At 41.6% G+C, this 124732-nt stretch overlaps 5 protein-coding genes across 14 annotated transcripts; 3 read left to right on the top strand and 2 right to left on the bottom strand.

The window, feature by feature from the left end:
• Positions 1–8090: 8090 nt before the first annotated feature.
• Nek9 (NIMA related kinase 9) lies at positions 8091–47971 on the top strand. Its single transcript, XM_048361922.1, has 22 exons — positions 8091–8454; positions 11493–11670; positions 14134–14189; positions 14725–14795; positions 17197–17302; positions 19246–19377; positions 21647–21757; positions 22796–22860; positions 26188–26238; positions 26564–26756; positions 28938–29082; positions 30174–30374; positions 30535–30581; positions 32079–32234; positions 33538–33646; positions 34593–34754; positions 35408–35578; positions 36375–36434; positions 40654–40871; positions 41927–42088; positions 43386–43595; positions 45531–47971. The coding sequence occupies exons 1-22, from the start codon at positions 8236–8238 to the stop codon at positions 45651–45653; spliced, it is 2946 nt and encodes a 981-aa protein (XP_048217879.1). The 5' UTR covers positions 8091–8235; the 3' UTR covers positions 45654–47971.
• A 1001-nt stretch (positions 47972–48972) lies between these two features.
• Zc2hc1c (zinc finger C2HC-type containing 1C) lies at positions 48973–60447 on the bottom strand. 4 transcript variants are annotated; one of them, XM_048361829.1, is made up of 3 exons: positions 60089–60447; positions 57324–58662; positions 48973–51362 (listed from the first exon to the last, which is right to left on the bottom strand). In XM_048361829.1, the coding sequence occupies exons 2-3, from the start codon at positions 58641–58643 to the stop codon at positions 51099–51101; spliced, it is 1584 nt and encodes a 527-aa protein (XP_048217786.1). In that variant the 5' UTR covers positions 58644–58662; positions 60089–60447; the 3' UTR covers positions 48973–51098. The 4 variants fall into 4 exon arrangements, with proteins under 4 accessions (XP_048217786.1, XP_048217785.1, XP_048217787.1 ...); XM_048361828.1 differs by lacking the exon at positions 60089–60447 and adding an exon at positions 59326–59415; XM_048361830.1 differs by lacking the exon at positions 60089–60447 and adding an exon at positions 58835–59111.
• On the top strand, positions 59634–70318 carry Acyp1 (acylphosphatase 1). Its single transcript, XM_048361832.1, has 3 exons — positions 59634–59886; positions 63464–63555; positions 69953–70318. The coding sequence occupies exons 1-3, from the start codon at positions 59724–59726 to the stop codon at positions 70166–70168; spliced, it is 471 nt and encodes a 156-aa protein (XP_048217789.1). The 5' UTR covers positions 59634–59723; the 3' UTR covers positions 70169–70318.
• Positions 63088–107629, top strand: Mlh3 (mutL homolog 3). Of its 7 annotated transcripts, XM_048361820.1 has the most exons (15): positions 63088–63122; positions 63464–63555; positions 73562–73723; positions 74909–78232; positions 82199–82297; positions 83769–83854; positions 85840–85944; positions 88116–88188; positions 94841–94912; positions 95414–95525; positions 97292–97451; positions 103299–103322; positions 103412–103490; positions 105000–105151; positions 106925–107629. In XM_048361820.1, the coding sequence occupies exons 4-15, from the start codon at positions 74971–74973 to the stop codon at positions 107048–107050; spliced, it is 4350 nt and encodes a 1449-aa protein (XP_048217777.1). In that variant the 5' UTR covers positions 63088–63122; positions 63464–63555; positions 73562–73723; positions 74909–74970; the 3' UTR covers positions 107051–107629. The 7 variants fall into 7 exon arrangements, with proteins under 7 accessions (XP_048217777.1, XP_048217779.1, XP_048217781.1 ...); XM_048361822.1 differs by lacking the exon at positions 82199–82297; XM_048361821.1 differs by lacking the exons at positions 63088–63122; positions 63464–63555 and adding an exon at positions 73124–73241.
• A 7357-nt stretch (positions 107630–114986) lies between these two features.
• On the bottom strand, positions 114987–121742 carry Eif2b2 (eukaryotic translation initiation factor 2B subunit beta). Its single transcript, XM_048362339.1, has 8 exons — positions 121507–121742; positions 121245–121365; positions 120931–121079; positions 119932–120095; positions 119225–119320; positions 118430–118567; positions 117443–117509; positions 114987–115493 (listed from the first exon to the last, which is right to left on the bottom strand). The coding sequence occupies exons 1-8, from the start codon at positions 121664–121666 to the stop codon at positions 115336–115338; spliced, it is 1053 nt and encodes a 350-aa protein (XP_048218296.1). The 5' UTR covers positions 121667–121742; the 3' UTR covers positions 114987–115335.
• Between the last annotated feature and the right edge of the window lie 2990 nt (positions 121743–124732).

The raw sequence follows: 124732 nt of genomic DNA, 5'->3' as shown, positions 1-124732 counted from the left end.
GTTGAGGTTGGATGCTTTTCAGACAGTATAATTCCTATCAAATCCATTGAAGTTCCATGTGTCCGTACTTTGTTCCTTTGCATGAAGGAGGGTGTTGTCTTTGAGCTTTGCTGCTCAAGGCTAGTGCTCTACCACTTTGAACCACAGCTCCACTTGAGGGTTTTTTGGTGATTGATTGGAGATAGAGTCCTATGGACTTTTCCTGCCCAGGCTAGCTTCAAACCACGATCCTCAGTTCTCAACCTGAATAGCTAGGATTATTTGGCTAATTTGTTCCTTTTTATTACTGAGTAATATTCCATAGTTATGAATATCCTACATATAGTTTGGCCATTTACCCACTGAAGGACATATGAGTTGTTTTGGGTTTTTGCCCTAATAAAACTTCTGTGAACATGAATTTTCATTTCTCTGAGATAAATGCCAAGACAGATGTGTTGTGTAGGAAGCACATCTCATTTTGTAAAAAACTTCCCTATTCCTTCTAGAATAATTGTAGTTTCACATTTCTACCAGCAGCATGTCACTGACCCAGTTCCTCCATATCCTCATTAGCACTTATTAATACTGTCTTAGCCTTTTGAATAGGTGAGCCTAATGTTACCATGATTTTAATTTGCATTTTCCTAACTGCTAATGATGGTTGAACATCTTTTGTGTGCTTGTTTGCCATCTGTACATCCTCTTCAATGAAATGTCTGTCCTTTGCCTATTTTCTGATTGGATCATTTTTTCTCTTTGCTATTAAGTTCTGAGGGTTTTTATGTATTCTAGTTACAAGTCCTCTATTATATATATGTTGCTTGAATTTTAACATCACAAAAAATAAGTATAATTTACCAATTTTTCTTGTAGGATCAATCCCTGATTTAATGTGTTTTATCTAGTCAAATGAAGTATAAAATGGAGATATAGGAAGGTCATGAAAAAAGTAAATACTTTGGCTAGGAATGTGGCTTAGTGGTAAGAGTGCTTGCCTAGCATGCATGAAGCACTGGGTTTGATTTCTTAGTACCACATAAACAGAAAAAGCCAGAAGTGGCGCTGTGGCTCAAGTGGTAGAGTGCTAGCCTTGAGCAAAAAAAGACAGTGCCCAGGCCCTGAGTTCAAGTCCCAGGGCTGGGGGGAAAAAAGAGAAATACTTGAAAATAAATGCATGTTATGAAATCAAAGCCAAGAATCACTTGTGGGAGTCTAGGGTGCTTAAAGGCCAATACTAGTGTACAAAAGAGAAATTATGGGGCCAAGGTTATGGCTCAGTGTTAGTTTTGCCTATCATGAACAGGCCCTAGGTTTGATCCCTAGCATCCTTCAACACACATACACTAAAAGTGAAAACAAATGATCATGTTCATAAACAGGAAAAATCCTAGCATTTATAATTCCTTTTTAGTCCTATTGACTGTTACAATTTATCTAGTTACAGTGGCAAGAATTACAAGATTTAGACCCATATATATGAATTTCACTAAAGAAATAGAATATTGAACTTGTCAGAGAACAGTGGATGTTCTCTGTGCTGATCTGGATGAAGTTCGAAGGTAAAAGGGGGAGTGATTTATGTTCTTAAAAATCTCAGGCTGTTCTGTTAATGTTGCAATTACTGTGATCCAAAAGTTGCTTTTTTTCTTTTCTTTTCTTTCTGACTCTGGTAAATTCATTTTCTGCCTTGTGTGGCATAGAAGGGGTTCTCATTAGCCTGTGCAGCATTGCCACCTGCTGTTGGAAAGTGGAAGATATTGCTTGAGAACTTGGCAGTAGATTCCTTGCCAGGACAGCAGATACTGAGAAAGTCTGTCTGTAATGTTACATATATTAAATGATAGAGGAGTGATTCAAGTAGGGAAAAGAGTAAACAAAGTTGTGGGTTATCTTTAGACATCAAATGTGAAATCCTATACTGCACGATTAGCCTAGTAAGAGATTCTTCCATATTTCTGACCTGTGCCTTTCCCCCTTTAAGAAGCAATGAAAGCGAAGTTCTGCTTTGATGTCAAAGGTAGGAGGAAACAGAATATTTTACTCTACTGATACTTTCATTCAAGTATGACTCTAAATTTAAACTTTGTGTAACCAAAATTCTTTGATTTTCTTTTATTCATGCAAAAAATACCAACCTGAACTTTTGTGCTTTTGGAAAGAAAGGTTAATTGATACTAAACTTTGATTTCATGTAGACAGTAAGAGTATTTGCCTTTGACACCAGGCTTGCAGAAAAACACATCAGCATTTAAAAGGGATGTTATCTGTTTTCCTTCATTTTTTAGCTAAAAATGATTTGTATAATTGAGTGAAAACAATGCAGCTTCAGTAAAACTTGTTATACATTGTCTTGAATCTCTGTCAAAGCCATTTTTCTGTTTGTTTAATGGATACAGACCTGTGATTTATACAGATTCACTTGTAAGTGTTGAATTGGAGAATTTTTTTCTGTAAAATTTCTCAAATAAAGGCTAGCAGAAACCATATCAGGTGTATTTTTCTGATATTCTAAAGTAAGTCCTTGGTTCAGCAGTAATCTCCATGTTTCTAGTTTTTTTGTTTGTCTGGGGTTTTTTGTTGTTTGTTTTGTTTTTGCCAGTCCTGGGGCTTGAACTCAGGACCTGAGCTCTGTCCCTAAGCTTCTTTGTGCTCAAGGCTAGTTAGTGCTCTACCACTTGATCTACAGTACCACTTCTGACCTGACCTTTTCTGTTTATGTGTTTCTGAGGAATTGAACCCAGGGCTTTATGCATACTAGGCAAACACTCTACTACTAAGCCACATTCCCAGCCCTATGAGTTTTTTTGTTGTTGCTTTTTTGTTTTGTTTTGTTTTGCCAGTCCTGGGCCTTGGACTCAGGGCCTGAGCACTGCCCCTGGCTTTGTTTTGCTCAAGGCTAGCGCTCTGCCACTTGAACCACAGCGCCACTTCTGGCCATTTTCTAAGTATGTGGTGCTGGGGAAACGAGTCCAGGGCTTCATGTATATGAGGCAAGCACTCTTGCCACTAGACCATATTCCCAGCCCCCCATGAGTTATTTTTTTTTAAGTATAGCAAGTGACACCTGATGAATTAAGGAAAAAAGTATTGTCCTTAATTTACACCTGATGAATAAAGTTAATATGAGCTAATAAATTCTTATTGTATATAAATCATGCATATAGCAATAATTATATGTACTCAAAAAGACTAGGGTTTTGTAAGCCCAGAATTCCCAATAGCTTTTTTTTAAAAACCAATATTAGAATTATTTCCTCAGCCTTTTCCTTGCCCTCATTCCTAAAATATTTTCCTTGGGATATGCTTTTTTTGCTCTGTCACATCTATGCAAAACCTCGCTTCAGGAAGTAAAGGCCATTTTTCCTTTCCTTCATAACTTTTAACATTCCACAAACATAAAAAATGTTTTGTAATCCCAGCACTGTTTGCTCACACCTGTAATCCTAGCTATTCAGGAGGCTGAGATCTGAGGATGACAATTCAAAGGCAGCCTGGCCAGGAAAGTATGAGACTTTTTTTTTTTTTTTGCCAGTCCTGGGCCTTGGACTCAGGGCCTGAGCACTGTCCCTGGCTTCTTTTTGCTCAAGGCTAGCACTCTGCCACTTGAGCCACAGCACCACTACTGGCTGTTTTCTATATATGTGGTGCTGGGGAATCCAACTTAGGGCTTCATGTATATGAGGCAAGCACTCTTGCCACTAGGCCATATTCCCAGCCCGTCTGAGACTTATCTCCAGTTAACTACCAGAAAGCTGGAAGTAGAGCTGTGGTTCAACAAGGTAGAGTGCTAGTCTTGAGCAAAAGGAGCTCAATGGACAAAACGCAGGCCCTGATCAGTTCAAGTCCCATGACTGACAAAAGTTTTGTTCTCACTGATATTTTAGAGAACAAATAATTTAGCAAAAATTATACATGAATTTTATAGTCTCTGGAATTGTATACTTGTTGGATGTTAACACATCTTTTGTAAATCAGTCTATTCCATTCCTGTCCATTATATGAGTCACAATTGGAATTTTTCTAGTGCCATGTTAAAAAGGTAAAAAGAGCCAGGTATCCAGTAACTCATGGCCTATAATCCTAGCTTCTCAGGAGGCTGAGGTCTGGGATCATGATTCACAGTCAGCCCAGGTAAGAAAGTCCATGTCCGGGCTGGGGATATAGCCTAGTGGCAAGAGTGCCTGCCTCGGATACACGAGGCCCTAGGTTCGATTCCCCAGCACCACATATACAGAAAAGGCCAGAAGTGGCGCTGTGGCTCAAGTGGCGGAGTGCTAGCCTTGAGCGGGAAGAAGCCAGGGACAGTGCTCAGGCCCTGAGTCCAAGGCCCAGGACTGGCAAAAAAAAAAGAAAGTCCATGTCCATGAGACTGATTTCCAGTTAACTAGCAAAAAACTGGAAGTGGAGGTGTGGCTTAAATGGTAGAGTGCCAGCTTGGAGCAAAAAAGCTAAGGGGAGAGTTCAGCGCCATGAGTTCATGCAACCAAAAAAACTAAAATCATGAAAATAAGATTGAACAATATATTAACTTAATATATTCATATAGTACTGTTGCAACATGTAGACATTATAGAAATAATTTGTAATCTTTTTATATAAAATCTTTGAAATCCAGTGTTTATCTTATAGCTACAGCACATCTGCAAACTAACTACAACTCAAGTGTTTAGGTATATGTGGCTTGCCAGTGGCTATGATAGTAAACAGGGAAGGCTTGGTCTTAGGTCAATATTTTAGCCTTTACAGTAATTCTATGGCCCCTGACAAGTCTGCTCTTCAAAAATTTGAAAAATGTTGAGTATTACTAGACTTACGAATATTCAAAATTAGATGACTAGTTTCAAGTATCTCTACCATAATAAAGAATTTGGAAAGCTGGGCACAAATGGCTCACACCTGTAATCCTAGCTACACAGGAGGCTGAGATCTGAGGATTCCATTTAAAGCCAGCTCTGGCAGAAAGGTCCCTTTGAGACTTTGATCTCCAATTAACCATTAAAACAAACCAGAAGTGGCACTGTGGCTCAAAGTGGTAGAGCACTAGCCTTCAGCAAAAAGAGCTCAGAGACTGCACCCAGCTCACAACTGACCCCCCCCCAAAGAATTTGACAAGTGTTCTGTGTGCTTATTAGATGCACCAGATTTTTTTTCAGTTAGGCTTCTTATATCTAAGCATTATAACTAGAACAATTCAAAGTTGAGGCTAGTCAAGTTACAGAAAATGAGTTCCACATTGCAAAGGTGCTGGAAAAATAAATTTTTAGCCTTCGCAAGACCTTTGAAGCTTCTTGGAATGAACGTCAACAAACACTTCTAGTTATGAATAGTAATGATGGGAGGGTTGCATTCTTTCAACTAAAATATATATACAGAGCTATCCTGCTAAACAGAATAGTTAGCAAAATTAAGCAAAGCTAAAATCTAGAGTTATCAGACAAGTGAAGTCCATGAGACTCATCTCCAATTAACTACCAAAAACAGTGGCACTGTAGCTCAAAGTGGTAGAGTACCAATCTTAAGCTGAAGAGCTCAGAGAGTTCCCAGGCCCAGAGTTCAAGCCCCACAACTGACCAAAAAAAATTAAAAGTACAAAATTAAAAGTACACAAAATGATCTACATGGAATGATCTCCATAATTAACACAGGGTATTCGGGGAAGCCTTTACATGCCCACCAAGTATAGCTTGGAAAGATTCTCCCTTAAACACTTTTCCAGACACCTTATACATTCATAGCGCTTACTGGTTATTTTCTGTTATATGGACTGTGAGCTCCATAAGAGTGGGAACTATATTGTATTCTGTACATCTAAGCAACCACACATGTTGGTACTGTTCATTTTAGAGTTTGAAATCCAAAAACTATCTGTATAATCTAGAACCCTGGAAAGAAGCCAGCAAAGAATAAAACAACATTCATATACAGTTTTTTAATATTAAAAACATGAGATAACCTGATTCATTCACAACTAGTTTTTTTTTTGGCCAGTCCTGGGCCTTGGACTCAGGGCCTGAGCACTGTCCCTGGCTTCTTTTTTGCTCAAGGCTAGCACTCTGCCACTTGAGCCATAGCGCCACTTCTGGCCATTTTCTGTATATGTGGTGCTGGGGAATCGAACCCAGGGCCTCATGTATACGAGGCAAGCTCTCTTGCCACTAGGCCATATCCCCAGCCCCACAACTAGTGTTTTACTATAGTTTTACTATAATGCCAAGCACATTTCTTGGCACTGATGATATATAATGGAATTAAAAGCAAAACCCAAGCTTATAACTTAATAAGTGGAGGTAGTTGGTAAAGGAAACAAGACATCAACATTTTATAGTAAGCTGAAAAACAAATTAAGGAGTGATATGGCAGGGTATAAGAGCTATATTACTTTGGATTGAATGTAAAAGAGTGCTTTAGCTCTACAAACATTAGCGGATCATCATTATGAAGGATGGTACACTAACAAACACTGGATTGATTACATATAAAGGAATATGGCATGCTATGCATTGTGGGGGCAGGACATCATATATTAGAAGGAACACTGAAGAACTGTAGAGAGGCAGAGGAATTCTTTCCTCCAGTATTTACTACCCCTATCTGCTTAACACCTTAGAATGAATATCCTGAACTACATCTTTACCAACCATATCTCAACTGATCACAAAGTTCTAAATGCTTCCCTAGAGGGATTTCTTTAATGTGGACCCCCTTCTCACTCACTAATACTGTCTCAGCATCTTTCAGTTATGTCCTAAATAGCCTCCCTGCCTCTAGTCTTTATCCTGTACAGTGTTCTCAGAGTTAGGCTTGGAGAAGAAGGTATTAAGATTTTGGTTCCTAGTCGTAGACTCCATTAAAAAGTCTCCAACAAGTTCCCCTTGCCTATAGGAAACACCAAAACTATGTAAAGATACATGAAAGTGTCTTCTACTTTAACTGGACATTCATTTACCCGGAGCTCCTCTAGACTCTATTTTCTCTTGGCTCCTTCACGTCCTACTCTTTCAGATCTCTGGAGCCAAATTGGTCTCTGTTCTCTCCTCCTTCCCCGCCCCCCCCCCCCCCCGCCCCTGCCTGAGCCTGGCACTGTCCCGGAGCTCTTCACCTCAAAGCGAGGGCTCTACCAGTTCTACCACTTGGGCCACAGCGCCACTTCCAGTTTTTTAGTGGTGGTGGTGAATTGAAAGTGAGTCTCACGAATTTTCCTGCCTGGGCTAGCTTTGAACCGCAATCCTCAGATCTCAGCCTCCTGGGTAGCTAGGATGACAGGAGCCCAGCCTATTCCTAGCTCTCAATCAGCCTTATCATATTTAGCAAGTTAGCCTCCCTGAATCAGTTTCTGTACAATGAAAATATGAGGATTAAGTGCCGTCATACATGGAAAACTTAGCTTCATGTCCAGCACATAATAATCAACACGTTGTCCTATCCCAGCGATGGAGGTCCTATCCCCACAGGTTTATACACTTGGAGGAAAAAAAAGGTCCGTTGGCGATGTGAATGAAGGTACCCAAGGTCACGCAACTGACGAAACATTTGTGGAGTGCATTTCCGATCCCTTGATGACCCGAGGGCAGGGAGCATCTTCCTGCAGATTATCCGTTCTCAAATAGGGTCCGGCATCTATGGCTCAAGGAATGTTTCCTGAGAACAGACGGCCAGAGATCTGGAAAACTCTGGATGCTGTCTGGAAAAGGAGAATGGGGAAGCGAGGTGCGGGAGAGTGGACGTTAGAGTATCTTTAGAATTTGTTAGGAGGGCGGAGGGAACTAGAGTAGCCACCGGTGAAAGAGCAGAGAGGAAAGTTATTTCGGCTATTATTCTGCCAGGAACTGCTTCCCCAGTCATGGGATGGCGGGTGAGGCTGGACGAGCTCCAGACCTCAAAGCTATAAGCGGACGCAGCCATGGATGCAGGGATGCGGGGAAGCTAGGGTTAGCAGGCCCCGGAGAGCCTTTGCCCCACCGAGAACTGACGGTCCCCAGTGCCCTAACCCCGCCGAAGGCCATGCTTCCACGCCATCCCCCGCCCGGGCCCCGAAGGAAGGAAGCCCAAGCAGCGAAGGAGGCGGAGGAAAGCCTCGCCGGGGGCCGGAAACGCTGAGAACCACTTCCGGGTCAGGGGTCAGGAGCCACCATGGAGCTTAGCCGAGGCCGTAGGGCCGACGGAACCGCGGGTGGGCGTCTGAAGTGAGGAAGGCGCTGTGCGGTGGGCGCTTCCCGGGACACGCGGGGCCGGTGTCCCGGAAGGGCCGCCGCCATGTCGGTGCTGGGCGAGTACGAGCGACACTGCGATTCCATCAACTCGGACTTCGGGAGCGAGTCCGGGGGTGGCGGGGACGCGGGCCCGGGGCCCAGCGCCAGCCCGGGGCCGCGAGCCGGCGGCGGCGCGGCGGAGCAGGAGGAGCTGCACTACGTCCCTATCCGCGTCCTGGGCCGCGGCGCCTTCGGGGAGGCCACGCTGTACCGCCGCACCGAGGTAGCGGCCCTCGGCCCTGGCTGCGGCCGGCCGCCCGCCCCGAGCCCCTGCTGGCCCACCCCGCTTTGCGGCCCCCAGCCAGGCTCAGCCCGCGTCTTGAGCCGACTCTCTTTTAGCTTTAAGACGCCCGCTGAGCACGTGTCTCAGGATCTTCCACACTACTTATGCATTGGTTAGATCACCAGTTTCACTAACTACTGCTCATTTTTGTCTAAACGGGGTCGCTGAGCAAAGCACCGAAATGTCTGACTTGTAGTTTTCCCCATTTGTAAAATGGACTTAGTGATGATTGCTTAAAAAAAAAAAAGCCGTCCATTTTTAAAAGATTATTTTGAGAAGCAAGTGAAGGTGCTTTGCAAACTGTAAATTAAAGTGTTATAAGAACGAAAGGTATTGCCAAAACTTCCTTCCTCTCTAGTTCTCCGTGGTTGGGTTGGGGAAGAGAAGCATAGCTTCAAAAAATAGCCTCACTTGCAGCACCTCTGCTAGTTTTGTTACCATTTTTAAGTTCCGAAGTGGTCAATCCGTCAATCATTCGTTGAAAATTACTGAGAAGATTGCCCTGTGTTGGTTTCTTCAGTATTTATCCTGCAACTTTTGTGCATGGAAAATGCTGTATTTGTGTGTTCTGAGCCATTATATCTTAACTGTTAGAGAAGCAACGACTCCTTTGAGAACCCAACGTAAGCAAAGTGATCTTCCCCCTTCCCCTTCATCCACGTTCGTATTTACGCACGGTCCTTTGGAGACTCCCATGGATCACGGATTCCCAAATTCAGAATATGTACCAGCTTAAAATCCTGTAGTGCTTATTCTACTTCCAAAAGCTAACCCTAAATTGGATTTGATCATTAAAGTCTGAAAACCCTAGCTTTAGGGTAAACATTTAATGAGAACTTGCTGAGGTGGCCGTGTTCCCCCTGCAGTGCAAGTGTTTGTTCCAAACCAGCATGTGTTGTTTGGTTTGATTTTCTGTGCGGTGGAAGAACTTAGGAAGCCTTGTGAATGCTAGGGAAATGCTCAACCATTGAGTTACCCACCCCCCCCCCAGCATAAGGCTGAAAGATGGGTGTGCAGTGGTTGCAAGAGAGTATCTTTAAATGTTCTTTTTTATTTTAATACACATTGATAGATACAATGTTAGATTTTCAGTCATCTTTTTAAAATTTACACTCAGTATAAAGTGAGCATTCATGTGGGTATTACCTACTTAAAGTTGAGAAGGAAATCTTAGAACTAGTTTCACATCGTTTTTTCACATCCTATTCCATTATAATCATGTTGAACTTGGTTATTAGTTTTGAGTTAAATTTGATTATACTTCCTCAAAATTGTAGCATTAGCTATATCACTAAATATTTATTAGATCTATGAATTAACAAAAACTTCTTGGAGGGGGTTGTAGTGGGGTTTTAACTCATAGGTCTTGGACTTGCTAGGTATGTATTCTACCACTTAAACCATACCTTCAGCTCTTATAATTATAAGCAGTCCTTTTCCTCAAGGTTCAAATTCAGTGACATGTTAGCCGTGTAACAAATAGCATTTCAGATGTTAATGTGAACAAAAGAACAAGAACTGACAGATATGATTTCAGTGATTGCTAAAAATTAAGGAGGTGGTTTCATTAAATAAATATGTGGCAAAAGGTTCATAAAAATTTTCCGGCTGGGCGCTGGTGGCACAGGCCTGTAATCCTTGCTACTCAGGAGGCTGAGATCTGAGGATCAGGGTTCGAAGCCAGCCTGGGCAGAAAAGTCCCCATGAGACTCTATCTCCAATTAACTACTCAAAAACCAGAAATGGGACTGTGGTTCAAAATGGTAGTGTTAGCCTTGAGCAAAAGAACTCAGGGACAAGGCCCCAGACTCAAGCCCCGCAACAACAACAAAATTCCCCAATTACTTAAAGGCCTGGCAGAGGCATTCACGAAGAGTGTTATATAGTTGGGGATGCTTATGAGCTGGGAATCAGTATCTGGAAAGAATTAGATCAGAAAAGGGAGTAAACATGAGCTACAGGTAAGTTTTTATAAATAGAGGAAAATGTGATATGTAAAAGTGTGAAAGACGATAAAGGTGCAAACTGGGATATGACTGGTTCTCATCCAGAAGCAGTATATAAAAAGAACTAATTAGGTCTAAATTTATAAAAACCAGACAAGTTTAGCACTTCCATTTTACAATAAGGTATTGATCGTCCTGTACTACTCTCTTCTTCCCCTATATTCTATCCCTACTGCAGTCTCGGAACATGACTACCTGTTTTGTAGCCTCCCCTTTTAGTAGGATTTTTGAGGTTTCCCACCCTATATCTTTTCCTAGTAATGACAAGATGCAGATTAACTCTGATCTTAATTAAATCTGAATTAACTAATCTTTTTTTATGTTGTTGTGGGGCTTGAGCTCAGAGTTTTGGTGCTGTCTCTAAGCTTTTTGCTCAAGGCTACTACTCTTACCACTTTTAGCCACAGCACCACTTCTGGGTTTCTATGGGCTAATTGGAGATAAGAATCTCATAGACTTTGCTCCCTGGGGTGGCTCTGAACCCAGAATCCTCAGATCTTAGCCTCCTGAGTAGTTAGGATTATAGGCATGAGCCTCCAGCACATGGCCTTTATCTGTAATCTTCATGCTTTGTTTTCTCCAGTTCTGCAATAAATTGCAGTGTTCAATTATATGTAGAACTTTTATTTTTTATTTTTGCAGGCCTGAACTCAGAGCCTGAGCCTGAGCACTGCCTCTGGCTTCTTTTTGCTCAAGGCTAGCACTCTACTACTTGAGCCACAGCTGGCTAGTTTTCTATATGTGGTGCTGAGGAATCGAACCCAGAGCTTCATGTATGCAAGGCAAGCAATCTACCTCTAGGCCATATTCCCAGCCCTATGTAAGACTCTTAAATACCGTATAAAGGAAAAAGTAAAAGTCAATCAGTCTTTGCCCCTCTAGGAAGTTTTCTTTCTAAGCTTACAGGTCCAGGTACGGATGCTCTTACTGCTAAGCAAGAGGAAAGTACAATACACCATCACTGTGTTGCAGGATGACTCACTAGTTGTGTGGAAGGAAGTTGATTTGACCCGGCTCTCTGAGAAGGAACGTCGTGATGCCTTGAATGAGATCGTTATTCTGGCACTGCTGCAGCATGACAACATTATTGCCTACTACAATCACTTCATGGACAATACCACCCTGCTGATTGAGCTTGAATATTGTAATGGTAAGGTAGGATTTAGTGGGACTTTCTCCACAAGTTATTTTCCTTCCCATAGCACATATGGTGATAAAACTTTTAAATGGATTTCTTAAGTTAAAGGCAGATGGTTGAGACCTTGGAGAGTTATGAAGAGGTGCTATACAAATAATGTGATGGATTCTTTCTTACAATCCTAGTTCAATATTCAAATTAGTTTTCCATTTGGATTTTACATTTATTTTTCATGGCTTTTTGTCTTGAAATGACATTACTTACAAATTATAGATATGGTGTGGTTTAGATACTGCACAGTATGATATTTAATGAAGTGATATTTGTTTTAACTACAGCTAAAGCTGCCCTATTGAGAAATGGTCCCAGGTCATAACTGAATAAATATGACTATTAAGCACAACCTTGCTTTTCTAGCCTGTTTCTCTATTTTTTTTTAATTGGAGACAAGATCATGCTTAATATCTCAGACTTGCCTTGAATTTGTGCTCCTTCTGTCTCAGCCTTCTTTGTGCTGAAAATCAGGCATGTGCTACCACAACTGGTTTCATTTTCCGTCTAAGCATTGTTGGTTAGTTGTTCAAACAGGCTGAACCTACATCCCAAGTTCTACTACCTTCTAGCATTGTAAACAAGAAACTTTGCCTTGGTTTCTTCATCTTAAAATGAGTTTGTTGATCACAGTACCTACTTTCTAAGGATTATAGTAAATGAATGTGTAAAATTTACAGCATATGTAGCAAGTGATTCATGCCAATTATACTACCTGTTACCTTGTTATACAAAGGGAATTTCTAAAGCCCTTTTCTGAGCAGTATGCTAAAGATACAGAATCTACAGCACTTAACAGCTTTACTGTCTAGACTTGTGGTTCAGGATTGTTTCTGGTTCTAACTTATTATATAAGATAGTACACCTTTTTGGGGGACGGGTGGTGCCAGTTCTGGGGTTTAAACTAAGGGTCTGTCCCTGAGATTTTTTTGCTCAAAGCTAGTGCTCTACTACTTAAGTCACAGCTCCAATTCCAGCTATTTTTGGTAGTTAATTGCAAATAAGAGTCTCTTGAGCTTTCCTAATACTACTGGCTTTGAACCATGATTCCCAGACCTCAGCCTCCTAAGTAGCTAGGATAACAGGTGTGCGCCACTGGCACATGACACAACTTTTTGAAATAGCAATAGCCTTAAGTACTTAACTTCCTTTGTAGTTAGGAAGTTCTAGAACAAATGATAGTTGTTAGAACTCTAACTAAATTAGAGTAAAAGAGAAGTTGTAGAACTTTAGCCCAGAGTAAAGTATTGTAGCTGTGGGTGGGAAATAAAATGAACACTGATCATTTGCAGTCTTTATTACTTGATAAAGGAAAGAGAAAAAAGTTCTCATTTAACCCACAGGGGGGAAAAAATAGTAAATGGAGTAATGACTGGAAGATCTAGGAGTAGCCCCTAACATTTTAAGAAAACCTTTTCAGAAGGAAGTGAAAATAAACACCCTGTATATATGAAACATTGTATTATAGATGTAACCCAAACATTTTAGTAGTCATACTTGGAGAATTATTACAAGTGATTGCAGATTCCTTAAAGTTCTACAAAAGACACTTATCTGACTTTGAGGCTATTTCACTAATTGAAATCCTACACAAATGATCTTTACTCTTTTCTTTGTTTTGTTTTGTTTTTGGCCAGTCCTGGGCGTTGGACTCAGGGCCTGAGCACTGTCCCTGGCTTCTTCCCGCTCAAGGCTAGCACTCTGGCACTTGAGCCACAGCGCCACTTCTGGCCGTTTTCTGTATATGTGGTGCTGGGGAATCGAACCTAGGGCCTCGTGTATCCGAGGCAGGCACTCTTGCCACTAGGCTATATCCCCAGCCCCCCTGGCTTCTTTTTGCTCAAGGCTAGCACTCTGCCACTTGAGCCACAGCGCCACTTCTGGCCATTTTCTATATATGTGGTGCTGGGGAATTGAACCCAGGGCCTCATGTATAAGAGGCAAGCACTCTTGCCACTAGGCCATATTCCCAGCCCTCTTTTCTTAAATGTCATACTTAGGCATGGGTGATTGTACCCCTGTAATCTCAGCTACTCAGGAGGCAGAGACAGGAAGATCAAAAGATAAAAAAAACAAAAGGTTGGGTACACAGCTCAAGTGATTGCCTAGCAAATGTGAAGCTCTGGGTTCAATCCCTTGTACTACTAAATTAGTTAATTAAAGTGTCATACTTCTCATTTTTTAAAGTGATCCTTTTTTTATTAGGGAAAAGTATTTCTGAAAGCATTTCTGACATGGAAATTGGAAGAGTAGTTTTATACCCAGGTGAAAAACCAAGAGGGAAGAAGTCATTTCCTTTGGGAAGGAAGCAGCATCCTTCACGTCAGCTGTTAATACCTTGTGAGATAAAGGATCCAAGCTTTGATTTATTGAAGCATTCAAACCTGTTTTTGTTTTGTTTTGTTTTGTTTTGCTTAATCGCAGGAGGAAACCTGTATGACAAAATCCTCCGTCAGAAGGACAAGTTGTTTGAGGAAGAGGTAATTTATGTGTCTGTGAAAGGAAGCTAGAGTTATAATGTTTAATTTCTGAATTCTGGTTCTGTATTTACTCTTCCAACAATGAAGAGTGACTTTTTCCTTTTGTACAGACCCCCTCCAGGCTCTGATATTCTTGAGAAAGGAAACATAACAAGGAAGCTGTTCATAGCTCCTTCCTAAAGGTTTTACCTCCACATCATGATTCACTATGGGCTTTCTTTCCTGGTTCCTTTACTGCATACTAGTATGCCCAGTTTTCTATGCCTTTGCATTTTTCCTGGGTTTCTTTCCTCGGGTCTGCTTACCACACTATATTTTGTACCAACATCCAAACTATATTATGATGGCCTGCTTTTTCCCCTACTAGTTTTCTTTGCCTCCTCAAACCTACAAGCAAGCGATGTCAAGTCATGTTGATTTATAACCTCTAGTTGCAGCTTCCTTGTGTGTGTGTGTGTGTGTGTGTGTGTGTGTGTGTGTGTGTTTATTTTAATGAAGTCTTTGTTTCCAATCCAAATTTATTTTATGTTTGCAGATGGTGGTGTGGTACCTTTTTCAGATTGTTTCAGCTGTGAGCTGTATCCACAAAGCAGGAATTCTTCACAGGTAATAAATAAAATATATGGGGTAGATTCTTTCCTATCTAATTGCCACTTTGGTGCCTCCTATTAGCATTTTTATGTTCTTTTTTTAATTTGTTGGTTTTGAGGCTTGAACTCAGAATCTGGGCACTCGCCAGGCTAGTACTCTGCCACTTTGAGCCACAGTGCCATTTCTGATTTTCTGGTGATTAATTGAAAAAGAGTTTCACAGCCTTTTCCTGCCTGGGTTGGCTTTGAGCCGTGATCCTCAGATCTCAGCCTCCTGAGTAGCTAGGATTACGGGCAAACACCACCATCACCATCCATTTTTATGTTCTTTGATTAAGGAGTCAAGGTTTTTTCCCAGAAAAAGTGCATATCCTCACTTTCTCAAGTTCAATCATTTTTGTGATCTACAAAGAATCTCCCCTAAGTGCCACTGATAATTCTTTTAGATGTATCCTAGAGTTTACTTGATTAATTCATCAATAAAGCCTAGAAAGTGCTATAAAAAGTCATATTGGGGGGCTGGGAATATGGCCTAGTGGCAAGAATGCTTGCCTCATATACATGAAGCCTTGGGTTCAATTCCCCAGCACCACATATATAGAAAACAGCCAGAAGTGGCGCTGTGGCTCAAGTGGTATAGTGCTAGCTTTGAGCAAAAAGAAGCCAGGGACAGTGCTCAGGCCCTGAATCCAAGGCCCAGGACTGGCAAAAAAAAAAAAAAAGTCATATTGGTTGGAATGCATAGCAAGCGTGTGCAACAATGATTAGCAATTATTTTTAATTCTATGCTGAACCTACTAATATAAATTCAATTTTATTTTCCCAGTTAAAAGGCAAGGAACTGGGGTGTAGCTCAGTGATAGAGTGGTTGCCTAGCAAGTGCAGTGTTCTGGGTTCAATACCCAGTACCAATCAAGAAAAAGATAGGGGAAAAGAAGACAAGATTAAATGTAGAAGGAAAGGGAATGCTGAGAGAATTCATGTTTTTTTTTTTTTGTATAGTCTTAAAGATTTAGAGCCTGGTACTGGTGCCTCACACCTGTGATCCTAGGTCCACAGGAGGCTGAGATCTAAGGATTACAGTTCAAAGCCAGCCCAGGCAGGAAATTCCATGAGACTCTCATCGCCAATAAACTACCCAAAAAGCCAGAAGTGGAGCTTTATTTGATGAACTTTCCACTCACTTCTAGCTGTAGATAAGAATCATTATAAGAACATTTCTGCATCATTAAACCCTTCGTGAGTCATTAGAACATTCTACATCATTAAACCCTTAAGTGAGTCACTGACCATTGCCAGCAATTAATTATTCCAGAGTTTCTTTTTATTAGTTTGTCCATTTAGTTAACACATTTATTGAAAGCTGTTGAATGCACACTGTTACTTTAGTTTTTAAAGTTAAGAGACATTCTGATTTAAGTCACATCTTTTAATAAAGCCAGAGTGTTTATTTTATTTTATATATGGGAATTCACCTTTAAAAGATTAGCCAGTAACTTAGGTAATCTAAAGCAATCTAGTTATGTTGTTGTTGACATCTGCAGCCTCTTCTCCTGCCTTTGCACATTATTTGAAACTATGACACCACTCAAGTGTTAAATTACCTTGTCATCAAAATTCAGGGAATTGGGCTGGGGATATAGCCTAGTGGCAAGAGTGCCTGCCTCGGATACACGAGGCCCTAGGTTCGATTCCCCAGCACCACATATACGGAAAACGGCCAGAAGCGGCGCTGTGGCTCAAGTGGCGGAGTGCTAGCCTTGAGCGGGAAGAAGCCAGGGACGGTGCTCAGGCCCTGAGTCCAAGGCCCAGGACTGGCCAAAAAAAAAAAAAAATTCAGGGAATTGCCAGGCACTTATAGCTCAGATCTGTCATCCCAGCTACTTAGGAAGCTGAGATCTGAGCATTGCAGTTCGAAGCCAGCCCAGGAAGAAAAGTCTGTGAGATTTTTATTTCCAGTGAACTACTCAGAAGAAGCCAGAAGTGGCACTGTGGCCCAAGTGGCGCCTTATGCACAAAGAAGCTCAGGAACAGCAGTCCGGCACTGAGTTCAAGCCCCAAGACCAACAAAAAAATAGAAATTAAAATTGTAAAAAGTCTGGGAATACTTATAGTTTCATAGGCAGAGAATCTTATAGGATTATGGTTGGCTGGGACACTATCTCATCTAATCAATCTTTTCCTAATAACATCAGTGGTGTGGGTGACAGTCTTTTACTGTCAAGCCCTAGAGAATATTAGCTGCCTGCCTTTACTCCCTAAGTTCTCTTTAGTGTTAAAATGTGTTTGAAAGTGGGACATTTAGGGCCCTGTAACAAAAAGCAGAGGAAACATTCATTTTTATTCTGTACTAACCTTGGACTGGGTAGCGGATGGGAATTGTTATAGAGACTTAATAGGCATTATCTTTTTTTCAGAGATATAAAGACATTAAATATTTTTCTGACTAAGGCAAACTTGATAAAACTTGGAGATTATGGCCTAGCAAAGAAACTTAATTCTGAGTATTCCATGGCTGAGACGGTGAGTATAGGTTGCCCCCCCTCCAGTGTAAAATATAAATAACTGTGCACTGCAAATCTTGCTTAGTCTTCCAGTATTCTTGCACATTTTACACACTACTAATTCAAGTCTTCAGATGTCTTTTTCTGGGCCCACTTGTAGTCATTTTTATGAGTAGATGTTCTTTCCAGACTCATTGTCCATGTAACCACTTTAACTTCATAGGTTTTTCCAACACTCATTATATGCTTGTCTAAAAGAAACAAAATGCTGTACTTTTTTTTTCTTCCAGCCTAACATTTTCAGCATATTTTATTTTATTTCCTACTTAATGTTTGAAGCTATGGTGTTGGATATTTCTTTGTGTTGTCTTTGAATGTTGCTTCTGGTTCACTGAGAAGCCCTACATTGCAAGCTGAGGCTAATGCCAGAAAACAATTGTTCTGTCATACACAGGTTATATTGGAGAGCTAGCTCTCTTCTTACCTGATTTGGAGAAAGACCATTGGTTAGAAAGGAGACGTAAATTGATCTTAAGATAGTGATATTATCTTTTGACAATTATAAAACCCAATTATTACTCTTCTGGTTGTACAGTACTGTCTCCTTAAAAGAACTTGGAAATGTAAGTTAATAAAGTTAACTTCATCTTTGATAATGTCAAGATAGTCTGCAAGCAATTTAGACATTCAGTGTTTAGAGTCTGTTTCAGGAACTCAATTGTATGATGGTGGCCAAACTAAGCGTCTTAAGGAAGCAATTGTGTCCTTATATGGAATTTTTTTTCTTATTAGGAACAATCTGGCAAAACCAAGAGTTGACTTCTTTTTAGCTTGTTAGATGCAATGAAGGAATTACATGAAAAAATACAAATGAAAATTTCTTTGCTTATTAAAGATGTCTGTCAGTGTTGTTATAATTGCTGGGCATACATTGTCTCTTAATTTTTAGAGTGTCTATACAGAAGATTTTTATTTCCTGTCCCTTTCTTTGTGAGTTTTTATTGTTTTTTGTTTTTGATTTTTGAGACAGATGTGGTATGTAACACAAGCTGGCCCTGAATTCAAGGTTCCCTTCTCTCATCCTCCTGAGTCTGACTAGGATTACATTATAGGCATGTACCACCATATCTAGCTTCCAAGCCTATTTTTGTATCTGACGTTTTTTTTTTTTTTGTTTTTTTTTTGCCAGTCCTGGGGCTTGGGACTCAGGGCCTGAGCACTGTCCCTGACTTCTTTTAACCACAGCACCACTTCTGGCTTTTTCTGCTTATGTGGTACTGAAGAATTGAACCCAGGGCTTCATGCATGCTAGGTACGCACTCTGCCACTAAACCACATTCCCAGCTCTCCAAGCCTACTTTTAAAGTAAAAAACAAATCCTGCTTTATTTCTGGAAGTTTGAATTACTGAAGCTCTCTGTTTAATGTGTCAGGGTGGTACATCTTGACACATGAATAAACCCACTTACTGCAAAAAAAAAAAAAATGTTTTCCACACTCCAGAGTTATGTTAACAGCATCAAATGTCAAGTGAGCCATTTAGAAAGTTTCACTTACATTCCAGTTAGGACTTTTAACCTGTTTATTCAGTTGCTATTTCCCCACCACCATTGTTTGACTATTTCCCATTGGTAAGCTTTCAGCGTGACTCTGTCTGAATGCAGTCTTTAATAGAACTTGAGTGCTTGAAGCCTATGTGAGGATTATGCACAAGTCTATGTAGAACTCAGAGAGCTATCGAACCTCCCTGGTCAAACAGTGTCTTTTCCACAGATTATCCTTTTATAATTTGATAGGTGTGAAGTTTTTCATCATAGTAGCATCATCTCAAAACTATTTCACAATCTATTAATGAGTGCTTTATGGTTATTATTCCTAACTCTTTGAAAATTTAATTTAGCTGTTGAACTATTAATTTAGTTACCTCAGGAGAGAAGTTACCTTTCTTTTCTTTGTTGTTTAGCTTGTAGGAACCCCATATTACATGTCTCCAGAGCTCTGCCAAGGAGTAAAATACAACTTCAAATCTGATATCTGGGCAGTAGGCTGTGTCATTTTTGAACTACTTACACTAAAGAGAACATTTGATGCCACAGTAAGTTGGTGGATTATCCCCATATTGTGAATGATACATTTTGGTTAAGTGATCATTTATCTTTGAACTTGGGACTTTTATTGTTTTTATTGTTTGTTTCAGGGCTTTGGGATCATTTAGCTTGCTAGCTCACAATTGACTCTATCACCTGAGCCACACCTCTAGCTCATGCATGGCCTCCTGAATTCTCATACATAAATCACCTATAGTCAAAAATAACCTATAGTCAGACACTGAATCCTTAGTATATTAAAATGTAATAGGCCATATTTACCTCTGACTGAATTCCTCATTGCAGTAATCATAATCTAACAGTTTGTTGACTATAATTTTAAAACTAGCTTTAGGGTTATCTATATGATATTACAGTTTAAAGAATGACATCATTTCTTAACCTGATGCTAGTGGCTCATACCTGTAATCCTACCTACTCAAATATGAGAATTGTGGTCAAAGCCAGCCCAGACAGGAAAGTCTGTGAGACTCTTACCTCCAATTAATCACCAGAAAACCAGAAGTGGCGCTCTGGCTCAAAGTGGTAGAGTGCTAGCCTTGAACTGAAGAAGAGTTCAGAGACAATGCGTAAGCCAGAGTTCAAGCCCCATGACCAACTCCACCCCCCCCCCCCAAAAAAAGAAAGAAATTGGGGCTGGTATGTGGCTTAGAGTTAGAGTGCTTGCCTAGCATGCAGGAAGCCCTGGGTTCTGTTCCTCAGTACCACAGAAAAAGCTGGTGCTGTATCTCAAATGATAGAGTGCTAGCCTTGAGCACAGACAGGCTCAGGGACAGAGCCCAGGTGCTGAATTCAAGCCCCAGGACTGGCAGAAAAAAAAAAAAAATGATGTCATTTCTTGAGCTTCATCCACATAATTTTTTGTTAAAAACTAAAGTGAGGCTGGGAATATGGCCTAGTGGCAAGAGTGCTTGCCTTGTATACATAAAGCCCTGGGTTCGATTCCCCAGCACCACATATATAGAAAATGGCCAGAAGTGGCGCTGTGGCTCAAGTGGCAGGGTGCTAGCCTTGAACAAAGAGAAGCCAGGGACAGTGCTCAAGCCCTGAGTTCTAGCCCCAGGACTGGCCAAAAAAAAAAAAAAAACAAAAAAAACCTAAAGTGAATTATCCAAAACCTCAGTGTTTTAATATTTTTATGAAAAATCACATGCTTATTAAAAATTCATTGGTTTATGGACAATGTGTCACTTTAGGAATTTTTTTCTTTTTACTTTTTTTAAATTAAAAACCATGAAGCACATCTTGTTAAAATGCAGGTTGTTTGTTAGCTAGTCAGAGTCAGGAAGAGAGGATATTCTGCATTTCTAGCAAACTCCCAGACAGTGCTGGTGTCACTACTCCATGGGCTGTGCTTTGAATAGCTGAAATAAATTCATTTCCATTCTCCTTCAGCCAGGCATGAAAATGTAGACAAACCATTTCTTTGATCCTCTGTAGCATTATCTATAATATGGAAACTATGTATCTCTTTCACAGAGATTTTCTGATATTGTATGTGAAAAACACAAATGTAACAGTGCAAACTCATCAACCTTTCAAGAAACCTTTTTACTTTTCCAAATCCAGAAGTTTATTTTGGTATACTGTATCATCTAATTCTCCTAAATAATATAGTAAAAATAACTTTTGGAGTCAGCTTCACTTTGATTGGAATGATGGCTCCATGTTTTTTCTGTGTAATTTATCTAAGTTGCATTTTTCTGTTGTACAACTTGAGAATAATAATAACTTTATTGTGATGTATTTTTAAGGATTTAAGAGGATCATGTATGTAATATGCCTATCTAGTTTATAGTGATCTTTCAGTAAAGTGGTGATGGTGGTAGCAATATTATAATACTATAATTATCACCTTATAACATGCTTTGTCCTTTGTATTGTGTTGTTTATTATTTTGCTTGTTAGTCATTATTGGGATGTCTACATTAGTAGGCAAATTAGTTGACAAGGGATTTAAGACCAAGAAGCATGGCTAATTAGACTTTCCTGCTTTCTGAGATTCAGTTCATGAGTCAAATTATAATCAGAGCAACATGCTATTGGCCACACAATCATAGCTTTAAACCTCAAGTTGACTGGTTAGCTTTATTCCATCTGATAGCAGCAGTATATTCCCAGCCTCTTACTGATAAATACTAATAATTAGAAAATTTAATCAGAACTTATGTGGACCTATCCATCTCTGATCCCTGCTGGTAGATTATAATGTATCTTTATGTAGCCAGAAAAAATGCAGTTATAATTTTCTCATAGAATCCACTCAATCTGTGTGTGAAGATTGTTCAAGGAATTAGGGCCATGGAAGTTGATTCCAGCCAGTACTCCTTGGAATTGATTCAAATGGTTCACGCATGCCTTGACCAGGTAGGTATACCTTACATATTGATTTTAGTGTCATGCTTTTCCCTTCCAGCCTCAATGTTTGGAGTATGGCCACACAAAAGCACATCTACCTCCCCAAGGTAGATTCTGGCTGTACCAAGAATAAACATTGGCAATTCATGATAGTTACGTGCCTCAACAAACACAACCTTCCTTTATTCTGCTCTGTAGGTATTTATTTGTGAGACAGTTTTGATACCTAAATTCTGCTCCATTTTTTTATGGCAAGATTCATTTCTGAAGCCGGGTGATAGCGATTCATACCTGTAATTCTAGCTACTGAGACTTAGGATCTTGGCTTGAAGCCAGCTTAGGAAGAAAGTCCATGAGGCTCTTAGCCACGTAACTAGCAAAAAGTTGGAATGGACCTGTGGCTCAAGTGATAAGAGTGCCAGCCTTGAATGGAAAAAGCCAAGTGAGAGTCTGAGGCCCCTAAATTTAAGCCCCAGCCCCAGCATGGGGAAGAAAAAAAGATTAATTTCTTTTAAGTTGATTTTTGTAAAATCGTAGTTAGTGATAATTTAGACTGCCTAATGTATAAAACATATATAGTTCTATTATAATTCCCTTACTGTGCATGTAATACTAATATTATTCTAAGTATTGTCAGAGAACTACTGATACTATAATTCCCAATAAGTAGAGGATTTACAAGTAAAAGTGAAAATTTCTGGGCCCTTCCACAGGCCAACAGAATGTCTGGATAAAACCAGAAGTCTTTATGTGTAACAGGTACACCAAGTGATACTTTGGTGTTGTATGTATTGAAACATGAGAGCTGCTCTAATTGAATAATAATGAAGGTACATTGTAAAATTCCTTGTTCATGTGCAGTGTTGTTGAAGATAATGAGAGGCATTACATGTGGAATATGACATAAGAAATTACTGTTTTTGAAATTAAGGAATAATAATATACAGAAACCTTAAATTCAGCCTTCTAAGAGGAAAAATAATTCCTCAATAGACCCCATATTACTCATCCCCTTAAATGAAAACTAATACTGTTTTGCTATCTTAGGATCCTGAGCAGAGACCCACTGCAGATGAACTTCTAGATCGTCCCCTTTTGAGGAAACGCAGGAGGTAATGTACAAAAATCACCTCATTGTCTTTCCAGAGATGGTTGAGAGTAGTAGAGGAGTGTTTCCTAACTTGGCCTCTCTAGTGCTATTTTCTACCAACCCCTGCTTTCATTTTTTTTTTTTGGCCAGTCCTGGGCCTTGGACTCAGGGCCTGAGCACTGTCCCTGGCTTCTTCCCGCTCAAGGCTAGCACTCTGCCACCTGAGCCACAGCGCCCCTGTTGGCCGTTTTCCATATATGTGGTGCTGGGGAATCGAACCGAGAGCTTCATGTGTAGGAGGCAAGTGCTCTTGCTTTCATTTTTTGAGGATGCCTCTTATTTCATTCTGAATTTGTATAGAGACCCAAAAGCCCCTAAATGGGTTTTTTTTGTTTGTTTGGTGCCATCCTGGGGCTTGAACTTAGGGCCTGGGCTGTTCTTTAGCTCTTTGGCTCAAGGCTTGCACTCTACCACTTGAACAACAAGTCTACTTCCAGCTTTTTGCTAATAGTGGAGATAAGAGTCTCTCAGATATGTCTGCTCAGGCTGGCTTCAAATGACTGTCTTCAGATCTCAGTGTCTCGAGTAGCTAGGATTACAGGTGTGGGCCACCATCACCTGGCCCTAAATGGGTTTTTTTATTGAAGAGCCAAGACATTAATATTCTTAGGCTTATGTCTTTGAAAACAAAGATTTGAAACCAATATTTTACCAGTATTAGACTTTAAACTCAGTATCTTGCTGGTTCTTTTGTTTGTAGCTTCCTTTTCAATGGGTCTCATGCTTTTTGCCTAGGCTGGCCTTGTACCACCACAATCTTTTTACCTCTGCCTGCCTACCAATTAATAGCAGTCCAGGTGTATGTCACCACACCAACTTTGGTTTTGTAGTTGTTGGGGGTTTTTCTTTTAAATTTCTTTCTTTATTGTCAAAGTGTTGTCAGAGGGGTTACAGTTTAATACGTAAGGCAGAACGTACATTTTTTATTTTTATTTTTGGCCAGCCCTAGGGCTTGGACTCAGGACTTGAGCACTGTCCCTGGCTTCTTTTTGCTTAAGGCTAGCTCTCTACATCTTGAGCCACAGTGCCACTTCTGGCTTTTTCTGTTTATGTGGTGCTGAGGAATCGAACCCAGGGTTTCATGTATGCTAGGCATGCACTCTACTGCTAAGCCACATTCCCAGCCCCTGTAGTTTTTTTAATTGTTATTTTTATGTTAGTTGGTACTGGGGTTTGAACTCAGAGCTTTGTCCTTGCTTAAGCAAATGTTTTACCACTTGAGCCACAATGCCACTTCTGGCCTTTTCTGAATAGTTTCCTGGAGATAGGAGCCTCTTGGACTTTACTGCCTATGCTGGTTTCAAACCACAATCCTCAGATCTCAGCCTTCTGAGTAGCTAGAATTACAGGCATGAGTCACCAGTGCCTGATTTCTGTGAGACATCTCCAGTTAACCACCAGAAAACCAGAAGTGGAACTGTGACTCAAAGTGATAGAGCACTAGCCTGGAGCAAAAAGAGCTCAGGAACAGCACCCAGGCCCTGAGTTTGAGCCCCATGACCACTACCCGCCCTCCCCCCCAAAAAGTATATATGGGAGAGAGTGAGTTTCTAAACAGTTGTGGGAAGTGCTCAAGAAACACAAAGCCCTATTTGGCTAGGTTAGTGGTGGTTCTAGTCCCATGACTCTCATTGTAGTGTTTCAGGAGTGTTTAAAATTTCCATTGCTTGGGGCTGAAGGCATAGCTAAGCAGTAGAGTGCCTGCCCAGCAAGTGAGAGGCTGAGTTCCAAATCCAGTAGTGCAAGAAAAAAAAATAATTCTTAGTGGTAGGAAGTTACTTGCATAAACATTCTGAAATTAAAAAAGAAAAATTACTGATGCCTGCATCCTACCACAGTCATTCAGCAGTAGAACTATAACAAACTTATGTAGAATAATAACCCTGTCCAGAACATGGATTCTAAGCGAAAGGAAAGAAGGTAGAGAATCTTGAATGCCAGGTTTTAGTTCAAGAGAGTATAGAAATATTAAGTGATTTTGAAGAGCAGTTTCCTCTTATGAGAGATGTGCCTAAGGAAGAGTCATTTAGCAATACTAGGATTAGGTTAAAATAGGCCTAATGAAAGCAGATTAGGACTCTAGTAGATGTGGCTGGCTAGGAAGCCCTACTATAGTACAAGTGGGAAGTGAAGCTGTGCACAACTAAGATGATAGGACTTGGGCAGGAAGAGTTGAATTTTAAAGGTGCTTGGCCAGGCTTGATGGAATATATCTGTATTCCCAACACTGAGGCACAAAGATTTCAAGTTTGAAGTCACCCTAGGACATACAGCTAGTTGAAAGCCAGTATGAAATACATTGTGAGATCATGTCTCAAAAACCAACAGCAAAGAAAGAAAAAGTACTGATAGGTAATCCTATAGAAATGAAATGTTGAAGAAAGAAGAAAAGGATCAGAGGGGACTGAAGTTGATTGGGAGAGAATGAGTGTTGCCAGTTACAAAAATAAGTGTCACCAAGGCACGTTGGTGCCGCATGCCTATAATCCTACCTACTCAGGAGGCTGAGATTTGAGGATCACAGTTCAAGCCAGCCTGGGCAGGAAAGTCTGTGAGACTCTTATCTCCAGTTAACCATCAAAAAGCTACAAGTAGAGCTGTGACTCAAGTGGTAGAGTACTAATCTGTGGGGGAGGAGGGGTAGTAGGGCTTGAACACAATGCCTAGAAGCTGCCCCTGAGCTCCTTTGCTCAAGGCTAGCACTCTACCACTTTGAGCCACAGCCCCACTTCCGTTTTTGAGTGGTTAATTGGACATAAGCATCTCAGGAGGACTTTTTTGCCCAGGCTAGCTTCAAATTGCAATCTTCAGATCTTAGCCTTCTGAGTAGCTGGTGTAAGCCACCAGCACCTGGCTTTAGAGCACTAATCTTAAGCAAAAACAAAGTTCTGGGACAGCATGCCCAAACAAACAAAAAGGGGAGGAGGAGTCAGAAAGATAAGCTGGTTTGGAAGAAAGATAACTAGGGCAGGATTGGAGATTTTGCATTTGGGGACCGTTGGCCAAGTAGATGGAGATGTCTGTCACATGCATCAGAGTGTTTATCATGTGTTTCCTGTTTCAAACTAGTCTGTTTCTCAGCAATAAAAAGCTAATGGCTTCAAACCCCTGGCCATTTTGTATCTAATGCCAGGACAGAGTAATTGAGTTAACAGGTATAGAGGTATTTTCCTAAAAGTGTTGTCATATTGTAGGGTGCTTATGTTTAACAAGAGAATCAATTTGAGTTGTATTGAGACATGTTGCAGTTTAGGAACCTTGCTTTACCCATGCTTTTTTTACTTGGTAGAGAGATGGAGGAAAAAGTCACTCTGCTTAATGGACCTACAAAGAGACCAAGGTAATGTTCAAATGATTCTTTATATCTTCACTTCTCACCATGAGCCTTTGCATTCGTTGTTCCTCATAGCCTTTGAAATATGTCAAGAGTCAACATGTACTTAAATGTCAGAGAGTCACTTCTGAGGAGAAAACCATAAATCACCCTCATACTAAAGTGGAAATCATTCCATGGTGAATGTTGGAAATTGTAGATGTTACAGAGCAGACTAGAATCTGTGATCAAGCCCTGAGGCAGGCTTTGCAAAGCCTGGGAATCCTAGCAGCAACCTTCTTAGATACTATTTGCATATTCAATGTGCCTTTGTTCTGGGGATTGTTGGCAGGTCCAGCACAGTGACTGAAGCGCCCATTGCTGTGGTAACATCACGAACCAGTGAAGTCTATGTTTGGGGTGGTGGGAAATCCACACCCCAGAAATTGGATGTCATCAAAAGTGGCTGCAGTGCTCGGCAGGTGTGTGCCGGAAATACCCACTTTGCCGTGGTCACAGTGGAGAAGGAACTATACACGTGGGTGGTAAGTGGAGCAGTGGTGTCAGACTGGTTGCTTACCAGGCCCATGCTGTCCTAAGCATTTGCTAGTTACCTGTGTTTCAGGACTGCAAGAGTGAGTTGGTATGTCAGCCCTTGTGAGAGCAAGGATTTGGTCTGTTTAGTTTATATGTGCCTATACCTGGAAGGAAGGGAGGAGGGGAGGGAGGGAGGGAATCTTAGGTTTGGAATCAGGCTGCATTTACAGTTGGATGATTTCAGACAAATTTGTTACTCTGTTAACATTGCTACTATAAGGGTCAGAACAGGTAGTATATGCATAATAGCTTTGTAAACAAAGCATATACCAACCATGTCAAGAAGCCTCTTAGACCCTCACCTGTGATTAAAGATGACTGGTTATATCCTCCATACACATACAAATTTTCCTTTGTTGCTGTCTAGATTCTGCCCTGTCTCTTACCTTCTTAACAAAAGGTGCTTGCTGCCTATTTCCTTATCTCTTTCTCACTCATCTGCAGTGTAGCTTCATTCCCTTCCATTCAGTTGAAATGGGCCTTGACCAAATAATAAATTGATAAAGCAAAATAGATGCTTTTTAACCTTTGCCTAGCTGGACTTCTCAGCAGCCTTTGATATAGTTGACCACTTTATCCTTCTTGAAGCTCTGTGCCATAATAGCATTTTCTCTTGGTTTTCCCCCCCACTCTCTTTAGCTGTGCCTTCTCAGGCTTATTTCAGGCTGCTCGGTTTCTCTCTGAGAGAGCTCCCCCACCCTCCCAGTGGTTTCAGATACCTTCTCAATTATTGACTGCTGTAGCCCCAGGATGTGAGAGTGGACATGCAAACTATCAAATTATTGAAATAAAGAATAAATGATTTGGCCTTTTATGGAAAGATGACTTGCTGCTATTTCCTAACACTTACCCCTTAAAGAATTAGCCCCTGGGCAGTTACCAGAAGTAGAGTGAAATCAGTGTTTTAAAAACCATTTATAGCCTGGCACCAATGGCGCATGACTGTCATCCTAACTACTCAAAGCCACCTCAGACTGGAAAAAGTCCATGAGACTTTTATATCCAATTAGCAGCAAAAATCCAAAAGTAGAGTTGTGGCTCAAGTGGTAGAGTGCTAGCCTTGAGCAAAAAAGCTCAGGGACAGTGTCTAGACCCTGAGTCCAGACCCTCAGGACCAGCATAAAAGAAAACAACAAAAATTATAAACCTGAGCACTGGTGGTTTATGCCTATAATACTAGTTACTTAGGAGGCTGAGTTCCGAGGATCATGGTTCAAATCTTGCCTAGACAGGAAATTCTGTGACACTCTATCTCCAGTTAACCACTAGAAAATCAGAAGTGGAGCTGTGGCTCAAAGTGGTAGAGTATTAGCCTTGAGTGAAGTAACTCAGGGACAGGACCTAGGCCCTAAGTTCAAGCCCCACAACCAATTAATATACATACATACATACATACACACACACATACATACACATACATATACATATATATACTTATAGTTGAATCATTGAATGAAAAAATTATTTATATATGTAATACTGTTGGAAAGCCATGAGGCCTATTCTCAGTGCTGTGTAGTAGCTTATTTTGATATAGCAAGATTTTTTTTTTTTTTTTTGCCAGTCTTGGGGCTTGAGCTCAGGGCCTGAGCACTGTCCCTGGCTTCTTTTTTTTTGCTCAAGGATAGCACTCTGCCACTTGAGCCACAGCGCCACTTCTAGCCTTTTTGTATATATGTGGTGCTAAGGAATCGAACCCAGAGGGCTTCATGTATAGGAGGCAAGCACTCTTGCCACTAGGCCATATTCCCAGCCCATAGCAAGATTCTTTATTGCTTTTCTGTGTTTCAGGGAAAAAGATTAAAATTTATAAAACTCCCAAAAGCTAGACTCTTGAAGAAAGCAAAGAAATTATATTTTTTTCACCATTATCCATGGTTAAATATGTAGTTTCAGCTTAGACTTGAAGAACAAAGACAAAATTGGGAATGTGTCCTATTCATATGGATACTTTTAAAAATCTTTACCTGTCAGCAGATGTTTTGTACTGCATATTAAAAGGTTTAATCCCCTTACCCATTATTTTCTTCAAACTATTCTTTTTCTACTGTTTATTTTTTCTTCATACGAAGTTAATAATTAGCTTTTAGTGTGAAGAGTTACAACTTCACAACCTCTTCATTTCACAGAACATGCAAGGGGGTACTAAACTCCACGGTCAGCTGGGCCATGGAGACAAAGCTTCCTATCGACAACCAAAGCACGTGGAAAAATTGCAAGGCAAAGCTATCCGTCAGGTGTCATGTGGCGATAACTTCACTGTCTGTGTGACAGGTAAGCCATTAGCAAAAGCATCTGAGAGCCATTTAGTGTAGGTTATGGTGCTGAATGCTCTTCTGTTTTATTTAACTTACTTATTTTTGTTAGTCATGGGGCTTGAACTCAGGGCCTGAGCACTGTTCATCAGCTTTTATGCTCAAAGCTAGTACTCTACCACTTTGAGCCACAGCTCCACTTCTAATTTTCTGGTGGTTAGTAGAAGATAAGAGTTTCATAGGCTTTCCTGCCTGGGCTGGCTTCAAATGCTGATCCTCAATTCCTCAGCCTCCTAATTAAGTAGGATTGCAAACATGAGCCACCAGTGCCTGCCTGTTTTAGATGGGATTTTATAACAACAACCAAAATTCAAAGAACCAAAAGACATGAAACAAATTACCTCATTCCTAACATTTCCAGTTTACTTTGCTATGAATTAGGAAGTCAGGTGGATAACACAGGTTGTGGTGTAGACTAGGGAGACATTTGTTGTTTTTGGAAAAATGAAAATAATCTCACTACCTGTTCAGACTATGAATAGCACAAAATTAGGATGAAAAACAAAATCTAGTTTTGGTTTTGTCATCACTTTATGAAATCTTAGTAATTCTGTTTTTACCTATAAAATAGAGAAAATTCTAGTGAAAATGTTGTCTTTAACTACTACTTTTTTTTAGAACATCATAGAACCTAGTGCTGGTGGTTCATACCTGTAATCTTAGCTACTCAGGAGGCTGAGATCCAGAGGATTGCAGTTCACAGCCAACCTGGATTGAAAAATCTACAAGAATCCATCTCCAAAATAACCAACAAAAAACAAGGGCTGTATGATTTACATGCTAGAGCATCAGCTGAGCAAGCAGGAGGACCTGAGTTCATACTCCAGTACTGAGGAAATAAAAACAATTAAAAAATTATTCATTACAGTGATACTGTATATGACTCCTTAACTAGAAACAGCTCTAGACATAATATGGTTTATCATTTGGACTTCTGATGTAATCACGTCACATGAGATCATTGCTGGTACAGTCTTCATTCCATCCCTACTCAGTTTTCTAGTTGGACAAAATTAAGTCATTCTGATGATGCTTTTCTTCCTTGTCCAGATGAAGGTCAGCTCTATGCCTTTGGATCTGATTATTATGGCTGTATGGGGATGGACAAAATTGCTGGCCCTGAAGTTCTGGAACCTATGCAGCTCAACTTCTTCCTTGACAATCCGGTGGAGCAAGTCTCCTGTGGGGATAATCATGTGGTAGTTCTGACACGAAACAAAGAAGTCTATTCTTGGGGCTGTGGTGAATACGGTAAGTATAGGCCAAGTGTACAACTTGATTTCAGGCTGGGTGCATCTAAGCACATCATATAGCCCTGTTTGAGAAGTGTTAATTAGCAGAAGCGTATAGAGCATCCTCATTGGGATGAAGGTCCTCATCATAATGGCTTTCTTTCTTATGCATGTTTCAGGACGTCTAGGGTTGGATTCAGAAGAGGATTACTGTACACCACAAAAGGTAAAGTCAGAAGCAGTTTCTTAAACATAACTCCTAAAAACATATCCTTTCCCACATATCACTTACTCCTCATATTAGGATGTTTATTTCTGAAAAATTTCCTGTCTGGGAGACTGACCATCTGAGACTCTTAACTAAGCTCTGTGGACTTATCATCTAAATAAGTCAGAAAGCTGACAGAGTAGATATAGGTAATGTGAACACTGTGGTATCATATCACCAGTACTAGAACATGTACAGCAAAAAAGGCCCTAGAAAATACAGGAAAGCAATGTATCTCCTAACCAACAACAGACATTTTCCCTTCATTTTTATACAGTTGAACACTAGATGAATAGTTGTTTTTGCTTAGAGATCATGTAGTCTGAAACACCTATCTAACTACTGTTGAGACTATCCGAGCTGGCTTTCTGAGAAGCTCACGAATCTCAAGCTAGCTGAGGGAAAAGCACAGTCACATCTCTCATACTCCCTGAGGCATAGGTTTATACCCACTAGAAGATTGGCTATCATCCACTATAGTACTTAGTGTTACCAGTTTTTATTTACATCCTAAACATGTTGTGGAGACCATTCTCAGTAGAATTCATAGCTGTTCCTTTTCTCCTAAAGAGGCTGTAGTAGAAACTTGAGACTTACATTTCGCAAGTCACCATCATGCACATCAGTCACCCTCTCATTCTTCAGCCTTGTGTACTTAGCTATAGAAGGATGTATTTGGAAATCTACTACTTACTTACTCTGTCACTTTGTGTCTGTGTGTAAGTCCAGAAGCTTAAACTCAAGTCCCTGAGCTTTTGTGCTCGAGATTAGCACTCTACCACTTGAACCACAGCTCTGCTTCTGGCTTTTTGTTGGTTAATTGGAGATAAGAATCTCACAGACTTTTGTGCCCGGGCTGGCTTTGAACTAAAATTCTCAGATCTTGGCCTCCTAAATAGCTAGGATTACAGGCATGAGCCACTGGTGTACAACTCTATCACATTTTTATTTTTAATTAACAGATCAGTGGGCTAGAGGCATATTGTGTCAGCCTAACAAACATGAGGCTCCAAAAATCCAGTACTAACAAAAAATAAGACCAGATCAGGATCCAAAGGGCTGCTGAATTTTTTCTGTAAATGTCAAGACACCCTCTGTCTCATTGGACAAAGCCAGTGAGAGTTTAAAGCTAATCCTTTCCTACCGCTTGTATTGCTCTTTCTCTGAAGTTTTTTCCAGAGAAGGAAGACCTGTTGCTAAAACAAATGTACAGAATCTGTCTACTTGATGGTTGTCCTAGAACTGCCACCTTTTCCTTTATATTTAAAAAATTGAGTTCTATGTTGTAAAGAGTAGCCTTCAAACTACTAGGCAAATCAGAAAAGAACAGATCAACCTTATTTCCTTATAATCATTCTTCTGAATGTAGCAGGTCACTTTGTGAAAGACTGAGGGGTTTTCCTAATGTAAATGAGGTACTTGAGTTTTTTTTTCTGATTTATTCCTTCCTTGTAGGTGGATGTTCCCAAGGCCTTAATTATTGTTGCTGTTCAGTGTGGCTGTGATGGGACCTTTCTGCTAACTCAGTCAGGCAAAGTGCTGGCCTGTGGACTCAATGAGTTCAACAAACTGGGTCTGAATCAGTGCATGTCTGGAATCATCAATCATGAAGTGAGTGCCCCTTTGGTGCCCTGAGCACACTGGCAGAACTACTATAGATTGGAATATCTTTGGAATGCTGTTATTGGTTAGTGACCATGGAATTTGATTTAAGAATAAAGTAATGCTTTCACACATATTGTATTTGGCAAAAGAGGACAGCCACAAAATACATACTGTATGAATAAGTGTGAAATTCAGCAACATTCAAAATTAACTTACGATGGCACAAGTCAAGAGAAGTTCCTTCTTGAGGAATATGGGTCTTAACAAAGAAGTGAGAGGGTTACCCATTATCTCAGGGTAATGTTTTTGTCTTTGTCTTAGTAAGAATGATTTTACAGTCACAGAAAAATTATCAGACTGTGCAGTATATTCCAGTATGTTAGTTATAGCGCAGTAAAATTGATTGCAACAAACAAAATTGTAGAATTCAGGTTCTATTATCATTGCGATAGAAACAAGAAAATTACTATGAAAAAGAAATATTCTAATATATCACCTTCCTGGAGAGATTTTTAGATTATTGTTTCCAAAACACTGCTTATTAATGTAATTACCACTCTCCTCCTTCAAGGACATCACCAAATTAACCAATGATAATAAGTCTTAGTTTTTCTCTTCATGTAATGTAATGAATTTTTGTTATTTCTAAAGAGTCAAGTTAAGAGACATAAATTCCCTCACTTGATGAAAAAGGATAGAATTAATTTTTAAGCAGTCCCTGATGTAGTGCGTCTTAGGAGATTACAAATGAGGGCAAAGCTGAAGAGTGTCTGTGTAATTTGAAAGGTTTATTCTGAATTACTGCTTGATTTTTGCATTTTGTTAAGACACTAGATTTGTTGTGAAATTTTAGCTTATTTGAGAGTATTTTTTTAATATGAACTTAGAAAGCCTTATGGGTTTTAAAAAGTAAGGAATCATTACTCTGGGGGTGAAATTAAATCTCAGTAACTGATTACTTAAGGCTGGAGGGATTCTTCTGATTTTAATTTTCTTTTCCTTGCCCTTGTTAGGTGTGCAGCCAAAACAAATGTCAAAGATTCTGTCCTTAAAAAAACACCTTTTACAGTGGTGTTCATGTATTGCACAGTTAACTCAGAATATAAAAATGTGTTGTCAGAAAGTCCTGCTTTGTGTGCTAAATTCTTGTTTACATGTTGAGCTTATTTCTTCTTTTATCCTATTAAAGATGGCAAGCTTCCTGGCACTCAGTAACATGGTTTGTTGGTTACCATGACCTTTTTCCATTCTCAGTTTAATTAGTCCTCCCTTTTTTACTTCATGAGTCTTTGTGTTTTACTTGTTTCAGGCATACCATGAAGTTCATTACACAACCTCCTTTACCTTAGCCAAACAGTTATCCTTTTATAAGATCCGTACCATTGCCCCAGGCAAGACTCATACAGCTGCTATTGATGGTGAGTTGACTGTCAACTGTATCTCATGCATTAGGAGCTCAGGCTCCTTTGTGCTATGAAGTATTAGCTTTTCTTAACAATACATGTTCTTATAGCTCCCTAATACTCACATCCTTGGGGCAGGGGGGGGGGGGGGAGGGAGGGGGGGAGGGCTGGTCTTGGGTCTTGAACTCAGGGCTTGGACACTGTCCCTGAGCTTTTCTGCTCAAGGCTGGCAAACTACCATTTGAGCCAGAGCTCCACTTCCAGCTTTTTCAGGTAGTTAATCAGACTCACAGACTTTCCTACGTGGGCTGGTTTCAAACCACAATCCTCAGATCTCAGCCTCCTAACTAGCTTGGATTACAGGCATGAGCCACTGGCACCTGGCCATATTTTTGGTAATAATTGCTATAAATGTAAGATAAATACATACCTTAATAAGATTCACATTCTTATAACTCCCGACTTCTATTGTCTTTAAATGTCCTGTATAGTAAGTATTCCAAGTTAGACAGTATCCATTATCCATGTTAAAAATGCAATTTTGGAGAGAAAACACATTTTTTTTGTCAGTAGGTCCAACTGGTCAGGGAGTCTAGATAGCCTAGCAACCATTGGTCCAGAGTCACATGGTTAGCATCCTAACCATATCTTTTTTTTTGCCAGTCCTGGGCCTTGGACTCAGGGCCTGAGCACTGTCCCTGGCTTCTTTTTGCTCAAGGCCAGCACTCTGCCACTTGAGCCACAGCGCCACTTCTGGCCATTTTCTGTATATGTGGTGCTGGGGAATCGAACCGAGTGCTTTGTGTATGGGAGGCAAGCTCTCTTGCCACTAGGCCATATCCCCAGCCCCCTAACCATATCTTCTAACAATTAGAAGTTAGTGAGTAGAAGTCTGCATAGGCTACATTTTCCTTCTGTTCCATCAACCACCAAAGTTTAATTATTTTTGCTTCTTTCTCAGAGCGAGGCCGCCTTTTGACCTTTGGCTGCAATAAGTGTGGACAGCTGGGTGTTGGGAATTACAAGAAGCGTCTGGGAATCAACTTGTTGGGTGGACCCCTCGGTGGGAAGCAAGTGATTAGGGTCTCCTGTGGTGATGAGTTCACCATTGCTGCCACAGATGGTGAGTCTGTGTATGTCATTTCATGCTTTCTGGACAGATGGCTATGTTTTAATTCTTTTTGTTGTAATTGTTCACTCTTTAATTATTTTTTAAATTATCTTTAGTTGTACAAAGGAGTCGCCATTCAACAAAGCAGTGCATCTTGATCCATGTCACCCTTTTCTCATACTCCCTCATCCCTCCTATGTTTTAATTCCTGCTTGGGATAGGGAAAAACTAGTTTTGTATAACTGGGTGATGGTTTTCCTTCTTTATTTGTTTGAAATTGGAGGTCACCACCTGAAATATATCTTTTATGTGTTGTCAGTCTCTGCATCTAACATGCCAGTTCCAAAGGAGCAAAAACTTTATTTTGTTCAATGCTCAATCACTGCATCAGTGCCTGCTATGAAGTCTATTCCCAATACATGTTTGAGTGAGTGACCAGTATAAAGGTGATAAGTAAATGAATGACAGTACAGAGTAGCCATAGTCACTTTTGCCTGGAGGCAATCAGGAAAAATTTAGGCTTTATATAGGGAAATAATCAGCTTTCTTTCATCCATACACAGTAGGAAATCTCTTTAGTTCTAGGGCATAAGGAAGAGAAGTCAAAGAGTTGGGAAGCCAGTGTTCTGTTACAAATGATCTGCTGTTTATTTATTTTTTTTTAGATAATCATATTTTTGCCTGGGGCAATGGTGGTAATGGACGTCTGGCAATGACTCCCACTGAAAGACCACATGGCTCTGATATCTGTACCTCGTGGCCTAGGCCTATTTTTGGATCTCTGCATCATGTTCCAGACCTATCTTGCCGTGGCTGGCACACTATTCTCATTGTTGGTAAGTGCTTCATATATGTGGGCTTAGGGTGGCTTGGTCAGAATTGACCCATAACTAAGTACTACTGGTCACATTCTTGGAAACAGAAGTGTCATGAAGCAAGAGTTAGTTCTGTTAAATCCTGTAATGGTCAGGGATGCCAAACTGAATGGAAGAAACAAAACTTTTCAGGCTTTGTCATTCCTGGGGCTTGCACTCAGGGCCTGGGAGCATTTTTGCTCAAGGATAGATCTCTGCCACTGGAGCCACAGCTCCACTTCTGGCTTTTATTGGTAGTTTATTGGAGAAAAGACTGTTGGGGTTTTCCTGCCTGGGCTAGATTCAAACCACAATCCTCAGATCTCAGCCTCCAGGTTGCTAGGATTACAGGCATGAGCCACTAGAGCCTGGTTCAGTACACATTTTAAAAGAAAATCTTAAGTCATAAATGCTTTTGCATAAAGATGACTTTGTTTGGACTTAATTTTAAAAGCCTTGGCTGAACATCAGAATCTCTTGGAGAATTGTTACAAATTCTAGTCCTGACCAATTAAATCTTAATTTCTAGAGTGTTACTTTCCAAAGCTTCCTAGTTGATTCCAGTGGGTAGCAGGAGTAGAACATGCAGTTCTCTAAGTGTACTTAGAAAAGCTAGTGGTATTTAGCTAATGACATTAATTGCTAAACCAGCAAGTAATCGTATTTACCTACAGCAAGGAACAGCAGTTTATCTTCTACATTACCTCACTATAGTTCCCTCTTACTGTTCTTGCCCATCTCTGCACAAAATGCTTACCTACTGAATATTTTTCCTCAGAGAAAGTATTGAATTCTAAGACCATCCGTTCTAATAGCAGTGGCCTCTCCATTGGAACTGGTAAGTAGTGATGTCTCAATTAGCAGTGGTTTTTCTAATATGTGGGTCTTTGGGTAGATTACATACATTCTCCAAAACTGAAAAGAGAATAGGAAGTGAGGGTAAATGAGGGGAAGTGAAGAATAAAGTGACTAGGAGGGAGGATCCCATTTTGGCAAATTTCACAATAACCCACAGCTGGCATTGTAGTCAGAGAGTGTATCTTCTTTGCCTTCAGTGCATATGGAAGGAATTGTTTACCTCACCTTGTAATATGACATATATCTTTACCATCCTGGGGACCAAGGATTTTCTCTGCCCATTATTTCATGGTATTCCTAAGAGTATTCCATTCTATAGAAATAACCCTTCAAAACAAGCCCTTAGCTGAGTGCTGGTGGCTCATGCTTGTAATCATAGCTACTCCAGAGACTGAGATCTGAGGATCATGGCTCAAAGCCAGTTTGAGCAAAAAAGTCCATGAAACTTATCTTCAATAGCCACCAAGAAACTGGAAGTGGAGGAGTGGCTCAAGTAGTAGAGTGCCAGCCTTGAGCAAAAAAGGCTAAAGGACATCACTTAGGCCCTGAGTTCCTGCCCCAGTACTGGCACAAAAACAAAACAAGCCCTTAGATATGAAAGTCATGAGCAAGGGAAAGGGTGACATTATCCAAAAAGAAATGTACTCTTTACCTGTAACCTCTCTGTATATCACCTTTATAATACAAAAATTAAAATAAAAGTTACCTAGACTTTCAGCATGGTTAGAAAAGTCAGCACATAGCTCTCTAATAATTTTCCTTTGGGCTGCTTCTTTCATGATTATCTTGTTGTATGGGTCTATTCCAAGAAACTGAATCTGTGTTCCTTTTTTTTTGGCCAGTCCTGGCCTTGGACTCAGGGCCTGATTACCATCCCTGGCTTCTTCCCCCTCAAGGCTAGCACTCTGCCACCTAAGCCACAGTGCCCCTTCTGGCCGTTTTCCATATATGTGGTGCTGGGGAATCGAACCGAGAGCTTCATGTGTAGGAGGCAAGCGCTCTTGCCACTAGGCCATATTCCCAGCCCCTGTGTTCCTTTTTGGTTGTCTACCTACAAGAGTCTATACATACCAGAACCAGTTCTGATATACAGAACCCAACAGATGAGAACCCAGAATACATGCAGATTAATCCCTAAAAAAGAAACAATCAAAAATCCGACAAAGTCTTGTTGAGTTTTAATTTATACATATACATACACGTAGCACAGAATTCATTGGTTTTCTGATCTTGCTCAGCATCCCAATTTGTACATGTTAATGCCTGTCAGGTAATTAAATATCGTTTTCTTTAAACATGGCTATTCTTTTGCAGCTTTGCTTTGCTGGAACAATATTTCATGAAAAAAGATAAGATAAAGCAAATGTTGATTGGCCAGGAAATGTAAACTCAACAGTGCAAAATCAATGAATAAAATTAATCCAAATAGCCCAGAACAGTGCCTGGCAAGTGGTAAACGCTCAAGAAGTAGTTGTTAAATGAAAGTGTTATACCCGTCTGTTGGTCTGGGTTTTATATAGGAATGGAAATAAACACCATCCCAAAGTATTTTCATAATATAAAATGTAGAAAGTAAAGTTGGGCGCTGGTAGCTCCCACCTGTAATCCTGGCTACTCAGGAGGCTGAGATTTGAGGATCACAATACAAAGCCAGCCTGGGCAGAAAATCCATGAGACTCTTATCTCCAATTAACCACCAGAAAACTGGAAATGGTGCTGTGGCTACAAGTGGTAGAGTGCTATCCTTGAGCTGAGGAGCTCAGAGACAGTGCCCAGGACCAGAGTTCAAGCCCAGTGACCAAAATAAATGTAGAAAGTAAGTTGCAGCATATAGTTTTAAGCCAAATAATATATTCTTTTAAGAGTATGTAAGTACATGATAACATGAAATGAAGAAGAAATGGTAAATACAGAATCAGTAATGCTTGGTGCTAGTGGCTTATGCTGGTAATCCTAGCTACTCAAGAGGCTGAGATCTGAGGATCACAGTTAGAAGCTAGCCCCTGCAGGAAAGTCTGTGAGACTATCTCCAATTAACCACCAAAAAGCCAGAAATGGAGCTGTGGCTCAAATGGTAGTATACTATCCTTGGGCAAAAAGTTCTGGGACATCTCCCAGGCTCCAAAAGTTCCAGGTTCCCCCCCCCCAAAAAAAATCAATTTTATCTGAGTAGGAGACTAGAGGAAGGACTGTTCGAGGCAGTTGCAACGATAGGGACAGAAATATCTATAGAGCCTTCCATGACAGTGAGTATTCTATATCTGTGCTATCCAGAATAGTAGCACTTTTTTTTTTAAAGCTGCTAGTATGACTAAGCAACTGAATTTTTAACTTTAAATTTAAATCATTACATACATCAAGCGACTACCATCTGGGATAGCGCTATTCTAGTTCTTTTAGTGGTAGTATTTCATTTGTCTGTTGTTGAGCATCAAAGAAAATTGCACATATGTTTAAGTTTCAAATGTTATATAATTATCTCTAAGTAGTTGTACAAAAGGATATCAACATGTCAGTTTATGAGTACAGTGCATCTTGATCAGTGTCACCCCTGCCATCAGTTCTCCACTGCTCCTAACCACACACATTTTCCTGATTCCATTTGAACTCTTCACTCTTGCTTGGCATTTTTTTGCTCAAAGCTTATGCTCTACTACTTGAGCCATACCTCTCCTTCTGACTTTTTGCTGGCTGTTTGGGAATTAGAGTCCCTCCCTTGGTAGTAGCATGCCTACTTAGTCACTAGGCTGGAATCTGAAGATCAGAGTTCAAACCTAGCACAGGCAAGAAAGTATGTGAGACTATTATCTCCAAATTAACCAGCAAAAAGCCAGATGTGGTATGAACACTATCCTTGAGTGAAAAAGTTAAGGAACAGTTTCTAGGCTGAATTCAAGCCCTAGCACACACACACTCTCTCTCTCTCTCTCTCCTCTCTCTCTCTCTCTCTTTTATCTGCCCAGGTTGGCTTTGAACTGCAGTCCCCAGATCTCAGCCTCCTGAGTAGCTAGGATTACAAAGCATGAGCCACCAGCACAGGTGCTGGTAGTTGTAATTCTACCTACTCAGGAAATTGAGCTGGTGGTTTGAAGTTTAAAGCCATCCAGAAAAGTCTACAAGACTTCATCTCTAAAAATAGCCAGCAAAAACTGGATTGGAGACATATCCCAAGTAATGGAGTGCTAGCCAAGCATGCAAGTCAAATGAATGAGTGGCCCTAAGTTCAAGCCCCAGAATTGCCAGTAAAAGGAAAAGAAAAAGCTATTTAAAGCAAAGTAGCAAGCTTCAAGAGCTTGTTCTGCTCTCTTCTGTAAGTTGGGCTGCTTCAATAGAATCACAGGCTGACACAGTCCTCAGGCCAGTGTATCCCGGGATGATAAACAGTCCTTTGTATTTAACTTAGAGCATACCATGAAATTGTGTTTTCTTTTTTCGGGATGTCTTGTTTATCTTTTGCAAATTCATCATTTTTATTTGACTTGTTAAAACTCAATTTTAGGGGCTGGGGATATGGCCTAGTGGCAAGAGTGCTTGCCTTGTATACATGAGGCCCTGGGTTCAATTCCCTAGCACCACATATACAGAAAATGGCCAGGAGTGGCGCTGTGGCTCAAGTGGCAGAGTGCTAGCCTTGAGCAAAAAGCAGCCAGGGACAGTGCTCAGGCCCTGAGTCCAAGCCCAGGACTGGCCAAAAAAAAAAAAACCTCAATTTTATTTCCTAACCACATACCAACTAGCCTTCATTATGGTAGCTTAACATATATTCCTTATCAGAACTAACCATCATATTTTTAAAATTCATACAAATTGTCATCAAAGAATGTAATGCTCACATTTGTTAAAGAATTCACCAGTATTTCTCCCAAACAGTATTACCAGTAGTGAATTTTTCTGGCAACTTTAAGAACTGTTTGGCTCAAATATTAAAGAACTTTTTTACATAAGGCAAATGCTGATGGATGTTGCTAGACTATGAATGTATCTGCTAAAGACAGAGAGCATGTGTACTAGATTTGTCACACTGGTTGAGGGGATCGTTCAGTAAGTAATATACTAAAATGTTGATAATCTGTTATGAATACAGAAATGTCTAACTGCACTGCTGACGATCCTCTTCATGTAACTCTAGGAACCTTTCTAGGGGTACAAGGGGTTGTCAGATGGTAAATCTTTTTTGCTCTGTGCCATGTATCCACCAGTGGTTCACAGCTCTAGCCCAGGAGGTGGTGGTGGTGGTGGTGGCGGCGGCGGTGGAGGAGAAGAGGACAGTCAGCAGCAGTCGGAAACTCCTGATCCAAGTGGAGGCTTCCGAGGAACAATGGAAGCAGATCGGGGAATAGAAGGTTTAATCAGTCCCACAGAGGCCATGGGAAACAGTTGTGGGGCCAGCAGCTCCTGTCCTGGCTGGCTTCGAAAGGTAAGTCCTTTGCAGACACTAGAAAAATGCTGCCAGAACCTCTGTTTTCTATGTCCTTGAAATTGTTCTATAGACTTCTATAGAATCTAGACTTCTGCCTAGAAAGAAATCACTAAAACCCTAGTCTTTTTCTTTCCAGTAAGAAGAGATATTGGGGGGGGGGGGCGTCTTTTTTTTCTTTTTTGGTACTGGGGCTCAAACCCAGGACATTGCACTTGCTAGGCAAGCACTTTACCACTGAGCTACATCCCAGCCCAAGAGATTTTTTTTAATGTTATCATACTCATATAACTTAAGTGAATGTAAATTAATATAACCTACTTTGAAGACAGTTTGTATAGGGCCTGTATACAGAGACTAAGCTCAGGATTTTTGTCCTGCTTATAGAAGTGGAATGTCAGGGCAGTTGGAATGACCTACAGTAGGAATATAGTTTATGAAAATAAGTTTAACATAAAAAATAATTATGAAATCTCTTATTTATATGGAAAGTCAGTTACAATATAGCTTGTAGAAGAAGATGGATTATCTTTTGGTAAAACCTTATTTAAAAAAAATATGTGATCATTTTTAACAGTTGTTATTCTCTGAGAATTGCTGGTAGTTTTTCTTAGCTTTCTTTGCCCAGCTCTGTGAATGTTCTATAGTGAATATTTAGTTTGTGAGATTTTAGCTTTAAAAGAACCTACAGATTTAAAGCTCCTTATCCAGTCAGACTAATCTTGGTAGTTACAAGGCCTGTGAGCAGAGAAAGCAACTCAGGTCAGCCTCTGGCAGCCTGTCAGTCACCTCCCTGCATTGTCTTCAAGCCTACTAGCTGGCTGAGTAGCCTGTGTAGAATAAGAGTGTTGAGGAAACACATCAAACACTCCAGACTGCTCAGGTTTGCATCTCAAATTGTATTCTATAATGGATTCCCAGGGTGGGATCCTACTGCCCTGCACCACTAGAGGGTGCTGATGTCTTAACAGAGAAAAAACTATAGCAAAAGCAAGAAAGGAGTTTGGGGAAAAGTAGATTGCTGCAACTGATAAAATTTCTTTCTCTGTACCTAGGAGCTAGAAAATGCAGAGTTCATCCCCATGCCTGACAGCCCAACTCCCCTAAGTACAGGATTTTCAGAATCTGAGAAAGATACCCTACCCTATGAAGAACTGCAAGGACTCAAAGTGGCCTCTGAAGTTCCTCCAGAACACAAACCCCAAGTGGGAGTCTGGGTAACTGAGCTTTGTGCATTTGAATCACAACTCTCCTGACCTCATCATGTCCTCTAGCCTCTTTGGTCTTCTGTGACTGTCCTACATCATGTCATTACATAGCCTACCCAGTAGTCTTCAAAGCCTCTTTCTATCCAAAAGTAATACTGATTATTTCATGCAATCCATATAGTTAGTCTCTTATAACTCCTGGACTCTGGCACTGCAGCACAAAAGCAGCAGAGATATATGTTGAATATCTTTCATCCAGAATGCTCAGGACCCAGAAGTTTTTGTTAGATTTCAGATGTTAGATTTTTAGAATATCTTCATATACATAATGAGATATCTTGGGGCTGGTACTCAAGTTTAAACACAAAATTCATTTGTGTTTCATAGACACCTTATATAAATAGCCTGAAGGTCATTATGTACGATATTTTAGTATGCTTGTCTTTTTACCACAACCCATCTCGTGACTTTGGGAGTGACATTTTCCACTTAAGGCATCATGTTACTGCCCAAACAGTTTTGGACTTTGGAACATTTAGGATTTTCAGATTAGGGATGCTCAGACTTTTCATACATTATGTGAGCATTTCTGTATTTCATTAAGACTATAAAATCAGTAGTAGGCCAAAATTGGTCCATGGACTGTCCTCAAGAAAAATCTAGATAATTAGAAGCCTTCCCAGGAGGTAGTAAGATCTTTGAAACTTCAATATGAACATTTTAATTCCTATTGATTAGCCTTGAATTATGTTGATTAGAGTCCTATTTACGGAATACTTGTTCACATCTTTCCTACCCTGTTACTCATTATGTTTTATGAATCTTAATCCTTTGAATCAGAATGTCCTTGTTATGATCAGGACTTAATGTCCTCACTGTAATCAGAAAGACTTGTTCCAAATGATACTTTCCCCCATTTTAGCATTTTATGTGAGAACAGATTAATACCCTTTAAAGATTTTTCACAGGGCAGGTCATGGTGGTATATGCTTGTAATCCCAGCACTCAGGAGGCTGAATTAGGAGTCTGTGAGTTCCAGGCTAGCCTGAGCTACATAGAAACACCATGTCTCCAAAAATACACAAAGGTACATAAATATCTTCATAAAACCCTTCAAAGATTATGGTCACCAAGGCACTGAGCATTGCCTTGCCCTGTCAGTGCCAGCTGCTGTTGGAACCCCAGTGTTTTTCATTTCCCTGTGTCTATGTGTTCTATCTTGTTAGTTTTAAGGTAAAGTCTGTTTGAGTTGGGGAACTGTGGCACTTGAGGACAGCTTCCTGCAATGTCTCCTTCTTGTCTGTAGCCACCTCAGCTGCCCTCTGTGGTACCATGTGCTGGGAAAGGGACACCATTAACTCCCGCCTGTACGTGCAGCACTCTGCAGGAGGAGGTTGAAAGGTTGCAGGGGCTGGTGTTAAAGTGTCTGGCTGAACAACAGAAGCTCCAGCAAGAAAACCTCCAAATTTTCACCCAGCTACAGAAGCTGAACAAGAAATTAGAAGGAGGGCAGCAGGTGAGAGCATTAAAAGCGTAATTCAATTTCTGTTTGGTTTGAAAAATCGCAGAAACAGAACACCAAGTGCTAAATAGACGTACTCCTTTGTAAATCTACCCTTACAGTGATGGAAGTGCCATAATTAATCTCAGAAGCCTTGGACTTGTTGCAGCACCTGGATCGAATCACTTTCACCACCTAATTTCCTTTGGGCTTTGTGTTTGTTTCTTATATGAAAGATTTGAAACATACTGAATACCTGTCAACCACCATCTAAACTTAGTAGTTATTATTATGTTGCTGTATATGTTTCAAGTATATCAATATACATTTTATTTATTTTTCTGAGTCATTTTAAAGTAAGTTATAAAAATCATGAGATAGGGGGCTGGGGATATGGCCTAGTGGCAAGAGTGCTTGCCTCAAATACAAGAAGCCCTGGGTTCGATTCCCCAGCACCACATATGCAGAAAATGGCCAGAAGTGGCGCTGTGGCTCAAGTGGCAGAGTGCTAGCCTTGAGCAAAAAGAAGCCAGGGACAGTGCTCAGGCCCTGAGTCCAAGGCCCAGGACTGGCAAAAAAAAAAAAATCATGAGATAGATCCACTTAATTACACATTCCAGAACAAAAGTACTTGTTCTTTAGGACAGCCAAATTATTATTATCATCATCATACCTAATAAGACCGACACTAATATTCCCAATTTTCATCTAGTATACCAGGTTGGCAACTTGAATTTTCCTAATTTTCTTTTAAAAAATGGACTTTTTAAAGACCAGAAACCAGTCAAGAATCCCACATTCCCCGTATGTCTCATTGTACTCTAGAACAGTTGCATTCATTACTATCACTTTTTTTCTTTGTGGCACTAAGGTTTGAACTCAGAGCCTTGTGCTTGCTAGGCAGGTCCTCTTCCACTTGATCTACACTCTCTGCCACATCACTTACTTAAGTAGTTGTACAAAGGGGTTTCAATTTAACATGCCAATATGTGAGTACAGTACATCTTGACCAGTGTTACCCCTTCTATCATTGGTTCAGTAATGGCTTGAAGAAACAGGGCCAGTTTAACAGAACATCTTGTGCTCAGGATTTTTTGGGGCCTAGAATATTGCTTAAATTGTTCTTCAGTTACTTTGTCTTCTCTGAAAACTGGAAGTTAATCGTTTTTTTCTTTTTTCTTTCTTTTTTTTTTCTTGCCAGTCTTGGGCTTGGACTCAGGGCCTGAGCACTGTCCCTGGCTTCTTTGTGCTCAAGGCTAGCACTCTGCCACTTGAGCCACAGCGCCACTTCTGGTCATTTTCTATATATATGTGGTGCTGGGGAATCGAACCCAGGGCTTCATGTATACAAGGCAAGCACTTTTGCCACTAGGCCATATTCCCAGCCCTGGAAGTTAATCTTAAAGCTTGATTGTATTTGGGTGGAAAATAGTTTTGGAAGGGCGCTTTTCAGGTGACATTGCTGATGCTGTCTTTAAAGAACCTTGGTACCGTTTTCTGTAGTCTCAGCTTAGAAGTGGGGAACCTGATTCAACCCTTGGCTTTGCCATTTATCAGCCATATGTGTTTGAACTCATTACTTGTTCTGAACCCCAGTTTCCTAACTAAAAGAGAATAATACCACTAACCCCATGTGGGTTATTTTGAGGATTAAATGAATAAAGTAATATATATACTTGGAAGCCATAGCAGGCAGAAAGATTGCTTGCCCAAGACTGTTTCCATTTGAAAACTGAGGCTTCTGCATTCCAGAAAACCCTGCAGGTCTGGGCAACAAGACAACTAACCTTACCTGCAACAAATATAAAGAGGTAGACATAATCCTACAGCAGTGGCATGGCTTCCACAGGATCCGCCAGGAGTTCTGAGAGGCTGGTGATGAAAGCGCAGTCCTAAACTGCCATGACTGTGCAGCACTGTTGTTAATGTGAGACTATTTTGTCTGGACAGGTGGGGATGCATTCCAAAGGAACTCAGACAGCAAAAGAAGAAATGGAAATGGATCCAAAGCCTGACCTAGATTCAGACTCCTGGTGCCTCCTGGGAACAGATTCCTGTCGACCCAGCCTCTAGTCTCCTGAGTCCTCACAGCCCCTAGGGAACTGGGATCCAAAGAACCTCACAGCACACTTACTGAATGCAGAGAGCAGCTTTCCTGGCTTCGTTCACTTGCAGACAAGGAGCGCAAGGCGGAGGCTCTGAAGCACTCTCCTTGTACATATGGAGAGTGGCATTGCCTTTTAGATAGGATCTAGGAGCGAGTTCATTGTTTGGAGAATGGAAGGGCCCCCAGGGCCCTGCCATAGCAACAGCAGCTCTGTACCTCATCTGTTGATCCCACCTTTAAAGAGGAGACACAGTGCTCATTTTAATTGCGCTGGTAGCAGCTCATATGCCATTTATCATTTTCAGTGTTGATTGGAAGCTGCCTTGGAAATTCAGCACCAGGCATTGCCCCTCTCGGTGGGGGAGGGGAAAGTGTAAAGCTGCACTGGGCTGGGACCAGGTGTCGCCCTCCCTGGCGCCTCCAGAAAGTGGTGACGTTTCTAAGCCCTCTGAGGAGCCCTGAGTCCAGGAAAATTTGTCCAGTGGAGTCAATCTAGTGTTTGGGGAAAGTTGGATTGCTTTGTGCAGCTAAACACTTTAAGAGGAAAAGTGGGCTTAGATGACTTTCCTCTGCAGATTGATCGCAATGGCATCAGTGAGTAGTAGAGAAAGGGCAAGTCCCTCCTTATCACACAGCTATCGTTTCAGCCTGTGGCTGGTGCAGGCATCCTCCTGGCTCTGGAGGATGCCTCCAAGGAAGATGTATCTGAGAATTGAGTTAGGGGACAGTAGGTAGAGCTACAGAAGGAAATGGTGAGGCAGCAGAACTCCTTCAGTGCCTGTACATGGTGTCTTAGTGATGCTGAGTTTCTGCCCCTGGGAAGCCTTCTTTGCCTCTGCCATCAACTCTTAGGGGTCTAAGATCTCAGCAGCCCTAGCCACTCCCCTTCTGAATGTCTATAGTCAGTATTTTTCCCCTTCTGGTGTGTTTTGAAGCCACGCCATACATAGTGAATCTTTATCATCTTTCCTATTTGAGTGGCCCAACACCAGCACCAAAACCAGAGTATCCCGGAAGCCTAGCAGAACCGGGAGTGCCTGCTAAGTGGAAGGAATTTGGCCGAAGCTCTTCTCTGATGTTTCCTTGAATCAGGAACAAGCTACCTTTTCCAAATACAATTTGTGTCCTAGAACCACCAGGCTATCTATGCAGAATTTCAGGCTAATTAAGGATGTGAGCCTGGGGTTTCCATCAAGCCTTATGAAATTTTCTGTAGTGTTTGTCTCATATCTTTGTTCCCTACAACAGCTAGATTGTTTTATCCAAACCAAAAAAAAAAAAATGTTATCTGCTTAATATTGCAGGAGGACCTATGCAGTGGAAATGTTGCCATTTTCCTAAAGCTGGTAGTGCAAACAAAGGCTGGTGCTTGGAGGAAACCCCATTCTGGTGTGGGCACCTCTGTCCAATGGGATCTTCTTTGGTTTGTTATCCCATTGTTTTCTCAATTCTGAGAAGCACAGTACAGTAGTACTAACATATTCACTGATGCCTTTTCCTATAATAAGGGAAGGGCCAACCCTGAATTAAGGTTCCAAGGTCTGGGGGCCTGAGGTTGGCTATCAAGTCCCCTGACAGTGGATTCTGGTTCATCATGTAAATGAAACTTTGGTGTTCATAAGGACTGACGGGCCTTTCATGTTCCTGTATCATGCTTGCCATCTCAGCAGGCCTGAGAGGCAGGGTGAATTTGGGTATTGATCATGAGGATCGCTTCTGCTCTGGAGCTGAGGGGCGTGGGCACGTACTGAGACAGCGAGGTGACAGCAAGTGTTGAAGGGAGACAAGAGCCCTGGTTCTTGTTGCAGAGGAAGGGAGTCAGTCCCAAGCAGTAGAACATGGTGGTGGTTTTCTTCCTATGTTCCCTTGGGAAGGCTAGGTTTGGTATTAATCTGGCTGAGTAAGTTCTGTGCCTTAGAGACAATTTGCACTTTCCCTAATTGTGCCTGAGATAGCCATATAATTTTCCCCCACCAAACAGCTGTGCAAACAGAAACCAGTTCAAAGGTGGCAGCCATGTGTTAGAATAGTGTGAAAGTAGCCGAAATGCCTTTGAATAGTTTCCTGTAGCTAATTTTCTTTAAGTCTGTCCTGCTTTTCTTTATGCAGTGCTAGGTGTTTTAACTTTTCCAGTAGTATTGCTTCTGAGTTACAGTATAACCTGCATTACTTTGCACCTACACTTCTGCTGCAGAACCAGCTTATTGTTAGCCAGATGCTGGAAAGGTTGAGGGTGGAGTGGTTTGGCATTTCTGTTTTAAATAAACCAACCTTTAAACCCTGAGTGATGTGGTTCAGTAAGCCTGTGTGTGAACATCAGTCATTGGAGGTAAAAGACCCACATTCTAGGCCTCTGTGAATCTTCAATTACATGAGTCTGTATTTGTATAAATAATAAATGTTTCTTAACAGAAACAACACAAGAAACAATGTTCAGGCATAATCTGCTCCTTCCCAGTATCTTATTCTTGCCAGAAAAGTCATTTCTACTGCTAGAACCTTTCCCCCCCTCCCCCAAAGACTCTGAAAGTGCGGGGGTAGGGGGAGATGAGCCACTAAAAGCAGGTCAATTTTTGTGCTTTCCTCTTCAGTCTCAGGGACAGAGGTGCTTTTCCAAGTGATCATGCCAGTTTCTTTCTATAAAACTTTCCTCAAAGAAGCTGAGCTGTACTTGGTCTTCCTGGTATAGCCCAGAGAAGTTACAAACTTCTCTTGGCTGAGCATCTTGCTAATGTTTAAAGCAAAGGCCTTCTAAAACTCAAATCTCATTTGGTTTGTTGTCTATTAAGAAACACAAAGGGGCTGGGGATATAGCCTAGTGGCAAGAGTGCCTGCCTCGGATACACGAGGCCCTAGGTTCGATTCCCCAGCACCACATATACAGAAAATGGCCAGAAGCGGCGCTGTGGCTCAAGTGGCAGAGTGCTAGCCTTGAGCAGGAAGAAGCCAGGGACAGTGCTCGGGCCCTGAGTCCAAGGCCCAGGACTGGCCAAAAAAAAAAAAAAAAAAAGAAACACAAAGAATGACTGGGGGTGAGGGGCTAGGAATGTGACTTAGTGGTGGAGTGTTTGCCTAAGCATGCATGAAGCCCTGGGTTTGATTCCTCAGCACCACATAAACAGAAAAAGCTGGAAGTGTCTCTCTGGCTCAAGTGGTAGAGTGCTAGATCAAGGACAGTACTCAGGGCAGGAGTTCAAGCCTCAGAACTGGCAAAAAAAAAAAAAAAAAGACTTAGGAACCAGAGGCATGTCTCATTGAACTGGTAAGAGTGCCAGCCTTGAGTGAAGAAGTTGAGCAAGAGCAGTACCCTGAGTTCAAGCTCTAGCATTGGTGCACACACACAAACACAGCCTTAGGGGCAAAAATGAATTTTACACAAATTCATTTAAGTGAGGTTCTTGGGACTCTAAGGAAGTACTAGTCATAATGGCATCAGGGCAGAGTAGGCTACAGTCAGGACTGAAACAGTCTTTCCTGCTGCAAAGGCAAAAGTCATGTATTGCTTCTGTGACTATAGAAGTGCACTAATCATTAAACTGAGTCATGGGGTCAGGGAGGAGAGCCTGTGTCCTATCACATCTCTGCTGCCGCCTGTAGCTTTGAAGAGATCTGTTGGACTGAAAGCAAATAATGACCAGAAGTAGGAAGATACTATCTTGGTGCTGTCTACACACAGTTCCCAAAATTAGTTTCCAAGTGAACCTCACCATGAGACCTTTTTCCCATAGCTTAACTTTTTGAACTTGACAATTTGTTTATTTGCACTAAATGTTCTTGGATAAGGTAACATAAAATGTGGACATTTACAAGCAGCATTTATGTGGTCCTTTGCTGTCCTTTTTCTACCCAGGAAGACACTTAGGTCTTACCTCTTCCCCAAAGCCAAGTCAAACTCAACAGACTAAGAGAAGGCCTTGATACATATATATCAAAGGGAACACTAAGACATTGACTGTTGTATTTCTTTGGAAGCTAAAGAATGAATAACTATCACTGTGTCTATAGATAGAGCATTTATTCCCTGGAAGATTCAGACCCATGACCATAACATCACCTAGGGCTGAAACTGGCTCTACATGCTGCCATCCCCAACTGAAGGAGCCACTAATTCTGAACCCCACCCGCTGTGCCCTGTGCTGGCCCAGTGTTTCCAGACCTCCAATTTTTCAAGACATTCTCCATATCCTGTTTTTCAAATGTTGGAACATTTTAATGCTGTGTAGCCAAATAAACGATCTGTGGGGCAAAGCTGTCCACAAACTGCTTTGTGAGCTTGGTCACAACTTATTCTTGCCATCCATTGCTTTTAACATCAAGTGAGGAACTTAGTGTATTTCTCATTAAACTTGCTAGGGAGACAGGATACATTTTGGGTCAAATATCTTGTCTATGAGCTGTCCTTACTCAAAATCTTTTGTTAACTTCCTAAAATCCATTCATTGAGGACCTTATTTGTATTAGGCAGTTTTCTGTATAGAAAATTAAAAAGATCTGGCCTGGCCTGTGTGACCATACTCTAACCATCAAGGACATGGGACACTGCACTTGATTTGATGGTAGATTTGCTCCCTCATTTAAAAAGTCATTCAACCCCCCTGATTTGAGAGCAGACTCTTAGCATCTTTTTCTTTTTATCCAACATATGAAACCCATTAGAAAAGAACAAATTGAAGTAAAATGTGTTTTCTCCCCATTCCTACCCTGTAATGTACATAAAGATGTTTCTTTTATTAACAGTACACCACAGGGAAGGCTTAAGACACACTGGTGCCCTCACATTATGTACTTTTATAGGCTTTTGGCCAGGACCATGCCCCAGGGAGGCCAAGATAGAGTTCCATTTAATAATGCCTTAAAGCACAATCTTACTATCCTTTGTTTTCTTGTGGTGCTAGGGATCGAACCCAGGGCTTTGTACATGCTAGGCACGCACTCTACCATTGAGCTGCACCCTCAGCCCCTGTTATTTTTTGTAAGAGTTACCATCTGTGTGACCACAGTCTCCTGACCCCAGCTCACCCAGTACTCTGAACTTGCGTGAATGAGAAGTGTTAGAAGAAACCTTGGACACGTGAGGACCAGAGGTACTTCACTAGCACAAATCCCAGCCAGGCTCACGGGAAGAGAATTTTAATGCAGCCCGCTCACGATTCCCTGTCCTCACCCACATTCTTAGGGAAAGAACATAAGGCACACAAGCAAAGGTTGCGATGCAGGGGGAAGCTGGGTTTTCCCCTGTCTCTGATGCTTACTAATAGCTCTCTCCTAGGAGAGGTTAAATCCGCAGGCAAATGTGGCTTCTGGAAAAGTTCTGTTTTCTTTCTGCTTTACATCAAATCTATCTTGCTCCTGTCTACTGCTGAAGAGAAGCAGAGCAGTGGGAACTGTGCCGTGGTCTCCCTGTCATCTGCTCAGCTCTCATGCTTCCGTGGAGGTGGAGGGCGGTTCTTGATGGTCTTACACTTGGGAATGTGTTGCTCAGCCACCTTAGGAGCAAAGTGGCGGCTACAGTGAGGACACTGAACATAGTCTGGATTTTCTGCGGGCAGGATTGGAGGCAAGTCTGCGGGGTTTCCACCTTTGGCAATTACTTGCTGGACTTCTCGAGCCTGACGGAGAGTACGGATGAAAGATTCATGCTTCTGTCTCCAGTTGCTCTTCCGAGGAGGCTCAGCCTGGAATGGAAAAAGAACACTGGTCCTTCAGCAGGCTATTTATCTTGTCTCCTTCCGGAGTCTCCATGAGAATGACAGTCGGAAGCTAAATGGGTTACTGATTCTCAAGAGAAAAGGAAGAGGGCAGCAGTAATATCTGACTTGTCGAGGCACAGACCAAGGGGGAATGCTGCTGGGAAACCAGCCATTTTCTCAGCAAACTGCCTGAGAAGGTCAGTGCTTGGAAATACTTGATGGTCAAAAAAGCAGAAAGAAGGGCTGGGGATATGGCCTAGTGGCAAGAGTGCTTGCCCCGTATACATAAGGTCCTGGGTTCAATTCCCCAGCACCACATATGTAGAAAATGGCCAGAAGTGGTGCTGTGACTCAAGTGGCAGAGTGCTAGCCTTGAGCAAAAAGAAGCCAGGGACAGTGCTCAGGCCCTGAGTCCAAGTCCCAGGACTGGCCAAAAAAAAAAAGCAGAAAGAAGGGGTTGGGAAAGTGGCCTAGTGGCGAGTGCTTGCCTCATATACATGAAGTCCTAGGTTCGATTCCTCAGCACCACATACATAGAAAACGGCCAGAAGTGGCGCTGTGGCTTAAGTGGCAGAGTGATAGCCTTGAGCAAAAAGAAGCCAGGACAGTGCTCAGGCCCTGAGTTCACAAGCCCCAGAACTGGCCAAAAAAAAAAAAAGAAGAAGCTAGGGACAGTGCACAGGCCCTGAGTCCAAGCCCCAGGACTGGCAAAATAAGCAGAAAGAAGGCTGAAAAGCTGGCACCCAGGTCTTCTCTCTGCCTTGCACATCCAAATGTCCAGGACCCTCACAAGAGAACCAGGGACTTGTTCTCTGAGAAACGGAATTGGATGGATTTCAGACACCGAAACCCAGACAGGATGGAGAACAAGGTTAATCTCTAGGCTGAAATGGGGATTAAGTTCAAGTATACATTACAAATTGTAGAACTTTCAGCCTTCTCCAAACTCAATTCCCAGAGTACCACAGACACCAACGTCCTCTTTCTTTTCTTTTTTTCATGTGTGTCCGTGTGTGTGTCCGTGTGTGTGTGTGTGTGTGTGTGTGTGTGTGTGTGTGTATGTGTACCATTCTGGGACTTATACTCAGGGCCTGGGCGCTATCCCTGAACTTTTTTCACTCAAGGCTAGCACTCTACTACTTGAGCCACAGCTCCACTTCTGGCTTTTTTGGTAATTTTTGGAAATAAGAGTCTCATAGACTTTCCTGCCCAGGCTGGCTTCAAACTACAATGCTCAGATCTCGACCTTCTGAGTAGCTAGGATTTCAAGTGTGAGCCACTATTGCCTGGCTCTGACCTCTGGATGCACTGGATGATCCAGAAATAAGCCTTCAGACATTGACCTTGGAGGAGGACCCAATCACAAGGACCCAACCACTATTGAATAACCTTAATATGAAAACCCTTGGTCAAAAAATCCCACTTATGCTTACATATGAACGAACAGACAAAAGACTTTTAAAAGAAGTACACAAAAACTCAGGAACAATAAAAAAACTTTTACAGAAAAAAACATGTCAAAATATATACTAGAAGTGACCTGTGACCACGAATATACTATGGAAGAGGAACAACTAAAGACCTTGACAAAGTAACAACTAAAGCTTTGATAGTTTGAAATTGAATAGAAACTTTATAAAAAGTAACGTCAAAAAAGGTCTCAGGGGCTGGGGATATAGCCTAGCGGCAAGAGTGCCTGCCTCGGATACACGAGGCCCTAGGTTCGATTCCCCAGCACCACATATACAGAAAACGGCCAGAAGCGGTGCTGTGGCTCAAGTGGCAGAGTGCTAGCCTTGAGCGGGAAGAAGCCAGGGACAGTGCTCAGGCCCTGAGTCCAAGGCCCAGGACTGGCAAAAATAAAAAAAAAAAAAGGTCTCAGAATGGGCAAAAACATGAAAATAGAAAGCTCAAAAGGCCACTGTCCCATGTTCATGTGGAAGCTAGACCTAAGAGATATTTATACACACACGCAACATGATTCGAACTGGAAAATGGAGGAGGAAGGTGTGAAGTGGGGAGAGGGAGAAAAAGAAAGGGTAATTAATTCCAAAATACAAACTATGTGTGAAGATGGCATGAACAATCTCAACAGTGTTCATCAATAGGAGATTTGGGGGAACAGAGCAAGAAAGCAACACAGATGGTTATCCTGAGCAAAATATATACACATCTGAAATGCCATCTGAAACTCCTTAGGGCAAGTAATACACCCTAAAGAAAAAAGAGACAGGGAAGTAAAATAGGCTCTATTTTGGGGGTGTCAGCAAGGAGGGAAGAGCTAGCAAAAAGAATGAGGGTAAATTGTTTGCATGAAAGTAGAACAATGAAACGTGTTGAAATTATTTTAAGATGAAGGAGTAGATTAAGGAAAAATAACAGAAAGGGTGAGGGTGATCACAATATATTGTATACATGTGTGAACATACCCCACAATGAAGCCCCCCCCTTGTGTAGCTATGCTAATAAAAATGGAAAGTATAAAATATTAGGAATATTGGAAAATTAAAACACCAATCCCATAGGCCCTACATGTGCCCATTAGTAGTTCTAAAAAGAACCAAGAAAGCACCCAAGATTATTTTTTAAATAATATAATTAACATTTCTAGAATTAAAGATCACAGTCTTGAGTTGGTGCCAGTAGTTCATGCCCTGTAATCCCAGCTACTCAGGAGGCTGAGGTATGAGGATCACAGTTTGAAGCCAGCTCAGGCAGGAAGTCTGTGAGACTCTTATCTCCAATTAAATCACAGAAAAAGCTGGAAGTGGCGCTGTGGCTCAAGTACTATAGTGCAAGAGGAACGAGAGGAGCTCAGGACAGCACTCAGGCCCAGAGTTCAAGGCCCAGGACTAGGGGGAAAAAGAGAGAAAGAAAGAAAAGACCACAGTCTGAAACTATCCAAATTAGTCATTGTAAAAGTTCAAAATGGCTCACACTACTCAGAAAGCTGAGATCTGAGGATTGTGGTTTCAAGCCAGGTGGAGAAAGAAAGTTGTGAGCCTCTTATATCCAATGAACCATCAAAAAGCTGGAAGTGGAGCTGTGGGTTAAGCGGTAGAGCACTAACCTTGAGCAAAAACAGTAAGGGTCAGCAGGATGGCACCTGCATTCAAGCCCCAGTATTGGCAACAACATTCAGAATAAACAAAATCCAGTAAGCCTTCTGATAAACAGAACAATTTCATATTTTTAAATAGGAATCCAAATGGTATTAGATTTGTCAACAGTAAACAGTAGATGGGACATGTCTTCAAAGTTCTAATAAAAGAATTTCCCACCTAGAATTCTAAACCCACCCAAATCATCCATAACAGACTAATTTTATAGATATTTTCATTCATTTCAAGACCAAAAAAAAAACCAAACCCACCCCTCTTCTACACAATTCTTAGTAACTGTCAGCAAAGCAAGAAGTGAAGCAAGAAAAATAAATACACAAATGATGGAAATAGGACCTAAACAGAAGAGAAGCAAAGAGAAGTCCCAAGTCAGTAGATCCACATCAGAACTTGAAAATAACCAGTCTAGATAGATAAAGCAGGGGGAGGCAGAGAGGAGGAAGAGAAGTTTCTAGAATTTTTAAAAAATCCCAGTATGTTATGAGAGGTGCTTGAGCACTAACAAAAACATTAACACATGAATCTACAAGAAATATATCCAAAGAACAAAAGAGGCTTCATTAAGAGAGTTTCTTATCGAAACAGAGAAGGGAAGAGACAGTGTTAGTAGTGAAAGTATTCAAGAACCTTTCAGAGAGGTCAACTAGAAGTAGGCCCTCGGGGCTGGGGATATGGCCTAGTGGCAAGAGTGCTTGCCTTGTATACATGAGGCCCTGGGTTCAATTCCCCAGCACCACATATACAGAAAACGGCCAGAAGTGGCGCTGTGGCTCAAGTGGCAGAGTGCTAGCCTTGAGCAAAAAGAAGCCAGGGACAGTGCTCAGGCCCTGAGTCTAAGCCCCAGGACTGGCCAAAAAAAAAAAAAAAGAAGTAGGCCCTCAAGTAGATTACCTATATTTTAACTCTTTCTCCATATTGAAACTTTACTCAACAAAAAGCATAAAGAAGTATATGGTTTCTGAGCTGGGCACTCGTGGCTCACACCTCTAATTCTAGCTACTCAGGAGGCTGAGAATTGCAGTTCCAAGCTAGCCTGGCAGGAAAGTCTGTGATACTATCTCCAATTAACTACTAGCCACTGGAAGTGGCTCTGTGCCTCAAAGTGGTAGAGTACTAGCTTTGAGCAAAAAGAGCTCAGAGACAGTGGGCAGGCCCTGAGTGCAAGCCCCAGAAGGAGAAGGACCACAACGAGGAGGAGGAGGAGGAAGAAGAGGTGGTGGTGGTGTATGGTTCCTGACTTCAAATGCTTACAGTCTAGTAGACAGGAGATACTGATTTCAGTAACCCAGTGGGGTTCTTTTTTTTTTTTTTTTTTTTTTTTTGAGAAAGAGTTTTTCTTTTTTCTTCATGGTTAGTATACTCAAGAATTTAAGGAACAAAGTATTCATTTAGGTTCTGGCCAAAAGTAAACCACTATGGTAGATTTATGGAGAGGGAATCCCCGGTGGATTATTGGGTTGACCAAAAAGAAAACACAAAAGAGTAGTAACTGGTCAGACTATCATTTCATCTGCCAGAGCTAATTGTTGTCCTCTTGGAAGCTAGATTTTAGGGAGATTACTCTGAGCATGGGAGGAACTATCTCTGTGGTGGATCCACTAGATTATGCCAAAAGAAAAAACTGCATTGTAATCTATGCCTGCCAGTGGCCATCACATCACAGTGAGTTTTTAAAGTGCCCAGCAAATGCACATAAACCAGATGGATGAGACGTTCCAGCATAGGAGAGGGGGCATTGTTAAGAAATCAAAGCCAAAGGTCTCTCTTTCTTAGAATATTAGAGCCAGATGAGGCCTTTTGAGATCATACGTCTTCAGCTTTCCTTAACCTTGATCAATTTAATCTCTGTGCTATCAATATTTTCTTTTAAATTCAAGATCCCTGGGCATCACAAGCTTAATACACACACTAAAAACATTCAAACAAAAGCATGTGTCAATACACATTTTGAGACACACTCATTTTACAAGCCAAATGACATGAAGGATCATCTCCTCCAGAGATGTCCAAATGCATATGAAGTTCTCATGAATTTATCATCTAAGTGTCCAGGACTAGTCTTTACTTTTTACAACCTGGTTTTTCTAACATGAGGGAAGTTCTGAAAGATTGTCCAAAAGGAGATCTTTTACTCTCAAGATATGCACACTCTAAAAAGAGAGAATAGCTCCAAATTTAACTGTGTTTCTCCTCTTTACGAGGAAGGTGTAGCAAAATCAAACTACTCTTTTTTTTTTTTGGGGGGGGGGCCAGTCCTGGGCCTTGGACTCAGGGCCTGAGCACTGTCCCTGGCTTCTTCCCGCTCAAGGCTAGCACTCCGCCACTTGAGCCACAGCGCTGCTTCTGGCCGTTTTTCTGTATATGTGGTGCTGGGGAATCGAACCCAGGGCTTCATGTATACGAGGCAAGCGCTCTTGCCACTAGGCTATATCACCAGCCCCAATATATTAACTTTCTAATCAAAAGGACATTTATTTGTCAGTCTAGATTTTATAGTCATCCCAACATGACCTTACCATTTAAAGCTGGGACTTCAACAAAGTTATTTAACATGCTCTACCCCTGGGGCATATGTGTGTGTGTGTACTTACATATGCATATACGTAGGGTTTTTTTAATTTGATAAAATGAGGGCTAATGGGATCTTCTCAGTTGTGAGCATCCTATGAAAAGCTCCCTTTACCGAGACACAGTAGTAGTCAAGAACTGTTCATTCTCTCCTTCGTCCTATATGACACAAAGTTTCTCTACAGAAAACTAGTGAGGACATAAAGGCCCTTAGTAGGATCCCCACACAAAGGCAGATCTAGGAGGCTTTTATTACCTTGACTGTGGCTGGCCCCTTCCAGTTCAAGTACTGCTCTAGTTCTGTGCCCTTAGCCCGGGCCCTGGAGGAGTCAAACACTTTCCTCTTGGACCCCTGCATCCTGCCACAGACAGTGGAATGTCTCTCCAGCCTGAGCAAGAGAAATGTGCGTCCACAGTGGCTGCACTTGCCCAGCTCTGCCTTCTCCGTGGAGCTGCTAGAACCCGAGGAGCCTGGGGTCCTGGATCGGCTAGAACTTCTGGGAGAGCCTTGCATAACCCTACTGGTCTCTTCCAGAGGCTGGGAGTTCTCTGAAGATGGTCTTGAGGCTTGGGCTCGGATTTTGTTATTACTTGCCACCAGTTTTTCCCTTTTGAGCCTCTGGATTCCATTACCAGATAACTGGAACCGAGTAGAATTCTCCTGAGGGCATGCCCATGTTTCCTCCTCTGTTCTGTCTCTGCTCAACACCTCCTCAGACCCAAATTCTGGGGAGAAGACAGGTTTGTATGTGGTGTGGCTGTCACTATCTTTAATTCTCCTCCTGGAGAGTATCATTCTCGGCAGCTCTCGGTCTTCATTTTCCTTGGCCTGTTCCTTTTCCTTCTGGATCCTTCTGAGTCCCTGCTCTGTCTTCTTCAGCTTTTCCCTTAGGAGATTCTCCTTTCTTCGGATTTCCTCCTCTAAGCTCTCTCCTGCAGCTTCAAGCCTTTGGATCTGCATCCAGTCAGTCCAATGGAGGTTTGCCATGGCCTTTTCCTCCTGCCAGGCGGCAGGAACAGAGGAATTGGCCCAGTCCCTCAGACTAAACGTGCTGTCTGAGAACACTCTTGGCTCTGAGGATCTTGGGTAGACAATCTGGTCCTCGTCTGTACCAGCCTCACCTGTACTGCGAGACTTCCGGTGGACCATGGGTTTCAGTGGGTAGGCCCGATCTACCCCAACTCGCTTCTTTGTAAAGGGAATGAAGTCCTGATCATTTGCTTTGGGATACCGGGATTGAGGGCTTGATGAATAAAATAAATTCTTTTCTTGGCTCTGGAAATCACTTCCCGAGTTTGGCCAGCTGATTCCAGCACAGTGGAGATAGGAGTAGGTCCGGGTTTTTGTGCAGGTGTTCCATTTGGGGTGAGTGTAGACATTGTCCAGCGACGGCCCTTTGTTGCTCAAAGACTTCGGCTGGAAATTGCTTCTCAAGTGCCCCATCGGGGCCCGCTGGAAAGAGTCACCTTGTTCATAAGGGTCCTGCTTGGCCGAGTGGAGCCCTGGCGCTTCTGTTTTATTCTGTGGGAACATAACGCCCACAGGCAGATGTGGATCCAACTGGAGACCAGCCATTCAGGGCCTGGACCGAAGCCTAGGGGAGATTTAAACCAGATACATGTGAAGGATTTGTCTGAGGTTCCCTCCTGTCTGCTAAAGTAAACTGAACTTTTCTAGAGACAGCGATGCTGGATCATCTGCCAGCACAATAAGCATTTGATAAGTTGTGACTTTAGGCCCTGAGGATATGAAATTAGATTTGATACAGGTGTTCCCGTCACTTGATTGTCTACTGCGGACCGTGCCAGTCATAAACAATAATGTAGTCGAGGAAACGTTTTAGACCTGTAACGTTAACAAGCAATTTCTCCTTGCTGGCGCGTTCCTTCACCTATCTACTGAAAGCTTCGCTTTGGGTCCAGCCACACCATTTTACAAATGAGGAAACTGCAGCTCCGAGGTGGTAATTGGCATGGAGCTCTCAAGTTCTTCCTCCCGCTGGAGTCCAGAGAGCAAGGGGACCAGCAAGGGCCTGGGGCAGGAGCCTGGAGAGGTCGAACTTTCATTGAAAAAGGAGTGGCCAAGATGGGTAACCCCACGGGGTGGAGGTCACCTGACCCGGCCGCGGCCTGCTTTCGATCCGGAACCCTGAAGTCATGTTCGGTCCTGAAGGAGCAAGTGGGGGACTCCGCTTTGAGGACAGGCGCCCTCGGGAGGTCGAGGCACTGACCCCGGGTCACCCCGCCCTTCCGCGTACCTGAGGCTCTCGCGTACAGCTCCAGCTCCGGGGGAAAAGCCCCCAGCATCTAACTTCCCAGACCTGACCTGGCCAACCGACAGCCGCGCCGGCGCTCTGGAGCCCGCCTCTGTTGTTCTGGTTGCCGGGAGACGGGAGCGCGTGCGCGCAGAGCCCCGCCCCCGCCTCCCCCGCCCCCGGGCCGCGCACCGGGCTGGTGGCCCGCGCAGGCGCAGTCCCCGCGCGATCGGGGACACCTCTGGGGGCGGAGAGAGGTGAAGAGGGGGGTGCGGTCGGGCCCGGTGTAACCCGGACGCGATGTCCAGCCAACTCTGCAGCTCAGCTCTGCCCTGCCCTGAGGGGGACGGGGGAGGGGCGGGAGGCCCCTTCACAGAAGAGCTTGTGTTTGCCTGGGAACAATGCTCCCAGCCCTTGGGGTGTGCCCTGGTCCGGCTGAGGGTGGAACCCCTAGATGGGCCTCGGAGTCACCCCGCCGCGGGATCCCGGTGTCCGCCCGGCTGGCGGCAGCGGGCCTGCTGCTAGCCGTGCTGAGCGTGCTCGGCGGCTCCCCGCGGGCCCCAGGTATGCGGTCCGCGGTGCCCCCTGCTCTCCCGTGGACTTGGGAGCCTGAGAGCAGATCTTTCCGGGGTGGTTTGGGGGGGGGGGGGTGGCTGTCTAACGGTTTTGTTATTGCGATGGTGTACTCTCACGTGGTAAAACTGGCTCTCAGTCCTTAGGGCCCGGGAGTGACTCAGCCTGATGCAATGATAACAAAGTGAACTACCGTCCACCATCCTCGGCTGGCTTGGTTTCCACACCAGCCGATACTCTAGAACTTTATCGGCCTCCGAGGAGGGCTTGTTTGTCTTCTTCATGCCTCGGTTCCCTCGGGTAAGCTGTTTGGAACAGGGTCAGCTCACTTTTCCTGTAACTGCTCAAAAGAATTCCACGTGGAAAAAAACGCAGACAGCAGTGGTTGGTGGTGTTAATGCTTCGACATAAGACCGCGGCTTTTAAGTGTTGTTACAGAGAAAGAATCCTTGCTGGGGCTTCCGTTTTTTCAGTCCTTGCTTTCCATTCCTGGGCTAACTATTCTGCCTTCTCCACAAACCAGACGCAGACATTTCCATTCTCCAGGGCCTTCTCCAGCCGCTGTCAGCTCCCACAGCGGCTCTCCACAGGCCTTCCCTGTCGCTGGCTTCCTTCCTTCTAGTTTCTAGTTTGTTCCTGGACATGTCGCTTCTGGAGTCTCCTCCATCTCCGATTAGCCAGTAAAAAGCAGGAGGCGTGGTTCAGGTAGTAGAGCACCAGCCAGGCAAGCATGAGTTTAAACTGGAAAAATAACAAACTTGAAATGCATACTTTAGCATAGCATCTCTTAACTCCCTGATTAGAGCCACCATATCTTTCTAGCCCTGCCTTCGCTTGCTAGACCCTAGATTCTAGTCCAGTAGGAACAATTCTGGTTGTGTATTAAAAACAACTTGGAAAGCAATGTATTAGGAATGAGGCCTAGGCAGTCACATTTTTAGAAGCTTCTCAGAGGTTGAAAGCCCCTGGTATAGACATAACTGACTACTTGTACTTTCTTGCCTTTGTAGTACTTTTTTCCATGTCTGGGAAGTTTCATTACTTACAGGATAGAAGACATTACAGCTCTACCACTTAACCTTGAAATATTGCTGTTTTATTCAACAGCCCTTTTCAAGTTTTCCCAGTCAGAATTCATTTCTTTGCTCCCTGATAATATTTTTGTCCCTATTCTAACACAGGGCTGGGGGATGGGGATATGGCCTAGTGGCAAGAGTGCTTGCCTCCCATACATGAAGCCCTGGTTCAATTCCCCAGCACCACATATACAGAAAACAGCCAGAAGTGGCGCTGTGGCTCAAGTGGCAGTGAGCTAAAAGAAGCCAGGGACAGGGCTCAGGCCCTCAGTCCAAGCCCCAGGACTGGCAAAAAAAAAAAAAAAGTATAACACAGGGCTGGTTCAAGATGAGCTCTCAGTGAATGTTCATGAAATTGAATTATTATGTTGTATATTTTATTATCATTATGCATTTGAATGTATCCCTTGCACTAACTTAAAAACTCTCTGAAGTTAAGTGTTATCATTCATCTTTGCACATTCTATGGTGTTCCATACATTTTAGATTCTCAATAGATTCTAGATTCTAAAGAGAAACTTAAAAAAATAAATGTTAGGGACCAGATACTGGTGGCTCGTGCCTGTAATCTTAGTTTCTCAGGAGGCTGAGATCTGAGGATCTTGGTTCAAAGTCAGCCTGGGCAGGGAAGTTTGTGAGACTTATCTCCAATCAATTACCAAAAAGTAGGAAGTAGAACTATAGCTCAAGTGGTAGAACACTATTTGTGGGCAAAAATGCTGAGGTAGAAATAAATAAATCAGGTAAAAATTACACCAGCAAATATACCTTTTAGCATTCTTTTCTTTTTGTTGGTGGTGGGGCTTAAACTCAGGGCCTGGGCACTGTCCCTACGCGCTTTTGCTCAAGGCTAGTGCTCTACCACTTTGAGTCACAGTGCCACTTCCAGTCTTCTGGTAGTTAATTGGAGACAGCGTCTCATAGACTTTCCTGCCCAGGTTGGCTTTGAACCCTGATCCTCAGGTCTCAGCCTCCTGAGTAGATAGGACTATCTATAGGCATGGGCCAACAGCACCAGTGTTATTTTCAAATATTTCCAAGGATCACAGTACATCTAGCTCCTCTTATCTCATAGCACTAAGGTTTTCTCATTCTCAAAGGATCTGGATCCTTACGCTGTAATGGGGAACTATCATGGAATGATTAATTTTCATGGCTTCCGTGGCAAACCCATCTTACCTTGCTGAGTCTCACAATTTATAATATACTCTGATGGAGACTTACGTTATAAAGAGATAGAATGTGCACACACAATCTAGAAATTAGTAATAAAGACAAGCTCTCCTTTATACACGTTCCTAATCATAAGGGTAGTTGAATTCAAATATCTACAAGTCAACTCTAATTTTACAATCTTTACCCACAAACCCCTTTGACAATTACCTTTCCAAAAATACCTGATTTGATTAAGATTATCCAGTTGAGATTCTGAAGCCATGAGTTATTTGCTTTTGTTTTATTTAGTTTATTCATTCATTAGTTACTCAGACATCTCAGTACTGTAGACTCTGGTGGCAGCTTTCACAAATGCAGGGCAAATAACCCTACTTGCATGCATACATTAGCTCCTCCCCTATTGACTCCAGAGTAGGCATAGAACAAATTGGAAGGGAACTGAAAGAAAAAAAAAATCAGGACAAGAAAAGGTGGGGTGTGTGTCCTTTTTCAGTTTATTTATTTATGGAGTTCTGTGTTTCTTGTCTGTATTCCACACCTCCGGAATTTAAGTTCCTCCCTAGGGAGATTCTGCCCATTGCCCAGTAATATGCCTTGGCATATTGACTGAAACAGTTCATTGAATGACTATGCCCCCAAGGACCTCGTCTATGCCTTTCTCGCCACGAGAAAATGAGAAGAGGGGCGTGGGCTTAGTGACTGAGGCATAGCCCAGTCTAGGTTTGTGGCGGCCTAGCCAGGTTCAGGACAGATCCTCCAACCAAGACGTTGCTAGGTGGTAGCTCGCTGGTCCTGAAGTTCCACCCTCTAGGCGGGCTTGGGACCGAGGCTCCACTTCTGATTGGTCAGAAGAAGATGATAGGCACGAGAGACAGCGAAGGAGGAGCAACGCTCCCAACTTCCGGAAGCGGCGGTTGGCGCGGTTTGGGGGCGGTTGGGTCTGGTGGTCGCCGGCGTTGAGCGGGCCTGTGGAGGGTGAGCCTGGGAGGGCGGTCCTGGGGCGAGCTCCCCACTTCGGTTAGCCCTCACATGGTAGTGGAAGGGCGTCCTGGGCCGCGTGGGAAGAGGCATGGAGGGGAGAGAGCCGGTCTAGGATGGCCTTGTAGAGGTAATGGGATAAGCAGGTAATTGCCCTTCTAGGCCCCAGCGCTTCATCCCTGGCGTCTTCCCGAAGCTTTCACGCCGGCCGTCACTTCCGAGCTTGGACCTTAGGTGACAGTGGAATGGATGGAGAACTGCGGGTGTGGCTCTTTGTGCCTCAGGATTAGCAAGCCCTGGGTAGTCCTTTACTTTTGGATTTTCCTGCTCTTTGACAGGTCTGAGCATGGCAGAAGGGGACACCTTGGTATCAGTGGATTACGAAGTTTTTGGGAAGGTGCAAGGGGTGTTTTTTCGCAAGTACACTCAGGTATGTGACCTATAGGTGGTTATGAGCGTGGAAATTAAAAGAGAACTGTTTCTGGCAAACGTGCACAGGAAAAGGCCAGCTATTGGGTAGCTACATGGCAAAGAGGTGGATGGTATAGCAACGGAGATGAAAAGGTTTGGAGAAGGGTAAAACGATGTAGGTGGAAGATTCTCAGACTGTTAGCTAAAAGTGGTCACACTGAACATCTATTAACACAGATTAATGTTTTGTTTTTCCTCTTCCAAAAGGGAACGCACTGATGTGGCATCATCAAAGTCATATCTGATAGGAAAGCCAACATTCACAAAGAGCTGGCATTTAGATGAACTGATTCTTGTTCATGTAAATTATGTAATTGTTTCCCTTCATAGCATGCGTGTGTGTGTGTGTGCGCGCGCGCGCGCGCGCGCGCGCGCGCGCGCGCTGGTACTTGGCATAAACTCAGGGCCTGGGTGCTGTCCCTTAGCTCCAGCTTCCCAGCTTCCTTTCTGTTCTCTGTGTGTGTGAGTAGTAGTGGTAGTAGTAGTAGCAGCAGCAGCAGTAGTAATAGTAGTAGTCCTGGGGCTTGGACTCAGGGCCTTGAGCTTTTGTGCTCAAGGCTAGCACTCTACTGCTTGCGCTACAGCCCCAATTCTGTTTTTTTGGTGGTTAATTGGAAGTCTCACGGACTCTCCTGCCCAGGCTGGTTTTGAACCAGGATCCTCAGCTTCTTGAAGAGCTGGGATTATAAGCATGAGGCACCAACACTCAGCAACTTTCTGTTCCTTTTCGACTTTGAAGACACATTCACTTTTTCTAGCTGAAATTTCTCAAGTTAAAAATAACTTTATCCATTCTATAGTAGTAATAGTAGCATGGATTCTTGGATTCTTGCTAGAGTAATAGGGAGTATTTGAGAGGATAAACTGTTGGTAATTCTATGTCTACTTTAGTGTCATTAATCTTCCCTTAACATTCACACACAAGGGCAATCTCAGTTTCCCTTCTGCTGTCTGTAGGGGGATATCAGGCTGTGGCCTGGCCAACATATGTCCTACCTTACAGATAATGACGTAGGGCTGCAGAACTTTCTTCGTCATCGTCATTGTCATTGAACTCAGGGCCTGGAGACTGTCTCTGAGCTCTTTTGCTCAAGGCTAGCATTCTACCATTTTGAGCCACCATGCCACTTGTGGTTTTCTGGTTGTTAATTGGAGATGAGTCTCACAGACTTTCCTGCCCGGGCTGGCTTTGAACCTCAGTATTCAGATCTCAGCCTCCTGAGTAGCTAGGATTGCTGGCATGAGCCACTAGCACTCCCCAAATGCAGAACTTTCTAAGTGCTGGGACTAAAAATTCCAACATGGCTCTTTGAAATGGAAATGTCAGCTGACAGTACCTCTTATTCTAATTATTTATAACGTAATTTCTTCATGCTTCATACTCATTTGAAGCATCTGCTGAAAGAATTGCGGGAAATCATAGCAAAAGCTATATTCTAGGCTGGGATGAAGCTCAGTGGCAAAGCGCTTGCCTAGCAAATGCAACGTCCTAGGTTCGATCCCCAGTACCAAAAAAGAAAAGACAAAAAAAAATACAGTTAAAAAAAAAAAGCTATGTTCTAATTTTAATGTGGGACAAGTACCTGTGGTTCAGCTGATGAAAGTAACAGTTTCAAAGATTAATCCAGCCGGTGACTCATGTCTAATCGCAGCAACTGAAGAGACTTGAGATCTGAGGATAGGGACTTGATTCAAAGCCAGTCCAGGCAAAAAAGTCTAAGAGCTTCTTATCTCCAATTTACCAACAAAGTACCAGACTGGAGCTGTGGCTCAAGTGGTAGAACACCAGCTGTGATTTTTAAAAAGCTGAATGAGAACTGATTTCAGGCCTCGGTAACCAGAAAAAGACAGAGAGATTTAAGTTGTTGAGAGACAAGGACCAGATGATATAGCCCGTCTTTCTCTCCCTTCCTCTGCCTCCAGTTTAGAGAAAGAAAAAGAATATAGAGCCGGGTGCTAGTGGCTCATGCCTGTAGTTTTAGCTGCTCCGGAGGCTGAGATCAGAGGATCATGATTCAAAATCAGCCAGGGCAGGAAAGTCCTTGAGCCTCTTATCTCCCATTAACAACCAGAAAGCCACAAGTGGAGCTGTGGCTCAAAGTGGAAGAGCAGTAAAGCTCAGCGACAGTGCCCACGTCCTGAGTTCAAGCCCCATGACTACCCCATCACCGCCAACAAAAAAGAATATAGAAAAATACTGATTTTGAAAACTACAAGGAATATTTCATCATTTTTTCTTAAATGTGTAGCTTATTCTTTACTGTTTGTAATCTTTTGTTTTTGTCAGTTATGATACTGTGAACATTATTTGCATGTATTTTCATAGACAACTTTTCTGCTCCTTTGGGCATCTACACCTAGGAGTACTTTGCTGGGTTATATGATAACTGTATGTTTAACTTATTGAGAAACTACCAAAATTTCCCATTTTACCAACCAGCAGCATATGAGTATTTCAATATTTTTCTTTGATCCTTGCCAATAGCTTTCACTGTCTTATTTATTATAACCACCATAATGGGTGTGAGGTAGCATCTCACTGAGGATATTGTTGTTTGCTTTATTTTCCAGGATTAGTGAATTTTTAAATACTTTAAGTCATACAGAAATGTTCTCCAACGATGGGAACTACAATGCAAATCAATAACAAAGATATTAGAAATCCTAGACTCTGGAAATTATGTAGCAGGTACTGTTTTCAACTTGTACTAGGATACACCTAATGTAAAAGTCACCATTTTTAATATTCAATTCAGCGATCCAAAGTACATCATTGTGCTGTCATTCCCACCATCCATCCACAGAACTCTTTTTGCCTTGCAGAACTGAAATTCTACTCACTCGCCGCTAACTCCACGTTTTCTTCTCTGACCAGCCCCTGGCAATCATGATTCTGCCTTCCATCTGTACAAATTTGACCACTCTGGCCCACTCAAGAATGGAATCATACTGCATTGTTACCAGCTTTTGGGAGTGGCTCATTTCACTTAGCATAATGTCCTTAAGGGTACATCCATATTGAATCATGAGTCAGAATAGTGAGTAATATGTTACACTTGTCCATTCTATGGGCAGTTTTGATTTGCCTTCTCTTAGTGATTAAGGATGTTGAACCTCTTTTAACAAGTAAAAGAAGATACTTCACACCCCTTTGTCTATTTTTATTTTCATTGAGTTACAAGAATTTCTTACATACTCTAGATAGTAGTCTCTTTTTATGATTTGCACACATTTTCCCACTCCATGAGTGTGTTTTTACTTTCATTGATCGTATCCTAGATGAAGTCTAATTTATCTATTCATTTTTCTTGTCCTTTCATTCTTTTTCTTTTTTTTCTTTTTGCCAGGCTTGGACTCAGTGCCTGAGCACTGTCCCTGGCTTCTTTTTGCTCAAAGCTAGCACTCTGCCACTTGAGCCACAGCGCCACTTCTGGCCGTTTTCTGTATATGTGGTGCTGGGGAATTGAACCAGGGCTTCATGTATAGGAGGCAAGCACTCTTGCCACTAGGCCATATCCCCAGCCCCCTTTCATTCTTATATCTACGAAACCTTTACCCAAGGTCATAAAGGTTTATTTTATATTGTCTTCTAAGACTTTCATTGTTTAATCTCTTAGGTTTAGGATTTTGATTCAGAGTGAATTATTTGTGTGTGTGTGCTTATGCGTGCATGCATGTATTGGTACTAGGGCTTGAGCTCAGGACTCTTGCTCTTTTTCATTCACAGCTGACTCTACCACTTGAGCCATACCTCCATTTGCTTTTTGTTAGTTAATTGGAGATTAGAATTTCATGGATTTGTGTTCTTCAGCAGGCTTCAAACCTAGATCCTCAGATCTCAGCCTCTTAAGTGGCTCGGATTATAAGCATGAACCATTGGTGCCTGGCAAGGATTTTTCCTTAAACTTTTGGTGGAATTCACCTGTGAAGCTATTTGGTCTGAGACTTTTTGTGAGGATTTTTTGTTTCTTTGTTTGTTTTTTCAGGTACTAGGGATTAAGGGGCATTTGACTTGCTAGATAAATAGTTTACTGCTAAGCCACACTTTCAGATTTTTTTGCACTATTATCATTATTATTATTATTATTATCATTATTATTATTATTTTGTGCTGGGCCTGGGGCTTGAACTCAGGATATAGGCACTGTTCCTGAGCTTTTTTGCTCAAGGTGACTGTTCTACCAATTAACCCACTTCTGGCATTTTGGTGGTTAAGAGATGAGAATCTCCTGAGTGTTTGGCTCACACCTGTAATCTGAGCTACTCAGGAGGTTGAGATCTGAGGATCATGATTCAAAGCTAGCCTGGGCAGAAAAGTCTCCGAGCGACTCTTATCTCCAATTAACCACCCAAAAAACAATAGTGGGACTGGGAATATGGCCTAGTGGCAAGAGTGCTTGCCTCTTATACATGAAGCCCTGGGTTCAACTCCCCAGCACCACATATATACAAATGGCCAGAGGTGGCGCTGTGGCTCAAGTGGCAGAGTGCTAGCCTGAGCAAAAAGAGGCTAGACCTTGAGTCCAAGCCCCAGGACTGGCCAAAAGAAACCCAAAAACCAATAGTGGAGCTGTGGCCCAAAGTGGTAGAGGGCTAGCCTTGAGCAAAAGAGCTCATAGACAGTGCCCAGGTCCTGAGTTCAAGCCCCATGACCAACAACAAAAAAAGTCTCATGGTCTTCCCTGCTGAGGCTGGCTTCAAACCACAGTCCTTAGATCTTATCCTCCTAAGTAGCTAGGGTTCCAGGTGTAAGCCACCCGAATTGGGGATTCACTTCTTTTTGAGACTGAGTTCTGATAGATACTCAAAACTGAACATGAATTAGTAACTTTGCTATTATTTGAAAAAATGAGAATTGAGGGCACAAATGAAACCCGTTGGAAATTCTTATTCTCAACACCATTCCAATTTTGGAATGTTTTATTCATTCTCAACAGTTCAGATAAATCATACTGCAAGCTATTTGGCTGTTAGAATCTCTTTCTCAAAACTACACAATCACGCTGATAGTTATTTACCATATATGGCAAATAACAACTAGAGACAGCCAACTCCCCTCTGTTAATATGAAGCAGAAGAATGCAGTTGTTACACAGTCCGTGGGATATGGTGTCTTCCTCAGAATCCATTCTCAGCATTCTTGTTTTATGTTTTTGTCTTTTATGTTTTGTTTGTAATGCATGCTATAGGTAGCTCCTGGTTTCCTTCATTCCTTAATTCCTCTCTCCAACTTTATTTGGCTGTATTATCTTTCATTCATTATGCCAACATGTCTTTCCACTGAGCATAACTGACTTGATGGGTACTTCAGTACTGCATCAAACATTTTTTAGTGCATAACATTTGCTTTGGCCAACTCCAGCATTTTTCCTGTATTTACTAGGTCACTTCTCTGGCATTTGGACAGGCAATCATGTTAACTCCTATTTTCTTATGTAATCCAACCCCTTTCTATTATAGATTACTTTTATCAATTAATGACATACTATTCTAATTGTATGTTTATATAATAAAATTTTTCTCTAAAATAGCATTACCTTTGCTAAATGTTTAATTTTTTCTAAGCTTAAAGAGCACTGAAGAACCAGTGGCTAAAACACCAGCCACTACTATTAGTTGGTCTTTATAAACTCATTCAATTTTAAAGATACTGTGGTTATTTAAACAGAAGAAAAGAATGTCTTGTGACAACTCGATGGTTATGTAGTCTCATGAATGCTCAGCATTCAGAGGCTGCTCACAGCTGCATTTTTTCTCCAGGAGGATGACAGAAAATGGCTTTGATGGAACATAAACATGTTGGGTTAGACAGTTTCTCTACACTAGGAACAGTGAGTGAGTTGCCCAGGGAATTATGAAATACTGTTTTAATGATTTTTAAAGATATAATGGACACCAATTCATCTGGATTTGTTTAGGTGTGCTTCTGGTTAAAGACAATCAGATAACTTTGCTATTTTTCCATTTAAACATACTCAGTAGATCTTTGATTAAGAGAAAGGAAAAATGGGCAAGGTACAGCCCAGTATCCTAAGTACAGTCAGCCTTAAGGAATCATTTTGAAAGTATCTGTTTTGGACTTAAGTCTAAAGATTTAACCACATTTACCACATAGTGAACAATTCTAAAAAATTCAAGTGCCTAGGTTTTACAGAATTGAAGAAGGAAATAATCGAGTAGGCAACACTTGATGTTAAAAGCAGCCCTGAGATCCTCTTGCTGTCTTTCTGTTTTGATTTTTCTGGACAATGTCAAATTAGTTTCAACTTGGTGTGTGGCCAAGGTTCTGACAACACATTATAGTCTCGGTTTGTTTTGTTCTGTGTCACTGGATCTCTCTCTCTTTTTTCCCTTAGGCTGAAGGTAAAAAACTAGGATTGGTAGGCTGGGTACAAAACACTGACCGTGGCACAGTGCAAGGACAACTGCAAGGGCCCATCTCCAAGGTGCGCCATATGCAGGAATGGCTTGAGACAAGAGGAAGCCCCAAATCGCATATTGACAGTGCAAACTTCAACAATGAGAAAGTCATCTTAAGGTTGGATTACTCGGATTTCCAAATTGTGAAATAATGTCCTGAATTTTAATTTTCCAAGATAAACTTAGAAGGCTGGACAGAGCTATCTTGTGTTCAATATTTGTCAGTAAGTTGTTTTAGTATAAATATTTGGCTGTTTAATATGCAACTGTACAATTCTCAATAAAATCACCTAAGAAATTTTTGCTTATAGTACTTTTTAAATCTTCAATGAACTTTCTTTTAGAGGAAATAATTATTCAGTAAATATTTGTGGGAAGAGGTTTTGAGAGTAGTTTATAGAAAAGCAATAACTTTGCATCTTTCTTTAAATGGTTTCTTCAGGAATTACATGCTTAAAAAAGAACAAATACCAATTCAATTTCTACATTATTCAAATGATGTTTTAGAGTGATTACTTTTAGTATTCTAGAACATCTACCAACGTTTCTGTCCTCTGAGTAATAAGTTCACAGAAAGTGATGCTATGGGCTGACTGGGTATCTCCCCACCCCTTACTTTATATTCTAAACTCCTTATCCCACAAACCTCTGAAAGTGACTATTTGGAGATAGTGCCTGTAAAGAGATAATAAAGTTAAAATAAGGTTGTTAGTGTAACCATCCCTTGAGTCCAAGTCCAAAAGAGACATAAGTTAATCCTTAACTTCCTAGCCAACACACCAAATATATTACCAGAAAGTTTAGAATAGTTAAACAACCTCGGTCCTTGTGTCTGGCAAAAGAAAAACTGAGGCAAGACCTTAACATAAGTATTACAGAAAAGTTTATTAGAAAAGAGATATGGCAGAGAGAGAGCATGTGGCATATGCCACGTGAGAGAGCATGAGAACACATGCCACAGGGAAGATGGCAGTTCAGCCCATCTCTGCCATTTTGTACAGTCTTCCTCATTACAGATCTTGACTTTGGGTTAAATAGTGAAAATTGAACGGCCTTTCGATTGCGATTGATGAGGCTCCTTTCTGTTATCGGTAAGACTGTGATGCCAGAGATTTACAGTCCTGTTCTTATTGCCTCATTCTTTTGTGACTTCCTTCCCCCAGTTTATTTCAGTTGTCAGGCATGTTTTGGCTTATCAGCTTACCTTGCCATTTGCAAGTTCTATAGGCCACAATTCCCCGAATGGTTGCTTTTCTATTATTCTCATCATTGGTGTGGGCCCCGATCCAATCCTATTGGTATCCTTATACAAAGAGGAAATACAGAAACAGATATATGAACAACACACAGACAATATACCACATGAAGATGGTCATGTTCAAGCCAAGGAGAGGCCTCAGGAAAAATTCCTGCCAACATTTTTAATCTCAGACTTCTTGTCTCCAGAACCGAGAGAAAGTAAACTGCTGTTTAAGCCACCCAGTCTGTGGAATTTTGTCATGGAGCCTCAACAAACTAAGTAATAAGAATTTTGCCTCATCAGCCCCAGAAGTCTGCTTTGATCAGTTATTTAACAAGTATATAGTAAATACTAGGTTTAAAACTTTGTCATAAGTTCCATTTTTTAAGTGAAGTTTCAGTGAAATTAAGACAGAAAGTAAAAACCAAGTATTGATGGACAGTTCTCAAAACATTTTCTCATGATGTTCTTACAGTTCTGTTCTTCTTTAGTTAGGAAACAGCTTTGCAGGCATTGGGAAGGTACCAAAAAAGTCAATAAAGAGAGTCCTGGTGTCCTCATTTGTAAATTAAGACAGCTGAGCTAGTACTCAGTGTTTTCCATCTCTGGGAAACATTAATTCTAAGATGGAAGGCTCTGGGTTTATTCACTGAGTGCCTACCATAGAACAGGCACTGTTCTTGGCTGCCATGGTAAAGCAGTAAAACAGGCAACATTCCTATCTTCATAAAACTTACATTTCATTGAAGAAAACAAAAAATGAAATATATATTGAAATAAAGATTAGTATGTGCAATAGGAGGAAAAGTGAGAAAAGGCAAAACTTAAGTAAAAACAACTAGATCCTACAAAGTTAAGAAAAGCGCTAGAATTATGGGTAAGAATGTTGAAAGGGGTGAATTGGTCAAGAAACATTGTATTCACAAACTTCTTTATTACATGGCAACTCCTTTGTGCACCTACTTAAAGATAAGTCAAATTTTTTAATGTATATGTATACACAATGAAATTTTACTTGTCTAATAGAAAGAATGGTATTGCATCACTTGCAGAGAAATGGAAGGACCTGGTAAAAATCATGTTAAGTGAAGTAAGTTAGGCTCGGAGAGACAAGGGATACAAGTTTTTTTCTCATGTGGGAGCTAGAATTGGAATATGGAAGCTATAAATACATAAATAAATACTTTGGGGTGGCATGCAAGGGAACACCAATGTATTAACAGAAAAGTATGGTAGATTCAAGACAGAACTCAAAGATGTGATTCCTTAGTAAGGCTAACTTATGGTCAAACACCAGGAAATGGGTACTTAAAAGGGGGGGGGTAAAATCAAGGAGTAGACAAATGAAGAAAGGAAGGGGTGAGAATGCAGTCATAAATCCAATGCATATCCTACATAATTAAGAAAATTTGAGGGAAGGGATGGGGCTGGAAAGGATGGGGGAGAATGTTGAAAGAGGTGACATTGGTCCATATTAATAAACTACTTTGTCGAATGGCAACTCCTTTGTACAGTTAAAGATTTAAAAAAGTATACAGTAAAACAAGAACAACTAGAAAAAAACCCTTCAAAACCATGCTAGAGGGGCCTGGAATGTGGCTTAGCGGTACAGTGCTTGCCTAGCATGCATGAAGGAAGCCCTGGGTTCGATTCCTCAGCACCACATAAACAGAAAAAGCCGGAAGTGGCGCTGTCGCCTTGAGCAAAAAGAAGCCAGGGACAGGCTCAGGCCCAGCGTTCAAGCCCAAGAAAGAAACAGGTCTGGAGCTCTTGGGTACAGTAGGAAGGGACGCTTAGAAAGACTTCCGGTTGGCAACACCTGGTGCGCGTGCGCGCACTGGGACGTCGCGCAGGAAGCGTGCTTGCGGCGCGTCCCCCTTCGAAGCGCATGCTCGCGAGCGCGGGCGCACATCACCTTCCCAAGTTCAGGCGCGCGCCTGGCGTCCGCAGCGGTTGGTGGTCGATTCGGGTGGAGGTGATTTGAGGTGACTGGGGGAAAAGCACGCCACGCAGGGATGATTCCGGGGACCTGCCTAATACCTGGAGGGCCCTGGTGACCGCAGCGGCCTGCTTGGTGGAGCCATACGCTCCAGAGCTCCCGAGAGAGCCCCGCGGCCGAGACCAGCTTGTCGCCTGGTGGAGCGGGGGGGCGGGGCGGGGCGGGGCCTCGGCCCGGCGCGGGGCGTGCCGGGAGGTCCGGCCTATTGCGCCGGCGCCGTGGCGGACCGCGTTAGTCAGAACCCTATTAGTGCTAACCCACGGTAGCTGCCGGCTGCCAAACTATCTTAGCACCTGATTTTCCCAGGCTTGGAAAACCAGCCCTGTCGCCTGCCGAGAGGTCCAGGCCAGCTTCATTCTCGTTTTAGAAGAGATGGACACCTTCCATGGCCCTAGAATCTTACTTTACCTGTGAGAAAAACTTAAAATCAACTTCAGACAGCTCGGTACCATCATCATCATTGCCGAGGTAGTATGTACCCGTATGTAAAGACTGGAAGAAAGTATTACTACAAAAGAATATCAATAATAAGGACATTCTAAACACTATATCAAAGTAATACATAGGCGAGATTTAAAAATCAAAGTAAAGGGGCTGGGGATATGGCCTAGTGGCAAGAGAGCTTGCCTCGTATACATGAGGCCCTGGGTTCAATTCCCCAGCACCACATATACAGAAAGCGGCCAGAAGTGGCGCTGTGGCTCAAGTGGCAGAGTGCTAGCCTTGAGCAAAAGGAAGCCAGGGACAGTGCTCAGGCCCTGAGTTCAAGGCCCAGGACTGGCAAAAAAAAAAAAAAATCAAAGTAAAGGCTTAGTCTTTCCCATTCCCAGCCTCTGTCCCCTGAGGCAACTTGTGTTTAACCAGTAATAGTAATCGCATTTTTTTTTCTTTTTGTTGCTGGTCCTGGAGCTTGAAACTCAGGGGCTTGCATTCTCACCAGGCTTTTTACCTCACAGCTGGTGCTTTAACACTTGAGGCATGCCTCCAGCCCAGCTTTTTTCTGGTTAATTAGAGATAGCATCTTCCAGACTTTGTGCCTAGGGTAGTTTGAAGCTCCCAGTTCTCCAGGTTTTAGCCTCCTGAGTAGTTAGGATTACAAGCATAGGCCACCAGAGTCCTGCTATATTAATTTGTCCTATTTCTACTTCTTCCTACCAACAATGTCATAACGGTTCATTATAAGGTTTTCTAAAAGTCATGGTTATTGTATAATGTATAAATGTTATGAAACTAGCTTGGACTTTTTTCATGAATAATTTCTAACGAATGTTTCTTAGCTGAATTTAATTTAGGCATCTGGTTTTGGTGAAGTGGTTAGGATTTCGAGTGCTGTCTTTATGGGTCAACATCAAGTATAATTATGACTGTTTTAGGGCATGTGGGACTTAGAAAGGAGCAATGAAAATTATGAAATTACAAATGCTCCTTTGGATGTTAAGTTCATTGCACCCAGCATGAGTTTTGTGATCTGCCTAGAAATCAGAGGCTAATTTTGTTTTATTTCATAATTTATCTTAATAAAGATTTCATTTACTTCAAATTATATTTTCCTGTTACGCTTGGGTGAAAATGGGTAATGCTACATAACTGGAGCTTTGATTGTGTGTGTGTGTGTGTGTGTGTGTGTGTATGTTTATGTTTTTCTTCCCATAGGCAATTATTTCAAGTCAGAGAAGGAAACTGGTGCCTGGTTTTTCACCACCTTTCTACCTGCCATGATCAAGTGCTTATCAGTTGAAGTGCAAGCCAAATTGCGGTCTGGTTTGGCCATAAATTCCTTAGGCCAATGTGTTGAGGAACTTGCCCTCAATAGTATTGATGCTGAAGCAAAATGTGTGGCCATCAGGGTGAACATGGAAACTTTCCAAGTTCAGGTGATAGACAATGGATTTGGAATGGGGGGTGATGATGTAGACAAGGTGGGAAATCGTTACTTCACAAGTAAATGCAACTCGGTACAGGACTTAGAGAACCCGAGGTTTTATGGTTTCCGAGGGGAGGCCTTGGCAAGTATAGCTAACATGGCCAGTGCTGTGGAAATTGCATCCAAGAAAAACAGGACAATGAAAACCTTTGTGAAACTGTTTCAGAATGGAAAAGCCCTGAGAGTTTGTGAGGCTGATTTGAATAGACCAAGCACAGGAACAACAGTAACAGTATATAATCTATTTTACCAGTTACCTGTAAGAAGGAAATGCATGGATCCTAGACTGGAGTTTGAGACCGTTAGACAAAGGATAGAAGCTCTTTCGCTCATGCACCCTTCCATTTCTTTCTCTTTGAGGAATGATGTTTCTGGTTCCATGGTTCTTCAGCTCCCTAAAACCAAAAACATATGTTCCCGATTTTGTCAAATTTATGGATTGAGCAAGTCCCAAAAGCTAAAAGAAATAAAATTTAAATATAAGGAATTTGAACTTAGTGGCTATATCAGCTCTGAAGCACACTACAATAAGAATATGCAGTTTTTGTTTGTGAACAGAAGACTAGTTTTGAGGACAAAGTTGCATAAACTCATCGACTTTTTATTACGAAAAGAAAGTATTATATGCAAGCCAAAGAATGGCCCTGCCAGTAGGCAAATGAGTTCAAGTCCTCGGTATCGGTCTGCTCCAGAACTCTATGGGATATATGTGATCAATGTGCAGTGCCAGTTCTGTGAATATGATGTGTGCATGGAGCCAGCAAAAACTCTGATTGAGTTTCAGAACTGGGATACTCTCTTGGCTTGTATTCAGGAAGGAGTGATAATGTTTTTAAAGCAAGAAAAATTATTTGTGGAATTATCAAGGGAAGATATTAAGGAATTTAGTGAAGATAATGATTTTAGTTTATTTGGTGCTACTCTTCAGAAGCACATGTCTTCTCTTGAGAAGAGTGACCAGGACAATTTCCAGGAAGCATGTGATAATATTTTGGATTCCTACGAAGGGTTTAATTTGCAATCAAAATCTGTGAAAAGGAAATTTACTGTAGAAAACATGATTGCAGAGAATTCTAGGGAATCAGAAGGTATCAGAAAAAGGAGACATGACTCATTTTCCTATAGTTTTGAATCAGATGGCCCAGGACATAGTAGAATGACACAATCATCTTTATACAACAAAGACAGCTCTCGCTTAGAATCAAGGATGTTGAAACAAGAAACAGGAGAAGCATCAGAATCTAGAGAAAACGGGAAACATCAGAAACCTTACTTGGAACATAATGCTGTAGACAGCCCATGTGGAGACATTCCACAAACATTTTCAATCCCATTTCAGACACATCATTCTGAGGAGAGTAGGGCAGATGGAGAAATACATAAAGTATATACTACTGTTAATGGCACAGCTTCCAACATCTTGAATAATAGAATTCAAAATCAACTAGAGAAATTTAAAGGTGCTACTGAAACAGACTGCCAATCTCTGCCTTTTGAGTCAACATTATTGAGAATACATAGTGCAGAGAGAGAGAAAGAGAGAGGAGAGCCTCATAGTTATGGAAGAAAAAATGTTTTCACTTATGGACAAGTTAAGTTATGTTCCACTGGCTTTATAACTCATGTAGTACAGAATGAACAAGGTAAAGCAACTGAAGCAGAACATTCATTTAAAAATTATGATCTACCTGGCTCTTGTGCCCAAGAAACATTTGGAAACAGAAAACATCATTCAGTTGAGCTTCCAGACTGCACAGATGTAACCAGCACTTTAAGTAAAAAATCTGTTCAACTTCCCATCAAAAGTTTTTGCAGAACACATACCAGTTATGGACTAGAGAACAAAGCAATAGCAACTAATAAAAATTTTTCTCTTTTTCAGAAAAGTAGTGAAAAATCACACCCAGGTTGCTCATTACCCGATACAGCCTCCTCTTTTGAGTGGGATAGACATGGTGCAAGTGTTAGTAAGAAAGTAGCTAAATTGACTGGTTCCTCCAGACCAGTAATCCGTAAGAAACTAAGCTTGAGTTCACAACTAGGATCCTTGGAGAAATTTAAAAGGGAATATGGGAAGATAAAAAATCCTTTGGATATAGAAGTAGAGGAAAATGTTGAAGTCAGAACCAGTCTCTGTCCTCAAGTTGAACCTGATAGTTCATTGAAAGACAGGAACCACTTAGATCAATCTGATGTTTGTCAAATTACCACTATGAAGCAGAGTGATTCAAATGATGACTGTGAACCAGAAAGTCACATCCTGTCCTCAGAGAAGTTTCCACTCTCTAAAGAAGATTGCTTGGAACAACCAATGCCTTGTTTGAGAGAGAGTCCTGTTACTGTAACAGAGTTCTCTCACTGTAACCAAAGGCTTTTGGATGCTGAGAAGTCACCCGAATCACTAGCCTCTAAATTATCTAGACTGAAGGGTTCTGAAAAAGAGACTCAAGCAATGAAGGAGATGAGTCATTGTAATGAACTTTCAATTTCAGATTCCAGTAGGAAAACCAGTGACTTGTGTAGTGGGCTAACTCTAGATTTTTATGAGTTCCTTGAAAATGAGCATGAGAAAACAGAGAACAGCATCCTCCCAATGTTAGAATCTACCATACAAGATCATCCCTTCAAGAATGGCGGTGAAACACATTTTAACAATGATACAGCAGAGACCACTGTGACACCAGCAGCTCTGTTGGCATTACCCTGTACCAATGATAAAATTACCAGTGAAAATGCTAATGTTCTTATCAGAACTTCAGACCAACAGACAGGAAGTCTTGATTCTCCCAGTCTGGTGGTAATGGGTCAAGTCGAAGATAACACAAACAACCAAAATGAGAGTGAGGAATCTAAAGCAGGAGCTTATGGGGAAAATGACGAGTCAAGTACATCTTCTTTGGATTGGCAGCAATATTTTGACATAACCCTGGGCAGAATGGTATACATCAACAAAATGACTGGCCTTAGCACATTTGTTGCTCCTACTGAGGACATTCAGACTGCTTGTACTCAAGACTTGACAACTGTGGCTGTGGATGTCCTACTTGGGAATGGTAAGTATGTGGTGTGCACTGATCTGAAATGCTTTTGAAGATGGGAATGATGGCCAAGGCACAAGGTAACTATTGTTTAAAGAGATTATCTCAGCAGATGAAACATTTGAAGTTACATTAAGACATGTGTTTTATGGTATACAAAGGTTCTATAGATCCAATGATATTTAAAAATAGAAATCCAAGCTGGGTGCCAGTTGCTCATACTTGTAATTCCAGCTATTCAAGAGGCTGAGATCTGAGGATTGCAGTTTGTTTGTTTTCTTTTTTGCCAGTCCTGGGGCTTGAACTCAGGGCCTGAGCACTGTCTCTGGCTTCTTTTTGCTCAAGGCTAGCACTCTACCACTTGAGCCACAGCACCACTTCCAGCTTTTTTTATATATATGTGGTGCTGAACTATATATGTGGAATTGAACCCAGGCTTCATATATACAAGGCGAGCACTTTACCACTGGGCATATTCCCAGCCCAGGATTGCAGTTTGAAGCCAGCCCAGGCAGGAAAGTCTGTGAGATTCTTACCTCCAGGTAACCAGCACAAGTCTGAAGGTGGAGCTAAGGCTCAAGTGGTAGAGTGCTAGCCTTGACCAAAAAAGCTCAGGGGTAGCACCTAGGCCCTGAGTTCAAGCCCCAGGTCTGCCCTTCCTCCCCACAAAAACAATACAATGAAACACTGATACAGAATATAAGTGTACATATATGTGTTGATGAGATGATGTGTATATGCATAACAGACCCATTTTACTGAAAAATGGTACTGTTAATAGCCAAGAAGACCCACAGTACCCCCTATTCAATATATTCCTCACTATCAAACATATATCTCCCCCAGAAATTTGTCTTTAAAGTTTCTCTATCCGGCATCAGCTAATGGCTAGAATGATTCTATAACCTCTGATGATTTTTCAATAAAATCTGTGGCTCACAACAGTACTAGTTTATGCACTTATTTTTCCCCAGAAAATAAGACAATAACATTTTCAATTTTTTCCAGTATATATTATCATAACTATACTTTTCAAGTATATATCACACGATAATCCACTTGATGTGATTTTTTTATGTGAAGATGTTCAGAGGACACTAATGTGGCAGTTAGATCATACCACAAGACTACATCAGAGCCTGGACTGAGACACTGGGTTCTCAGGTCTCCCCTTACTGTTGAAAGTGACATTCTTTTGGCAGTGGGTTGAGAGCCAGATGTTGGGAGATGGTAATGCTGATTGCCATCTGGCTGTAATCTTGGCTTTCACTAGTAAGATAAATATTAAATCTATATCCACATTAAAACTCTTGAATGTTGCAAAACCATGTAAATTGTATGAATATAATTACGAATTAACCTAGAATTTCTCTTTGAGGATTAATATTAAATAGACCGAAGTCGGTCTATTTAAGTTTAAATAACATTCATTTTTAAGTTTTTTTGGTTTTATTCTTGTGAAAAAAATCACTATTGTAACTTTCAAAGTATGCAATAGGAAGAGTAAGTACTTTTCTTTCAGTATTGTTCTTGACTATCAAGTTACTCTTAAAGCAATTTTATGTGCTTTTCTGTGTAGGTCATTTCATGTCCTGGTTTGTACAGAGTGCTTAGCTGAGGTACAGCTAAGGCACCAGCACCTCATCTTGAACTGCAGCTGCTTCTGTTATGATGCCAAAAACTAACTGGATGACATTAAACTGAGAAGGTTCTTGCCAAAAAATAGAGGGAAATTTTAGTTGTCATATTCAACATAAACATCTGCTTCTGTTAAATAAATCTAGTCATTTAAAACACTTCAATCCACTTAACTTTCTAGATTAGCATATCTTTTTTTTTTTTCCCCTCTCAGTTGTGGGGCTTGAACTCTGGGCTTGAGAGCTGTCCCTGAACTCTTCAGCTCAGCTAGCACTCTACCACTTGAGCCACAGCACCACTTCCAGTTTTCTGGTGGTTGATTGGAGATAGGAGTCTTAGAGACTTTCTTTCCCCGGTTGGTTTTGAACCATGATTCTCAGCCTCCTGAGTAGCTAGGATTACAGGCATGAGCCACTGGCTCCCAGCTAGATTAACATATTTTATAGTGAATGTCTGAGCATTATGTTAACTCCTAATTTCCCAACGAAGAATATTTTTGGTACAAGTTCTATGAAAGGATAGGCCCTTAGTACACCCCCCATTCATATGGAATATTATCTTACTGGAAATGATTTATGTTAGACATGTACAGGAGAATACTAGGACATGGTTGAACCATGCATGAAAATGCTACATGTAATAAATTATTAGGAGATAATTTTGTTGTAGATAAGAAAATATGTATAAATGTCATTTTAAGTGGTGCCAAGTCCCCAAGCCCTGGAAACAATTCCTTTAGAAATAATCATTTGCCAAGTTCTGTTGCTTGTGCCTGTAATTTTAGTTACTCAGGAAGCTGAGATCTGAGGATCATGGTTCAAAGTCAGTCCAGGTGAGAAAATCTGTGAAACTCTTTATCTCCAATAATCACTAAAATAGGGGGCTGGGGATATGGCCTAGTGGCAAGAGTGCCTGCCTCATATACATGAGGCCCTGGGTTTGATTCCCCAGCACCACATATACAGAAAATGGCCAGAAGTGGCGCTGTGGCTCAAGTGGCAGAGTGCTAGCCTTGAGCAAAAAGAAGCCAGGGACAGTGCTCAGGCCCTGAGTCCAAGCCCCAGGACTGGCAAAAAAAAAAAAAAAAAAAAAAAAAAAAAAAATCACTAAAATGTTTGAAGTGGAGTTGTGGCTCAAGTTGTAGATTGCTAGCCTTTAGCAAAAAAAGCTCAGGGACAGTACCCTGAATTCAAGCCCCAGGAACACAACACATGCACACTTTTTTTTTTTTTTTTTTTTTTTGCTGTTGTTTCTTGGGTCTTGCCCACAGTAGACAAGCACTGTACTACTGAGCTATATCTCAGACTTTAATAAAAACTGTGTTTAATTCAATCCTTATCTTGTACCTTAGTTCTCAGTATATCTAGTTCTTCTCCAACAATTTATGTTTTTGAAATAGTAGCTTCAGCATATATCGCTGTTGCTCAAACCTGTCAAATTCAGCCATTGTTTCTAAAACTCTTCAGAGAATTGGTAGAATTTCATCTAGTCTTATCCAACTTTGGAGTTTGGAATGAGAGCCTTTCATTGTTGATCCTTTCATGTATTGCATTGTGTTAAGTTGTTGCATTGTGGGTAACTTTCAGCACTTCACAGTCTTATTGAGAAGACAACTATGTAAATATGATTCTGGCACAGTGAAGTAAGTCTTTTTTTTTTTTTTTTGGCCAGTCCTGGGCCTTGGACTCAGGGCCTGAGCACTGTCCCTGGCTTCCTTTTGCTCAAGGCTAGCACTCTGCCACTTGAGCCACAGCGCCACTTCTGGCCATTTTCTGTATATGTGGTGCTGGGGAATCGAACCCAGGGCTTCATGTATACGAGGCGAGCACTCTTGCCACTAGGCCATATCCCCAGCCCAAGTAAGTCTTATAGTAGAGACATATTGAGGATAAAATGCAAAACACTGGGGATTTTCACAGGTTATACTAAGTTGTAGCTAATAGTTAAAGACAACTCTATGTCTAACACAAGGTTTTCTGGGTAATTATGTATTGTAGGATATTTAGCAGCATCTCTGGCCTTTATCTGCTAGATTCTACTAGCACCATTCACCCAAGTTATGACAATAAAAAAAAATCTCAAGCTACTGCCAAATATCCCCCAATGCAAATCTACACTTGTTGAGAATCACTATGACCTAGGTCTTCATTCTTTTTGGCTTAGATGGATAATTAGATAACACATTTATGTAGATATTAGCAGATTCATTTCATTAAGGAACTGTTTCCCCATTTCATGTTTGATAATCTCACATTCATTTTATGGAGGTTTTATGTAATTTAATTTTTAATAACTTATGTGTATATTGAGTTCAAATTTCTAGGTTTTCTTTTTTATGTTTAGGGTCTCAGTACAGATGTCATCCTTTTAGAAGCAACCTTATTCTTCCTTTCCTTCCAAGACCTCGGGAAGAGAGGATTGTGCTGAGACAGAATATCAGAGGTGGGAGCAATAGCACAGATTGTCGGGCCACCTAGTCCACTCCATACCACCTTGTACAAAAAACAAAGCGCAGTTGCATTGTTGAGCTTGATCAGTGCCAGCTGTGCCTTACTGGAGCCAGGAATTCCCCACGGCCCTATTTCACAGCAGAACTAAGTAATTCAGCACATGCATTTAGATCAGAAATTACTTTTCCAGACTTGAGGTCAGTATTGTGATTATGCGTAGTCTGTGGTGTGTTGTAATTGGGAAAATGTTTCTTATTTTTAAAGGTTAGAGTTTCACTCCACATTGCAATAGTTTGATCTAGGTAAAACTCTTGGAAGAAAAGCTACAGACATCTATTATTTCTCTGTTTCTAAAAATAGATAAGGTATACTTTTACCTAGAGGCCGTGAGGTTACTATTTTTTATGTTGTTGTTTGGTTTTGTTTCTTGGCAGTGCGGGGGTTTGAGCTCAGGGCCTCATATTCTATAGTTCAGCGTTTTCCATTCAAGGCTGACACTACCACTTGAGCCACACCTCTACTTCTGGGTTTTCTCTGGCTAATTGGAAGAGTCTGGATTTTTCTAGCTGGCTTTGAACTGCATCTCTCAGATCTCAGCCTCTTGAATAAGCTAGGATTATAGGAATGAGCCATCAGGACCAGGTATGCACTTCATCTCCAAAGAAGCTACTGAGTTTATCTTCAAGAAGTGTATTCTGAATTATCTCTTTTAAACAGTTTTAAAAGTAACTTATCAAAGCAAATTAGAGATATAACCAAAAGAATGTTTCTAGAATATCTGATCTTTGGTCTTGAGGCTGTAACCAAATATGAGAAGCTTCTTCCTCTTCCCTTTCTTCCCCCCGCCCCCACCTTCCCTCCCCTTCCTCCCCCTTCCTCCCCCTTCCTCGATCTCACTCTTTCGTGGTACTGTGGACTGAATTTAGAACTTGGGTGTTCTCAGCAAGTATTCTACCACTAGTGGATATTCCCATCCCTTTTTAAAAAATTACAGGTATAGGTTGTCACTCAGCCCCCTGTGGTTTTGTTATTGTTTTTGCAGTTCTGGGATTTGAGTCCAGGGTTGGGGCTGGGAATGTGGCTCAAGTGGTAGAGTGCCTACTTAGCAAGCCTGAATTCAAACCCAGAATGAAAAAAAAAGAAAAGGAAAGAGGGAGGGGGGAAGGAAGGAAGGAAAGAAGGAAGGAAGGAAGGGAGGGAGGGAGGGAGGGAGGGAGGGAGGGAGGGAGGGAGGGAGGGAGGGAGGGAGGGAGAAGAAAAAAGGGAGGGAGGGAAAGAGAGAGAGAGAAAAAAAAAGAAATTGAACACAGGGTTAGGCAAGCACACTACAGTTTGATCTCTTCCAGGGCTTCTTTTTGTTTTTACATTTTTAAAGAAAATTAATATCAGTTGTACAAGATGATTTCATTTTGACATGTCCCTGGAGTCTGCAATTCCAGTTTTACCTGTCTCTTTTGTCCTAGATGCTGTTGCTGATGCTGTTGGTAGTGAATCACTAAAGTCTTTATTTTCAGAATGGGACAATCCAATATTTGCCCGTTACCCAGAGGTGGGTCTGAAGTACTTTTTCTTTCTTTACCTATTTTTGAGCTTTATCTAAGCTTGATATGGGCTTGAATAACTGACTATACTAATTCATAATTATGAATAGAAACTAGGCATGTTCCCAAATGTTTTATTTGGAAATTAATGTTTAATATTGAGAGGGAGAAGCTCAGGCATTTTGAATTAAACATGTATCATCAGTGTGTGAATGAATAATGCATTCAGTATTCAGGGTGATGATAATAAAATGGTTATCTCTAGATAAAGCAATGAGTCTTGTACTGCAGAAGCAGTTCATCATTGGCCTAGATGCATGTGGTTTCTGTAAGGTCTACCCCAGGAGGGCTCGGTGCAGATGCCCCCACCTGTCTAAACTCTCTGCCCTGTACCTGTGTTACCTAGGTAGCCTGACCCTGGCCCTGCCTTACCTAGGGCAGGGAGGTGTGGCCAGGTAAGGAGAGGTAGCTGCCTCTAGTAACCTAGGTAACACAGATACTGGACAGAGACTTCAGACAGGCAGGGGCATGTGCTTGGAGCTCTCTCCAGGTGGACCTTACAGTTTCCTCAGTGTGTCATCACAGAATGTATTGTGTGTCAGTGAGAGTGGGTAATAGATGAGCCTTTGACTACTGATTCTTTGGTCAAGATGACTTTAAAGACTTGACGGAGCATCAGCAAATTGTTCTTTTTTTTTTTTTTTGCCAGTCCTGGGCCTTGGACTCAGGGCCTGAGCACTGTCCCTGGCTTCTTTTTGCTCAAGGCTAGCACTCTGCCACTTGAGCCACAGTGACACTTCTGGCCATTTTCTGTATATGTGGTGCTGGGGAATCAAACCCAGGGCCTCATGTATACGAGGCAAGCACTCTTGCCACTAGGCCATATCCCCAGCCCAGCAAATTGTTCTTAAACAGTATTGGTTTTTGTCAGCAGGTTTTTGGTTTGTTTTTTGCCAGTCCTGAGGCTTGAACTCAGGACCTGAGCACTGTCTCTGGCTTCTTTTGCTCAAGCTAGCACTCTACCGCTTGAGCCACACCACCACTTCTGGCTTTTTCTCTTTATGTGGTGCTGAGGAATTGAACCTAGGGCTTCATGCATGCTAGGCAAGCACTCTACCACTAAGCCACATTCCTAGCTCTGTCACCAGTTTTGTTCATGAAACATGTTAGGTGGAATGGAGCTGTAGCTCACATGGTAGAGTGCTAGCCTTGAGCAAAAAAGCTCAAAAAAGCTCAAGTCCAGTATCTAGACCTTGAGTTCAAGCCCCAGAACTGGCACAAACAAACAAAAAATTATTAGTTAAGACTATTATTAGATGTTGAGCGAGACAAGCCTAGAACACAGAAAACAAAGGGGCATGATCTCCTTGATATATGACTGTTAAGGTGGTGGCTGGGGGAGACAGTGGAGACCAGGTCTGCGAAACCAAAAACTTCTTGTCAAATGGTATTTCCCTCAGGTTTGGGTCAGCGACCCTACATTATGTAACTAAAACCAAACAACTACTCAACATATAAAGGTCAAAAACAGACCTCTCAGTGGATCACAATAGCTCAAAAGCTATGTATATATGTTCATATAAGACAAGGATAAGCAAACTCTATTGTTGATGTTACATTTAAAGTCCTAAGTGAATTTCCTTTGGTAGGCCACGTGGCTACTGTATATGTTTTTGATACACATATTGTATATATGTCTACCTGATCTAGGGAAGGGAAAGAAAAACAGGGTGTAAGATATCACAAGAAATGTATACACTGCCCTATTATGTAACTGTACCCCTTTTGCACAACACCGTGTCAAAAAATTTTTTTAATTAATAAACAAAGACTATTATTAGAGTCTTTGAATCAAAGTTTCTTGAATTCAGCCTACTTCTAGTAGGCAAAAGTGAATATTTTTAAAGGACTTAGAGAGCCTTGGTGGGAAAAAAAAGTTCCACAAACATAAAAAAATTCATATTTAAATTATGTTTTTGCTGGATCTTTCTAGGTTGCTGTTGATGTAAGCAGTGGTCAGGCTGAGAGCTTAGCAGTTAAAATTCATAACATCTTGTATCCCTACCGCTTCACCAAAGAAATGATTCATTCAATGCAGGTAAAAACTGACTTTCAAATCCATGTAAAGCCTAAGTTAGACTAACCTTTGTTGTGAAATTTGTTTTTTTGTTTTTAGTACTATGGAGTTTGAACTCTTGCCCAGCTTGATTGCTATGGTGGCACTTTACCACTTAAGCCATGTCCTCCAGCTTTGCTTTTTGCTGGTTATTTTGGAGATACCAGCTTTTTGAGTAAGTGGGATTACAGATGTAAGCTACTGGCACCTAATGAAATTGGATTTATTTAATGATAGAGACCATGTTGGCCAAGGTTGGTTTTTTTTTTTTGTTGTTGTTGTTTGCCAGTCCTGGGCTTGGACTCAGGGCCTGAGCACTGTCCCTGAGCTTTTTGCTCAAGGCTAGCACTCTACCAGCGTTTTCTGTGTCTGAGGTACTGAGGAATCGAACCCAGGGCTTCATGCATGTTAAGCAAACACTCTACTAGTAAGCCACATTCCCAGCCCTGTTTTTCTTGTTTTTTTTTTGTTTATTAATTGAACACAAATTTTTTTACAAGGTGTTGTACAAAAAGGGTACAGTTACATAGTAGGGCAGTGTGTACATTTCTTGTTATATCTTACATCCTGTTTTTCTATCCCTTCTCTAGGTCAGGTAGACATATATACAATATACAATGTATCAAGAACATATACAGTATTCACAGACTTGGTCTCTACTGTCTCTCCGTCTCCCTTTGTTAACAGTCATATATCAGGGAGATCATGCCCCTTTGTTTTCTGTGTTCTAGGCTTGTCTCGCTCAACATTATTTGTTTGAGTTCTGACCATTTCCCTGCGAATAACAATATTTCACCATTCCTAATCGCTATGTAATATTCCATTGTGTATAAGTACCATATTTTTTTGATCTATTCGTCTGTGGAGGGGCATCTGGGTTGTTTCCATATTTTGGCTATTGTGAATTGTGCCACGATAAACATGGAGGTACAAATGTCTTTTTGATATCTTGGGGTTTGCTGTTTAGGATAGATGCCTAGGAGTGGTATGGCTGGGTCATAGGGTAGGTCTATATTGAGCTTTTTGAGAAACCTCCATACTGTTCTCCAAAGTGGTTGTACTAATTTGCACTCCCACCAACAATGGAGAAGGGTTCCTCTTTCCCCGCACCCCCTCCAGCATTTGTTGTTTCCTGAGTTCAGAGTATAGGCCATTCTAACTGGGGTGAGGTGGTATCTCAGGGTTGTTTTTATTTGCATTTCCTTTACTAGCAGGGATGTTGAGCATTTCCTCATGTGTTTCTTTGCCATTTTTATATCTTCTCTTGTGAAGTCTCTCTTTAGCTCTTTTGCCCATTTCCTAATAGGTTTATTGGGCTTGGAGGGGCTTAGTGTTTTGAGTTCTCTGTAGATGACAGATATCAGGCCTTTGTCTGTTGCTGTGCTGGTAAATATCCTTTCCCATATCGTTGGCTGTCTTTCTATTTTGGTGGCTATGTCCTTAGCTGTGCAGAAACTTTTTAATTTGTAGTAGTCCCATTTGTCAAGTCTTTCCCCTATTTGTTGTGCCCCTGGGACTCTATTCAGGAAGTTCCTTCCTGTGCCTATAAGTTCTAGCGTCTTTTCTACTCTGTCCTTCAGTAGTTTCAAGGATTCAGGTCTGATATTGAGGTCCTTGATCCATTTTGAGTTGATCTTGGTGCATGGTGATAAGCTTGGGTCTACTTTGAGTTTTCTGCATATGGCTGCCCAGTTCTCCCAGCACCAGTAGTTGAAGAGGCTATGTTTATTCCATTGTATGTCTTTAGCTCCTTTGTCGAATATCAGTTGGCTGTAAGAGTGCGGTTTTATTTCTGGGTCTTCAATTCTAATCCATTGGTCTTCCGATCTGTTTTTATACCAATACCATGCTGTGTTTTTCTTGTTTTTAATCTCATAGAATTTGTATCATCAGGAGAAAAGCAAGACATTAATTCTAATTACAAAGATACCCTAGTCTGTGTCCTCTCATAGTTTTCCCTCTGTTCCTATCCTCTGACCATTCTATATGCCTAATTTTTATCCTTCCTAAGGACTCCCTTAGGTTCAGTAGTACCTTTCTCATCTTACATGTGAATGGTATAATGTAAAATAAGGTACTTTTTTTATTTCTATGCAAATCAGCCTATGCCAATGTTTATTTAGTGTTGTTCCACTTATCTGACTGTATGGCAGGTTCTCCAGCAAGTGGATAACAAGTTTATTGCCTGCTTAATGAGCACTAAGACTGAAGAGAATGGCAGAGAAGGTAAGAATAGAGTTTAGTTTTAATTAACAAGCTAACTGAACTTCTGATAACTTTTAAAGTTACTTTTGGCTGGGCATTACTGGCTTATGCGTTTAATCCCTACTTAGGAGACTGAGTTCTAAGGATCACAGTTTAAGCCAGTAGAGGTAGAAAAGGTTGAGAGATTCAACCTCCAATTAACCAGCAAAAAAGCTGGGTTGGAGGTATGGTTCAAGTGGAAGAGCACCAACTGTGAGTAAAAAAAGCCAGGGTGAGATACTGACACACACAAAAAGTATCTTTTGGTATACAGTGACTTAGACATTAGGAAAATTGATCTAAATTAAGAACATTCTGAAGTAACAGATTAAAAGTATATTAGGGTTTTGTTTTGTATTGTTTTGTTTTGGTTGGTTTTTTTTTTGTTTTTTTTTTTTTGGTTGTAGGGCTTGAACTTTGGTCCTGAGCTCTGTTCCTGAGCTCTTCAGCTCAAGGCTAGCACTCTACCACTTGAATCACAGCGCCACTTCCAGTTTTCTGGTAATTAATTGGAGATAAGAGTCTCATGGACTTTCCTGCTGGCAATCCTCAGATATCAGCCTCCTTAGTAGCTAGGATTACAGACATGAGCCACCAGCGCTTGGCAGTATATTAGTTTAATGTGTATACATACATATGCACATATGTATGCATAAGATACACACTAAACTATAAGTAATGTTGCCTGTAACCACGTGCCAGTGGCTCATGCCACTTGAGGATTGTAGTTCAAAGCCAGCCAGGGCCAGAAAGTCTGTGAACTAGAGGTGGTGCTGTGGTCAAAATGGTAGAGCATTAGCCTTGAGTGAAACTGCTTAGGGACAGTGCCCAGACCAAAAGAAAAAGAAAAAAGTGAGAGTGGGAAAAAGGAGAATTTCATCTATTACTCCTTTAAAAAAAAAATTAGGGGCAGTATGAATTCAAGGACTTGCTTGGCCAGTACTCTACCACTTGAGCTATACCTCCATCCTTAAAATATTTGTGTCGTTAACTTTTTGTTTGTTTGTTTGTCACTCCTGGGCCTTGGAATCAGGACCTGAGCACTGTCCCTGGCTTGTTTTTGCTCAAAGCTAGCACTCTGCCATTTGAGCCACAGCACCACTTCTGGTCATTTTCTATATATGTGGTGCTGGGGAATCGAACCCAGGCCTTCATGTATACGAAGGCAAGCACTCTTGCCACTAGGCCATATTCCCAGCCCTGTGTCATTAGCTTTTTAATAATCTTTTTTTGTTTCTTCTCTAAAACAAGAGGAAGTTTATATTATGAATTAGGTTCATCAGAGTTTTTAGAATTTCTTGGTGACCCACTTTAATATAAACAGTAATAGTTTGACACTAATTCACTCAACAAATATTGTTTGAGTGCCTATTGTATGCCAGAGACTATTCTAGGCCCTAGAGATACAATAATGAGAAAAACAGATATTCTAAAGAAACATAATTGTACAATCACATAAAACTTTACCTACATCTCCTATAGAGGAGAAATTGAATGGAGAAGCAGACAGTGTACGAACCCATGTTGTGCATGATAACATGAGCCCTATAGGGCTCTAAGCATATTCACACAAACCAAGTAACTAAAGAATGGTATACTTAGGGGAGGAGTCTGAAGGTTAAACTCCTCTCAAGAACTAATTCTTCCTATACCAGGAAGCAGAAACATGTTTTTGAGGGGAAGACATCAGGGAGGAAGAGCAAATGGAGGGAGGAAGGATTAGCAAATGCAGTCATTATAGTCAATGTACACTGTGTGAAAATTGAACTACATAACCTGAGGGTGGGGATGGAAGGATGAGCAATGGGGAGAACTATAGAAGGAGTGACAGGGATCAAGATGCACTGTACTCAGCCTGGCTTAGGAAATTGTAACCTCTTTGTATAACTACATCATAATGAAATAAAAAACTTATGTTGGAGATTTAGTTTTGTCAGATAGGTCATGGAGAAGATCTGGGTAAACTAAAGCCTAAAGTGTGAAAATGTCAAATAAGAGAATGAATAACCTTGTGATTTCCTCTCCTTAGGTGCACGTAAGCAGGGCAGTGCAGCTAGAGACAAGTCTAAAGAAATAGATAGGAGCCAGATCTTCAATGCCAGTTAAAAGCTTTGCTTTGTCCTAACAACCAACTGGAAACAATGGAAAGTTTTTTTTTTCTTTTTTTCTTGATTTTTAAAAAATATTTTAAAGGTAGCGATGCCATATCATACTGTATTTATTTTCTTGTGTATCAATTTATTATTTTGCTGGTCCTTGGGTTTGAACTCTGGGCCTGAGTGCTGTCCCTCACCTTTTGTGCTCAAACCTAGTACTCCACCACAGCTCTACTTTCAACTTCTGGAGGTTAATTGGACATAAGCATTTCATGGACTTTCCTGCCCCTGCTGGCTTCGAACTGCAATCCACAGATCTCAGCCTCCTGAGTAGGTGTGAGCCACCAGCAACCCGCTACTTTTTTTTTTTTTAACTGTATTTAAGTGGCAGAATTCATCGTATTAGTGTATGAGTACAGTGTATCTTGTTCATGTCAGTTCTCCCCCATTTCTCCCAATCTCATCTGTCCGTTTTCACATTCTTCTTTTTTTTAAGATTGTTCTGGTTGCAACATGGAGAATGTAATGAGTCAGGGTGGAGTTCCAGTAACTTCAGAGGAATTATTTGGAGAATACTGCAGTATCTAAGAAATGATAATTGGCTGGAGCCCTGGTGAATAGGAAAGTGAATGCATTGTGGAAATATTCAGGAGATGAAGTCAACAGGGCTTGGTAATGGATTAGATATGAGGGAGATATATCAAAAATGACCTTTAGTTTTCTGGCCTCCATAACTGAGTGAATAGTGTTGAAAACCAGATTGGAGATGGAGAAAGCTGGGATGGTAAAAAATCACGACTTTAAATTCTCTTTGATGTGTTCAAGAAGAGATGGCAAAAGTGCATTTGAATATTACAAGTATAGACTGTAATGCTCCAACCTGTTGATATAAATTTGAGTTGTTAGCATAAAGTTGGTCATTGAAATCCTAGGAGTAAATTTTATCACCCGAAAGAAAGGTGACGAGATGTCTTGAATCTAAAATAATTCTAGCACTTAACAGCTCAGTAGCAAAATATGAACCAGCAAAAGAAATTTTGAAGGGCCAGCTGGAGAAACAGGAAGAAAAGAGAAGAATGTTATGTTACAGAGGCAAGATTTCATGCCAGACGATGTTTCAGAGCTATTAAGTAGAAGATTGTTTAATTTTTGTGACAGTAGAGATCAGAGACTTCATCAAGTAAGAGCTGATTGAGAACAGGTGGACAAGTTGTTAATGGCAACTGTAAGGCGAGATGAAGAAATCTGAGATAGGGAGGAGAGAGACTAGAGGAAGGGTAGATATTACAGTGAGAAAATGACTTTTAAAGGCTTAAATGAGAGAATCTTGAGCAGAATTACAAGTGACTACCATTTCTACAATTTTGCTTTCTGTAATTTCAGTTACCTACAGTCAGCCAGGGTCAGAATACTAAATGGAAAATTCTAGAATTCATTCATAAGTTTTAAATTTTATACCATTTTGAGTAGTATGAATTGTCCCACTCAGGAAGTTGGTCCTTGGTCCAGTGTATCCACACTATGTACATTACCCTCCTGTTAGTCACTTAGTATCTGTTTCCCTTATCCCTGCTGACTTTCCTGGTATTGGAGTGTTATGTACAAGTAACCTTTATTTTACTTCATAGTGCTTCCTAAGTGCAAGATTGAGGATGCTGGCAATTTTATTGTGATACACTGCTATTGTTACTTTTACTAATTTATAAGCTAAACTATTTATCATAGGTTTGTGGGTATAGAAAAAATACTTTATTCAGAGCTTAGAACTACCTGAAGTTCCAGGCGTGCACTGAGTGTCTTGGAATGTATCTCCGAGGGAAAGAAGAGATTGTTGTTCTAGGAGTGCTAGATACTAGGTTCCTGAAAAGGCCATGTGGCAGAGAGCTCCAGATTCCTAGAGCTTCAAGGAAGTACTTCCAAAGTTAAAAATAAGCCATTCTGGGGCTGGGAATGTACATTAGTGGTAGAGTACTTGCCTAACATGCATGACGGACGCCCTGGGTTCGATTCCTCAGTGCCACATATACAGAAAAGCCAGAAGTGGCGCTGTGGCTCAAGTGGTAGAGTGCTAGCCTTGAGCAAAAAGAAGCTAGGGACAGTGCTCAGGCTTTGAGTTCAAGCCCCAGGACTGGGGAAAAAAAAAAAGTAGGTCATTCTCTTTGTATTTGGAAACATTCTCTCTACCTTGTTTAGTAATATTGCAGATCAAAGGTAAATTAATTGAAAACTGTCAGAATCATCTGAATGTGGAATTCATATTGTTTTATTATTTCTAGGAAAATGAGGTCTTGAAGGGGAAGTTTTGATCAGTCGGAATTCTTTGTGCCTTTTGTTTTCCCAGTACTGGGAGCGTTTCATGCTTAGTAAGCAAGTACCTGAGCCATAACCCCAGTCTTTTTTGTTGCTTTTTGTTGTTCTTGATCATGAGGCTTGAACTCAGGGCTGGGGCATTGTTCCCTGCACTCTTTTGCTCAGCTAGCACTCTACCACTTGAGCTACAGCACCACTTCTGGTTTGCTTGTGATTAGTTAGAGATAAAAGAGTCTCAGGACTTTTCTGCCTGGCTTTGAACCACTGTCCTCAGATCTTAGGTCCTGAATAGCTAGGATTACAAACATGAGCCACCAGCGCCCAGCTTTTCATTGCTTTTGAGATCCCAAAATCTCTACTAGTGGTACTCAGGATGAGTGCAACAAAATGTGTAGCTGTTTGAAGAAGCAAAAGCATTCTTAAGTTTCTCCTGAGATTTCATACTATTACTGGATTAATTAGATGCCCTTGAAGTGTATTCTTAGTATTCTTTTCTGAAAAGAAAACAAAAAGCCAGAGTGCAAGAGTATTTCTGAAATTAGAGTTTTAGACCCATCCCCAAACTCCAAAGAAAATGTTAAGAACACTATGTAGAAAGTGAAAAGATGAGCAACATTCCTCCAGTCAGGAACAGACTTTATTTCCCAGATTCTCTACCCTTTGGTAGTTCACACTAAATTTGTGGTTTATTCCATTGTTTTTCACAATACAGAATGTTTAGTGTTTATTACAGTTAGCTGTAACTCTTCCTATCCTCAAAGGAATTTAATAGTCAACCTACTTGAGGATGTTGCTATGATTAAACATGCTGTCAGAAAGTTTATTTCTTTTTTTAAGTCTTAGGCTCTCATGTCATAAATTCAATAGTGTCATGAGGAAAAAAACTTAATTTTTCAGTAGAAATAGGAAAAATAGGTATTGCCTATTTTGGTCACATTCAAAAGATTTCACTTCATTGTAATCAGCAATAAATTTTAACCTGTTGGCCAAAAGTAATAAAATTATATGCTAAGCTGGGCACCAGTGGCTCATACCTGTTATTCTAGCTGCTTAGGGAACTGAGATCTGAGGATGGTGATTTGAAGCCAGCCTGGGTAGGAAATTCCATGAGACTCTTATCTCCAATTAAACACCTAAAAATCCTGAAGTGAGCTGTGGTTAAAGTGGTAGAGTACTAGCTTTGAGCACAAAAACAGGGACAGCACTAGGGCCCTGAGTTCAAGCCCCAGGACTGGCACAAACAAACAACAAATAAGTGTGTGTGTGTGTGTGTGTGTGTGTGTGTGTGTACGGTTGTCTCTGAGAATCATCCTGTCCATGAGGAGATTTCCCTTGCAGAGACATTCTGTTTCCTCACTTGTATTTGAGGTCTGTAGACAGAATTACCTGGGAGTTCCTTAGAGGTTCAGAAGCTCGAGTCCCACTACTAACCTCTTACTCCAGAGTCTGCATTTGAGTTAAGTGCTTAGTGATTCATTTGCCAGGAAAGCTTGGGAAGCCCATGTCCAGCATAGTTCAAATTGCATGTAGCCTTAGGCAGACCCACTCACTGCCTGTTTCTCTACAGCCAGAAAGGTAAAAATGCTTTATATCCTTAAATGGTTAGGGGAGAAAAATAATTTTGACACAGTAAAATTATATGAAATTCTTATTTTAGTGCCATAAATAAAGTTTTATTGAAATACTGCTGTATAGTTATAATTGTCAGTGGCTGCTTTGGCTCAAAATGAATAGTCAAGTAGTCATTACAGAAACCATTTGGCTCTAAAAGCCTAGAACATTTTTTCTCTGTCCTTCATGGAAAACATTTCCTGACCTCTAATGTAAAGTGTACAAGAAGTAACAACCTTCATGAGTTTCAGAGGCACTTACAAACCAAGGCCTGCTGATTGTATTTTGTTGCCTGATAATTCTTCATTGTATTTAAGTTGAATTAAAGCAGAATAAGTATTTGAACATTAGGAATGTAAGACTTTAGTCATTTTTATAAGTCTTATAAGTACTGATGAACTAGAATTTTGTTGTCTGATAAATTTAGTACTGTTTTCCCCATAATTTTAATTTTTTTTAGTAACCTAAAGGTATAATTTTATTTCTACCCAGTATTTCCTCGTATGCCTATGTTGTTAAATAGATTAAATTAAGCTTCTTTCTTCCTCCATACAGCATGATTATTTTAATCTTGTTCTGAGAATTTGAAACTCCAGTAATCTTTGATGGTTTTGTAGGCGGAAACTTGCTAATCCTGGTGGATCAGCATGCTGCCCATGAGCGTATCCGTTTGGAGCAGCTCATTACTGGTAAGTATTCTTTTGCAACTTAAAAAAGCCTAAGATTCCCTAGCAGAACTCATCTTCCTGAAATTTTTAAGTGTTTCTTGCTATGACCTTTGTGAGGAAAGACATACTGAAGAACTCTCTTTAGAGACAGACTGGGAAGCCCTACTAAAGAAATAAGGAGGGAGGTTTCTTGAGTCATAGGATTGTGTGATTAAACCTATGTATTTTCCCAGAAATACACATTGTTCACCTGTTATTAAAACCATAAGCCACTAGAAAACTACATTGTTCATTTGGATGTGAGGTATAAGTATTGTTTCCTATTTTAGAAAATAATGTTAAGATGAGTAAACTATCTGGATTCCTTAGATAGACGCTAATAATAGAATGCAACGTCTAGGGCTGAACATTGAGTACTAGATTACTTTTATCATGGCCACACCTTGCAGGGATTCCTTTTAATTGAATGTAGAACATGCCCTGTCCCTTCTTACTGTAACCCATTCACCTTTGTTTCAACAGACTCCTATGAGAAGCAGCAACCACAAGGTTCTTGTCGGAAAAAATTACTATCTTCTATTATAATTCCTCCTCTAGAGATAATGGTAACAGAAGAACAAAGGAGAATCTTATGGTTAGTATCACTATGAAAATGTGTTAAGATAGTATAAATTCTCAAAAGAATTCTATAAGATCTTTACATAACTGTTGCTCCGTTTTTCAGAAGAAGAAACAGACCAGGAAAGGTTTATTTGGCTTATATAAGGTCACAATTATTTTCTAAGGTCACAACCATCAGCCATCTAAGGCAGGTCTTTTGACTCAAAATGCCTGTCTTTCCACTATATCACAGCTATTGAGTTTAGGATAGAATTTCCCTGATAATTTTTTCCAGCAGTTGGCTTAGAATATTCTTCTCATTTCTTGGAACAGCCAAGTGTTTATGCTGTGCTGTTTCTGAAAGCAAAGTTAGTGCAGTAATTACTTCCATTCTTTGTCTTGGTTCATTCTAGATTCTTCATTATCATAATCTTATTAGGAAAAAAGTAAAACATTGAGATGCAAGGAAGGGGCAAATAATGTAGCGATTAGTCACAAGATAGGACATTTTCCCATTTCTAGGCCATATAATTTATTGAAAAATAAATTTCCCTTTATTTCAGATTTGGGAATATGCTACTGGCAATACTTTTTTCCCTGTGACAAAATGCATTTATTTACATCCCTTGTTAATCATGGCTTCTCAGTTCCTGGGACTTTTAATTACCTCCCTGCTTTAATGCTGATTCAAAACATTCTCAGACCTTTTCTTTGTGCCAAGCTCCTTGAAGTGCAGACAAGAAGTTAGCAGTTTCTCAGCCATGAATAAAAATTACAGTGTGTATGTGTGTGTGTGGGGGGGGTAACTCTAATCAAGATACATTGTGTGTAGAAATGGACATGTTAAAAATGAAACAAATAATGTTATTAAAACAACCTAGGAAAGAGATTTATAAACAGTTTGAGTCTCTCAATGGGGAAAAAAAGTTACTAAGCAATAATCTTCTCTTACTTCAGAGGATTTGTTCCAGGAACCCCAGTGGATACCTGAAGACTCAGATAGTCTGGGTCCTGCATACACTGTTTTTTCCTGTATGTCCTATAACATTGCTCCATAAGGTGAATCTATTTTCCATGTTTTATGGCCTACTCTTGTACTTTGGGGCTATTATTAGGGCTGTTACCTGATAAATAAGACAGCCTCTAAGTAATGTGTATGGCCTAGACAGTGTAGATATGATGGGAAAGTATGGTTCCATGGACAGTGGGAAGATTTATCATATTACTCATAACACCATGCAATTTAAAATTTATGACTAAATATGTGGCTCAGTGGTAAGAGTGTATGTTTAACATGCACAAGGCACCAGGTTCAATCCCCAGCTTCAAAAATATTGTCTAGGACTGGGAATATGGCTTAGTGATAAAGTGCTTGCCTTGTGTACATGAAACCCTGGGTTCAATTCCTCAGCACCACATAAACAGAAAAAGCCAGAAGTGGTGCTGTGGCTCAAGAGGTAGAGTTCTAGCCTTGAGCAAAAAGAAGCCAGGGACAGTGCTTAGGCTCTGAGTCCAAGCCCCAGGACCTACAAATATAAAATTATCTGTTTTTTTAATTTTCCATTAAATATTTTTGGATCACAGTCAAGTTGAATAACTAAAATCTTGGAAAGTAAAACCATTAATAAGAGGAACTACTACAATCCCAGAAGGAATCTTGGTAAAAAGATCTGAAACAAACACATATAAATGAGAAAAATAATACAATCTATAAAATTTCTGTCACCTTTTAAGAAACTCTGGAACTAGTACTGAATTGCAAGTGAAGTAAGAGTTTTAAATTTGAGGCTGTCTCTTTAGGTGTTACCACAAAAATCTGGAAGATCTGGGCCTTGAATTTATCTTTCCAGACACCAGTGATTCTCTGGTCCTTGTGGGAAAAGTACCACTCTGTTTTGTAGAAAGAGAAGCCAATGAACTTCGAAGAGGAAGATCTACTGTCACCAAGAGTATTGTGGAGGTGAGACATGGCTTCTGATGTGGAACTTGCTCAGTAACAATTTCACATTTTTTTAGAGATTCTCTACATTCATATTTATTCAACACATATTTATGCTATTTATCTGCAGCATGCCAGAAATTCAGAGATCACTTAAGTTGAGGAGTAAGACATTTAGATAATTACAGTACAGTGAAATTTGGCTAAAGAGATTTATTCAGAAAATGTAATGAAAACACAAAATTACTAAGTCCAGAGAAAAAGAGATTTAGAAAGCTTCAACAAAAAGGCCTTTTCATTCTTTCTTTTTTTGGTGCTGGTACCCAGGGCTTACTAGGGCCTCACACCTTCTAGCTCCGATTAGGGGTGTGTGTGGGGGTGTGTGTGTGTGTAGGGGTGTGTGTGTGTGTGTAGGGGTGTGTGTGTGTGTGTAGGGGTGTGTGTGTGTGTGTGTGTGTGTGTGTGTGTGTGTGTGTGTACTGGGGTTTGAACTCAGGGCCAAGGTGCTGTCCCTGAATTTTGTTTCTCAAGGCTAGCACTCTACCACTTGAGCCACGCGCTACTTCCTGCTTTTTCTCTTTTTTTTAGTAGTTTGTTGAAGATAAGAATCTCTTGGACTTTCCTGCCTTGGCTGGCTTTAAACTGCAATCCTCAGATCTCAACTTCCTGAGTAGCTAGGATTATAGGTATGAGATACTGGTGCCTGGATCCGACTAGTTTTTTGCCAGTTAGTTAAAGATGAAGCCTTGCTGATTTTTCTTTGAATCACTATCTTTCAGATCTCAGCCACTTAAATAGGATTATAGGCATGAGCCACTAGCAAAAGGCTATTTTCCTAATTGTAGGGCTTGGGACCTAGGTGCTTTCCCTGAGAGCTCTTGCTCAAGGCTAGCACCCTACCACTTTGAGTAACAGCACCACTTGTAGTTTTCTGGAGGTTAATTGGAGATAAGAATCTCATGGACTTTCATGCTTGGGCTGGCTTTGAACTGTGATCCTCAGATCTCAGCCTCCTGAGTAGCTAGGATTATAGGTGTGAATCACCAGCTCCTTGCAAGCACATGCGTATGTTTTTTTTTGGGGGGGGGTGGGAGGGTGGTCCTGGGGCTTGAACTCAGGGCATTGAACTCAGGGCCTCAGTAGCTAGGATTACAGCTATTAGCCACCAGCTTCTGCCTTATACATTGTCTTTGAAAATATTTTTTTTTTGATACAAGGTTTGTGCGCCCCACCTGGCCTCAAACTCACTGTGTAGCCCAGTGTCAAACTCGTGACCTCCTCCTGCCTTAGCTTGAGCAATGATGATACTACAGGCATGAACCATCACACGCAGTTTGAAAATACTTTTAGTTTGCCTTCACACTTTCTTACTAAAAATAGAATTTTGCATTGCCAATTATCCTGAAGCATTTTGAAAATATTCCAATTATTTTTCGTGTGTGTTTGTTTTGTTTTGTTTTTGCCAGTCCTGGGACTTGAACTCAAGGCCTGAGCACTGTCCCTGGTTTCTTTTTGCTCAAGGATAGTACTCTACCACTTGAGCCACAGTGCCACTTCAGGCTTTTTCTATATATGTGGTACTGATGAATTGAACCCAGGGCTTCATGTATATGAGGCGAGCACTTTACCACTAGGCCATATTCCCAGCTCCCCCAGTTCTTTTGACTTTCTATTTTTGCCACTAAAGTCTATTGCCAGGGCTGGGGATATGGCCTAGTGGCAAGAGTGCTTGTCCCATATACATGAGGCCCTGGGTTCAATTCCCCAGCACCACATATATAGAAAATGGCCAGAAGTGGTGCTGTGACTCAAGTGGCAGAGTGCTAGCCTTGAGCAAAAAGAAGCCCGGGACAGTGCTCAGGCCCCAGGACTGGCCAAAATAAATAAATAAATAAATAGATAGATAGATAGATAGATAGATAGATAAAAATAAAGTCTATTGCCAGTCTAATTATCACTACTATGTTGGTTATTTAATTAATTTTCTCTCAGGTTGTTTTTAAGATTTTATTTCTTTTTTTTTTTTGTATTCCAGTTTCCTTGTGGTATATCTTAGTATGGATTTATTTTCATTTCCTTCTTGAGAGTCATCATGTTTCCCTCAGATTTGAAAGTATATAGTCATTACACTTCAAGCATTCTTTCTCCATTCTCTCTTGTTTCCTGGAAATCCTGTAAGATGTCTTCTGGAATATGTCTTCTTGTCTTTTAAACGCTGGCATTTTTCATTGCTTTATCTCTGTGTTGCAATCTGGGAAATATCCTCATTTATCTTCCAATGAACTAAAGTTCTTTATTATATGTTTAACTTATACATTGTTTTCATTTCAATTATTGAAATTGATCCATTTTAACAAATTTAATTGAATACTTGAAATTAAATTAATTGAATTTATCAACAAAATTATTTCGGTATTCAATATCTGTGTTTTTCATAGCTATGTCTTATTTTCAGACGTTTTTAAAAATTAATTTACTGTACTGTTACTATAGAGGTGATATACAGAGGGATTACAGTTATATGATGGTAATGAGAACTTTTCCTTTTGTATATTTTCAGAAGTTGTATTTGTTCTTTTTAAAATATACCTGTTTTTTGCCATTACTGTTTCTACTTATTTCATGCCAGCTCTCTTTAGAACACAGGCTCTCATCTGTCATTTTTCTAGAGCTCTGAGTTACTTAGTTACATCTAAAATAATTAGTGGGTAAGTCATGGGATAGGCTAGTCTGGGAAAGATAAAGATCAGAGGCAGTGTGAGCACTTGGGAGTAAGAAGATGAGGATTTAGTAAGTCAATAGTAGTTGGAAAGGAAAGGTGACACATGCTGAGACCTATTTGGGGAAGTAGAATCAAGAAGACCTGATAAGTAATAGAATATTAAAGGAATAAAGGAAAAAAAATACGTAACAGGGATTCTAAGGGTTCTGGCTTGATGACAGGAGAATGCTGGTGCTATTGACAAAGAGGAGAAGGAAGGGCTGGGGATATAGCCTAGTGGCAAGAGTGCCTGCCTTGGATACACGAGTCCCTAGGTTCGATTCCCCAGCACCACATATACAGAAAACGGCCAGAAGCGGCGCTGTGGCTCAAGTGGCAGAGTGCTAGCCTTGAGCGGGAAGAAGCCAGGGACAGTGCTCAGGCCCTGAGTCCAAGGCCCAGGACTGGCCAAAAAAAAAAAAAAAAAAAGAGGAGAAGGAAGATGCACACAGTGTGGGGAAAAAGATTAAGATCTCAATGCAGACACCTTGGGCCTTCAAGTACAGATGTCCAATGGGTCGGCTAAATACAGATTTTGTGCCACAAAATAAACCTGAACCATATGTTATCTATTTCAGAGTTGACAGCTTGTGCAGTTTGATGATATCTAAAACTAGAGAAGGCCCTGGAGGAAGAGGGGTTGTCCAGGAAGAGTATGAAAAGCAAGGGGGAGAGCAAAAGGTGAAATCTGGAGCACTAGTGTTGAAGGTGTATATATAGTGGTAGTGGTCTCCCACCTGTAAGGATAATTGGGGATATCTGAGGAAAGAAGAAATCCAGGAAAAGTGATATTCCCTAAACTAAGCCAATGATAGCCATAAAACAAAGCCCTGGAAGTCGGAGTTGGGCTATTGAAGTATTGTGTGTCTTCTGGAATCTTTCCTTCCCTGAAGATGAAGTCTGGCAGAAAGAGTGTAGAGTAGAAGGTGGAGAGTGCATGAGGGTGGAGCGTGGCAGGCCAAGGAAACCACCCTTTCCAGAACTCAGGCTACTTGGTGGTGCTTGCCTGTTATCCCAAGCACTCAGGAGGTTAAGGCAAGAGGATTACAAGTTCCAGGACAGCCTGAAGTACATAATAAAGTAAGATCCTGTCTCAAAGAAATCAAGGGCAGACGGTGTAACTCAGTGGTAGAGTGCTTACCTAGCACCCACAAGGCCCTGCGTTCAATCCCCAGCACTGAAAAAGGCCTAGAAATAAGGAAAAGGATTCTGACTACATGGAGGAAAGATAGGGTGATAGCTGAAGATTAGGGTGTGGTGAAGTTAAGGCAGGCAGAAGGCTGAGGAGGCGCTGTTTTTAGAAGGAAGAGACTTGAGCATATGTGTAAGGGTAAGATGACATTCAAAAGCAATGAGCAGTTAACAGTGCCAGCTTTTGGATTACCTTGAGTTCACCCTTTTGATCCAATAGACTTGGCTTTGCTTTCAGTCAAGTTCTTTTCTCCCCACAGGGCTCATTGCTTCTAAGATGCTTGCTCCCAATTCTCTTAAATCCAAATGATAGGATCTGTTAGAACCTTTTATTGTAACTCAATCCCTAAAATTTAACTAGAAAATTATAATAAAAACTTTTCCTGAAGTGACTTCAAAGACTACTGTTAAGGAGTTTGCTTCACATTGAAACAAAGCTTATGGTTTCAGAAAAATCTTTATTATGTTAAATCAGGCAGATCAAGAGAGATTTTGTTGATTCTGAAAGAAGCTGGAACAGTTTGTGGTTTTGAGGAGGTGGCAACTTGAATCCTATCAGTTGAACATCATCAATGCATTGTCCTAAAATTCTTTTTCCCACCTGATAATTGAGCCTGTTTAACTTATTTAAATTATCCAGCACAAACTGAACCATTGAAATAGGAAGAAAACTAAGAAAGAGACCTTTCTCCTTGCCAGGTTTTACACAGTGGATAGACAAACACAAAAGAGAATAGAAAAGAAGCTAATTTTGATTTCAATCCACACTAAGCTTTGTTAGTGAGTCAGGTATTATGAGACATCGTTCTGTCTGGATGTGTTTGGGGAAAGATGTATATATTTAAAATATATACAGTGTTCATTTATAAGCATGACAGACTACAATGTGTAGGAAGGAAAGGAGAGAATGTTCTGAGCCTGATTTTAAAAATAAAATCACCATTTTTCAAGATGGGTGCTGATGACTCATGCCTGTAATCCTAGCTACTCAGGAGGCTGAGATCTGAGGATTGCTGTTCAAAGCCAGCCTGGGCAGAAAGTCCCTGAGACTCTCTAGGCCATATCCCCAGCCCCCCCTGAGACTCTTATCTCCAGTCAACTACACAAGCCAGAAGTGGAGCTGTGGCTCAAGTAATAAGAGTGCTAGCCTTGAGCAAAAAGCTTAGGAACAGCTCCAGCTTCAAAGGCCAGGATACACACACACACACACACACACACACACACACACACACACACACACACAATCTTGTGTTTCTTACCAGAAAAAGTAATTAATTATGTCATAATCTCAAAACTTTCATATGTCTAAAGGTAAGCAAATTGATTTGTGTCAGCTTTGAATTTCCTTTGCAAAATACTAAGATTTACAGGGAGATAACTATTGAAAAGGCATGGGCATGGTGATGCTGTATGTAATCCTACAGGGAGGCTGAGCAGGAGAATCTCAAGATCTGAGCCAGCCGGAAGTGCATTGTAAGACTCTGTCTCAAGAAATTGTTTAAAAAGACAGAAACATATGAGGAAGGAGAAACTTCTCAACCAAAGGCTTCATAAAATAAGCTGACTTGAAGGGAATTGTCAAAAAAAAAAGTATGTGGGAAGTACAGTGACTGTTTACTTAAGTTTGTAATATTTAAACAAGAGACTGAGTACACAGTTGTGTTGATAAGTTTTGTGTATTTATTCTCAGCTTGTGTGTAATATTACACTTGTTCTGGCCAAGATTACGAATACAAACAGCCTTATAGCAAATAAATCTGTGCCTACATGCTTGTGTTGCTGGGATTCTCTCCTTCAGAAGGCCTGTTTTGTTTTTTTTTTTAAAAAAAAAAAGAAAATTGGATATTTTATAAACTGGCAAAGGACAAGTACAACAAAACACTGGATTAATGCCCGTTTTCCTTTTGGTTTTATAGGAGTTTATCCGAGAGCAAGTAGAGGTATGCTTTTCTCTTATTTCGGAGTGTGGCACAGAGCTACCACCCAGAAAAGGCTTCATTGTCTATTTCCCTTCTCCTGTCTGTCACAGCTGCTCAGGACCACAGGAGGCATCCAGGGGACGCTGCCTCTCACTGTCCAGAAGGTGTTGGCCTCCCAAGCCTGCCATGGTAAGAGTGGCCTGGCCAGCCAACGTATCCTCTGTGTCCTGAGGGCGAAGGGCACAGTGATTGTGAAGGATGCCGAAGGCACACAATTCTGCTCACCTCTTCATGTGTCCCCTACCACACACCAACCCAAAACACTCACAGCCGAGGTACCCCATACTTCCACATCGCAAGTCCAGAGGACCTTCACAGCCCCACTGACTAAACCCCCAGGAGACTCAGCAGGCTCTTCCAGCCGATCCCTCAGGCACCGCTTCACACTGAACCCAGGCGTACAATTGAGAGAGGCTCCCTAGCTTGCACACTCAGCTGCTCTACCTCATTTCCTTCCCCCCAGCTTGTGCTCACTCCACAGCTGCCACTGCCCTCACATCCACTGCAGCCAGGCAGCTGGGACCCAGTGCCCCAGGATAGCTGGCCCCAAGGAGAACCGCCTGTGCCCAGGGCTCCTGGGAACATCCATTGATCTGGAAGTTGTAGTCCCCAACTGCACAAAGCCTATGAACACAGGAGCTAGGAACTACTGTCCCCCTTCCCTTGCCTCTTAAAGAGTACAACTTAGATCAAGACACTGAATATACCTAAAAAACGACTTTTCCAATGCAAAACACCAACCTAACAGCAGTATAATCTTGGAAGATCAATCCCAGAGGAAGTGAGCTGAGGGGATATATTCATCTCAGAGATGTGATACAATCTGGGCAGAGTTGCAAAAGAAAACTTAATTCCTGACAAGGTGCTATGGCTCTTACCTTTAATCCCAGCTACTTCAGAAGCAGAGGTCAGGAAGATCAAGTTAGAGGTCAGCCTAGGCAAAAAGAATAAACACTGGGTGTGGTGGTTCATGTCAGTCTCCCAGCTAGATGGGAAGCATAAATAGGAGGACCATGCATGATTCAGGACACCAGGCATAAATGGTTTTTTGAGAAATAAACACAAGAAGTACTGGGAGTGTGCCTCAGGTGAATACAGTAGCTTCTTAGGCAATCTCAAGTCCCTGAGTTCAAACTCCAATAAAGAAAAGAAGGTGAAACAAATTCCATCCTGGAGTTGCAGCAAAGAGTACCAGGACTGCAGGTATAAGAACAGAAGCTCGGGATGTGAGGGCGATCTGGTTGTGACATCTGTCACCCCATTGATCACCAGGGTTGATTCGACCGATCTGGCTGGCTAGGTGGGTGTCCCCTTCCTCCCTCATCGCTCTATGTGTGTCCCTCCCAAAGCTGTGCGCTCGGTCAATCAGTCAAAGAGGATGACCATCCCCGATAGAGGAATTTGAAATTCAAGGGAATTTGAGTAGCCGCGCTCCCCTGCTAGAACCTCCAAACAAGCTCAAGAACAGAGGCTCAGAATTTCGAACAGAATGTGTAGATCTGATGGGGAAGGCACCAGAGCAATGAGAGGTCTTTGGTGTAGGGAATGTGATAAGCAGGAAATACATTACTTTTTCCAAACCCAGGATCAGCAATGGTTTCCCACTGTGCATCATGGTCTTCCGGTTTCTTCATTTAGGAGCCATCAAGTTTAATGATGCCCTGAATGTAGAGGAGAGCTCTCGCCTTATTGAAGCTTTGTCCTTGTGCCGGCTGCCATTCCAGTGTGCTCACGGGAGACCTTCCATGCTGCCGTTAGCTGACCTGGACCACTTGGAGCAGGAAAAGCAGGTACACTGACAACCAGAACAGGAAGGGACACAGGGTGTTTCTTCTTTCTTTTCCAGCTCCTGCTAGTCTTTTCTAAAATACATTTGGAAAACCATGCACTGGAAGTTAAATTTAAAGTTTCACCCACTTCCTCTTCCAGCTCAAATCGAAAGTAGACCTTAAACTGTCAAAATGATCTTCATGTCAGCTTTGCATTTCTATGCCTAACATATATACAGACTTACATACCCTGTATGTGTGTGGAAAACATAGCAAACTCAGTTTTCACAGAATGTAGCCTGAACATCCAGTTTCTTAAAAGTACATGCTAGAAATAATGGCCTGTGATGGTAGCAAGTGGGCTCCAGAGATCTCCTTAAGAGTCATCAAGGCAAGGAACCAAGCTTAGGAGATGTGCCCACTACTGTGCCCGCCTTGCTCGCCAGTCAATGAACAGCGAGGCAGATAATGCAATAAAGGCACAGAGTGGTTTAAGGACATTTTTCTCTTCTTGTTACAATATTAAATGGAACCAAACATGAGCACATAACATAATGTTCATGTTTCTGCTTGCCAGAATCTTTTATTTTGTTTATCTTTTCTACTAAAGGCAGAAGATTTCAGGTACTAATGTAGTCTGTCTCATGCAGTGGATTATACTCATTTCAGAACTCTTTGTTAAGGGCTGGGAATGTGGCCTAGTGGTAGAGTGATTGCCTGGTGTGCATGAAGCCCTGGTTTCTATTCCTCAGTACCACATACACAGAAAAAGCTGGAAGTGTCTCTCTGGCTCAAGTGGCAGAGTGCTAGCCTTGAGCATAAAGAAGACAAGGACAGTGCTCAGGCCTTGAGTTCAAGCTCTAGGACTGGAAAAAAAAGCTTTTTGTTAAGCCATGTGTGGTGGTGCATGCCTGTTAAACAGCACTTAGGAGATGGCCTGCTATGTGTATTTGTGTGCATGCATGTGTATATATAATATATACATATGTGTGTATATGTATATGTATATGTATGTATATTTTTTTTTCAGTGATACCCTGTCTCAAAAGAAAAGAAAAATCTGGGCACCATTGGCTCCCACCTTAAACCTTAGTTAACAGTCTGAGGTCTGAGGATCATGCTTCAAAGTCAGCCCAGGCAGGAAAGTTTGTGGTCCTCTTATCTCCAATTAACCACCAAACTGTCAGAAGGGGAGTGGCTCAAGTGGTGGAGAACCAGCTTTGAGTGAAAAAGCTAAGGCACAGCACACAGGCCCTAAGATCAAGTGTAGGGAGGGGAGAAGAAGAAAGGAAAGGGCAGGAGGAGATGGGGAAGAGCAGAGGAAAGGGGACTCAGATCCAGGGTTGGGAATGAGTAGGAGACTAAGGGCTAATATAAAAGGTGACTGAGGATGAATTTGTTTGGATATATAAAAATAGAGTTATGCAATTTGCTGACTTTTTTAGGAAGGGGAAGTGGGACGAGGTAGAATGGCAGTGAGTGAGGTTGTGGAGATAACACTATTTACTTGTGTGGAGATATCACCATGAAACTGCCTTTGGACAATTAATATATGCTAATAATAAGAGAATAAGAAAAAGTTAAAGCTAATATAACAAAATGTAAAAAATCCTGTCCCCATTGTTGAAGAAATGAGAATCTGAAGTTAGTTCGCATTCCTATAAATCCTAAAGAATGTATAATCTTCCTGAGTTGAAACCAGGAATCTGAACCAATTAGCAGAGACATTCCGTGGAGATCTTATGCCACCTGGAATTTCCTAAAATGCTACTTGACGTTACTTTCTCCCCATAGGTTAAACCTAATCTTGCTAAACTTCGAAAGCTGGCCGAGGCATGGCACCGCTTTGGGAGAGCAGTGGGCTGTGATGACAGGATCCGGAGCCCGCAGCAGTCTGCGCCTCCTTGTGAGCCACCGTGAGAATGGGCTAGCGAATCTGAAGACCTGAAGCTTGAGCTGCTGGCAGCAGCCCAGCCTTGATGGAGTCAGCCCCACCCACCAGGCGGGGTCACCATGTCAGTCCTGCAGCAGGTGATCCTTCACCTGAGCCGCCAGGCCAGCGGATTCCCCATCCATCCCTTTGCACCCACAGACACGGGATGCTGCGTAGAATACCTACCTTCTGAACTTATTTAGGGATAAAACTTAATGATTGCTTAGTAGATTGGCTTAGGTTTCAGGGGTGTGGTGTCTGTTCTTGTGGTTTTTCCAGCAGCCCAATTTGCCTTATTGTAGTACACTCATTTTGCCCCAAAGCAGAGTCTTTCCTCCTTGACCCCCACATTTACCATTTGTCCTTCCTTCCCTCAGTCTTCAGTTCCCCCACTACTTTACATTTCCATTTGCAGGCTTACAGCCAGTCTTTTCTCCATAAAAACACCCCTTGATATCTTTCAACAGGACTTTAAAACTTTAAATTATTTTTGGATTAAAAACTTGATAGCCAGGTGTGGTAAGATATATCTGTAATCTCAGCACTCAGGAGAAAAAAATAGAGTAAATAAATAAACTTTTTTTTGTCAGTCCTGGGGCTTGAACTCAGGGCCTGAGCACTGTCCCTGACTTCTTTCTGCTCAAGGCTAGCACTCTACCACTTGAGCCACAGCGCCATTTCCAGCTTTTTCTAAATATGTGGTACTGAGGAATCGAACCCAGGGCTTCATACATGCTAGGCAAGCATTCTACTAGTAGGCCATGTTCCCAGCCCTATAAATAAACTTTTGATAAAGAGAAACATGAACAAAGATAGAACAGAGAAATTTGAAGTTCTGTTCTTTTTGTTGTTGTTAGTTTTATAGCTTTATAAATACAGAGATTAATGTTCATATCCTAAACCAGTAAAATGATAAAATAAAAAACCTACAAACTTTTTTGTTTAAAAAAACCCACAAAATTTCTTTTTACTTTATAAAGTGCTTCTTTATGTAAAAACAATTGTGTTTATAAAGTGCTTCTTTATGTAAAAACAATTATAAAATCCAGCATACATCATTTCGGCCTAACCAGGTATGTTCCATACTGTCCCCCCTCCCCCAGGAGACAAAGGCTCTTTTGGTCCCTTTCCAGTTGTATCTTGGTTTTATTACATTATGCCTGTGTAATGGCCTTATAATTTTACTTGAGACCAAACCTGATCTTTCTGTAAATGCTTATTATGCCACTTTTTAATCTATTTCCCTGGCCTTTTCAGATGATTTGGAGTTAAGACTTAGTTATAAAAGGGGTGAGAGCACAGGTGGATCACATCTGTAATCTTAGGAGGGTCTTTCTTCGAAGCCAGCTGGGGCAGGGAAGTCCATGAGACTACCCACTGGAGGCAAGGCTCAAGAGATACAGTGCCAGTGAAGCTCAAAGCCCCTGTAGTTCAAACTCTGGTACTAGCAAAAAAAAATAATAATCTAAAAAAGAAGGAAAAAAAACCCAGTTGGTAGTAATTTACTGCAACTGAGCCCATTAATGCTACACAGTTGGTAGGAAGTTGCTATGAGAATTGCCACTGCAGTATTTCTTGACCAGACTGCTCAAATTGACCATTTGCTGCCAGTGAAACAGTTGTCTTCACTTTTAAATACATGGTCATGGGCTGGGAATGTGGTTTAGTGGTAGAGTGCTTGCCTAGCATGCATGAGGATCTGGGTTCGATTCCTCAGCACCACATATTTAGAAGCGCTATGGCTCAAGTGGTAGAGTGCCAGCCTTGAGCAGAAAGAAGCCAGGGACAGTGCTCAGGCCCTGAGTTCAAGACCCAGACTAGCAATAAATCAATCAATAAATGGTCATGGGAGAAAGTCTGCTTGCCAGCTGCCTTTGAGTGAATCTTCGGAATGAAAGCGCTGCCTTCATGAGCACGGGCCTCAGGGCAGGTGGGGGGTGTGGGGTGTGGGTGAATTCCCGTTTCAGGGGAATCTTGTAGTTATGCAATCAGAACCCTGAAGAATAGGCACTACTGTCTAAAAATGGCCTTCCTCCTAGCAAATCCGTGCTAACGAAGGTTCCAAAGCATGCAGCCATGACCTTAGAACAGAGAGGGTTGCGAGGAGATCTGCAAGGCCCCCCAGCACGAAGCCTCCGAACACTGCACACCCCTGGAGCAGCGCGAGCCAGCCTTCTGCGGAATGTGAAAAATCCTTTTAGGTCAGACCAATTTGTGGAGTTGTTACAATACCTCTTCTTAGAATGATGGGATGGAATTTCCTAAGTATTCCTCTTTTATAACCCAACTGCTATTTTACTGAAAGTAGCAGAGGATTAGAAACAGTTCTCCATGAATTATGTCTTCCTGGCTAGCCAAACTAGCAACAGAAGAGATAATTATCCTATTTTAATAATTTATAAACTCAGTAGCATGCATTAGCATAAAAACAGCCTATTAGCCAAAAATATCTAATAGATTACTTTTATTGTCTGCTAGGGTTTTAATTTGTTCCAATGCTAGCACCAAAAGAACAAAGATATGTTTATTTTTCCTAGTTTGTAATAGTAATTTTTGACACCTGTATGGTAGGTACCTTGAAGTAACTTCACATGCTTTTATTCCATTTTAATTTCTTCTGTTTTACTTCTTTTGGTGCCAATTCTAGTGCTTGAACTGAGGGCCTGGGCACTGTCCCTGAGCTTTTGTGCTCGGGACTAGCACTCCACCACTTGAGCCAGAGCTCCATTCCAGCGGGAGAGAGTATGTTTAATTGGAGATGAGTCTCAGACTTTCCTGCTTGGGCTGGTTTCAAACTGTGATTCTCAGATCTCTGGATTGTAGGTGGCTGAGATTACAGACATGAGCCACTGGCACCCAGCTCAAGTTTGAATTTTTTGAGAACTCATGCAGTAAGGTGGCATTCTCATTATTTGTTACAAAGCAGGAAGCTAAGGTTGAAACATATGAAGTGACTTGTCTAAGAAGCACACAGCTGGTAAATGGTAAAGTTGAATACTGTTCCAAGTTTTCCGGCTTCAAAACAATAGCATTTACTAGAACCTGTGTACTCACTGCTTTGTGTACACTACATGCATGCTAAGCATGTGCTCATCACTGATACACACTCTCAGCCCTGTGTGCATTTCTTGAATTCTACACTTGAGCCTTAGCTCCATTTCTGGCTTTTTTTTTTTTTTTTTTGCCAGTTCTGGGCCTTGGACTCAGGGCCTGAGCACTGCCCCTGGCCTCTTTTTGCTCAAGGCTAGTACTCTGCCATTTGAGCCACAGCGCCACTTCTGGCCGTTTTCTATATATGTGGTGCTTGGGAATCGAACCTAGGGCTTCATGTATACGAGGCAAGCACTCTTGCCACTAGGCCATATTCCCAGCCCCTTTTTTTTTTTTTTTTCAACTAAGAGAGCTTAGAAAACTAAGCCAAAATTCACGCCCTGGTCTTTGTGGCTTCAGATTGCACATTCTCCCCCCATTATTGCCCCATGCTGAACCAGGTAATGTTTTTTAAATTTGTAATTCATTCATTTTAAAACCTAAGGGTTCAACTTTGTTATATTCTGGTTGGTAGAGGCTCTCATATCTTGAGAGTAAAATTGGAGATGAGCCATTTTCAGGAACATGCATCAGAATGTAAGCAACCAACGTGCATATGGCTGTCTGTACATTTAAGAGGTTAAGCTTCTGTTAAGGAGAGGGGAAGAAAACCAAGGGTAGAATACGGTAACTTCCTCCAGGTGCAGGGGTCGGTCACTGAGCCCCACTAACTTTGGTGAGATAGGAAGAGCTAACAGTCCTACTGGGACAGTTAAAAGTGGATAGCAGAAGGTCATATCAGAAAAGCTGAAAGCTCACAAGTGAGATGGGACCCTGAAGCTCAGCAAAGGAGAGAGAGGCTCTAGGGAGCAAGAGGTGCATATGCTCAAAGTTCAAGGTCAAGGGAGGAAAAGTGGCACATAATTGAGAGCAGATGCAGCTCAATGGTTACCAGTGAACCCTACATCCAGCTGGTAAAATACAAGGTGCAGCCCACCCAGCATAGTGCTTCTGAATGGATGAGGTGCAGTTTCTGGCATAAAACCAGGCTTATAGCTGGGTGTGGTGGTGCATGTGTGTAAACTTAGCATTCAGAAGGCTGATGTAGAAAGATCTTGATTCAAGGCCTGCAATACTCAGAAGGGGAAAAAAATCAACCAAAAACTAGCAAAAGCAGGCGCAGAGAGAAAACTTTGCCACTGTAATTTCTATGCTCACCCTTTCTCAACCAACATTCGTTCTTCAACAGTGAGACAATGAAAAAGTTGCAGCCAAAGAAGGAAGTCTGAGAAACTAAACTATAATTTTTCCTTCTTTCTTCTACTCTAGTGATTCATTGATTTAATAAACAGGTAGTAAGTCCCTTCTAAATGTATTGTCTCGGAAGTTAAGGCTGGATGTGCTGTGATTGGCAAAATAGTATGTGTGACAGAAAAGGGTTAGTATTAGAAAAAATGGTGGTGGGTCTAAAGAAAAAAGAGGTTATCATATGACTGGCTGCTTTTCAAGCCTTGGGTCATGTTCCCCCCATGCCATTGGCTGGTGGACTGGATCTCATGCAAACATCTCTGCTGAAGTTCAGGCAGCCTAATCAAAGCTGTGGGAATCTCAGTGTCTTAAAGGTAAAAAAGACACTGTTGGAATCCATCGAGCCGATGAGCTGGCATGACACCAATAGCAGTCTGGCAAGAGGCTTAGCAGCCTGCCCTGACTTTAGCCTTACAACTTGCTCTTGTTTACCTCAAAAAGAAGCGATGCTTTAAAAACACAACAACGAAAGGCAGTAGCTTATTCAACCGCTTTTAACTGCAGAATTTTGCATAAAAATCACAAACTTTTAGCCATCTTTTGTTTGTCCGCCACTGTGTAGTATTCTGTTAACAAGTCTTAATTCTAAATATAATATGCCTTTTAAAATGCTGAGCTGGAGGCATGGCTCAGCAGTAGAGCACCTGCCTAGGAAGCTCAAAGCCCAGAACTAAAGGAAAACAAACAGAAAGGATCCTTCTCAGCAGTGTTTACTAGAAACATCTAACAATCAACTGTGCCAAGTGCAGCGCCCTCCATTGTGTGAGTGAGCTAGAGACTGAGAACTCAGCGTGGAACCCTTATTAAATGATTGTTTAGCCATTGCACAATATCCTGTTCGGTGAATGAAAGAATGATTTAGTGGCTAGGGCTACGACTCAATGGCAGAGTGCTTGTCTATCATGCACAAGCCCTGGGTTCAACTCTAGCACTACATAATAATTATTATCATTTGAAAGAAAGTAGGCCAGATCCCAAACCCCATTTCAAATTAGTTTTGGTCAACAAGGGACATGTCTACAAAGGGAATTTTTCCAAGGACAGGCAGGACAGCATAGGATCTTCGTGACCATGACATCTATCTGGTGCCTTTTGCGGGGAGGCAGTTCAGATGTACATAGTTCTAAATACATAGTTTTAATACAGCCACATAGTTCAGTGACAGGCGGCCTTCATTAATCCAAAGATTGCTGTGAAAAATGGTTTTTTGAAGTGCATCTATGAAACTTACACTGTTATGGGTAACCAGCATTTATTTCTTTAAGGTATCACTTTACACTTAAGTTTTTCTTGGTGGAGTATTTTTCAAAGGCTAAATTAAGAATTTATGTTCCTTATCCAAGTTCCAAGTACTGTGCCTTTCCTGCCCTCCACCCAACTTGGAAGATAGAAACCGTGGGAAAAAGTGCATTGTTATCTAAGTTGGCTTATTTGGCACACACAAAAAGAGTTTCACGTTCATGAAATCTTATTTCTGTTCATTCTCTTCAAGCTGCAAGTTTTTGTGTTGTTTTTTTTTTCCTGAGTCTGTAAGGCAGGAGTGGGAGGTGGGCACAAATAAGGTGGTAGAGAGTGAATTCAGGAACTCCTTTCACACTGGGTCAGCTGAGCTTCCCCCCAACATTTGCCCCTCAAGCAGGAAAGGGAGAGGCTTGGGAGAGGAGGCTGGATGGGGTTTACTTGAGGTCATAGTCAAAAGAAAGTGCATTCCTGCAGTTCTGTCCTAGGCACTGAAGAGTTGGCCCAAGGAGACAGCTCCTACCCTCTGCCCTCATCCATCTCTGTCTGGGAAGGGTGCTGATTCTAATTTTAGACACTAAGATGCACAAAGGGCCAGTATCAGGAAACATCTTTGGAGCCAGAAACAGATTTAAAGTCCTTGATTCCTGTTCTTCCTCCAAACCACACAATTGTACCCAAGTGAATTGCTGTTAGAATTGGTGCCTTCAGAGGAGACAATGGCTTGTAATTGGCAGCCATAAGCCACTTCACTGAGAAAGCCTGGGGCCTTAGATGCTTTAAGAAATAATTGACAGACTGAGGCCTGAGTGAGTGCAGCTCTTCTGGGTCACATAGCTTTTGGTTCAGGGCAGTAACTGATTCTCTTCTGGCTCCCCCTCAGAAAGACAAGCTTTGCCTCATAACCTATCCCCAACCAGCATCTACCAAAGTGCAATGATCAACTCCCCCAGGGATTAAACATGCAGCTTCCCAGGCTCCCTTTACTCCATACTACTGGAAAGTGGGGGGCAGCTTTTGTAGTAATCATCAGGGTAGGGGAAATCTGCTTCATTTGGACTACTAGATCCTCAAATGGAAAGATCGTATCACCTGGGAGAAGTTTCTAGTAAAAAATACAGCCAGGAGCCAATGGCACATGCTTGTTATCCTAGCTACTCAGGAGGCTGAGATCTGATTTGAAGCTAGCCAGGGCAGGAAAGTCTATGAGACTCTGATGTCCAATTATCCACCAAAAACCAGAAGTGGAAGTAACAAGTGGTAGAGCACTAGCCTTGACCAAAAAAAGCTCAGGGACAGAGACAAGCTCTGAGTATACACACACACACACACACACACACACACACACACACACACACACACACGTAATACTAGGTAGTATATTTAAGAACAAATTAAATGAGATGTGTTCCCCCCCCCCCAGTTTGCCAGTCTTTTTCTTTCATTTTCCCTATATATGGATATCATTCTGTTTTCATTAATAAGAATTATATTGCATTTATATTGTTTTGCATCTGTGCTTTTCTCCCTAGCTTGCTTTTAACATAACATAGACTTCTTTACAAACCTTTAAAGGTGAATGAAGGGCTCAGGCAGCTGGCATAGAAGAGTTAAATGGCATGTAGGAGTGAAAGATTTCTGCAGGATTTGCATCTCATGGGATCTGATGTTCACCAACTGTTGCCAACTACTGCTGTTTGGGAATGGCACCTGAGTTTAATGTGTCATCTCCAGGTTTTTAAAATTTGATAACTAATTCAAATTAAATTCTGGGTGAGCCAGTCAAAATGTTTCCCATCCAGACACTGCCCTCAAGCAACCCTACTGAAACCTCAAATATCATATATATGCCTATATAAATATTCTACAATGGAAACCTCATGCTTAATCTTTCTTCTATTGCTGAACACTTAGGCCATACCATAATTGCTACAGTGAATATTCTAGTATGTACAACCAATCCTACAAGTATAGGTTTCAAATCACCACCTAAACACTGGAACAACTTACATAAATCCTATTAACAGGACATAAGAGGATCCTTTCCTGGGAAGCATTAAATTGATTCCTGCCATCACCCCTGAAAACCATCAGCCCAACCAGATGCAATTGGCCAGAGATGAATCTGAGATGGTATCTACTTTTTAAGTCTCCAAGTGATTCTGATGACCAGAGGGCTTGAAACCATGCCCTGGATTACTAAGAAGTTGTTTGGGGCCATTTCCAGTATATTGTAAAAGAAAACTGAATGCTTTTACCTGTACTTTGCTTTTGCCTTTTCTCTCAATTACAGCCCTGCTGCTTCTGTTTCTGTTCAGTCAATGCTCCAGAAAATAAACAAACATGGAAACTTTCAGAAGTTTTTATTGGCACAGCCCAGGAAAAGGTGCAGGAGCCATTTCTGAGCAAAAACTGTATCCCAACAAGGCAGTCAGTGTTCTGCTTAACACACCATTGAACCAGAAAGCTGACGTTCCTGAAACAGATGCAGCCACATCACTAAGCGGTCCCCAAATCAACAAGTTAAGCTCTGCTGCTCTGTGAAGACCTGACAGGCAAGAAAAAGTCCCAGCTGTGCGCCTTGTCAAGAAGCAGCCCTGAGGTTCTGTAGGTTGACTGTTCTGCCACACTGTAGCAGCAGCCGGAGTGGGTCTTTCTAAGCTGGCTCTGGTTAGCGCACGTGGCGGCTTGGTGGTCAGAGGACATGGTCATCAGGATGGTAGAGCTCACTCATCAGGCGGTAGATGTAGGAAGGTGCGTTCCCACCGATGTTGGAGATGAAGAGGGTAATGAGCTCAGGGGGGACGTAGTCAAACACTGGGCAGTGAACACTGACCTTCTCCAGAATGTCCCCTGCAAGGAAACCACACACTTAAGGACAAAGCTAAGGGGCCTACTCTCAAAATTAAGTAGCATGCACTCCAGTAATTGCAGCCACTATGATTTCCCTCAAGGGAAGCCAGGGCAAGGTGCAAACTGGAAGCAAGGACTCCATATCATGCTTCTCCCTGCTAATTCTACAGGGGCTGAGGCGGGGGAGGGAGGAGGGAACGGGACTGCAAGTGTGAGGCCAGTCTAAACTACACACAGTAAGGCTTGGTCTCAAAAACAAACCAAAGACAATTCCTTGCTCCTACCTCCTGGGTATTTGGCAGAATTAGGAGTGGGGGTGGGCAGAAGGGTCGTATGATCCCTTCTCCCTTTTTATTTCTCCCTTCTTTTCCTGCTTTACTACAAAAAAATTATTTGCTGGCCATATAAAACAAAACAAAATCTCAGCTGGTGCTAGTGGCTCATGCCTGTAATCCAAGCTACTCAGGAGGCTGAGATATGAGGACTGTAATCCAAAGCCAGCCTGGGAAGGAAAGTCCATGAGATTCTTATCTCCAATTAACCACCAAAAAGCCAGAAGTGAAGTTGTGGCTCAATTAGCAGAGTGCTAGCTTTGACCACAAAAAGCTCAGAACAGCACCCAGGCCCTGAGTTCAAGCCCTAGGACTGGCACCAAAAGTCATCAGTCATTGTCATCATCATCATCATCATCTCCAATGCTCTTGCACAGCCCTTAGAATAAAATGCAAACTCAGACCACAACTTTCAAAAACCTAGCCTTCCCCAGCACATCAATTATAAAGTGTAACACTCCTGCATGTCCCCTACTCCCCATCCACACGTCCACCAGTTTCCAACTGACTAAGCATGTCTCCATGTCAGGACCTTGTACCAATGCCCAGAAAACACCTTCAGCCTCCTCATGTTCAGTTCTCTTCATTCAGAACTAAGGAGCAATCAGGACGGTTCTCCAAACTTTTTTTTTTTTTTTTTTTTTGGCCAGTCCTGGGACTTGGACTCAGGGCCTGAGCACCGTTCCTGGCCTCTTCTTGCTCAAGGCTAGCCACTTGAGCCACAGCGGCCCCTCTGGCCACTTTCCATATATATGGTGCTGGGGAATCGAACTGAGAGCTTCATGTGTAGGAGGCAAGCACTCTTGCCACTAGGCCATACTCCCAGCCCCGGTTCTCCAAACTTAAAGCCACTTTCATAGGACTCACCCTTCCTTGTTTTCTTCCTAAGACATGCTAGGACCGGACTTTTTCTTGCCTGTCAACTATAGCAGAATGCAGGCTCTGAGGAAGGAGGGCCTTATTTCCTTTGCTCATTGCTATGTCACCTCTGCCTACATACAGTGGGTGCTCACGAGATATATGTGTGTGTATATGTATGTGTGGTGTGTGCCAGTCCTGGGGCTTGAACTCAGGGTGCTATCCCTGGCCTTCTTTTATTCAAGGCTAGTTCTCTAGCACCTGAATCACAGCTCCACTTCCAGCTTTCTTGATGGTTTATTGGAGATGAGTCTCACAGACATTCCTGCCAGGGCTTGCTCCTAACCTCGATCCTCACATCTAGGCCTCCTGAGATTAGTATTACAGGGTGAGCCACCAGCATCTCAAATATAAGCTTGTGTGCTATTTTGTAAGTAGGAACATTTCAGCTCCTGCTTCCTATGGCAGCCAATTCATCAAAATGACTCCCACAGCAACTGAAAGCAAACAAAGCACTTGGACTAATCCAGTGAATTCTGGGGGATTGAATCCACCACGGCCTCAACAACTTAGCTAATGTACATTCGCCTTAGAACAAATTAACATGGACTTGAACTCAGAGGCTAGAGAAAACAGTTCTTTCTAAAAGTATGATTAAAACAAACAAAACTTGGCAACAATCAATCCTACTGACCATTTAAAGGACTAAAGACCAATCCTCCCCCCGGCACCCCCCCACCACCTCCAACACTTCTGTACCTTCTGTGAAAGGCAGGACTTCTTCAGGAGTCACAAACTTGTGAAAGGAATCTTCTTCATTGGGGAACTAATAAAGAGATGATTTTTTTTTTAAAGGAGACCTAGAAATTCCAATTCTAGATAAGTACCCAAGAGAGGAGAAAATGCATGTCCAATAGAAAACTTATACACATGCTTAACACAGTACTAGTCACAAAAGCTCACGGGTGCAACTCAAATGTACATCAGTAAACAAATGAAAAAACTGTAGTGTATCTATACAATGATTCAGCCTTACAAAGACAGTCTGACACACACTGAATCATGAACAAAACCTCGAGTGTATCCTAAGTGAAAAGACATAAAATGTCATATATGATTCCTTTAATATACAGAGACAGAAAACAGATCATAGTTACTAAGAGATGCAGAGAAAGGGGAATAGGGAGCGATTATCTAATGAGTACAGAGTGTTTTTCTACGATGATAAAATGTTCTGAAGCTAGAGGCATCTGACCAGTGCTATGTAAATGTACTAAATACCACTCATTTGTACATTTCAAAATAATTAATTGTATGTCATGAGAATTTCACTTTAAAAAAGAGACCTATAAATAGGTTGTTTTCAAATGCAAATAGTTTCTATCAATGACAAAATTATTCTTCCCTTAGCAACCACTTGTATTCAGGCATGAGAGGATAGGCTTTGGACAATGACAAAAGTGATGCTAGTTTCAACCTGCTTAGCATTTTCAGAAATGGTTAAGGTGACAGGAAGTGGTGGTAATGTTACACACAGGGCTATATTGGCTTTCTAAAGTGGAAGGGCTCTAATTATCATTGGTTCAAGATTTCTGTGTCTCTAGCCTCTGCTGTATCTAATCCATTCACTGGAAGTACATAAAAAGAAGCCCCAGAGTGAACAGGCTTAAAGCCTAGCATTCCAGATTATACTTGAGTTTCTTTCTCTCTGTTGGCTGTCAGCCAGAGACAAACACACAGACATACCTGTGGGGAGAGTTTGAACATAGGCGCGCACACAATGAGTGGGGTAGAATGGTGTTTTGCTGCCAGCGCCAGAGTGTGTGTTCCTGTCACAGCTCTCAGGGCACCATTGGCCAGGATGGTCTTCGTGCCAATGATCACCTTCAGGACAGGAAGGAAACTGTGAGTCGTCCTGGGAGGAGAGCTCTAAACGGGGTGTTCACTGGCCTCCACAGGCTGAATGTTCAGTCCGCCATCTTGGCATCTTGAAGAGTCTCAGCCCAGCAGAGGAAAAGGGATCACAGGCTCAGTGCCACAAAAGTGTAGCACTCCCAAAAGAATAAACTAGCCTGGCAAAGGAAGCTGCAATGGCTACTGCTCTTCCCTGTCTTTCCTGGAAATCTGCATCTCCTGAGAAGTCGGGAGCCTTCTTCATTTACCATCCTTGCCCACTCTCTCTAAGTAAAGTAGGAATCCTGTAGCCAGTCTCTAAAAGCTAACACTCTAGCTTGGTTCTAAGTCATTCTTCTCAAAATGCCTTAACCAAACATTTAGACAGTAATAAATAAGTGGAAAAGGATTTCATTAAGATATTTTAAAAGTATGTACTTTTTCAAACAGCACTAGCAACTTTCTTCCCTTACCCATTGACTTTATAAGAGAAAATGAAGAGTGTGTGTGTGTGTGTGTGTGTGTGCGTTATTAAGGTTTGAATTCAGTGCCTTGTGTGCTCTAGCACTTGAGATACTTCTGGCCTAAGACATCAATATTTTTAAAGTACAGCATTCATGAATTCAACAGAGTAACTCAGATACCCACCTTGTTGACTCTTGACATAACAGCAAAAATGGCAGCATCAGTCATGACAGTTGTCTCGATACCTGCTTTGGACAAATTGACGGCCATTTCATGACCCTGCAATAGGAGGGAAAGGCTGATGCTGGGACAGGGTGAGAGGCAGTGAAAAGAGCTCTCCAATGTAACTGGACTCGGGGACTGCCACACGATTGCCAACACATAACTCACTCTTCTGCCTGTGCTAGATATACTTTGGTGAGCTGCAAGGACGCTAGTAAATATATATTAGATATTGCTCCAGAGCAGCCACAAAACTGGAAATACAACTTAGGTAATAAAGCATGGCAGACAAGATACTCCTGGTTCATTATTTTACAACTTCCTGCATCCTTACATATTTCTTTTTTGAGATCTTTTATTTTCTTAAGGAATGAAATCAGACAAGCACCAATTACCAAGGTAATATGCTCCTATTTTGATTCCTAAAAGAATAATATTTCTCTCTCCTTGGATCCAGTAATTCACCTTGTATTCTTTTTAAATTAAACTCATGCTTAAAAATATTCACTAGAAAAAAAATACTCACTAGATAAACCACCTGCAAATTCCTTTAATTTTCTACTCTGTTTTCAATGTCTCACTGAGTTGTCTACCAATTCAGAGTTGTCATGAACAATGCCCCTCACCTCTCCTTTATTTCTCTTAGCAATTCCAGTAGCTTTGCTTACCTGGCAGAATGGAGCACATTCTGCTACAATGACATGGAACTTCCTTTTCCGGGCAGCCTCTCTAAGGAAGGCCTCAACTGTTCTGGAGAAGCCAATGGTCATGATCACCTCATTAGAATGGATGTGTTCCAGGGCTTGGGCTGCAATATTCTCAGTTGTACCTTCTGCAAGGGTTTTATAAAGAAAATACAAAATGCCAAGCTACATCAGATAGACACAATAGTTTGGAAAAGGATGTCTTCCCTTTACATACACTGTCCACTTGGCAGACTCTTGGTATCATAAGGGTTAGTAGCCTCAAAGTGAACCAACTCAATTTTAAACAATCACTCCCCTGGGATCCTCTACTTCCAAGGTCTCCATCTGCTCTTTTTCTCAAGAGTGCCACTGCTGACCAGCTACTTCCCTACCACCAAACCAGTGCTTTACATTTTCTTTAGAAGACAACAGAGTTCAGGAAAGAAAAGACTTCTGGTAAACCCTAAAGGACTGATTGATGGGATAAATACATCTTCCTCCAAATGGTACAACATGTCCATCAGAGCAAGGGGAAAGAGAAGAAAACTTGGGGAGGAAATTGAAAGCAGGTTAGGGCAGATAGGACCTAGCTTCTTCATCCTCTGAGGAACTTTAATTATAAGGAAAGTCTGCAGGTCTCGTGGGTCACAAAGACAAGGAAGGTGAAGATGATATGTATGTGTGTGTCTGTATAAAAATTCTCCAGGAAGCTTCTTAGGGAGGATCTAGCAAGTGTGTTTTTCAGGAATCCATTCTCTTTAAAACGAAAATTAAGCTCTTCTGTGTAAGAGCTTCTTACACAGTGGATGTGCAGTTGAGAAGGGTGGGTCAAGAAAGTTACTTTAATCCCGCAGTCTCACCCCTCCTCCCCCAATCAGGATTGAGTCAAAACGCAGGGTACCGAACCGGAGGGCAGGTAACCTCTTCCACCTCTATTAAAACATTCTTGCCTGTTCTGGCCACGGCGTTGAAATCTCTTACCCAGCTCCACCAGCAGCTCATTAATCGCCTCAATGATGTTGGACTGAAGTTGGGCATAATGGAAACTGAAATCCTCGCTCAGGCCTCCGGATGTCAAGAGTTTGTGCAGGGACTCCTGCTGATCGCTCTCATCGCTGCGCCCATGAAGTCTATGGGAGCAACAAGACCCACACGGAGAGGTGGGAAGGAGGTGTGGTCAGGCAGGCAACAGGGGATGCCCAGCAACAAGAGGCTCCAAACACTGAGGGGAGACGGGAGGGGGGGGGTGGGGGGAAAGCCTGCATCCACCACGGAGCCCAGACTGGGCGGCTGACCTGCCATACTCCTCCCGGATGATCTTCAGCACTCTCCGCACCATGTTGCCCACAGTGGTCTCGGAGGGCTGTGCAGCCGTCATCCTCCTGCCTTCTCTGCGGATCAGCGCCATCAGCTCCCCTGCGTCCCCAGAGACAGGCAGTGAGAGTCAGACGGACAGACGGACAGAGGGAGGGAGGGGTAGAGCCGCACCGCCGAGGCCGACTCTCGGCCTGGAAAACTAGGAGGCTCGCCTCACGGCAGGGGCTCGGGCTTCCTCACCCGCGTTGCCCCAGCGGTGGTCCGTGATGATGCGGCACAGCAACCCCAGGGTCTCCCGGGCCATGTCCTCGCTGCGCTGCCCGCCGCCCCGCTTCAAGGCTTCTACGAAACCTTCGATCCTTTCGGACAACTCCGAATCCTTCGCTGAAGCGCCCGGCATCTCCAAAACCGCCGCCGGAGCCTCAGCACTCACACTTGGAAAAGACCTCAGGCTTTCACTTCCGGGGCGGGAGAGGTCAACTTCCGCTTGGCCAGGGACACTCCAGTTTGGGGATGTGGTAGGCCCGCCTCCTTCTGTCTGGGCCAATCAGAGGCGTCCACTCGCCTACGAGACGTGAAATCGGAAGTGGCCTTTCCGGTTTCCAGTGGAGCTGAGCAAGGCCAACCGGTCCGGTGCGGCCTGGAAGCGGTCTGGAGTCCCGTTGCTATGGGAACAGCAAGTTTCTAGGCAGTCCCAGCGCCCGGAGAGGCTATGCTGGAGGCTTTGAGGCTTTTCTTCCCAGAGCCACCCCACTGGGTTACCGCCTTGTCCCAGCTGGGCGCTCTGAATGAGAGTCAGAGTAGGTTCTAATCAGCAGAGAGCGTGTCCTCCCCTCTGGACAGACGGGAGTCAGAGGTGTGCCTGCAGTGTACGACGACCTACCATTCCGAGTGAATTGTCTTATCCAAGGGAACCCAACAGGTGTCCCAGTCCTAAGTTATAGACTGGGAGACGGACTCACAATATTTTTTTAAATTTAATTTTGTTGTCAAGGTGATGTACAGAGGGGTGACATTACAAACGTAAGGCAGTGAGTACATTTCTTGTCATACTTGTTACCCCCTCCCTCATTTTTCTTCCACTTCCCCTCCCCCTCCCCCACTCACAATATTTAACAGTTAGGGAAGGGTGAGTTTACACATAGATAAATGCCTCTCTGAACCCAAAGTCTCTGTGTAATAGGAATTATTCCCTAATGATAAATTTCTCAAAGTAGAATCCTTAGGCACATACGTTTTTAAGACTTTTGTTGCAAGTGACAAATTACCCTTCACAAAGATTGCCGAAACTACACAAAGATAGTACAAAAAAAACCAAACATATAAAACAATCTGTCTTGCACCAAAAATCTGCAACAAATTATTAGCAAATCAAATCCAGCAACACGTTAAAAAAAGAACAATACATATGAAATAGAATTTAAACTTGGAATAGAAATGTGTATCATCAAATAGTTGTTCAAAGAAGCTTCAATTTTTACATGTCCATTTATGTGTACAATGCAGTCTTGATCAGTGACATCCCTTCCATCATTTTCCCCATCCTCTCCTCAAGTTTCCTAGTTCCATTCTCATGTATGTACAAGTATGAACTTGTATTCATGTTTCAGTATGTGGAAATTGACTAGTGTAATACATCATACTATACTAACAGTCAAGAAATAAAAACACATGGTCATAACAATTTATGAAATTTATACCCTGTCTTTGAGGTTTTGATTTTTTTAAGAAAAAAAAACACCACTTTTCAACCCTTACTGGTGTCAAAATTGAAATGCTCTACCTCCCAAATTCTAGGATTACAGACATGCCCCACCATGTACAATTCTGAGATGTCTTTAAACAGGATTTTTTAAAAATTCAATGTGTTCAGCTCTTGGCCTTGTATTTTTTTTCCTGAACACTTACCCTGGCTTCTTTTTGCTCAAGGCTAGCACTCTACCACTTGAGCCACAGCGCCAGTTCCGGCCATTTTCTATATATATATGATGCTGGGGAATGGAACCTGGGGCTTCATGTATACAAGGAAAGCACTCTTGCCACTAAGCCATATTCCCAGCCCTGGCCTTGTATTTTATAGTAATTTTTATGTGTCTTATTTAGGAAATGCTTCCCTAATCATATATATGTATATATATGCTATAGTGTATTTGAAATATGATTCATTATTTAGGTATTTATGTTAGGCATTGAACCTAAGGCCTCATGAATGCTAGGCAAGGACTCCATCACTGAATTATACTACCAGTTCCATCTATTTCAAAATTCCATCTGAATGTTTTAGAATTACTTTTTATGTAGAATGGAAAGTGGCAGTCAATCTAATTTTCTTTTTTCATTCTTTCTCCAGTGATTCCTAATGTTAGTACTCTCAGATGTTCAGTTTCTATCATGCATGAGACTATTTTGGAGCTCTCCATTTTATTTCATTGCCAAATTTACATATTCCCAAGCTAATCTGATACTATTTTAACAAGTGTATGTGTGTGTGTGTGTGTGTGTGTGTGTGTTTAAGAAGTCTGACTCTGAGCTGGGCACTGGTGGCTCACGCCTGTTAATCCTAGCTACTCCAGAGGCTGAAATTTGAGGATTATATTTTGGAGCTAGCCAAGGCAAAAAAAAAAAGTCCATGAGACTCTTTTTATTTTATTTCATTTTGCCAGTCCTGGGCCTGAAACTCAGGGCCTGAGCACTGTCCCTGGCTTCTTTTTGCTCAAAAAAAGCACTCTGCTACTTGAGCCACAGTACCACTTCTGGCCATTTTCTAGATATGTGGTACTGGGGAATCAAACCCAGGGCTTCACGTATATGAGGCAAGCACTCTTGCCACTAGGCCATATTCCCAGCCCTCCATGAGACTCTTATCTCCAACTAACCACCAGAAAACCAGAAGTGGCACTGTGGCTCAAAGTGGTAGAGCACTGGCCTTGAGCAAAAAAGCTCAGGGACAGCAGCAGCCAGGCCCTGAGATCAAGGCCCACGACCAACACAAAAATAAATAAATAAAAGATGTCAAACTGTTAAGAAAAAACTCCCCTGCTTGCTTCTTTTCTTTCTGGAGTTGCTTGAGGCCCTAAATTCAAATTCTAGTATAGAAGAAGGAGAAGGAGGAGGAAGAGGAGGAGACAAGCATTTTAAATATGTTTATTGACCATTTGTAGTACTTCTTGTGAATTACTGGCCATATGGTTTGCCTATTTTTCTAATGTGATGTGTGGCAGATATTCTTATTGCTCATCCAATATTAGTTTCATTCTTCTCTCTTTTAACAGAACTGATTTTGTCTTTCTATCAACATAGAAAGTGACCCTATCATGGGAACATGCTGATTGGCCTAAGACAATCACGGTAATTCCATTCTTCCCCTCCCTACCCCCCACTTTAAAAAAAATTGATGTTATAGAGAAACCTATCTTCTAATCAGCAGGGTATTAAAAAAAAGAGAGATTTGTTTGGGACTTCTTGA

The sequence above is a fragment of the Perognathus longimembris genome, chromosome 14 (assembly GCF_023159225.1).
Source record: "Perognathus longimembris pacificus isolate PPM17 chromosome 14, ASM2315922v1, whole genome shotgun sequence".
Lineage (NCBI taxonomy): Eukaryota > Metazoa > Chordata > Mammalia > Rodentia > Heteromyidae > Perognathus > Perognathus longimembris.
The sequence above is the reverse complement of the archived record's forward strand: the minus strand, read 5'-3'. Positions and strand labels throughout refer to the sequence as shown.

Coding starts and splice junctions, on each gene's coding strand:
- Nek9 (XM_048361922.1), top strand. CDS start 8,236: ATGTCGGTGCTGGGCGAGTACGAGCGACACTGCGATTCCATCAACTCG. Junction 11,671..14,133: donor TGAGCTTGAATATTGTAATG/GTAAGGTAGGAT, acceptor GCTTAATCGCAG/GAGGAAACCTGTATGACAAA. Junction 17,303..19,245: donor AGTATTCCATGGCTGAGACG/GTGAGTATAGGT, acceptor TTTGTTGTTTAG/CTTGTAGGAACCCCATATTA.
- Zc2hc1c (XM_048361829.1), bottom strand. CDS start 58,643: ATGGCTGGTCTCCAGTTGGATCCACATCTGCCTGTGGGCGTTATGTTC. Junction 51,363..57,323: donor AGGGGCCAGCCACAGTCAAG/GTAATAAAAGCC, acceptor TTTCCATTCCAG/GCTGAGCCTCCTCGGAAGAG.
- Acyp1 (XM_048361832.1), top strand. CDS start 59,724: ATGCTCCCAGCCCTTGGGGTGTGCCCTGGTCCGGCTGAGGGTGGAACC. Junction 59,887..63,463: donor CGGCTCCCCGCGGGCCCCAG/GTATGCGGTCCG, acceptor GCTCTTTGACAG/GTCTGAGCATGGCAGAAGGG. Junction 63,556..69,952: donor TTTTTCGCAAGTACACTCAG/GTATGTGACCTA, acceptor TTTTTCCCTTAG/GCTGAAGGTAAAAAACTAGG.
- Mlh3 (XM_048361820.1), top strand. CDS start 74,971: ATGATCAAGTGCTTATCAGTTGAAGTGCAAGCCAAATTGCGGTCTGGT. Junction 94,913..95,413: donor TTTGGAGCAGCTCATTACTG/GTAAGTATTCTT, acceptor TTGTTTCAACAG/ACTCCTATGAGAAGCAGCAA. Junction 97,452..103,298: donor TCACCAAGAGTATTGTGGAG/GTGAGACATGGC, acceptor TTGGTTTTATAG/GAGTTTATCCGAGAGCAAGT.
- Eif2b2 (XM_048362339.1), bottom strand. CDS start 121,666: ATGCCGGGCGCTTCAGCGAAGGATTCGGAGTTGTCCGAAAGGATCGAA. Junction 121,080..121,244: donor ATCCGGGAGGAGTATGGCAG/GTCAGCCGCCCA, acceptor TTGCTCCCATAG/ACTTCATGGGCGCAGCGATG. Junction 115,494..117,442: donor AGTCCTGCCTTTCACAGAAG/GTACAGAAGTGT, acceptor GTTTCCTTGCAG/GGGACATTCTGGAGAAGGTC.